Source organism: Pelodiscus sinensis, chromosome 2 (assembly GCF_052426305.1).
Source record: "Pelodiscus sinensis isolate ZL-2025 chromosome 2, ASM5242630v1, whole genome shotgun sequence".
Taxonomy (NCBI): domain Eukaryota; kingdom Metazoa; phylum Chordata; order Testudines; family Trionychidae; genus Pelodiscus; species Pelodiscus sinensis.
In genome coordinates this window covers 235,681,867-235,826,045 of record NC_143053.1, presented here as the reverse complement: position 1 = coordinate 235,826,045, position 144,179 = coordinate 235,681,867, and positions in this window count along the sequence as shown.

Genomic DNA, 144,179 nt, shown 5'->3' with positions numbered 1-144,179 from the left:
AATTTACGGCTTCTTAGAGACTGAGACTTCAGAGAAGAGATTCTATTAGCACTGCGGCTGCTAGACAGGGAACAGTGGAGTTCTGTGGGGCTTTTTATGTAACTGCAGCTCTGGTCATGCTGTGGGTCATTCTGGGACCTGGCAATGAAACTGGGAGGAGGGAGCCTCTTTGTCCTGTGCTCTCAAAACTCCATCTGTAATCACACAGGCAGCATGAAGGAGAAACATGCTGTATTTTGAATGCAGAGGACAAGAGCCAGACCTTGTGGGAAGTAGATTTGAATAGGGGAGCAGAGGCAGTGAGTAGGCCTGGAGGCTGGGTGGAGGGAAACTAGGACTGGGAGTTTAGATGGTGTTAGTTTGGGATTGGCTGAATAAGAAGACTATGGGAGCCAGTGGAAGTGGAAAGACTGAGATCAGATGAGGAGCTGGAGGGTGGTAACTGGGACTGGCTATGTAAAGAGACTGGGACAATGAGCCAGGTATGGGGGCATGGGATGACATGGAGGTTGTAGGAGGATGCCAGGGAGGAAGTCGGGGACTGAGAACTATGAAAACAGAGAACATGGACAGTGGTGAAAGAGGGAAGGGCAGGAATCTGAGGAGGAGGAGGAGAAGATAAACAGATCAGGCCAGGAGATTTGAGGAGAGAAATTAGAAAAGATAGTTGAAGAGATTAGGACTGAGAGTGGGCAAGAGGGTCAGACTTGGGTGACTGGGAACTGGGAGAGAAGGTATGGCTGGTCAAGGAGATGGGGCCGAGTTTTAAGGACTACAGACTGGGACTACATAGTGAGGAGATTGGGATGAAGATGAAGAGACCGGGGTTTAGATTAGAACAGGGATTAGAACAGGGACAGGTTGAAGGGGTTGATCCAGCAGAGGTCATGCTGCAGGGAATGAGCAAAAGAGTCTGTGCCCAAGATAACACATTCACCCTCAGCCCTAAGAATGAGACCCAAGAATGCTGAGTCTCGACATCTTCCCTCTTCTATGAAGAAATACCTGTAAAACTCACAGAAGAGTCCTATGCCCTCCATAGCTGGCTCACATTTGGATGTTATCCTCCTACTGCTATGAATTACTTCATTCGCTCTATTGGCAATGGATATAAAGGTTTCATCACTGCTGCTGATCCATGTGGGAGTCAATATGATACCAGATGATGCACTTCTATCATTTCAGTTTGCAACCTTCACAATGTTATTTTAGTGCAGCTTTTTGTTTGTAATTTCTTAGTATTTTAAAGAAGCAAATTTGACATCAACATGCCAGAATTAAGGTTGACTATTTGACCTTAATCGTGTATTATGATATAATCTTTAAATACATGTTTGCATGCTATTTTTTTCTACATGACTCCTGACTAATTCACTGCTGAGAATGGAATATGTAATACTCAATTAATGATTCAATATTTTGTTTTCTCTTCATTGTTAAATGTAAAACCTCAGGCCTTATTTATACATTTCTTGATATGAAGACAAAATTGCTATTTTCTCTTGGAAATTCACATTTTTTATTTGTAATTTAAGTTAAACAGACCCTCAAACCTTGTCTGTTGTCAATAATATTTGTTGACTTGTTTGTTTGATTATTTTTTTTTAATTTCGTTTTTCTACATCCCAGCTACTCTAAGAAAGATTTTTCTGGTATTTCTATTCCAACTGCTACAGGGATGTTGCTCTTGTTGACCGACAATTGGAAAGGAAGTAAATGCAGAACAGTACAGCATTACTATGGATCATTTGTGACCTTAATAAAATAAGCAGTGTTATGTACCCTTTCACATAACACCTCTGACATCCTCCCATAACACAAGAACATCACCCAATGAAATTGAAAGCAGGTATAAAACAAATCTAAGGAAGTAGTTTGTCTCACAATGCACAGACAACCTGTGGAACTCATTGCCAAGGAATGTGGTGAAGGCCAAAAGTATAACTTAGTTCCAAAAAGAATTAGGTGAATTAATGGAGGATATGATAGCTGTAGCCAAAATAGTCAAGGACACACACAACTTCATGCTCAGGGTGTCTCTAAGCATTTGACTGCCAGAAGCATGCCCTGGATGACTCAATAACTGATGGTCACTCAATAACTGCCCCAAGCTGTTACCTCTGAATTTTCTGGCACTGGCTACTCTTGAAAGTCATGTTTCAATGCAGCATAGTGGCCTAGATGAAACACTGGTTTGACACAGCCATTAGTATGGTGACCTTGAAATCTTGGGCAGCTCAAGCTCCCCATGTCCTGATCAACAGTACCCCAGAACAGAGTAGTTTCTTCCTTCTTTGTCTACTATCTACATATAGTGAAATAACTGTGAACTGACCCATACTGTGATTCATTAAATGTAGAGATCACTGTTAAGTACTTAAATACTGTTGTAATATAAAGACATTAATGTTGTTCATTGAGGCCACTCCAAACAATATTGTCTGTCATTCTATCCCCACTGGAGGGAGAAAAGTGTGCAGTTAATTTCAGTTCTCAGGAGTTTCACATTCACTTTTCTTTATTTCAGTTCACATTGGTTAATCACCTGTGGTTTTCCTCTGAATTTGCTGTTGAATGAATTCAAAAGCATTATGGAGAATTAAGCCTAACCTACTAAGCTTTCCCTAGTTTAGGGCTGAAATGATGCAAAATAGCCAGGTTTCACGTTATTTCTTTCCAAACCTATAGTTCAACCCAATTCCCTTACAAGTAAGTCTGGATTTGAAAACTTAATTAAAATTATTCAGTAAACTCAGTCCATTTTCAGAGTAATAAAGAACCTTTATTAAAGGTATTTTTCACCTGCTTTCAGGTCTATTTCCATAGTTAAGATTTCAGCTTGAAAGGAAAATAATGTACAATACAGCCTCCTTCAGAAAGTATCTTCTCTCCTAAAAACAAGGTCCCTCATCTATCACATCAGTTAGATTTCACCTAGCCAATTATTGCCATTGCTGATTATTCGTGGGAGTGCTAACACATCCTTAACAATGTCTTCTTACTCTGTGGACCTTGAAATAAATGGTTAACTTGTAAATGTATTATTAATACATTGGGAAACTTTGCTAACAGTATTTCCCCAAATTAAAAAAGATACTATCGCCATTATTAATAAAAATTATAACAAAAAGACAACATAGGGACGGGGCAAATCAAAGGTAATGCAAAACTGGAAAGTACCCAAATAATTAGGTATGGATATGGTATAAGAAATACCATAAAATGCAAATTTCCTTGGTGACTCTGGCCCAAATTATGGCTAAACCACAGTGACTTAATCTGTAAGGCACCTGGTTCACAAAAAGGATGGTTGTTTGCAAGTAGTAAATATGGGTTATATTTACCCTGTAATAATGTGAGGTCAAAGCATGTTAGTTGAACCTCCAGTGCACAGCCAGGCCATAGGTTTAGTGCGTAAATGCTGGGTGGTATTTGGGATCTATGAGATACAGGCAGTCAGATTAGATGATCAGGTGGTCCCTCTGACCTCAAACTTGATGACTCTGGATGACTCATTACACATGATTTTTACCATTATTGAGACAAGTTGCTGTTAATCATGATTAACAATCCTGCACATTATTAATGCAAACTTGGATCATTATTAATGAGTTACCTCAGAACTTATTAGTGAATTCAAACATAAAGATAAAGGCCTAGGGGGCCAATTATGTTGAATATCTTCATCAACGATTTAGATTATGGCATAGAGAGTATACTTATTAAGTTTGCAGATGATACCAAGCTGGGAGGCATTGCAAGCGTTTTGGAGGATAAGGTCTTAATTCAAAATGATCTGGACAAACTGGAGAAATAGTCTGAGGTAAATAGGATGAAGTTTAATAGGGACAAACGCAAAGTACTCCATTTAGGAAGGAACAATCCGTTTCATACATATAGAATAGGAAACGACCTTCTAGGAAGGAGTACTGCAAAAAGGGGTCTAGAGGTCATTGTGGACCACAAGCTAAACATGAGTCAACAATGTGACACTGTTGCAAAAAAAGCAAACATGATTCTGGGATGCCTTAACAGTAGTGTGGTGAGCAAGACACGATTTAATTCTGCACTATCTTGCAATGACTACGATTCAGTTGGAATATTGTGTCCAGTTCTGGGCACCACATTTCAAAAAAAGAGGTGGAGAAATTGGAGAAGGCTCAGAGAAGAGCAACAAAAATGATTAGCGGTCTAGAAAACATGAACTATGAGGGAAGACTGACAGAACTGGGCTTGTTTAGTTTGTAAAATAGAAGTCTGAGAGGGGGCATGATAGCAGTTTTCAAGTATCTAAAAGGGTGTCACAAGGGGGAGGGAGACAAATTGTTCTCCTTGGCCTCTGATGATAGGACAAGAACCAATGGGCTTAAATTTCAGTGAAGGAGGTTTAGGTTGGACATTAGGAAAAGCTTCCTAACTGCCACAGTGGTTAAACACTGGAATAAATTGCCAAAGGAGGTTGTGGAATCTCCATCACTGGAGATATTTCAGAGCAGGTTGAATAGACATCCATCAGGGATGATCTAGATGATGCTTGGTCCTGCCGTGAGGGCAGGGAATGGACTCGATGACCTCTCATGGTCCCTTCTGGTTCTAAGATTCTAGTATTAGAATATTGGATGGAAACAGGCAATGTGGGAATGCTGACAGAATGCTACCTGAGGTAAATGCAAGCCATTATAATCACTGTGTGTTTATAAGCCTCTGCTATTTGTGTACTGAACTTATCAGCCAGTAACACTGTGTAGAAAGAAAGCTCATTTCCATTTCATACAAACTTCTGTATCTAAAACGAAACAGACCAAATAATCTGAAGCCCACTTACAGGGAATTCAGTTAGCTTGCAGGGGCAATGTTGATGTGTAGGAAGATGGCAGGACTGAAGGAGCAGGGAACCAGTTTGTGATAGAAGAAGTTAGCCTTGTCACAAGATTTTTGGCAGAGACACTTTGCAGCTGAAAAGCAGGAGCAGAAGAAGTGGACGTTGGAGTGATCCAGGGATGGAGTGTGTCAGGATGGTCCTTGCAATAAGAGACAGGGGTAAAAAAAGAATCCAGGGTAGAGGAAAGTGAAGCTTGGGAAGACCCAACAACTGATGGAAGAAAGAAAAGAGACAGCAGGGAAGAAGGGCATAGCCTTCAGTACTAATGGACAGGAAAGTCCAAGGATAGAGCATAGGTGGTGGAGAGACTGACTGATGTGTGGTGCTGGGAGAGGCCAAATCATGATGAGAGAAGGGGGAGAGACTGGAGAGAGAACAATGCTGAGTGACAACTTGGTCAAGTGAACAGCCCTTTTGTTCCTCGGATATAGGATCTGGTTGAATGTACTGGTGTGAGGAGGAAACGTGCAGCTAAGGGATCAGATGGGTCCACTGTTCCCTGTGCAGCCACTCAGGAGTGATCTAAATGTTGCCCAGCTGATTAGCAGAGCACCCACAGCTAGATTTTTGTTTCTACTCATTGTGCACACATGCCTGGGTGTGCATAAAAATATATTCTGCACATAAAAAACTGGACATGGATGGAAAAGATTAGAGGGAATATGAGATGGGTTGTGCAGATGGAAGATGAACTCACTAAGGATGAGTATGGCAGACTGAAACATGAAGAAGGAGAAACACAGGAGTAGGAATCAGAGAGGACATCATGGAGAGGCATAGCAGGGAAAAGTCAGATGCAGTGTTGCTTAAAAAAGGCTGAAAAAGTGGGAATGGGGAGTAGAGAAAAAAACACCCTCAGCACCATCTGAGGGAGAGGACTTTGTAAGTGGGGGGCACTGCAGGGGCAGGTTCAGACAAAAAGATCCAGGTCTCAGAGTCAGGAGCTGGAGGGAGACGTGAACACATTGTAGATGGCTATGCTCTAAGCAACTTGCTCAAGATCAGCAGGTCAGTGATAGAGCCAGGAATAGAAATGAAGGATAATGATTCCCAGACCTCCACTAAAAATACCAAACAGTCCCTGAAAGGCCTATTAAAGATTTCTAGCTCACTTCCTAAAATCTTTTGTAAATTGGAAAAACTTGTGCCAGCTTCCAAGAAGTCCTGAATTCAACATATTATTTTGCTGCTTCTTCAAATCAGAATATCATTGCTCCCAAGAGTGAGTCTAATTAGTATGCAAGGCACATTAATAAAGTAAGGACATGTGCACTGGGTTGCATAGAATCACATAAAAAACAAGAGAGTCCCTTTTTGCCTCACTTTCAGCATTCCACATAAAAGCTCCAACTTGAAAGTCAATCAGCAAAGTTTGCTTGCTGTCAGCCGATGGTCAGGGCAGTGTGTGTGTGTATGTTACATCCGAGTCTTCAACAGCTGGGACGCAAGGCCCCATTGCAGTGGGCAGTCTAGGAGAGACTGACGGGCACCCCGAGGAGTTTAACGTCCGTGTCTTTGTCCGCTAGGATTGGGATCCCTTCGCGGAGGGCAGCCAACAGGCTGACAGACGCCCCAGAGTTTATAGGAAGAGCTTATTACATCTCAGATTTTAACTGCTAGGATACAGGATCCCTTCGCAGCAGGCAGCCTAGGGAAGGCTGAAAGATTTCCCTACGGATCTGTCCTCTGGAAGCGACATGATCCAAATGCCCAGCTCTGCCTGTATCTGTCCCTTATGACCGGCTAGAGTTCTTTTAAATTGTGCTTGGTTCTGTTACAGCAACTGAAGGAGTCAGGTTAAAGCTTAAACAGTTACAGGTTTATTAAAGAAGCTTATAAATCATATGGTTACAATGGCTATTGATCTATTTCTTAACTGCTAGCAAATATAGATCTTAAAAATGGTTACAAAGAAAATAAAGATAGAAAATAGAAATAATGGTACCAAGTGATAGCTTAATCTTTAAAGAGCTCTAAATCTATGTGTACACTTAAGACAAAGGACACATCCAGGTACAATTTTTACCCTCTTCTGTGCCTCTCGACTCCAGCATATCAGGCCAGGGCCAGTCCCTCAATTCCTAGGAAAGACAAATACGAGGTGGGCGTCCCCGTGGAACCTCGGGAGGTCAAACACCTAACCCGACCAGAGGATAGATGGTAGATTGACACTCAGAGTACGTGTTCTCTAGACCCATCTTTATACCCATAAGGGCCCGTATCCTCTTTCTTATCTAAGATGCCAAATTGTGTTGGTCCATCTTTGTGACGCCAGTTCTTACAAGGGAGTTTCAACTTAATTTACACTTGCAATAGAGTAAATAAATAAATTGTGTAAATAAATTGTGAGTACTGGACATTTTTTTACTGGGTGGGAGATTCCTCCCTCCGGGCAGTGTGTGTTCATATCAATATAGGTTTCAGTCAAGGGCACTCCTCAGCAGCCTCTTGGTCAGCAATTGGCGTATCTCTGTTTACAGCCATCCAGGGTCACAGCAGCCAGCATATCCGGGCCTTCTGTCAAAGCATCAAAGACTATGCTGATTTTACTGCTCTGTCTATGCCCTGTGTGCTCCAGGCAAGCAAAGATGGATGTTATGGGGTAGGGGGGGGGAATTCCTGTCTGGCTACACTTGCTTACTAAACAAACTCACCCTCAGAATCTATTGTAATGATGATAATATTTAAAAAGAAGTTTCAATCATGTGAAAAAATGTCTAATGAGCTCTTCTGTCTGATCTTATGCAATTGGTCATTTTACATCATTTACTGTGACATTTTCATTGAGCTCATTTTAACATTACAAATAACAAAATAATGTTTTGTTCACAACGTTATCTGCTGCAGCTTCAGGGAGCTGATGGTGACTTGCAAACTATTCATTAAAACTACAACACTTTCTCCCAATAGGAACAGAACCCTGTTGGCATGCAAATGTTCTAGGCCAGATCCTCAGCTGAGATAAATTGGTAACTCCATGGCATATTAGCTCTTTTCTTTCACCTTTTTAACATTATGGTTTCTGTTGGGAAATACGTTCAATGCCCAGTGAAGGTAAGGTAGGATATGGAGTATTACCAGAGAAATTATAACAGGACCGAAGTTCCTAGGTATCAATATGTCAGCAGTAGTGCGAAAATTTGTTAGCAAATATAATGCAACTACTGGTGTAATGGATGTTTAAATCATACTACACAATGGGAAAGGTTTACAATTAAATGTTAGTGGATGTGCAGATGAAATTAAAATAGCTTTGGAAGCCAAAATGGACAACTGATTTTGTGTATTGTTTGCTGATAGATAATTTTTACACACTGGAAATTTTCTACTCTATCATTAATTTGGCAAAAAAAAAACCAAGCCCCACCACCAGAAAAACAAAATAAAACTTGATTTACCTCATGCTACCAAATTTCAGTATCTTTAATTTTGTAGTTCTCTAACAGGTAAAGAGAACATTTCTTCAATGGCCTGTTTGCATTGTTAAACCCCATGTTTCAAAACCCACAACTAGGTTGCTACTCCTCTTCTCATCCTAATATATCAAATCAACAGCACCGCAGGCATATAGGAAAAAGTAAGCTGTATCAGGGCTGATATAGCCTCCTACCCACATGAAGCAAGGGGAGAAACAAAAACTAAAAGTTTGGCTCTTAGACTTACAATAACTCTGTATTAGGCACTGGGGTTAGTACTGCTGAAATGCAGTATTCTAGTCCATTGTCCATACTTCAAGAAGGATGTTAGTTCTGCTAACAACCACAAGAATGATTAAAGGAGTAGAAAGCTTTCCTATAGTGAAAGACTCAAGGAGCTCAATCTATTTATCTTTAAAAAGACAAGTTTCAGAGATGACTTGACCACAGACTCTCATACCTCCATGTGGAATGAATATTTTATGATAATAATGGGCTCATCAGCCTTAGCAGACTAAAACAAAAACCTTCTGTTCTATGTAGCTGATTTGTTAGTTTGTAATATTTTTTACCTTCTTTCATTGTGTTCCTCTGTTATAAAATGGTCATGCCTATTCACTTTCAGAATATGATCTGAAGAAGTGGATCTGCCCCAAGAAAGCTCATCACCTAGTACACTAATTTGTTAGTCTTTAAAGTGCTACATGACTGCTTTTTTGTTTTACCAAGATCAGACTAACACAGCTACCTCTCTGAGAATTAGCAGTCTAAGGTTTCCCGTATCCAATGGCTGGAAAGGAGACAAGAAATAAGGTACACATTTTCACAGTAAGGTAAATCTGCTGTGATGGCAACTTAAGTCCCGCATGTGTAGTTAAAGATACTAAGGCTGAAAGAAAAATGCATAACAAATAGTGAATTCATCACATTTACTCTTTTTTGGGGGGAGAGGGGTTAGGGATTATCTACATTAAGTTAACCACAATTTATCACATGCATTCATTATTCAAATATATACAGTGATTATCCTTTCTAAGTTTTACTGTATGCATTTAAGATGTGCTGTTTATGCCAAGTACCTTACCACACCAGTCACAGCCAGTTTGTTTTCTTATTGAATAAGCAATGCAAGCAATCCTGACAGAGATACTTACCCATGCAAATGTAATGACTTTAACATTCACTAGCCACAAATACTTCTGCCAGTGAAATGTAGCTGTACAAATGTTAATTAAGACAAATCAATAAGTAGTATAAAATTCAAATGAACATTCACAGAACAGTATTTTTGTATTAGTCATAGAGAGCTTAAACAAGATAAAATTTAGGGTATAATAGAACATCAAAAGAAACTATCTGAATTGAATTCAGACCATTCAGATTATGCCCAAAGAATTCAACACAGCTCTGAGCCAGCACAGGGATTTTGAGTTTTTTAGTTCAACTCCTTTTTTAACTATTCTCTGAAACTCTATGACATCCACTTCGGTTACCTGTCTGACCATTTTTTATTAAATTCATCTCAGTGCAGTCTCCAGTTCAAAAATAAAATGTCTTTCTCCCAGTCTCACTGGAGAACTCTGTCCTTCATGTTTGTTCCTGACTGCGTGTAATAGAGAGGAATTTTTTACTTAGTGTAAATCTTTATTCATCTCACTAATCCTGTTGAGTGTTCATAAGATTGACTAAATTATTTATCATAAAGATTAATTTCATTTGTGGCTGCTTCGCTGCCTCCCCAAAAAAAATCACTTTTGTACTGAAAGTCCAATCCTTCTCCTCCCAGATAGATGGTGCTATTTACCAGGTTTCTCTTTTCTGTTTATATAACATAGCTGGTTCAAACTTCATCCAGGAAAAACCTAAAGCACATCCACTAATGTGATCTATGCCATCAAGTGCCAGCAATGCCCCTCTGCCATGTATAGTGGCCAAATTGGACAGTCTCTATGAGAAAGAATTAATGGACACAAATCAGATATCCAAAAAGGAAACACAGAGAAACCTGTTGGGAAACATTTTAACTTGCCTGGGCGCACATTAATGGATCTCAATGTCACCGTATTATTTCAAACCAATTTCAAAAGCCAGCTTGACAGAGAAGCAACAGAGCTTAATTTCATTTATAAGTTTGATTCCTACAATAGAAGTCTAAACAGAGGCATCGACTGAATGGCCTACTACATTCCACATCCTAATGATGAAAAAAACAAACAAAGGGTACTTAAAGTGGATACTAAGTATTCTTATCAGCTTCAGTTAACATGGACAGTCCAATTGACAATTTCTTTCCGTTTTTTTTCTTCTTTTTCATGGTCTCCTCCCTCCCCCTATCCCTTCTCTGTGCTATTTATTTGAAAACTGGACCCCTTAAATTCCATTTATCTAAAGAAGTGGGTTGTGCCCATGAAAGCTCATGATACCATCTACATTTTTTGTTAGTCTCTAAGGTGCTGCAGGTTTGTTAGTCTCTAAGGTTGTGTCTAGACTACATGGCTCCATTGATGGAGCCATGTAGATTAGGGTTGTAGGCAAAGGCAAATGAAGCCACAATTTAAATGATCGCGGCTTCATTTAAATTTACATGGCTGCCGCGCTGAGCCGACAAACAGCTGATCAGCCGTTTGTCCGCTCAGCGCACTAGTCTGGACGCTCCCCTGCCGACATCAAAGCCCTTTGTCGGCAGCCCCGTTATTCTTCATGGGATGAGGTTTACCGGGGCTGCCAACAAAGGGCTTTGATGTCAGCAGGGGAGTGTCCAGACTAGCGCGCTGAGCGGACAAACAGCTGATCAGCTGTTTGTCGGCTCAGCGTGGCAGCCATGTAAATTTAAATGAAACCGCGATCATTTAAATCGTGGCTTCATTTGCCTTTGCCAAAAAAACAAATCTACATGGCTCCGTCGATGGAGCCATGTAGTCTAGACATACCCCCTGGTTTTGTTTTGTTTTTCTGAAACTACTAAGTATGCCAAAGTAGCTTATAAAGTTGGGAACTACCATCATCTCTCTGCCATTTAAGGCCATGTTGCCCATCAATGGTCTACTTCATGAATAGTATAATGGCCTTCTGGTCTTATCCTTGATGCACACTTTTCAGTGGTTAATAATAACATTTCTCCCATTTTTTAACTGAAAATGAGACATTTTCTTTTCCTCTCAAAGACCTACTGAACATGATTCATGGGTTCATCACCTTCAAGCTTGATTAATGAAACTGACCATATATGGAACTGAAGGCAAAGGTCACATGGAAACAGTAGCTAGTCCACATAATGGTGAGGAAGTCCCCAAAGACAGTAGGCAGTAAAGAGCATTTACCTTTTATCCACAAGGCTTGTTACACTATCAAAGAAAGCTATCAGGTTGGTTTGACATGATTTGTTCTTGAGAAATCAATGCTGACTGTTACTTATCATTAACTTTCCTGGTACAGAAGTTAAGCTGATCAATCTATAATTCTCTTGGCTGCCCTTATGTCCTGTTTTATAGATGGGCACTATAAGTGCCCTTTTCCAGTCCTCTGGTATCTCTCCTGTATTTTAAAGATAAGACCTAATGACTCAGATGTCAGTGAGCTTCTTGATTGTTCTAGAATGCATTTCATCAGGCCCTGGTGATTTGAAGATGCCTAACTTTTCCAAGTAATTTTAACTTGCTCTTTTCCTATTTTAGCTTCTGAAGAGGTCACAGTAGAATGAAAAGGCTTGCAATATTTGAACTAAACAAAATACATTTCCTATTTCTAAAATACCTGATTTGTTAAGGAAATAAAAGTGTCACTGAAAGGTTGAGCAATCCCATGAAAATTTACTCCTTTCTAAGAAATGGTTTGTATAAATGAAGAAAACACCCTTTAAAGCAATTCAAGGGAGCATAAAACAGATGTTCCTGGAAACACACTATGCTGAGAGCTATCACACTCAAACTCTCAGGAATAAAGAACAGTGTCTATCTTTAAATAAACTTTGGATTATTGATTAGTGAGGTGGAGTGAGGAGGTCTGAACAATGCCATCATTGCAAAGAGGCAAACTTCTAATTTGATTTCGTAAAGTAAAAAAGAAATCACACACTCATATTAGTAATTAGGTGCAGACAGTAAGTGTGATCATCTTGTTTACTCCTACTGGAGTTCAGGATAGAGGAAAAAAAGTAAGTGCTAGGACTCATTGCAGAAAAGCAGGAGTTTGCTGGGTTGGATATCAGTCAAGGAAAGGAAATAGAGTGGTGAAGGATAATCTGTTATTTTGGTGGACTGTAGATTAATCCTAAAGTATGGTTTGATTGGTGCCTTGATGAGACATTGGCTCAGTGTAAAGTTCTATACATATATTTGAGGCCTTCTACATACCTGAGTATCGACAGAGCTTCCAAGGGACACTTCCACCGGGCAGATCATGATGAGAGCTAATGTTCTATACCTGTGTCAAGAGCAAGGACACATATCTTCTTGTCAGATTTGGCATCAGGACAGGGCTGTGATTTAGCCTGTCATGTAGATCACCTGTTATTAGGTACATTATTATTGGTGTGGACTATGATTATCTTTTCTAGTATATCATGTTGTGAGCACATGCTGAAATAACTTCAGGCAAGAGATATTCTCAAGGACAACATTTGAAAACTTTTGAAGATTGGAGTAGTATATTTTGTTGCTGGTTGGTTTTTTGCTGGCTTTATCTGCAGCCAGTCAATGGCAGACAAGATTTGTTTTACAATATCGGTCACACTGGGCCTGCAGAAAAGTATCCCCGTGGGGAACCTTGAAGTGGCGAGTTCCTTATTACTAGCTCTTTGTAATGATTTATAGGGTTGGTCCATATTCATGTCCCAGTTTAACAAAAATGAAGGCTCCAACTGAAGACAGTAATTTCCCTATCCAAGAAAAGCTTGTTAAGTTAAAAAACAAAAATAATTGTCTAACATCTAAAGGATCCAAAGTTTGAATTTTGCAAACCATAATTTTACATCCCCAAGTGTCTGTTCTGCCATTCAGCATTAAAATGTTGGCATTCCTTGACATGCACAGTGATCGCTTGGTAAGATGACACAGCTATAGTGGCTGTGTTATGTGTTATTTTTCACACATCATTAAATTTAACAAAAATAATTAAATTTTAAACAAATAAGCCTAGTATACAATGTGCAATAATATGTATGGTGCCCTCACAGTATACTCCACCTACTTACACATTAAGGGGTACAGTGCAACTTTGCTAATCATTTGTGTCAGTCACAGCCAATATCTAATATGAAAGTTCCAGACTCCTGTCTACAGCTGCACATCATTTACTTATTCTTTTAAACACACAGTTTCAACTCCTTAACATTCAGTTTTGATTGGTTTTGCTATATTAATGGGATAATAACATCATTCATAATCAATGTTCTCCTAATGTAAATTATTTTAATTGTTCACACATAATAGTGTTCTCTATTAAAAACCCATACTGATGCCTAGTTGAAAAAATTAATTTGCAGTGTTTGTTACCATAATGAAATAAAAGTTATTTCAATTTAATGAATTCAGCAGTAGATTTCATAACTTCATTATGAACGCAAACTCAATTTTCTGGGGGTAACTTACCATTAGTTCAAATGAAAAGATTCATTCTCTGGAAAATTCAGGAGTCACTGGTTCTATTTCTTGGGGTCATTTCAATTAATAAAATGAGAAATACTTTACAATGCCATAGAGTGAGTATTGCTGTGTGCATCTGAAATTGTTCTTCCTGCATCCCAAATTTCAATTTTTCTCTAGCTGTATTTTAATGATTTGGTTTTTTTAAAGTATGTCTATGAGGCGGGGGAGGGAGAAGGGGAAGAAAGAAAAAAGAAAGCAAAAGTTTTGCACTTATATTTAACTATTGTCATACTAAAATTCTTAAGGTATTTTTGTAGCTGCTGTGCTGAACCTAAAATAAATTATTGTGCTTATATTGGTCTTGGAGTTCAGGAAAGGCTCAACAGCAGATGTTAGCTCAACAGGTTTCTAGAGCTTACTGTGGTTTTACTAGAGGAAACTGTAAATTGGTAGTTAGCAGAAGCAAACACTTTGAAGCATAGAAATCTGAAAAATATCTGAATTTGTCAGCCTTGATGTTAGTTTGATGAATGGCACCAGCACTCCACCACCAGTGGCTATGTAACTATGGCTGTTCACACTGAAAGGGAAGGAAGACAGAAAATTTAAAAGGTTTGGGAAAGTTTCAGGGTAAATAATTCATCTAATATTATAATTGAAATCTGGCATACAGATTTATGTCCCTCTCCTGCAGATTTATGCATGTGCTTAAAGTTAATTACATGGGCAAATCATTATGGCAAGGGTGATAACACCTGAATCTACTTTTTACTTTGTAGGAGAAGTAGGTGAATTGGTTTGGATACATTCAGAAATCATCCTTGCCACTCTCATTTCCTGATATTCACCCAGTGCTGCATCCTAACCTTTTCTGAGGTTCAACGTAGGCTCAGTTCACATTTTTCTTTTTCACTTGTTTTAAAATCATTTTCATATATCTCTTTAATTCTTGGTGCTGACCCATAAGCCCTTCCTGGCAGAAAGATTGAGTCCAGTAAAGGTTTTAGGTCCCAATACCACGAAAAGTTATACATCATGTTAACTTTATGCATATTACTAGTCTCATAGTTCTCCAAGACTGGATCTCTTCCTGGAATTTATGCTTTTGTCAGCCATATATTGCTGGGCTCAATATGGGGGTAGCTGGATGAAATTCTGTGGTCTGATTTCAGGGTCCTTTTTGGCCTGAAAATATATAGATCTATCTCATTCATAACTGTTTCACAAATTGGAGCCTCAAGTGCATGCCTCATCATGAGCTCATGCATTGTCCTATTCAAAGCAATGGGTGATATCATGACCTCATTGAGGGCTATGGGTGTGTAATCTGATGAGACTATTCATATGCTGAAAGTAAGGCATGTGCTTAAATTCTCCACTAGTTTACATTTCAACATTTTTCAGGATAGTAACATACATATATAGGATGGAAGGATGGATGGATGGATATTATAGAAGAAAATTGTATTTCTCAGCAAGAACACACTGGACATCCCACTAGAAATCTCATCCACATCAGATTTCTGGCCAGTTTTGCAGATTCATTAAATTGGAACAATTCAGACAAGAATCCAAAGTTTTCAGTACTTACTCAGAGTAAATGGAAACGTCAAACATCCTTAGGTTTTCTTATCACTGATAAATACTTGAGAAGAATGACAGTCCTGGACAACATCAACAGCTGAGGAGTGTGGTAAGTATCAATTTATCTGCTTATTAAAAATGATACTTATTGCAAATGCCATATGTGCATGAGGTACTTTAAGGTTATTACAATTCAGAGCCACCTATACATTCTTGTTTTCACTAAAGATCAAGATTTGTTTATTAACAACAAAACAATGCATAATTTATGTGTATTTGACTTTTACCTAATAATAATAGTGTTTATTAGTTTAAATTTTGAAAAAGTAATAGTGATCCACTACTGAGCCGAGGCACAAAATTAGAATGATTTAGAATACAACTGACATTGATGAACTAATACAAAAGTGACATGAGGTTTAATGTTTAAGTTTATGACATAAGCAGACAAACTTTGTTTGCTTCCACATTTAGTTTGCTTTATTCCCATTCTTTCCCTAAGGCATAACAAAATGTACTTCAACTTATTATATTACCAGCCTTCTTTCCTCTCTGCAAATCCATCCATGAATGGCCCTTTCTTTTTTCACCATTACAATTCCACAAACATCTGTTTGCCTCTCCCTTTTTCCCATAGCAAGAATCCAGAATATGAAAAAAATACCAAAAAGAATGGTTTTCATTCATTCTAATTAGGGAAGTGTGAGAAGAAATATATCCACAAAACCAAACTATCTGTGTTACAAATTTCATGCTAGACTGGAGGTGAAGATTTTTAGTAAGATCTTTTAGTTTTATTTTCTCCTAAAATATGTGGAGTTCTAGTTCTAGGATTCAAACAGAAAGAATGTTGCTAGCCACATGAAATGAAAAGTTGCTAGTAAATTTCATCTGAAGAAGTGGGCTGGGCCCACGAAAGCTCATGATACCATCTACATGTTTGTTAGTCAATAAAGTGCTACCAAACCATTTGTGGTTTTTAAAGTTTATCCTTTCTCTTTTAGATTGTGACTTTTAGGGTACATCTACACTGCAACTCTCTTTCAAAATAACTAGCGCTATTCCAAAATAACGTAGTCTGTGGCTACACAGAAAGCAGTTATTTCAAAATAGTGTCGAAATACTAGAAGCTGGAGGACTTCTAACTCCAACTCCTACAACCCTCATTGTAGGAGGAATAAGGGAAGTTGGAGGAAGAGTCCTCTGTTTCAAAATAAGTGCTCTGTAGATGCTCCCTATTTTGAAATAAGCTATTTCAAAATAAGATACGCAATTAACATAGCTCAATTTGTGCAGCTTATTTCGAGTTAAACCCTGCAGTGTAGACAAAGAGAGCCCCATGAGAGTGGAAAATTAGATCACAAATGCTAACAGTAATAAATGATTACTAGAACCATGATTCTGCAAGATATGCTCAGAACCCCAGGGAAGCCTGTGCAGCTTCATATGAATGCAGAGGCCCATCTATGGGCATCTCATTGTATGATTACGGTCTAATCTACCACCACTTTATATTAGTCTCACTTGTTAATGTCACACCTATTGGGTTGGATTCAACCAGCTGGTTGAGTTACATGTAAGATCAAGTTATAAATTCCCTTGTACATCAGAACATAAAAATGATCATACTGGGACAGACAAAAGATCCATCTAGTCCAGTATCTTGTCTTCTGATAGTGGCCAATGCCAGGTGTCCCAGAGGGGATGAACAGACCAGATTATCAGCACGTGATCCATCCCCTGTTGCCAATTGCCAGCCCTAACAAACAGAGACTAGGGACAACATTCTTGTCCATCCGGGTTAATGGCCATTGATGGACCAGCTCTCCAAGAATTTATCTAGTTCTTTTTTAAACCCAGTTAAAGTCTTGGACTTCTCAACATCCTCTGGCAGGGAGTTGCACAGATTGACTGTGCATTGTGTGAAGAAATACTTCCTTTTGTTTGTTTTAAACCTGCTACCTATTAATTTTACTTGTTGACCCCTAAGTCTTGTGTTATGAGAAGGAGTAACTAACATGTCCTTATTTAATTTTTCCAAACCAGTCATAGACTTTTATAATATTCCCCCTTAGTCATTCTTTTCCAAGATGAAAAATTCCTATCTTATTAATCTCTCCTCATATGGCAGCCGTTCCATACCCCTAATCCTTTTCTTGCCCTGTTCTGAACTTTTTCCAAATCCAATATATATTTTTGAGATGGGGCAACCACATCTACATACAGTATCCAAGATACAGGCATACCATGGATTTTTTAAAGAGACAATATGATATTTTCTGTCTTATTATGTATCCCTTCCTTAATGATTCACAACATTCTGTTTGCTTTTTTTTAATAGTCACTGCATATTGAATTGATATTTTCAGGTAACTATCCAAATTGACTCCAAGATCTCTTTTGAATGGTAACAGCTAATTTAGATCGTATCATTTTATACAAATAGTTTGGATTAAGTTTTCCAATGTACATTACTTTGCATTCATTTATCAGTCTTGAATTTCATCTGCCATTTTGTTGTCCAGTCAGCTAGTTTTGTGAAATCTTTTCAAAGTTCTTGTCAGTCTGCTGTAGACTTAACTATCTTGAGCAGTTTTGTACCTGCCTAACCTCTGTGTTCCAGGGAAAGGCAATTTCAGCTAAATACCACAAAACTTTTCAGGGGATTTAAAAAGTAAGCTTCATATAGACCCTTTAATAGGGCATTTTGGTCAATTCATTAACCAGTTCTCTCAGGAATGCTTTAATTATACTGTTCTGAAACTTGGGAGGAAGGAGGAGGGATGTAAATAGTGTATAACAGAGCAATACCACTAATTACTATGAATTGCAAGGGAAAGTGTTCAAAAGATTTGGATGAATTCTCTCAGGGATAATATATTATAATCAAGTGAGATTTATGAAAAATAAGCCATCTAACAATAATAAAATAATTTTGCCCTTGTTTTGCACCTTTCAGTCCAAGATCATAAGCTGCTTACAAATATTTAATTAAGACTTAAAACATTGCTATGAGTTAGGTAACTAATGTTCCCTCTATTTTTTCCATCCACATGTAGAATAAATTGTTTTACGTGCACCAAGGAAACACATGCTGCCAACTATAGGCCTACAACATCTGAATCTTTCCTGGGTGGCCGTTCAAGTGCACAGTTCACAGGGAACAGCGTAGATAACTATTATCTCCATTGAGGGAACCAATGCTTATTGAAGGCAAATTACTTGTCCAAAGGTCAGTAGGAGCTTTATGTCCCAACTAAGAATAAAACCTATTGGCCTGACTCTCTGATTTGTGGTTGACCTGCTAGATCAGTCCTGCTATCCTTAAGGGCCTGATCCAAACCTATTGCTATCAAGAGTACTCTTTTCATTTTGTCAATAGAGTTTAGTCAGGTTCTGTAAGATTTTACAGACAGTTCTACTGCTGGGAAAAATAACCAGATTGCAAGAATAGAGTTTATAGAAAAAAGGACTGTGGTATTGTGAGTTAGGAACATCTATTCTTCCTCCTACTTCAGGGGAGGTAGTTGGCTTGCAGGCCTTAAAAGAAAAGTCAGAGCATTCTAGAAAGTGCATGTTATGACAGTCTCCCCCAATGCAGTATTCAGCCTGTGACCCAATATGATATAATAGCATGCTGTGCTTTTTGTATGAGACACAAAAGGGATGTTCTGATCAACTGTAGTTACTATAGACTTCAAGATATTTTTACATTAGTACAGATGGCTTCCTAGGGTACGTCTACACAGCAGCATTATTTCAGAATAACTGACATTATTCCGAAAGAACAGAGTATGCATCTAAGCTGCAAGCCTTTTTTGAGAAATAATGTCAAGCTGGAGAACTTCTTATTCCAACTCCTGGTAACCTTCATTTCATGAGGAGTAAGGGAAGTTGAATGAATAGTGTTCTTCCTTCAACTTCCTGCTATGTAGACAGCACCAAAAGCCGAATTAAGCTATTTTGACTTCAGCTAAGCAATTGACATAGCTGAAATTGTGTAGCTTAATTCAACTTTAGCCCTGTTGTACCCTCAGTGTCCTAGCTAAATTCCAGCTTTGCTAAATAGATTATATTCAGATCCCTCATCATTTTCAGAAAGTTTCTATATTACTAATTACTAATTGCTGTCAGAATGGAAATGCCAGTGGAAGTGTCAGAAACAATTTAAGCTCCCTCTTTTGAGCTGTAGTGCACTATTAGAGATACTCCAAAAGTGACCTGCATTTTGGTGCTGAGTGAAGTGACCCATCTAAATATAGGTCCTGATCCAGCAAAACCTGTACATGTGAAATTCCAACTGACTTCACTGCACGCTCTATAGTGATGGCAATTATTTTCCTTCTTCAAAAGTAAGATATCTTCTAGTATTATGACACAATTTTTATACATTGATACAATTCCACTTTACCAAAACAGGTATTTTGTCTATCAAGCACCTTAACAACAAAGTCCTTCCCCAATATCAGCTTTACACTGCCCAGAAACTTTGACTATATTCCCATGACAGAATGGGAAAATTCGAGGTAAGAATGTAGGTGAAATAAGCTCAGCCAATGCATATGAGTGATAGTCCATTGTATGTATCAGATCTATAAGGCACTATTCATGAATTATTAGAATTATTAAAATTATTAAAATTGCTTTACAATTTTAGCCTGATTGATAAGTATAAAATTGATTGCAATGAGTTAGACATATCTATGTAAAAATTAAAGCTAAGTTCTCAAAATGGGGCAATAAATGGTCCCAAAGGACATAAAATGCTTTTGCATAAATATAAGGGAGAAAAAGAACAAAGTTCACAAATTTGGTTGCCTAAAGTTAAGTGTAACCCACATACCTAGGCTATGTCTACACTGGCGGGTTGTTGCGCCAGAAGTATGCAAATGAGGCTAAGCATATCTCATTTGCATACCTAATGAGCGCAATTTTTGCAGAAGAGGCTTTTGCACTAGAAGGAGCTGTCTACACTGCCCCTTCTTGTGCAAGAAAAACCCTCTTGCGCAATGCCATTATGCTGATTATTTTCAGAAATAACAGCATTGCACAAGAGGGTTTTTCTTGTGCAAGAAGGGTCAATGTAGACAGCTCCTTCTGGTGCAAGAGCCTCTTCCGCAAAAATGGCAGCTCATTAGATATGCAAATGAGGCTTGGCGATATTCCACACTTAGCCTCATTTGCATACACTTGGTGCAAGATCGTGTCAGTGTAGACATAGCCCTAGTGTGGTTCACTGTCCCATGTAATAGCAGATAGAACACATACAGCGAGCGGTAAGAACAAGGGAGCTCTACAGCCTGAGCTAATAATCATCTGGCTTTATAAGATGTAGAGGCTCCTATACTATGTTCCAAAGGGCCTGGTGGTAGCTACTTTGAACCAATATTTAGGTATCTAAGCAAAATTGGGTTGATTTTCAATACAAACTGTAGATGTACATTTTGGCCATAGGTTCCTTTCACGAATGACCTAGCAGGTGTAATTAATTAACAAATGTAGGGATTTTTGTTTTGTTTTGTTGTTTTTCAGAGTGTGAATTATTTACACACTGATTCTGATTTCTTCAACTACGTTAATGTTTCTTGAGTACTTCTGGCATAATGTATACCAATATGTTTCAGCTTCTGTGGTATTGCCATCATAGGACCTCTGCTCTTGGCAAGCCCCAAACCAGGGCTTTTTTCCAATATCCTAACTCACCCTTGTGCACACACAAAGGAAGTAAGTACTCTTTCCCTCTCTCTCTCTCTCTCTCACACACACACACACACACACACACACGGGTATGTCTTCACTTCCAGTATCCCAAAATAGCGATTCTGTGTCTTTTAAGCAAGCCCGTTATTTTGAAATAGCTTTCAAAATAACAAGCTCAGTATTCTGATGTCCCTGTAAACCTCATTCACTGAGGATTAAGGGACATTTCAGAATAGTGCTCTTTTTCGAAATGCACTCGAAATAAGCTACACAATTTGTATAGCTCAAATTGCTTAGCTTATTTTGAGCTACAGGTGCAGTGTAGACCACCCCCCTCAAACCATCCGAGCTCTTCCAAGACAAGTTTCAGGAGATGGGATTCAAAAAAGAAGGATAGAATTTATTTATCATTGTTTCCATAGTAACAGCACTAATATGAACAGCGACTACTCTTGTGTTTGTTTTTCTCCATTCTCCCAGCTACTGTAGCAGTGTTGGCAAGGTAGTCAAGGACATATCAACAGCTGAATGACTGCCAGCCTGAAGAGGAAGAAATGGAGGACCAAAAAGAAATGTTTGGAATCCTCTTCACAGACTCACAGAAAAAAACAAAAAATGATTGAGCAGTGGTGGTAGTTGGGGGCAAGGTGTTTATTGTCTGAGAGAGAGAAAGACAGGCGATAGCCACAGGCCAAAGCAGACATCACTGGAAGAACATTGCCATGACCAAGGACATTGTGGAGAAAGACTAGGACATGCAGAGGCAGTTTCTGGAGGCAGAACGCCCTGGTGCATCATATGCTGCTGTTAGGACAAAAGGTAATGCAGCAGCCTCTATAAGGACCCAAGTATATTCTGGAATCCTTGGATAAGGGCTCAATGGAAAACCCAATAGATATTCCCTACTGTAGCCCCACAACCGTGCTCTCAGATGGCATTCTTAACTCTCCTCCCACAATGCCCACAAAGAATAGCAAGAATAGCATTGTATGGGAGATAGGTAAAATTAAACCTTCCAATGCACCTGAAAGCTTTGAATCCAGACACTCAACCACAGAAATCAGAGTGAATAGAAGGAAAAGCAAGACCTTTACCCTCCTGTGTCTGACAGACTGAACCCCCTCATTGCTGCATGCTAACCCTCCCCATCACAATGCATGTGAATGTCACGTGTTATTATATTCTATCTGTTTCATACTTTTTAAAACATATTGATATAAGATTGTGATATATTAGCCACTTATATTTTCACTGTGATTTACTGGTAGAATGTGTGTAATAAAAACATTAAAAAGTCACATCAAGCATGTAGCAGTGTTAATTAAAGATTAAATGTCAGTTTTAAATTTAATTTCCTAGCATTTTCCAGATTCGGATTAGTAAGTAGCAAAAGCTGACTGGCACTTCACAGGCATTTATTTATGAAGATAAAGTCTCTCTGTAGGTATCGTTGGACTTCTATGATGAACAGCATAACTGAAAAATGTAAGCACATAGGAAGAGAGGCAAGGATGTATCAAATAAACTGCGGGTTATGTGCAACATACCAGATTAAAACAAACTCTGAATGGTCTCATAAGTAGGAGACTGTAAAGGTCTCATTTGCTCTTCGCATTGAATTGTTCCTTTTGGCAATATCTAATAATCTGTTTCTGTATATTTACAATAGGTGGATGTAAAAATTAAAATTTGAAAAAGCTTGTTTGGACTCCACAAATTTTGAACTGTACTTGGACCCAAGCCCAGATCCATATCCGGTGTTCAGATCAGGGTTTAGGTTTGGGCCCATCATCAAAAATAATAAAAAATAAAACCGCTTTACATGCATGACTCAATAGATTTCTAAACTGTAAGTGGCAAACCATATAAATAAATAAAAAAGGAATGTAAATCCTTAATATCCCTAGCATTCAACAAATAAATAAACCTACCACAAACTATGTAGACTACAATAAAAACAAAAAATGTCTAGAGCTTGGTTATATAAAGAACATGGATCAGCTCTGGCATATGTGGATGGAAGCAGAGCATCCAGGGTCCTTGACCTTTGAGGCAGAAGATACTGCTCCCTCAAATGCTTCTCTGCCCTTTTTTTAAGATTATTTCACAGGGTAACTGGCACTTCAAATCAGGCAGATTTAAGTTGCCATTGTTATGTTTTTATATACAAAGTGCAAAAATGTGTCCTTTTTTGTCAGGTTACTTTAGACTGATAGAAACAGCAAATAAAGAAAAAAGAAATATGAAATCTCCGTGACAGAGCATAGGATGTTGGAGTCTCATCCTTAAATAACACACAGGGATGTCTGTAGACAAGTATTATGTATCATTTAAATACTCTGATCCTGCAAGTTTTATTCACGTGCTTTAATTGTATTGATATGGGTAGAATCATTGCCCTCACTACTACTCACTAGTGGAAAGTTAAATGTTTTCAGAATGAGGAATTTAGTCTTAATGGAACAATATGGAGAGAGAAAGAAGATACTGCAACCAAATGATCACATCGGTTGTTATATGATTAAAAGCAACAGAGAGTTTTCAGTCATATTTTAAGGACTCAATATTACTTTAAATAGTAAAAGATCCATGTGGTTTTGGTGAAAATGGACTGAGAAAACTCAGGGTGTGTCTACACTGCACCGTAACTTGAAATAAGATTTGCAATTTGAGCTACGCAAATTGCTTATCTTATTTCTATGCTATTTTGAAAAAGCTTATTTCATTATTTGGTGCATCTACACAGCGCGAAATTTCAAAATAAAGTGCTATTCCAAAATGTCCCTTACTCCTCATAGAATGAGCTTTACAGGGACATCAGAATAGTGAGCCCCAAATATTGGCTTGCTGTGAAGATAAGGGATAGCTATTTCGGCATACTCTGGTATCCCAAAATAGCATTGCAGTGTAGACATACCCTCAGCGACATACTGTGGACCTGATTGTTCTCTCACCCTCTTCTGATTTAAATCCATGGAATTCAACTCGGGTTTAGAACCAATGTAAATGAAATTACAATGACTGTCAGTTCCGATTTTTATAAAAAGTGATATATAGTCAATTTACTAGATTTTGAGTGTAGGAACTAAAATGCATCTTGGTATTTCTGGTGGCTACATTAAAATTCAATTTTATGATCACCAGTGCAGAACACAAAAAATTAATAATTGTGTGACAAAGTTACAGACAAAATATAAGGATCTTAAAAATACCATTTCTCACTGTGCTGAAATCCTTGCATTCTCACAGAATCTGGAGGTGACTTCCATTAATATTTATTAAAGGTGTTTTTCTTTGTTGTGTGTTTGCAAAGTCAGCACACCCCTCTCCAGGAGGAACTGCTGCCTCCCTGCCACAGTAGGAATAACACTGTCTCTATTCATCTGCTTCCTGAACTGAGAATAAGATGAGCCAGAAGCATTCAAAGGAAAATTGTAATTTGAGCCGACAGTAGTTTGAAAAACAATTGAAGCTAGAAGGGGGAACTCTGCTTTCACATAATGATTCATTCTGGCTACACAGATGTATCATTTGTTCTTTTTGGCCCCATAAACCAGTACATAATAACTTTTAGGAACATAGGAATGTTGGAAACCGAAACCAGATGCTCAGAACCCACAATACCTTTCCTTTATTTCCTTTAAGTTACACCACCCAAAAAACCCCACTCAGTAGCATTTGTGAATATAATTCTTTTAGTAATAAAATAAAATAATATATTCCAGTAGCTAATTGTGACAGTAGCTTGCTATTATTTCCTCTTTCTGTTCTGAACTGACAAACTGATATGACACAATGCAAGAATGTTTTTAAACACCTGTGCCTAGCAAGCTGTAAGGGGATCTGGCATACTTTAGTCTCTGAAAACTTAGATGTCTGTGTAATGTGTCTGTGACAGAAGGCACATCTACATTCGGGATCTGGCATTCAATTTAACAGGTTTGATTTAGATCCGTAAATTGAATGCTGAGGGCAGCTCCAGCCAGCGCCTGTAGTCCTTGCTATCGTGAGGAGTAAGGAGAGCCGACAGGAGTGTTTGCTCCGATAAGCATCACGCTGTGTGGATGACACCAAGATTGGCTTAAGGTAAGCTGACTCCATTCTACATAGCTGGAATTGCATACCTTAAGATGACCTTCCAAGTCTACTGTAGACCCAGACAGAGTGAATAAACCCACCACCAGCATGGAAAGAATTAAAGAGCTGCCCCACAACACCTGTAACTCATGGAGAAAATGGCAGAAGAATGTAAAAGGAGGAAGTGCCCCTCAATAGGGGCAAGCCCTGGGAAGGTTTCCCTCATCCCAGTTAGAGTTCTAGTACCTAGCAGTGCATTTGTCACCACAGAAAAGGAACAAATCTTCCATGCTAAAATTTAAAAAAAAGGAAAATAAAATTATATCCTCTGACTTATGCTGGAGACCCAGCAAACTTTGGAGTGGACTGTAGCCCACTTAGGACCCCTTAGAAGAAAGAGGCTTGTCACTATGCCTCGCCAAATTCAGGACAAACTGCTGAGAAATAGGGCAGACTCACCCCCAACTCGTGGTTATTCTGTCATTATATGATACCAAACCAATAACAACAAAAAATTCTGTCTCACCACACTAGTTCACAAAGTCAGAAATGCAGTCTCCTTAGGCAGCATTCCAGCACTTAATTACCACCTAGACATGACTTTATAATGGGCACAGATTATCCAATAAGCAATAGGGTAGTTCTGCTGTATGAAGAAAGGAAGACACAGTAGGACTTAAACATTAGGTTTGCAAAAATAGTTCATCAGAATGAAGAAAACATGTTTTCAAAGTCTCTCTTTGGGAGGTTTTTAGGTCATTTTTTCTTTCTCTACACATCTTACCCCATACCGTATCTGATGTTATTTGTTTTCAGGGCTTCATCTCTTCTTCTTCAGCTACCAGATTTCCTCACAGTATTGGAAAATTTTGAGTTTTGGGCTAAAAAAAAATTCTGACAAAAATGAGAACCTTCCATTTGGAAATATCACAATGTTTTATTTCAACATTTTCAGTCCAAACAAAAATTCTTTCGCAAATCAAAGGTTTTTTTAGGATGGATTGATATTTAACCATGCCCTCCTGAACTGCTGGCTTGTCTTACAGGAGTCATTGTTCAGCTTCCTCATGCACCATTTCCTTCTATATACCAGACTCCAGATCTAGACCACACATCCCATAATGCAACACAGACATAGAATTCCCAGGACGCGTTTTGTAAGGTCAGTAAGTTGGGACACTGGTACGTAGCATGGAAAATTTGTCCTGCAAGGGAGGTAGCTCACAGGGGAAAATGAAGTCATGAGGTATTCCCAAGAGGGATGACAGCAGTTTAAGCCAATGAGATTAATTTTGTCTTGACCTAATTTTTGCAAGGAAAATGTCAGATTTTTCACCCAAAAGTTTTTCATTTAAGTTACATTTTTCCATAGAAAATAAAAATCTTCCAAACTGTTCTACAGTTGATAGAGGATGGAAATCAGTTTATACCCTCTGAATTAACAGCTAGAGAAATTCATCAGCTCATTAATAGATGTTTATCAAAAACATAGACAAACAGGATTTCACAGGAATATTTTTCATTGTTTCTTTGCAAAGCATGGTTTATGCAAGCAGCTGAAGCAGGTCTGCTAACCCATATGCAATGCCTCAGTCCTGGTCTCTGACTTCTTAAACTATCTGACAGGAGGAGCTCTTTCTCCTTCTCTCAGATATCCACAGCAAAATTGCAGCTGCTGGCATGAAGACAAAACTTTGTTCATCTAGCAATCATTTATTTTTCTTCAGTTTTTAAAATGGAATTATGAATGCCACCAAGTACCATCTCACAAATTAAAAAGCACAACATAAACGTGAATAAAGGATTGCCCATTAATCAGTTCACACATCCTCAGCAGCTTGAAGACAGATTGGGAAAAATGGGTTATCAGGTCAAGACTTTTACAAACCAATTGGGAAAGTGTCTTCCAGAGTTGAGGAATTCAGTCAGCTATACTGAGGGAGCTCAAGCTCCAGTATCTTGAATGAAATCATCTACCATGAGGGCAGAGGGAGTGTCTCACAGGTAATCAAGTCCCAAACCATTTAGGGTAGAGCTACTCAACACCCGGCCCACTGCTGGCATTAGTTTGCGGCCCGTGGTGCGGTTTCGGTTTACACAGGGCTCAACATACGGCCTGTGGGTGGAATCTTTTGAACATGGCCTCCACTGGGAACATACTCCACAATGGTGAGTCAATATAATGGTCTTCTGTTGATATGCGTTTTAGTGTTTAAATTCCTGGACTGTCATTGTTCATTAAAAGTGCTCTCATATGGGTGGAAATTGAATAAATATTGAATTTTATTAGTATCAGCAGAACTGAGTTAAATGGGCCCGTGCACTGTGTAGTCTTGCCTTAATCTTTGTATTCATGCCTGTCAGTGTGAAAAAAACCCCATTTGCATATATTTGCATATATTTGCATGTCTATGCAACCACACTTAAATTGTGGCCTTTGGCATGCTCTGTGAGTATCACTTTGATCTCCAGGGCTTCCAAATTTGAGTAGCCCTGATTAGGGTTTGTAGGTGAATCAACAGCCTTGAATTATACCCAAAAGCAGGGGAAAGCCAGTGCAGATCCAGAGCACTAGTCTGATATGCTCCCAACATATAACCCCACTGAGTAAGCAAGCTGCAACATATTGTCCTAGGTACAGGATGGTTTCTGTAACCTACATTACAGTAATTTAATCTTAACGAGACAAAGGCATGGCAAAGTCCTCAACTAATAGGAACAGTTGCATTCATCTGACCAGCAGTGTTCCCTGTAAGCTGAACACTTGGGTGGCCACATAGGAGAGATTCAAATACTGCCCACCTGATTAGCAGAGTGCCCACAGTGCCCACAGTTGGCAGCATGTGTTTCTACTGGTGGTGCACATCCACACATGCCTCTGTGCACATAACATTTATTTTGCACACAGATGGAAAAATAGAGGGACCATTGTTGGCCAGGTGCAGATGGAAAAAAAATCTTGGCTATAACACTAGCATCCAGCAGTAGCATGGGATCTCACTCCCAAAATTACCCACTTGTTAATAATCTGGTGGATCACAGAAGAAGCTGGTTTCATACAGTAGTTTTTGATTCTTAAGCAGTCTCTAGTACTAAAACTCATCTGAAACTCTGGCCCATTGTGAAAGCTGAGAACTTGAAGGGCTGGTTCCAAATGAAAAAGTTATTGGCTACCAAGAGCAGTTGTAATACAGTACTAGCATTGCCACTTTAAGATCTGACAAAATAAGCAAAGTCCAACAACCAACAGATTCAGCTGCCCATTTTTGAAGAGTCCTAGGACAAGAATCATAGCTCAGACCCCAAAAAGGATTTAAGGGAAAGAGCAAAACAAATCTCAAGAAGGGTCTATCCCAAGATCTGCCAACTATATGTTAGAGGAGCATGGCAGTGATGGAGCTGAGTTACTGGATGATACAGCAAGAAGTACAAAGCTATATTTAATTGTAGTGTGTTGTATTTGCTTACTATTTCTTTGCTAGGGATGCAATGGTAATTAAAATCAGAGCTTGAGGACTCTGCTCTGGATAGCTGTGATGGGAGCTGTAAGATGATTCCCATGTCTTAGCGCCCCCAGCACACAATGGCCATAAAGTGAGCTGCATGACCAGACCAAAAAAAAACCCTCACTGGCAAATAACAAAAAAATTCCCTGGGTTGCTCTGTGGACATGTTGCAAGGACAAGGAGTGTAACCAACAATTCTTAAAATCGGCATCCATAAAACAATTCTCCCTGTAGAGACGGGAGAAGCTCAAATGTTAGAAAGTCATAAAGAGATTTTGAACCAGCTTTTTTATTTTTTATTAACTTGGGCAAATCACTTACCCCTTGCCTATACTTAAGAGTTTAACGTACATCTGTGGTAGCCCTTTAAATTGAAAGTGTAGCCATGGCACGACCACTGGGAAAATGTTCTCACAATGCTCTGTCTAAACCACCTCCACGAGGGGAGTTTCTAACAGCTCTGGGAGCCCATCTCCTAGAGTTGTAGCCTGGTTCACACTGTAACTGCCCGCGCTTGGTGGTAGGTGTGTGTGTTCACATCCTTGAGAAAGTTACAGTGTTATAAAGTGCCAGTGTAGACTTAACCTTACACTTTCTGTGCCTATACTATTTTAACTTCACAAAATCCATGCAAGATAGGGAATGAATTACAAAACCACGAGGAGCTCAGATATTATTATAATGGGGGCTGTATAAGTTCCCTAGACAGACTTTGTACCTCTTCACAGGAAACAGCATACAGGACATAGAACTGAGGTCCCTTTGTGGTGGAAAAACAAAGGAGATGCAAAGATGTGGGAAACCAGCCAGAAACTGGGGCTTTAAAAGCATGTGGAAAAGAGAGGGAAAAAATCCATATCTATGTCTATACTATAGACTAGCAGCAGCAGGTACCGGACTGAAGCATCTTCCCAGATAGCACAGACTTGGTTTTCAGAGGGGCTGAATGCCCATATTTCCAGTTAAATTTAAAAGGGAGTGCACAGCACTTGTGAAAATCAATATTGATGTAACAAGACTCTGTTAGAATTTCCCAAGTGCAAAACCAAACCTAGATGGTGAAGAACTAAGTCCGCAAGTTTCTTCTTTAGTGCAGGACCTCCTGTTACACAAGGAATTACTTTTCTTATAGAGTATGTCTAGATTGGAGTGTTTTTCCAGGATGCCAGAGGTATCCCGGAAAAACTCCACTGCATCCAGAGAACTCATTTGCTCTTCTGCTTTTTTTGGCAAAAAAGCAAACGCGCTTTTTCAGGGAGCCCTGTATACCTCGTTCTATGAAGAATAAGGGGTCCTCTGAAAGAGGAGGCTTTTCTGCCATTTGGCCCCATCTACATAGGCCAAATGGCGAAAAAGCCTCTTCTGGAAAAGCGATTGGAAAAAGCTACGCAAATTGTGGAGAGCAGTTTCTGTAGCTTTTTCTGACAAAGGACTGTAGTCTAGACCTTGCCATATACTAGGTGCATGCTCACCAGAAACTATTTCAAAATAACTAAATTTAACTTAATAACTCCTGATTTTACAAAATCAAAATGACATGTCCCCACTATAGGGAAGCCTCAAAATTAGTCCAAGGTTATTTTGAAATAAAGCCTTAGTATAGACCAGGGCATAGTGTTAGACCAGTGAGAACTTTATAAATGAATGAAAAGATTCTCAGCAGTGGGTTATGGATAAGGAAGGGGAAATGTGGACTGAAGGAAAGTAAGTTCTTGGGGAAAAGGAATTGTTGGATAGGATATTAATTGGCTGTAATTATTTATTTATTGATTATAACCACTCATGCAAATTTAGTTTCACATTGATTCATGGTGAAACATCACATGAAAAATGATGAGGCACCTTGTGCTGGCCTATGAAATCGCATCTATGGGTACATTTATGCAGCACAAAAACAAAACAAACAATAACAAAATCCACCAGCAGCAAGTGTCAGTTCCCAGGTTTATAGGACTTATGTTAGGCTACTCAGCCTAGACATGCAGACATTTGTATTTCAGATCCCAAACTCCAATCGTGGCCCAAAGATCCACACAGCTATTTTTAGTGTTTTAGAGGGAGCTCTATGAGTCCAGTTCTCTAAACTCGGGCTCTGAGACTCACTGCCACAGTTTAGTTTTGTATTGTTTTCTTTTGTCACATAGACATGCTGATTGGATTTGACTCTCTACAGCTTTGCACCTTTTGTAGTCATACACACTTGGACAAATTGGATGCAAAGTGCTGTGTGCGACTTTGTATAGCTACAAATGGCTATACAGGAAACAAGGCAGGGCCAATATGGTAAGGATGTAGAACAGAATGAGAGTTGATGGATGATACAGGTCTGAATACAACTTTAATTAATAGGATTGAAATTGAACTTTAATATTAAAGTCATATTCTTATTGTTACTTTAAGGTAGTTTTTGTATTCATTACTTGTCTTATTTAAAAAAAGTGGATTAAAAAATAAAGATTTCCAGAAGTCCATCAGATGTTCTTGTCATCTGCAATCTACAGATCACCAACATAACAAAATCTTGCAGTGCGTAATTCAGGAGCTTTAAAATATAAATAGTCCACATTTTAAAGCTGGGGACTATTGACACAGTAGACCACATTGTCTCCTACAGAGCGATTATGGTCTGTCTTGTCAATGGGAGTTTGCTTACTTAAAAAATAATCTGCTGCGTGTGGGATCTGATCCAGTGGGTGAGTAAAATAAAGACAGATGGTAGTGGATTAACTCTGACATTTCACTGCAAGGCAGACATTATAGTTTTAGACTCATATACTGCACTGACTAAATAGAACTTTTTGTAATTACATGAATTTGAACATGCTGGACATCATCCTGTATAATCCATTGTGTTATAAGATAGGTCATTAGTTGGATGTAAACTGGCATAGCTCTATTGATTTCAACACACTTATGCTGATTTACATCACTTGAAAATTTGGCCTTCTGTGTATGTATTCAATAAAGAAGTGTGTGATTGTAAACTGGATACTCACCCTCGATACAATAGCTACTGCTTAAATCTCAGTATTTTGCTTTTGCTCTAAAAGTTTCTTAGAAAATGTCCTTATTTTAAAATATTTAAAGGCAAAAAAGCAGACAAGATTTCATTTATTTTCTGGATTACTATTAAAATTTGTTCCACCTATCACAATTAAGGACACATTCTTTATTAAAATATCTAGATATAGAAAAGTATGTAGTTTCAAGACAAAACATGAATTAATTTAAGCAACACAGCCACAATGCTGTTTTCCTAAAGAGACAGAGGGTATTAGCATGTAAGAAAATATATTTGTGGTATTGGATACTCCCTGCACATCTGTGCTCTGAGGACAGGCTGCTTTTGGTAGCTCATTCTCATGGAAAAAAAAGCCTTATAGAAATTAAATAGGGATGAATCCTGCAGTGTGAAATAGTCTTCTGCAGATATTTATCTTAAAAAATCTATAGAATTTAATAAAGAATCATATCCATGCTTTAGAAATTACAGGTTGGATGAGAGATTGTGATTCTCTGTTAAATTGTGTAAAACTTTTCATAATGCCAGGAACAGTATGGCTACGTCTAGACTGCAAGCCTCTTTTGAAAAAGAACAACTAGACTACAACCAGTACTTTAGAAAAAGCAAGCCGCTTTTTGGAAAGAGTACACCCAGGCAGTTTGGATGCTCGCTTTCGAAAAAGCACAGCTTGCATTACATAGCGCCTTTTTTCAAAAGAGCACTTTAAAAAAAAGCATTATTTCTCGTAAAACAAGGTTTACCGCAGTCGAAAAAACTTCCATGTTCTTTCGATTTACTTTTGAAAGAATGTGGCAGCAGTTTAGATGCAGGTAAAGTTTTTTTCGAAAAAAGGCCACTTTTTTTAAAAAAAGCCTGAAGTCTAGATGAAGTCTATGTGAGGTCATGTGGATCATCAGTTGATGTTCATTCACTGTTCTTTATTTAAAGAACTTCTAACTCAGTGGTTCTCCAAGTGTGATCTGTGGGCCACTGGTTGGCCACGGCCACTTTGCAGGTGGTCCACAGGAAAGACACCCCAAAATGACATTGCTTTAACTGCAAGCCTGTGAACCGGGGCCTGGCTGCTCGCTCTCCCTGCTGGACCAGGTACGTGTGGTGTCTCCCAATGGAAGCCCACCCCCACCAACAGCTCCTCGTTACTGGCTACATCTCACAGCACAGTACCCCACCCCACCCAGCCCAGCGAGACCTCATGAGAGCAGGATAGGTGAAGGGTGGAGGAGGCAGAAGTGATGCCCAGGATGACAAGGGTAGGAAGTGTGTCATGGTAGCAGCTGTACCCGTGAGCATTAGGTGTGGGCATTGTGAACGCTGGAGCGGGAGGTGAGTGAGGGGTGGAATGAACCACTTCCTCATTGCTCTGGGCTGGGCCTCTTCCTAGGGCCACAGCATCCCGGAGCACGTGCCCTGGCCCCTCCATCCCCTCCCTCCCTCCCACCTCTCCCTTGTGTCATCCTACTCCAGCCACTCCAGGGCTTGGGATGTGGGCAGTATTGTGCACGATGTTTCCATGGTAACCAGCAGAGTGGCACTTTGGGGGAGGTCCTTCCTACTCCTACTGGGCCTCTTGGTTATGTGCCTCTGTCCAGCTGGGGGAAGAGGGCGGCTCCTTAAGGAAGGCAGGGGAGGGTCTTCCTCCCTAGGAGGCTGGGGGCATGCGCAGAAAGACTTGGAAGCTGCTTGTCCCTTTGTGTGGGCTGGTCACTGACCCTGCCTCCTCCCTTCCCCTGAGCCTGGCAGGAAAGCTCAGGTCTTGCTTCACCTCTCCCCATGGCACGCCCTTCAAGTGGGAAACCACAGCTGATGCTCCAAGCCTCGTGGCTGCATGACAACCGCAAGGCTGTAGCAGCAGTGAAGGCTCCCTACTGTGTGTGGGAAGAAGGACTGAGCTCCCTCATCCCACCCTACTCGGGGAATGGCAGTGAAGTGATGTGCTGTCCAGAGGCTTTCCCCACTGCTCCCATTGGCTGGGAGCAACAGGAGCATGAAGCCAGTTAAGAACTCTTCCTTCATGCCCAAACCCCCACACTCCAAGCCCCCTCACCCCTGTCTTCCCACCAAGACCCCGCAGCCCCAGCTTGCTCCTACACCCTCCCTTGCTCTTGCTTTCTCCCCCCTGGCCAGACACCCTACTCCCAGCCTGCTTCTGCACCCTACCTCCCACCCAGGCCTCCCACCCTCACCCCCTCCTGCAACCCACCTCCTGCCCAGGTCCTGCATCCCTGTCTCTATCCCACTCACAGGCAACCCTGCCCCACACACTGAACCCCTCATTTTTGTCCCTACCCCAGCGCCTAAGTGGGTCCACAAAATCCTGGAACACCAGAAAAGTAAATCTGAACCTCAGTCCACCCTGATCCTTCCCCTGACACCATGGGGCTGGGGCACCACAGAGGAGTGAAATGTCGCAGCTGGGGGCCACATAAGTGAGGATTGGAGGTTTTTGGAGTAGTTTTTTTTTGTTTCTCACTTGTGTAGTCCCCAAATGATTTTTCTGTGGGTCAGTTGCCCCTGACCCAAGAAAAGGTTCCCCAACCCCTGTCATTAAAAAAAACCATTGAAACCTTTTCTGTTGGACATACATTAATATTTTACTTTATTTAAAATGAAGTCTGACATAAGAAAGTTAAAACAATCTGTTTAATAATTTAAATTAAACCATTCTGCCTAGCTGCAGCACTAGCAAAATGGCTCATGCATAATTACGTCATTAACAGTGAGTTTCCATTAGGAAACTGGTGGTCTGAAGAAAGGTATGCACTGAGCGAGGTGGTCCATGGGCCAAAATGTTTGAGAACCACTTAACAAGCCTAGAGGCCTGCATTCTTCCAGACGTCTGAAATAATCTGTTCTCAGAGTTCTTAGGAAATATCTGAAATATCAGATATGCATTTATGTGGATGGGCAACTTAGAGTTATGTGATAAAATGACTTTGATATGATAAACTAAATATTTATTAGTTGATAATCACACTGGGGAAAATATCATACCGACAAAACATCGAATATTATAACATACATATAACCAGGGCTTGCCAGCTGCGTGGTTCTGCGCTCTGCGCATGCACAGATCATTCTGTGCATGCACAGATCACTCTGCACCGGCTCTTCCAGGGCTTAATCTACTCGCCCCGGGGGAGTAGATTGCATTGTTTGTCGAGCCCTGCATATAACCATGAAAGTTCTGTCTCAGTTCCTACAATTATTAGTAATAATAACTTGAGTTTTTCACTGGGAACACCCCCCTCCCTCCTGATGCACACAGAGAGAAAGAGAGAGAGAGGGATCTTAAGGTCTGTTATGGTTAAGAAAGAAGCTGTGAGCACAGAATAGAAAATGAAGTTATTTTTTTTCTCTGTCTTCAGCTCCATTCTCCATGTATGGTGCTAGTTTAGTCCATCTGGAAGTTCCCCAGACCTCTATAACATGATGGATTCATAATGGTTGGAAAGCAAAGCTATTAATAGCAGTATTGGATAGTCATCCAGTGGATTCTTTTCCCATAGAAGAAAGGAGTGTACAGTGGCAGTTATGATTGCAAATCCCTGTAAGTTAGCTTTATTTCCATCTGCTGCTAAATCAGATATACCTTTCTGATGTGGGTCACAAAGGTGAATTATATTCTTCAATTTCAGACTCAACTCTGATGAAGCAAAGATATTCATAGCTCTCAGCCTTCAACAATACCTCTTAGTGTGTCACCTCTAAGCCTGGTCTACACTATGATATTATATCAATATAACTCTCCCAAGGTCAAATTTATAAGTGGAGCATCCACACTACCAAGCCTGTTATTTCAAAATAACAGGCAGCAGAATTCAAAATCTGTGCTCCTGCTTTTCATCAGGAGTAACACTAATTTCAGAATAGTTATTTCAAAATAACAGTAGCGTGGACACTCAGGTGCCTCTATTTCAAAATAATTGCTTCCCTGAGTAATTCAAACTAATTACTCTCCGGTTCCTCCTGGGGCTCTAAGTCTGAAGTAGTGCATCGACATTAACAGAGCCTCCCTTGGACTAATTTCAAGGCTTCTCCATAGTGTAGACACACTAGTTCAAATTTGTTAAATTGGGAGTTATTAAGTTGAATTTAGTCATTTTGAAATATTTTTCTAATGTAGACATGGCCCTAGAGAGTGAGCCTGGTTCAATAGAGGCAAAGTAATCTACACCCAGGCATTAGAGAAAGAATGTGTCCTCGTGATGAGGCCTCGTGCAACGAGGTTTATAGGATCAATGGGAAAAGGCTTTCCTTTTCGACCAATCCCTGTCTAGACTGCTGCTTTTTGCCGGCAAATGCCACATCAGCACAAAGTGATGGCCATTTTTATTCAAATGAAGCGCGGGATATTTAAATCCTCTCTTCATTTGGAATAGCGATGTACCTAATCTACATTCCTCTGTCAGCAGAGGAGTGTAGTTTAGACACCCTAAGAGCCAAAATAGCTCTTAGTAGTGCAAAGAGCCATGCACCCCTCCCCTAGAGCTAGGCACCCCAACCTCCCTGTTCTAACCCAATGTCCCTCTCCTCCCCCAGAGCCAGGCACCTCCCCCTGCCCCACACTCTAACCCAATCATTTTTTATTAATTTGTAATTATGCCTCCTAGTTGCATAATTTATACCTAAGAACTATTTCTACCACTTGAAATCATTGCCCTTCAAAATAATTAGCCATCGGTGAAGCCAGTGGAAAAGAAAACCAGCACCCCACATTTATCAAAGTGCCACTCAATGATTCTTCACATTTTAAGATTCATGTGTGTTACATAGGGTATGTCTACACTACAAAGTTAATTCAAACTAATGGACGTTAGTTTGAATTAACTTTGATAGGTGCTACACTAGCGCTCTGCTAGTTCGAACTTAATTCGAGGACTAAGCCTAGTTCGAACTTACTGGTTCGAATTAAGGGGTGCGTAGCCCCTTAATTCGAACTAGTGGGAGGCTAGCCCTCCCCAGCTTTCCCTGGTGGCCACTCTGGGCACCACCAGTGAAACTCGTATGCCCCCCTCCCAGCCCCGGAGCCCTTAAAGGGGCACAGGCTGGCTATGGAGCCCGTGCCAGGTGCAAGCCTGCCAGCACCCAGCCAGCAGACCCAGCACCTGGCACGCCATGAGCCAGCCACCCGATGCCCCCCAGCCCTCCGCCTCTTCCCGGGACCAGGCTGGTGGCTCTCGGGAGCCTGCCCAGGACCGCAAGAGGCGGGCACCTGCCTGGTCTAGTGCAGACATCGTGGACCTCGTCCATGAACTCTGCACTAGGCATAGGAAAGTGGCCGTCTAGGGCAGGAGAGCTGCCAGTCTGGCCACCCAGGAGCAGGTTTGCATGAAAATCAGGGTGATCCACTGAGACCCCCGACCCTGAGCCCTGAGCTTAGAATGGCCATACTGGGTCAGACCAAAGGTCCATCTAGTCCAGTAGCCTGTCTGCCGACAGCAGCCAACCCTAGGTACCCTGGAGGGACCAAGCCATTTGTCTCGTGCCATCCCTCTCCAGCCTTCCACAAACTTTGGGCAGGGACACCACTCCTACCCCCTGGCTAATACCATTCCATGGACCCAACCTCCATCACTTTATCTCACTTCTCTTTAAACTCTGTTCTAGTTCTAGCCTTCACAGCCTCCTGCAGCAAGGAGTTCCACAGGTTGACTATTTGCTTTGTGAAGAACAACTTTCTGTTACTAGTTTGAAGCCTGCTACCCATTCATTTCATTTGGTGTCCTTTAGTCCTTCTATTATGGGAACTAATAAAGAACTTTTCTTGATGCACCCTTTCCACACCACTCATGCTTTTATAGACCTCTATCCTATCCCCCCTCAGTCTCCTCTTTTCTAAACTGAAAATTCCCAGTCTCTTTAGCCTCTCTTCATATGGGACCTGTTCCAAACATCTGATCATTGTAGTTGCCCTCCCCTCTCCCACCCTCTCTCTTCCCCTCTCCCACCTCCTTTTCCCAGTCTCCCCCAGTTTTGTTCAATAAAGAGAGATTCTATTTTTGACCACACGTTTTCTTTATTTTGTACATCAGGAAGGGGGGCTAGGGAACGGTAAGTGGAAGGAGGTGAGGGAGGAATGGGTTACGAGCCCCTGATTGGGAGGACTGGGCTGGCTTCGCAGGCTTCTGGGGGGGGAAGCTCTCCTGCAGCCCCCCAATTGCTCCCTCTCCCCAGATGGCAGCCTGCGGCAAGTGCAGCCGGTCTGATGGCCGAGTGCTGTGATGTGCCCAGTGTGGGCACTCAGGGCACGCCAAGCCAGGACTGCTTTGCAAGCAGGGCACCCCTGAGAACTGTCTGTCCGGGGTGGGGGTCGGGTCCCTTTAAGCACAGCCCTCGGCTAGCCGGAGGCAGCAGCTCCACGCTCTAAGTCCTCATCTGATGCCCTGCCGGCACTGCTTACGGCCATCCTTAACCCCGGTTCAGGGTCCACTCTGTGTGGACATGCTAATTTGAATTAGCAAAACGCTAATTCGAACTAGTTTTTTAGTCTGGATCCGTTAGTTCAAATTAGCTTAGTTCAAATTAACTAATTCGAACTAAGTTAGTTCGAATTAGCGCTGTAGTGTAGACATACCCTCTGCTATATTTCTAAATTATATTTGCACTTACCAACATAAATTCTGTGACAGCTGCAACTTTTTTCCAGTAAGTGGAAATTCTGTTTGTTTATATATTTATTTGCAGAAGACCCTTTATTTGTACATTTAGTAGTTATTCCATTTTCAATGCTTATTTTTCCCTTGTAAGCAACAAATAATGTACACACACAAGAAAAAATGTCACATTAGTTTTACTGCATTTTCTCAGTTCATAATAATTCAGCCCATTAAAATCTTGTGAAAGAAATATGGAGACCAATACCTGAGACACAAATGTATAATTTAAATACTAGAACCCCCCTCCAAACCTTGGAGGGGATGCATACGTTTTCTGCACCTACTGATATATTGCCATGCTAGTCAGAAATAAGAAGAGAAGACATGCAAGTTAAATGCCTTGCTAAATTCAAATAACTTTTCCAGTATGAATTTTATATCCACACCAGCTAAGCTAAGCAAAATTTAACAGTTAACTTTGAAGGAAGACTTTTGAGAGGAATAGAAAAATATCACTGCAGTCATCCAGTCTCTCAAAATATCATCACTGTAATTGCCAGAATTATAGCTTGTGGTTACCTGCCGCATTCTTTGGTGCTCAACTCATGGCCATTGTGCTGCCACAGTTTAAACACCAGCTTAAATATGTTTTGCAATCCACATAATACTATATCTGCTATATACAATGCTGTACCAAGCTTAATAAAAACAAGTCTTGAGACAGAGTGACTTGAAACATATTCACAGAACAAATGACATTTTGGAGAAGTAAAAAACATGTCTCAGTGGGTGTTATTCCTGGAAGTGTGTCTGAACCTCTGACAGTGACTCTCAAAAACAAACTGCACTTTGTATCTTTTGTTTTTTGCAATCGCAGGAGACAGCAAGACACTTTCAAAAGCTTCGGGATTAAATCAATATGTGGCTTATTTCCCAGGGTCTTCTTATCACAGATAATGAAGGCAATTGGGTAAAAATAGTGTGTGATGACCAATTCATACATATGCCAAGTTTGTTGTGCTGGCTGACTTTGTTGCTGAATACTGATTGATTGATTGATTGGTTGATTTTGGATGGGCAGAAGTACTAAACATTCTCTCACAGTTGCTTCTCAGGAGAATCAACTTATTAAAGTCTCTAAAGAAATCTTTGGGAAGCAGGAATGGGAGAGGAGAGGGGAAAAAAGGAAAGCAATGTGTCTAGAGAGAAACATAAAACTGCCAACTCAGTAGGAGTCGATGTTCTGCATGCTGGAAAGCCTGGCAGATCAGCAAGGAGCAATCTGTGGATATGCATGGGCAAAGATAATGGGGCTCTAACAAATTTTAGGCAGTGAAGAAGTACAGAATTCTTAACACAATGCTTTATTTTTAATGGATTCCATAAGCCAGGTCTGACTACACAGCAGCTTTATTTCGGAATAACGAAGAGCACATCTACACTACAAGCCTTTATTTTGAAATAATGTCAAGCTGGAGCACTTCTTACTCCAACTCCTGTAACTCTCATTTCATGAAGAGTAAGGGAAGTTAAGAAAGAGTGTTCTCCCTTCAACTTCCTGCTATGTAGACAGCGCCGAAAGCCGAAATAAGGTATTTTGACTTATGCTACGCAATTGATGTAGCTGAAGTTGCATAGCTTATTTTGACTTTAGCCCTGCTGTGAGGATGTAACCCCAGATATGCTGACCTGTAGTGATCAACCAACTATGGGAATGGGATGGGATAGTGATATGTCTTCCTGCAGAGTTAACCTGGGTGATTGACACCTGAGTCTAAGCACTCATGCTAGCCAAACCAAGGCATGCGCACCCATGCTGCAAAACCAGACCAGGGTTACTGGACCATCACTCATGTGCATTCATGCATGTGTGTTGCAATGACTTCAGGGGGCATATCCAATGGTTCTTTGTGCTCTAGTAAGATAAGTAGCTCTGTAGATTTGGATGTGGGGTGGATGGAGACAATCCATGGCCTGGAACCCTGTTCCATAACATCTTAAAGAACTGGCTGCCATAGTTGCCTTAGTTGGAGTGCAAGTTGCACTGTCTAAAGAGACAGTGCAGCTTGCATATGCAAAATGGGGAAAAAGTCCCTCGCTGCTTTTTTTCTGGGCTACTACCACAATCTGGTCCTTAAGTAGAAGGAAAAATGGGTGAGGGGAAAGGACTCATGTACACAAGGAAGAAGATTAAACCATAAACTTCCTTTATAGCAATATAGACAAATAAGTAAAAATTGTATTATGTGCAAATTCAATTTGAAAACTAAATTCAGTTTAAGTTTCCTTAGTCTGATTATTAGTAACAAAATAAGAAAGAAAGACATGGAAAGCTCACTTTGTGTTCCTCTGATCCCTTTAATTTCCTTATTAATTGGAGGAGGTGTGCAGTAAACAGGATTACTGCAAAGCTTTTTCTCTTCGTGTTGTCCTTAAAAATCACTTACAAGAGAGAAACATATGGAAATGAACCACAGGAAGCTCACGTCAGATAAACACAGGAAGTAATTATTCAGCAGGAAAGTTTGCAGGAAATGGGTTGTTTTTCTGTCATCTCTCGTGTTCCTGGGGTTTAGGGACATCAGCAATAATGAAGGAAATAGATTTGTAATTGCAGGGCAGCTATTGTTTATATTGGGCTGACACAAAATGTCACTCACCTTGTATTTACCTTGTAAAATTAATCCAATATTGAGTGAAATTAGAGCCCCTTTTAACAATGATATGGACATTAGTCTTTCAACATCTATTCATTGCTTATTGGTCTTTGAGAGGGGAGACGTGAGAGGGAAGGAACTAATCTAGCCAAGAAGTTCACTAACCCTGAAACCATAAGGTGAAGGGGCATCTTAGGCGTTTCCAAACATTGTTCTCCCTTTGTTTTGAGGTGACAAATTCTGACACTGGAAAAAGATATTTCCAAGTTTCCCATTTGTTATGGTCTAGAAGGGCAGAAAACATTTCCAAATCCCAGTGACAGTTGTAAAGAGTGGTTGCCCCATAGGAAGGAAAGGTAATTGTAAAAGATGGTCTCTTCCCGCACAACCTACCAGGTAGCCATTACTGTCCTTGACAAGACATCTGTTCTGATAACAAGCTGTAGTGAAAAAAGGGACAGGGAATAATGGAGACATTAAGAACCAGCAATTTTAAGCATCTTATTCACCTTCCTATGTAAACAAATGTCTGCTGAGAAAAACAGGATCTCAGTGGCCCCCATTTTACAGAGTTTAGCTGTGATCTCTACTGAGACAATAGTAGGACTGAGCATGCCATGCCACTGTTTCTGGCAGGGGACTGGAGTGGAATGTAGTAACAGAGGCTGTGTCCAGACTCAGGGTTTTTTTCGAAAAAATAGTCTTTTTTCGAAAAAACTTCACCTGCGTCTAGACTGCAGCCGCGTTCTTTCGAAATTAAATCGAAAGAATGCGGCTTTTCTTTCGACGGTGGTAAACCTAATTCCACGAGGAAGAACGCCTTCTTTCGAAAGTGCTCTTTCGAAAGAAGGCTTTCTTGAAAGCAAACAGGCTTTTTAGAAAGAGAGCATCCAGACTCACTGGGTGCTTTCTTTCGAAAAAGCGGCTTGCTTTTTCGAAAGTTCCGCGTGCAGTCTAGACGCTCTCTTTCGAAAGAGGCTCTTTCGAAAGTATCTTTCGAAAGAGCCTCTTTCGAAAGAGGTTTGCAGTCTAGACATAGCCAGAGAGCTTCCAGATCTGCTATCTGCAAGTTGGAGCCACTGTCAGTTCTGTTGAATTCTGGTTGCTATTAAAATTGTTACTGCAACTGTAATGCTTCTCCCTTCCCTTGATTTGATCAAAGTCAATATGGTAAGCTGAGATGGGTGCGTCCACCTGTGGCCCCCAGGAATGGAAATGTGTCCCTACGCAACAAAGCAATTCAGTGATGTTTTCCATTCTAAAAAGCCAAATACGCATTTATTTTTTCTTTAATGAACATCCAGGCAATACAATGATACTGGCATCATTCTCCAAGTGCACAATATTCAATTGGGTTACCATATAAAAACCTCTCTTTTCTGTCTCCTTTCTCTGTCCAGGGAGATTTAAAAAATAAGGGGAAATGTCCCCTAGGTTTTTGCAGGTTATTGCAGGCTGTACCTTAAAAAGAATCCTAATCAGTGTTCCTTCTATTTTTTTCCCATCCATGTGTGGAATAAATGTTGTAATGTTCACTGAAGCATGTGCGGATGTGCACCACCAGTAGAAGCACCTGCTGCTGGCTGTGGGCACGCAGCTAATCAGCTGGGCATCAGTGGCCACTGAAGTGCTCATCTTACAGGAAACACTGGTCCTGATTGTGACACTGCCAAATTGGTACCTTCCCTTCATCTGCAGCTGACTGGTTCCTTCCATTTCTCTGCAAGCTTCAGTTGCTGGACCCCACCAACCCAGGCCCTCACTTTCAGCCCCAGGAACGGGTCCCATTAAGGGTGTTGACTGATGGCTGTCACTGCATCCTGAGCTTCCACCAGCCATCCTGACACAGTGGCAGGGAGTATCATTCACATCCAGTGCATAATTCACTGCAGTTACCTCCTCCTAACACCCTTCCTCTCCCCTATGCCTTCATCCAGCTCCTTTTTCCTACTCTCCCTCTCCCCCAGGTCTCCCCACCCACTATGCCCTCTTTTGGGGCACCTGAAATAGTATAACACTATTTAAAAGGCACCTTCTTACCCATGGGTGTATATTCAGTCATATCTGCTGACTTTAGTGACAACAATAATAAGATTTTATGACTCCATATTCCTGTTTAGAACTGTAGAGTCAAACATATGCCTTATCCAAAGAACTGTTAGCAGCTTGTAAGCATCACTGCAGAATCAGTCTCTAGTATCAGTGATGATGTGAGTTTGAGTTTCAGGGCTAGCAGTATAAATATAAAAATATATTTTTGTACATGTAAATTGAGACTATTCATACAGACTCATGGAGACATTAGACACAGAGCCCTCTGAATAGAGCTGCACTTTGGCCTAATTCAAAAGCCAAGGGCAAAATTCCCACTGGCCTCTGTGGGGTTTGAATCAGACTCTGGAAGGCTTAAGTCCAAACAGAATAAAATAATAAAATATTATTTCCAGGGGGACACACGGACAGGCTTGTAAGATTTGGCCCTCATTATTTGACTGAAATAATGTCACATAGGACCCTACCCTGAAGAAGCTCCGCAGAAATCGGATCATCCATATTCTGTGTATTGTCCACAGGGGGAGGTGGATAAATGAGGCAGTAGGAACTGCCAGTGATTACAGGGGCCAAGTAAAGGGAAATTTTTTTGCCCTCCGAAACTTTCAATAATGTGGACATATTGATGGATTCTCCTCTCTACACTGTGTTGTGCCTGAAACTATGGGCAGGCTGGAAGATGGAAAAGCACTAAGCAGCAGGGTGGCCTGGTGCTTAGGGTGCCCAGGTTCAATTCCCTACTTTATCATAGACTTCCTGTGAGGGGAAGTTACTTAAGGTGGTAATCACAAGGGGGACTTAAGTGCTGCACTGCTCTGTGTCTAACATTAGGCACTAGCAGGCCTGCTAACTGGGGGTGCGAAGAGGGCAATTGCTCTAGGCCCTGGCAATTCAAAGGGGCAACAGCAATGGCTGGAGCCTGGGGTCCTTTAAATTGTTGCTGGAGCACCGCTCCACATGTCTCTGAGGGTTGGGGGTCCAGCGACATGGGTCCAGGTGGTGCTGAGGGCTGGCTGTCCTGTCTCTGTCCCTTCTGCATGAGGCTCTGCCCTTTCCTGAGGTGCAAAGCTGGCTTCCCGCCACAAACACACACACACACACACATATTACCAAGGGGTCCACACAAGCTGTCAACCCTCAAGATGTCAAGGTGCCTAACTGGATTTCACAATCTCAAGTTAAGATCCCTGCGCATTGTACAACACTTATAAGAATGGGAGTCACAAAAGCCAGCATGCCAAACAGGGAACTGCCTAATCTAGCCAACAGGGCACTCTTAGAAGAAGGGTGTGGAGTAAAGCCTCACCCTTCAAAGTGGGTTAGGCTGCCCTCCAGCCTGAATTTATCTCCACTTGTGTTTCCTAGCCATGAATCCTCTCCTCCAATTAGGCACATAAGCCAGGTCTGTCATCTTCAAAGGGAAAATTAAGAGATGGTTCCCCTATAATTTTAGCCTAGGGACTGGAACACCTAGATGTGGGAAACATGAGTGTCCCCTGCCTACCTGATAAAGAGAACATACTTGAGAATAGCCTCACCCAGTGATTCTTAATGAGGAATTTGGGGCCTCCTACAAGGCCGCAAGAAGATTTCTAAAGGTCTACCAAGCATTAGCCTTGCTAGAGCCCAGGGCAGAAAACCAAGGTGCTGACATGGTGGACTGTAGCCTGGGTTTCCGAGCCCCATCACCTGAGCAATTTAGTTCTGCAGTATCCTCTGTAGTGTTGGGCCCTGAACAATAGCCCTTCCTATTACCCCCCGTAACACCAGCCCTGGCTTTAATATGTAAAAGAACAGCTGTAGCATGGCTGAGCCATGGAGTTTTATAGCATGTTGAGGGGCGGGGGCTCAGAAAGGAAAATATAACCTCTGCCCTAACCACTGGGCCATAGAGTAATCTCAGGAAGGACTCTAGTTCTCCTACTGAAACTGTTCCAAGATTTATAAAAAAAATATTCAAGTGGAGGTGGGGAGAAAGGGACAAGAGGACTCTCTCTCTCTCTAGCCCAGTGGTTATTGTGTTCCCCTGGAATGGAAGAGAGTCATGTGCCAAACCCTCTGCTCTAATGACTCTTTAGTGATTTATATACAATAGAACAGCATCAGCAGATAAGACTGCCCTAGAATACAGTATAGCAAAATGTCTAGGAACCTGAGGTGCCCTCTTTCCATATCCTGAGTACATTAACTACTGGGTTAAGACATGTAGGATACCACCACCATCTCTTCTTCCTCCTTCATCCATTTTGTGCCAATGTAGATCTGTGCCAAACATATCTATCAGCTCAAATCTGAAAGGCAAAATAGATGGGGGACACCTACTTAGTGAATCCTGCTATGGCTTGCACTGAGCTGCTCAGCAGTATCAGGACTGAGGTGAAATATAGGCACCTTGAGGACTTCAACAGTGGAAACTTAGGGGCAAAGAGAGACTAGTCACCTTGGGTATGGCTACACTAGCCACCCTAGTTCAAACTAGAGTGGCTAGTGTAGCCATACCCCTACAGAGTTAGGCAGCAGCTGAGCAAGGTATTTGTGAGTGCTAGTGTTGACTAAATGTTGGATTATGTACCTAAAATTGCAGTTTTATTTCTATATTTTTGGCCTAGCTCTTTCTACCTTAAGTGCAGCTGCCTGCATGGCACTTGGAGGTAGGAGCACATGTTTTAGGAAGGAAGAGTTTGGAGGAAGTACCCAGGAGCCAATCCATGTGTACATGGTTGGAACGCTAACTTCTATTACAGCAGCTCTGTAAATAGCTTTCATAATAAACAGCCCACTTAGGTTTAGAAACATGGAATCATTTTATATTATTATCCTGTACATGAAACAGTAAGCTCTTTAGAACAAAGACTGTGACTTCTTACATGTCTGTCAGGGTATGTCTACACTAGAAAGTTAGTTCGAACTAACGGACGTTAGTTCGAACTAACTTTCCTATGCGCTACACTAGCGCTCCGCTAGTTCGAATTTGAATCGAACTAGCGGAGCGCTTAGTTCGAACTAGGTAAACCTCATTTTACGAGGACTAACGCCTAGTTCGAACTAGCTAGTTCGAACTAAGGGCTGTGTAGCCCTTTAGTTCGAACTAGTGGGAGGCTAGCCCTCCCCAGGTTTCCCTGGTGGCCACTCTGGCCAACACCAGGGAAACTCTATGCCCCCCTCCCGGCCCCGGACCCCTTAAAGGGGCACGGGCTGGCTACGGTGCCCGTGCCAGGTGCAAGCCTGCCAGCACCCAGCTAGCAGACCCTGCACCTGGCACGGCACAGAGCCACCCACCCGATGCCCCCCAGCCCACCCCCTCTTGCCGGGACCAGGCTGGCGGCTCCCGGGAGCTTGCCCTGGACCGCAAGAGGCGGGCACCTTCCTGGGCTAGTGCGGACATCGTGGACCTCGTCCACGATCTCCGCACTAGGCACAGGAAAGTGGCCGTCTAGGGCAGGAGAGCTGCCAGCCTGGCCACCCAGGACCAGGTGTGCATGAAAATCAAGCGGGTCCACTGAGACCCCCGACACTGAGCCCTGAGCTTACAATGGCCGTCCTGGGTCAGACCAAAGGTCCATCTAGCCCAGTAGCCTGTCTGCCCACAGCGGCCAACCCTAGGGACCCTGGAGGGGATGGACCGAAGACAATGACCAAGCCATTTGTCTCGTGCCATCCCTCTCCAGCCTTCCACAAACTTTGGGCAGGGACACCACTCCTACCCTCTGGCTAATAGGACTCCATGGACCCAACGTCCATGACTTGATCTCACTTCCCTTTAAACTCTGTTCTAGTTCTAGCCTTCACAGCCTCCTGCAGCAAGGAGTTCCACAGGTTAACTATTTGCTTTGTCAAGAACAACTTTCTCTTACTAGTTTCAAGCCTGCTACCCATTCCTTTCCTTTGGTGTCCTCTAGTCCTTCTTTATGGGAACTCATGAAGAACTTTTCTGAATGCACCTCTCCACCCAACCCCTGCTTTTACAGACCTCTATCCTGTCCCCCCTCCGTCTCCTCTTTTCTAAGCTGAACAGTCCCAGTCTCTGTAGCCTCTCTTCATCTGGGACCTGTTCCCAACCCCTGATCATGTTAGTTGCCCTCCCCTCTCCCAGCCTTTCTCTTCCCCTCTCCCACCTCCTTTTCCCAGTCTCCCCCAGTTTTTTTCAATAAAGACAGAGTCAATGTTGGAAGAAACGTTATCTTTATTTTGTACATCAAGAAGAAGGGGGGCTAGGGAAGGGCAAGTGGAAGGAGGTGAGGGAGGAATGGGGTACGAGCCCCCGATGGGGAGGACTGGGCTGGCTCTGCGGGCTTCTGGGGGTGGAAGCTCTCCTGCAGCCCCCCAATTACTCCCTCTCCCCAGATGGCAGCCTGCGGCAAGTGCAGCCGGTCTGATGGCCGAGTGGTGTGATGTGCCCAGTGTGGGCACTCAGGGCACTCCAAGCCAGAACTTCTTTGCAAGCGGGGCACCCCTTAGAACTGTGTGTCCGGGGTGGGGGTCGGGACCCTTTAAGCGCAGCCCTCGGCTAGCCTGAGACAGTATCTCCATGCTCTAAGTCCTCCTTTTATGCCCTGCCGGCACTGCTTCCGGCCATCCTTAAGCCCTGTTCAGAGTCCACTCAATGTGGACTTACTAGTTCGAACTAGCAAAACGCTAGTTCGAACTAGTTTTTAGTTCTAGATGCGTTAGTTCGAACTAGCTTAGTTCGAATTAACTAATTCGAACTAAGTTAGTTCGAACTAGCGCTGTAGTGTAGACGTACCCCCAGAGTTTATCCCTCTGGATGCTGTCCTAACATGAATGATGGAATGGGGGAGAGGCATAACTTTTAATAGTGGGATGGCTTTGTCCTCTCACTTTTTAGTGACCAGAAGGGCTATTAAAGGGAGTAAGGAAGCAGAGAAGCAAGTAGGTGCAGGGCCTCAGGAAGAAATGGGTCTGAGATAGGAGGGAAATGAAACAAAGCAGAAGGCAGAGTGAGTGACCCACCCTATTTTTAGGTAGCTGAGGATTAATGAGTCAGTGACCTCCCCTATTTTTAGGTAACTTCCCCTGTATCCTAATATAAATAACTAGGCATGGTAACACTGAAATAATATTGTTTTAGTACTTTGTATGGACTAGCTTCAACTTTTTGCTAAGCCCTTGTTTTTTGTTAAATACATTTCTCTGCATTGAACATCTGGTTTTTTTTTTCAGGGTAGAGTTTTGGTTGTCTGATTTCAAAGCTCTAACTCTAGCCTCTAAGCAAGCTTTTAAAGATTACACAAACCTTTTGCCTGTTGGCCCTCTGGTGCTTGTTTGTGACTTTCAGAAAGTTTTCTTTCAGATCATGATTGCTCTTCTTGAAAATCAATAATGGCAGCTTATTAAGTAACTTGTCTGAATGAGCAGATTCAAACATCTGAGTAGATAAAGTAACTAAAAGTGAGATGTGTGACCTAAAATTACCTTTTGTCTTCATCATCTGATTTTTTCTCTCAATACATTTTTTTTCATGTAACAAACAATATGGTTTAATCAGTCCTTTGATTTATGTTCTGTGATTCCCTGAAAACTTAATTATATTTGTAGTTATGTACTGAGTTCCTAGAAATGATTACAACTGGCAATGTTTTGGGGCTAAAAGGCATTTGTTTCTAGCACTTCTTCCTGTTCAAAATGGAAGGAATAAAATCCCCTGGCAGCAATTCTTTCCAGAATGCAGTCTCTATATATACTATTTATTACAGTGTGTGATATTATTGTGAGCATTAAATTTTAGAATATGAATTATACTAGACTTTTGTTTCCAACATACAAACTGAACCAAGTGCCTTAGCAGCAGTAAGGGCAGCTGTCAGGAGCAGCAGGTCCTAATAAGGAAGAATCCTAGCCCAGTGAAGCACTATCCCTAACAGATACTTTCGAGCCTATTCTTAAAAATGTCTAAAGACAGGGATTCCACAGCCTCCATAGCTAACCTGTCCCAGAAATTATCCTTATAGTTAGAAAATTTTTCCTAATATCTAAACTAAGGCTATGTCTTCCCTATCACTTATGTGGGTATAAAGTTTGTCACTCAGGGTATGTTTACACTACTGTCTGGATCAGTGGGCAGCAATTGATTCTGTGGTGGTTGATTTATCATATCTAGTATAGACATGATACATCAACTGCCTATCGCTCTTCCAACTGGGTACTCCACCGGAATGATAAGCACAAGGGGAATCAATAGGAGGGCATCTCCTGTCAGTGCACCAAGTGAAGACACCACACTAAATAGATCTAACTATCTCGACTTCAGATACACTATTTACATAGCTGAAGTTGTATATCTTAGCTTGATCTCCCATCTTAGTATCAGACAGGCATACTGACAACCCCCTCCACTAGTGTATGTACATACAGGGGGCCCCTGACTTGCAACAAGATTGGTTCCTGGGGAAACGTTGCAAGTCAGGGGCGTCGTAACTCAAACCCTCATTTACGATAGGCACTGTGCGCAGTCATAAATGCAGGCCGAGGACGTAAGTCAGAGGTTTTCGGCCCCCTCTACACTTACAAAAATGGTTGCAAGCATGGGGGGTCGGCACTCGGGCGGTCGCATGTCGGGGGTTTCCTGTACAGCTTATCATGGTAAAAGAGCACCTTTGCTGTTTTAGGTTATATCTGTCCCCTGAATTAAATAAGCTATACTGACCAACACTTTTTTTAAAGTACAAAGGGTCTTAATTTGAAACATAAATTAACAGATTACAGCAAACAACCATTCACAGTCTGTATGCAAGCTTTTCTCTTCTTGTTCAATTTAAAGTTATGAAGAGCTAAACTGAAAATTGTATTGAATCTGACAGCTCAATTTTTCAATATTTAGCCATTTGAGCAATTGGCCATCTCCATCATTCAATATGTAACATGTACAAGCTTATAAAATATATTGGCTAAAAATATTTGCACTTTCCATTGCATCACCAAAGAATAGAGGGAGTTTAAAACATCAGGGTATCAGTTCTCAAGAGAAATGTCAAATAGCAATCAAAGAGGTTGTCTTCTGCAGATGCTGAGTTTAATTTATATGCTATGATCTGTTACACTTGAAAATCTTGCACACACAGCTCACAGGAACAAATTAAATAAGATTAATGTTCTCATACTTTCGTGACTGAAAACCCACATAGCTTGTGAATTAGCAATGAAGTAGATTGGGGATTGCAATTAGTTACTAGTTATGTTTAAATAAACATTTAAATGAACTGGTATTCCCTTTTGGCCATCCAAAGCAAATGTCTCTGCTTTCATTTATTCCACTTAAAAATGTATTTGTGTACTATTCCAATGACTGCCCTTTAAAAATTTCTGGGTTACAAAGCTCTATCCCCATAAAAGATGAAGTGAAACAATAATTTTTACTTAAATGACTTGTTCTCTGCATGAACCAAGTCATGAATAAATTGTCAGAAAACACTCGGTATTTATATAATCCTTTGATTTGAGGAGTGAGTTGGAGTAACAAAAAGATCATTTAAATTCTCTGATCCTCTATTTTACCACTTGTCCTTTTCTCAAAATCCATGGTGATTCCAGGGTGACAGGTGCCATACAGCAATGTGTATTAATTATTGCTGACTTGACTGGAACTGCACCTGGATCAGTGATAGGATAATTGGCTCTCATGGTTCAGTGGCATCCACTGAGTAAAAATATGGCCCAGCCCTTCGATGACTTGTTAAATCCACACAGGAACTTATTGGAGTAAATGGTCTGAGAACCTTGGGCATGATTCCCTACTTTATTACAGTGGGTTTGCACAACTGTAAACCATTGTGTTCAATGAAGTGGCACTGGCATTGAGTGAAGAGTCAGGCTTCTAGATCTGTTCATTCTGGGTTTAAAAATGAGATCCCAGGCTTACAAATGTATATCAGTGGCTGACACTACAAAATTACATTTGAATGTGATAAAATGTGCACATATTCCCCTTATTAAATGCTGATCTAGAGGAAGACATGATCATTCCAATCTTCATTCCTTGATATTACATAACAGCTGAAACAGTCATTTTCACTTGCTGCAGAATTTTTTGCTAATTAAATGTCACTCTAGAAGAAGGATGGTCAAGTGATCGGGGCACTAACCTAAGATCTTAATGAAAGAGGTTCGATTCCTTGCTCTGTCTCCATCTTCCTATGTGACCTTGACAACAAGTCACTTACCTCCTCATTTCCTATCTGTAAAATAGTGATAATAGCACTTGTCTACATCACAGGGATGTTGTGAGCTAAATGCCTTAAAGACTGTCAGAGGCTCAACTGAAGCCAAGTGCTGTATAAAAGGTAGATATTACTATAAACAAAGTTTTCATTTCAGAATCAGATAATCAAATTTATTTAGAGCTCAGTTTGCCTAAACTTTGCCCAGTTCAGCATATCGTTGGTTTCTTGTCATTAGGATCCTGAAGGTCACACTCAACAATTAAATGAACAATTAAACAGTGCTCAATTAAATAGCCCTCATGCTATTGTGGGCCACAGAAACTACAGAACTCCATACACCATGTTCTTTCTTGGTGTGAGAGAGAGCATTTATACATTAAAACCTGGAGTCTATAGAGTTGGCATTTCTTTGAAGAGTAATCTGGAATTGCACAGGAGACACAGAGCCAGGCCAAGGAAATGGGGGCCATGCTGCCCACCCACCAGCTTCTCCCTGGGGCTGGGCTGGGGCAGAGGAATGAGTGCAGGCCTCTCGTTGACTTCTCTCTGGGGATGGGCCCAGAGTAGGTGTGGGAGGGGTTGCACAAGCCACTTGTGGGCTTCTGCCCAGGGCCAGCCCAGGGTGGTGGGGGCCTCTCAGCCTGCCTGCTAGATTGACCTTGGGGCCAGCCCTAAGTTGGGGGAGTGGCATGGCACAGTAGACTGCATTTGATTTATGGGATTTATGGCATCTTTGACTTCATGATCTTGATTTAGTAGACAAAAGCATAGCTATAAGCACTGAAAGCCCAGTAATGGCCACTTTAGCTTTGGTCCACTAGGGGAGAGGATACTGCTCTAATATGGAGAGCCTAAAGGAAGCAGGACGACTAGCGGCAATATGTGCCTAACAAGACGGATGACTAATTGTAGGGTTCTGGTCTTACCTTGCACTCAGTGTAGCTGACTTCAGGGCTCTGTGTTGAATGGCAGAGCTACATACCTATTTTACAACAGTCTCTAATTGGTAGACATTTGTAGTAGATATTGAGGCAAGGTTAAATAGCCTGTGTTATGTGATCATGCCAAGGGTCTCATCGATCAATAACCACAATGAATATACAAAACACTTTTGTATTTTCTACTGGAAGAAAAGTTAGCCAACACCCCTCCCCCCCCCACACACACACACCCTCTACCTGCCACCCCTGCCCCAACCCTCCAAAAACAACAACCCTAAAAACCTTAAAAGAAAAAAAAAAGTAAGTAATCTAGATAATAGTGCCTTTTCCTGTTCTATTACTTACTTAAACCTGGTAAACACTTGGATTTAATTGATTTCCCTTGTTTACCCTTATTACCATCTCTTATTGAAAACAAAAGCACTCCTAAGATTACTCCAATTCACATATTTGCTTTTATTACAAGAGATTTGTCTGTGCCTTCCTCTGAATAGGGAGAGGTAATTCTGGGTCCGTAATTTACAAATGATTAAGTCATTACTCCTACAAAAGAAATTATTTGTAATGTGGCCACTAGAAGAATTGTGAGAACAATGTTCCTTATAACCTGTTTATTTAGACTTGCTCAGTGTCCTTGAGTTCATGAGTTGTTAATTATATGTTTCTTCCCTAAGCTGATAGCTTTAGCTGGAGAGAGACAATAGTAGTGAATTGCTTGAATAATTAGGAAATTGTTTAATTTGTCTGATTCTGTAGCTGACTAAATATCTGTTGAGGTCTAAGGAATTTTCTCATTATCACCTACGTAACTGCTGTCTGTGTTGCCACTTTCATTTCTCCCCCTCATTTAACTTCAACATTACCAACTTGGCAGTAGTGAATGCAATGAAATTACAAGTGGGTTCCAGCATTGAGCACATTCACACCAAGTACTACTTTTTAATCATCACCAATGCAATGCACTGGTGTCATTTCGGATACCATTTTGGCCCACTTCTCTTCTGGAGGTACTATTCCAATTTTCTTGCAAAAAACAAAACAAAACAAAAACAACAACAACAACAACAAAAAACCAAAACCAACCCCTCTCCCCAGAATATAACCAGAAAGTAAGAAAATGAAAACAATTTCCCCAAAAGAGATACCACAGACACCTACATTGTAATTCCCCAAAATTACTGTGCATATTTTATTTTTATAGGCTAGCAGTGGACAAGAGGATACCAGCCAAATTCTTTCCCAAGCCACAAAGTCCCAATGAAGTAATATCATGAGTTTATGTATATTATTTCCCTTCTCTTTCTTTTTGTCTTGTCTATTTAGACTATAAATACTTAGGGAACATCTACACTACAAAGTTAATTTGAAATAACAGCAGTTATTTCGAATTAACTTTAATAGCGTCTACACAGCCAAACCGCTATTTCAAAATAAATTCAAAATAGTGGAGCACTTATTTCGAATTTGGTAAACCTCATTCTATGAGGAGTAACAACAAATTCGAAATAGCTATTTCGAATTAAGTGCTGTGTGGACACTTAATTCGAAATAGGGGGCCTCCAGCCCTTCCCAGGGAGCCCTCGTGGCCACTCTGGGCACAACCAGGAAAACTTACTTCCTCTCCCCCAGCCCCAGACACATTAAAGGGGTAGACCCTGGCCACAGTGCCTGTGCCAGCTCTAAGCCTGCCAGCCCAGAGCCAGCAGTGGCCACCGAGGCCCACCCCCTCACCACCCTCTGCCCCCATTCCCCTCATTCCCCTGTGCCCTCACACATGACTTGCCCCATCCCCGCCTTCCTCATGCCCATCCCTTCTTTCAAGACTTCTCCCAGCACCTCCCCACTCTAGCCCCAATGCCCTTACCTTCTCCTCTCCCAGCATCACCCTGTCCCCCCTCCCACTAACACCTCCCCTCCTTCCCTTTTTCTCATTGTCTCCCCTTGCCTCCCTCCCCCGGCATTTGTATCTCCTCCACCCTGTCCCTTGGTGCCTTCCCCTTTCTTCTCCTGACCTGCCCCCGCTCCCATCAGTACAAGCCCCTTCCTCTCCCACCCTTTCCCCCTATTTTTCCCCTCCTCTCCCTTCCCTTCTGCCTTCCAGTTTGCAGGGCTGGAGTCTGCTGCTATCGGGCCCCAGACGTCCCTGCAGCCTGGTCTCCAGACCAGGTACTGGAGCTGGGCCACTCGGCATTCACAGCCCCAGCCCATCACAGCACTACTGCCCCGCCAGGTGCATTCACCGCCGTCCCGCCTCTAGCCAGGCTCTGCTCCCCCACACCCCACTAGGCACATCTCCTTCCTCCTCCTTCCCCAATCCACAGCTGGCAGTTTTAAAAAATGGCGCCGCTACGCCACACTGACGTGGCACCACCCCCTCCGGTGCGCCGCAAGTGACTTCACCCCCAGTGAAGCCTTGGCTCAACCCCAGGTTATCAGCACATGCTCACGCCTCTCTCAGCAATGCCCGTTTTACCTTCCCCCGGCCCGGTACCTTCCCCGGCCGGGGTCAGCTTGTCGGAGTCCTCAGCCCGGTGGGGTCTTCTGGCGGGTCCATATGTGCCAGCAGTGCCCCTACCAGCTCCGGTGCAGGACTGCGGAGCCCGGTGGCTCTGTCGTGCCGGGCCAGTCCGCCCCTGCATTAGGGTGTGCCTAATGCAGACTTGTCAGGCGCACATAAATGCCCCCACTGGTGCCATGGCACCCGCGGGCACCGCGCTGGGGACCACGGGGCTAAGGACTTGAAGCTGATCTGTCACATCCCCCACAAGTTCCCTAACTCTAGGGCTATTGACTATTCTGGAGAGAGTTGATTTATTTTGTTTTTGTGAAGTTTTTCAGAGATTTCAGTTGCGTTCTAATGAGGAACAAATGGTAAAACCTTGAATTTTTTCATGAAATGAAACTATTTTTGTTTACTAGGCAGCCCTAACTCACCACTGCCTACAGGCCTATTGCTAAAACAAATCCTGGGATATCACATTATTTCTTCCCCCCTTCTCATTGCTGGTCAGTTAATAAAACTAATTTGTCTCTTTATTTCAGAAATTCATAATCCCTTCAAACATATCCTTTTAGTCTTTGTGCATAACTTTGCAGCAGTTATGAAATTTAACTTTATTGGACCAAATTCTTCACTGGTTTAATGTCACTGGCTTCAGTGTGAATGATCCTACAGACTTTTACAACTGGAGCTAGAAGACTAATTAAATAGCTAGTACAAATAGAAGGCTAGTATCTTCTATGAACCCACCATTATAGGAAAACGTATAACATGTTAAAACTCTGGCTTATGCATCTGAGAAATTTCATTTTACAGTCATAACATTTTGGTCCCATTTCTTCTGAGATGTGATGCAACTAAAAGGAAAAGACTCAGGCTATGTCTACACTGCTCCCTCTTGCGCAAGAGCCATTCTGCCACAAATGCAAATGGTGATTTTCTATAACTTCTAGCCTAGCACACAAAAAAAGGTATTGTCACAGGTACAAGAAAAGGCACATCTGTAATCCAAGGACTACCCCCCTGTCAAATTCCCAAGTCCTGCTACAAATCTTAAAGGGATTTAGAATTTCTCAAAGCAGCTTGGCCCAAAAGGTTCAGAATGACACGAAGTGGTGCAACCGCATGTGGGACCAGCTTGTGCTGCAGGGCAGAAACTTGTGTGCCACCATCCAGGAAGTGACAGCACACTCTAGTCCTCACTCTAGTCCTCTCCCTGCCATGCCTATGCCCTCTCCCCCGCCTCCCTCCCCGCCATTCCTGCTGCTGCTCCAGTCCCCCATCCTGCCCACCTCACTCTCCCATGGTTCCAGGCCCAAGCCACCCCCAATTTCGTCAAGGTCCCTGGACCCGAGATGGCTCCACCAGCCACCCCACACACCACTCCCAGCCCTGAGCCCCATTCCTCCCTCCCCCTACATGTTCTCAGCCCCACTCCCTCCTCTTACCTCCAGGTTCTCAGCCCCCCTCCTCCACAGTTATTTTTATTTGGAGGGGTTGTGGTGAGAAAGGTATACGGGGACAAGGCCCAAGCCCCTAGTGGGGAGGCCTGGGGAGAGTTACTGGGGTCCTTCAGAGAAACTCTCCCTGAGAGCCTCCCAGATGTGCACCCAGGCCAGATGTGCATGATGGATGGCAGCTGTTTGTGGCTGCTCAAGGCCCTTCCTCCCCCTTGCTCTCCACAATGTTGTAGAGAACACAACACGCCACGACCATCTCGGGGATGTTGTACTCTCCCACATCAAAGCAGGTCAGGAGGAACCTGAACCACACTCTGAGACACCCAAAGGCACATTCCACCTGCATGCAGTCCTGGTTGAGGTGTGCATTGAATTGTTCCCTGCTGAGGTCCAGGTGGCCAGTGTAGGGCTTCATGAGTGGGTAGGCCATGTCCCTGACAATGCAGAGTGGCATTTGCACATCCCCCATGTGAAAGCACCTCTGGGGGAAGAATGTGCCAGCCTCCAGCTTGTGGTAGAGGCTAGAGTTTCTGACTATGCGAGCATCATGTGCCCTGATTGACCACCTGACAAAAATGTCCAAAAACTGTCCACGGAGGTCAACCAGGGCCTGCAGCACCATGGAGAAATAGCCCTTCCTGTTGATGTATTGGGCTGCTCTATGATGTGGTACATGGATAGGGATGTGGGTTCCATCAATGGCTCCCTCACAGTTAGGGAACCACAGGGTGGTAAATCCTGAAAAAATGGGATCCAGGTCTCTGAGGCAGATGACCCTGTGCAGCAGGATGGAGTTGATGGCCCTCATAACTTGCAGAAGGAGACAAACACACACACAAAACAGAGAATGAGAGGGAGTGCCTGAGCCCTTCGGAGGTGCCCGCCCCCCTCCCCTTCACCTCTTAAACACTTCAGGAGCCACCCCCTATGAAGCAGAGCTATGTGAGGGGGGGGACAGCACAACCCCACAGGGAAAGGGTTTCCCCCTCACTCCCTGGACATCCCCGCACCCCCCCACAACCTCCCTTTTCCCTAGGGTCCCCCTTTCCAGTACTACCCCCCCTGCAGGGACTACAGCCTGAGAGTTCCTTACCTCCATGAGGAGGGCCCCAATGGTGGAGTTCCCTACACCGAACTGGTTGGCCACCGACCGGTAGCTGTCTGAGGTGGCAAGCTTCCAGATGGCTATTGCAACCCACTTCTCCAGAGGGGTGTCGGGCCACAGGTAGGTATCGCATCACCAGCGGGCAGGGGCGAGCCAGGTACACAGAGCCATAAAGGTGGCCTACTGCATGTGAATGTTTTGGAGCCACTGCTGGTCGTCCCACAGCTCCATCACCAGCCGATCCCACCAGTCAGAAGTGGTGTCCAGTCTCCAGAATCGTCTCTCTACCGTGGGGTATAAGGGCATTGCTCCCGCATCCAGGCAGTGGGATTCACTGAGCTTGGAGTCAAGATGGGGCAGGACTGTCAAGACACTGGGGCCATCGCATGCCCAGAGGCAGCTCCGGCTCCAGAGCAAAAAGAATGCTGCGGTGTCCAAAAGCTGGGCAGCCAAAGCATGCACTGCAAGAGCTTTGCTGTTCTTTGTAGAGGTAGGCAAGCACACAGCAGAACCTGCGAAACGGCTGTCCAGGGTGGTCCTTTTAAGCATGCATCTCAGATACCTTTAGGCAACAGCACCTGGAAACAATTGCTGACCTAATGCCCTGGCTGAAGTGGTTCTGGGTGGCCTTATATGAAAGATAGCATCCAGTCAGCGAGGATGCTAGCTTTCACAAAAGCAGATCACTTTTTCAGTGCACTTTTCTGAAAGAAGCCTGTAGTTTAGATGTAGCTTGAGGGAAAACAAAGCATATTCCCTGCATGCTTTGGTTGCCCTGTTCTCCCAGCTATGGAGCCCAGGGCTGCCTCTGGGCATGCAATGGCCTCTGACTGTCATGCTGTAGTTTATGCAGGCTGCCCTCCTGGCCCTGCAGGAATGCATCCCCCAGCTCATTTAGGAGACCCTCATCTGTCTGAGAGCGCAGCTCTTCAGCTGCATCTCACTGTGCACCATTGCTTCTGGTGGCTGGACACCAGTTCTGACTAGTGGGACAAACTCATGATGGAGAGGTGGGATGACCAGCAGTGGCTCCAGAATATTTGGAGTTGTGTGCCTGGCTCACCCCTGCCTCAGGCAACAGAACATCCAGATGAGACCCACCATCTCCCTGGAGAAGCAGGTTGCCATTACTATGTGGAAGTCCACTACACCGGATAGCTACTGATGCATCAGGAACCAGTTTAGTGTGGGGAAGTAGACTGTCAGGGCTCTCATCAAGCAGGAATGGTGCTTTCAGGCTAGAATCCAAGGGTGGAGAGTTTAAGTGCTAGAACTGGGAACCTAGAGAAAGGGGAGGTTGGGGGGGAGCCTCCTTCCCTGGGTGGTTCTCGAGTCCCACCCCACACAGCCATGCCAGGGGAGTGGGCTACATAGGAGGTGGCTCCTGGTGTGGTTGGGGAAGGAAAGGAGGGGGGAATCAGGGACCTCCCAAGGGCTCTGGCACCCCTGTGATTCTCTATTTGTTTTTCTCCTTCTACAGGTAGTGAGGGCCATCAACACCATCCTGCTGCACAGGGTCATCCACCTCAGTGATGTGGACCCCATCGTCACCAGCTTTGCCTCCATGGGCTTCCTCAACTGCAGGGAGGCTACTGACAGCACCCACATCCCCAACCAACCCCCCCCCCCCGACCACTGGGTATCTCTCTACATTAAACCACCAGGGCTATTTCTCCATGGTCCTGCAGGCCCTGGTCGACCACTATGGACAGTTTACTGACAACTATGTTGTGTGGTCAGGGAAGGTGCACAACGCCCACATGTTCCACAATTTCAGTCTCTTCCACAAGTTGGGGGTTAGCATTTTCTTCTCTGACCGCACCATTAGGGATGGGGATGTGGACATCTCACTGTGCATCATAGGGGATGCACCCTACCTTCTCGTGCCATGGCTCAGGAAGCCCTAAACCAGACACCTTGACACCAACAAGGACTGCTTTAATGCCTGGCTGGACATCTCAAGGCCCATTTCCGATGCCTCCTGACCCATATGGATGTTGGGGAGGGTGGTGGGTGCATGTTGCATGCTTCATGCTCCCCAACCTATGGGTATGTCTAGACTACATGGCTCTGACGACAGAGCCATGTAGATTAGTTTGCTAGACATATCCAAATGAAGCGGCGATTTAAATAATCACCACTTCGTTTAAATTAAAATGGCTGCCACGCTGTGCCGATCAGCTGTTTGGTGGCACAGAGCTGTAGTCAGGACACTCCGCGGTCAACATCAAAGGCATTTTGTTGACCTCCCCAGTATGTCTCATGGGATGAGGTTTACTGGGGAGGTCGACAAATGCCTTTGATATCGACCGCAGAGCATCCAGACTACAGCGCTGTGCCGCCAAACAGCTGATCGGCACAGAGCACCAGCCATTTTAATTTAAATGAAGTGGTGATTATTTAAATCGCCGCTTCATTTGGATATGTCTAGTAAACTAATCTACATGGCTCTGTCGCCAGAGCCATGTAGTCTAGACAGATCCTATGTGAGGAGAAGGGAGAGGTGTTCCTTCCTGAGTCAGGGGACAGCGACCAACCAGGAGGGCAGGGCCTTTGAACATCCTTTGAACAGCCGCACACAATTGCTTTCCGGCAGGCCCATCAGGTCAGGCGTATGTGTCTGGAAGGCCCTGAGGGAGAATTTCTTATAAGGACCCCAGTAACACTCTCCCCAGGGCCTCCCCACTAGGGGCCTGTGCCTTGCCCCTCTCTGACTTTCCTCCAACACCCCTCCCTTCTCTCCTCCACCACTCTCCCCTGCAGAGACAATAAAACAAACTTTGTGTTAGCCAAAGAGTTTGTTTTTTTCAATTTCTTTGGGGTAGAAGTAATTGGGGGAGGGGAGCTGGGAAAAGAAGCTGGAAGACGGGAGGGGAGAGGAGGTGGAGGTGGGATGAGAACGTTGGAGGGGGGAAGGAGGGAGCTGAAAGGGGAAAGAGGGGGAAGGAGAGGCTCAGCGCTGGGGCTGAGAGTGGTGTCTGGCTCGGATGGTTCCTCCGCCTCATGTGCGGGGACCTTGGGAGAGCAGGGAGGCTAGGGGGTGAAGCAAAAGAGGTGGGGCTGGAGCAGGGTCAGGCATGGGAGGAGGGGCAGGAGCAGGAGCTGGGACTGGGGAAAGGGCAGCAGCACAAGCAGGAGCTGGCTCCAAGTGGGTAAGGAGAGACTGCACAGTTGCGCAAAGTTGTGTCCCTGCTGCAGCAACTTTGTCCAGATCTCTCTCTGCCACTGCGTGTCTTCCTGGAACCCCTGGTCCAGCAGCGTCTCATGCAGGGCCCAGAGTATGAATATGTGCTCCCACAGCAGTTTTTCCTGCATTCTCCAGTGCCTGCAGCTCCCCCATTGTCAGGCGGATGCCTTGGGTGGTATGCCCACCCCCCTCTCACATCTGGTATGGCCCGGGAAAATTAAGAGAGATGGTCAGTCATCCCTGTAGTCACTGCCCCTGAAGCCTTGTCCTCATCTGTGAGCTGAGCGCGACAGTTCTCAGGTCAGATGAAGGTGCTATCATGGGAACAAGGCCATGTGTGGCCTGGACAGCAGGCCCTTTCTTACAGAGGCCTAGATGTCCCCAGGGGAGCATGCTTCCCCCTCACCCACATCCTGGGGACAAGCAGGCATGGGAAGCTGCCGGCCATATCAGGATCCTGTGGATGGGAGGGGAGCCTCAGACTGGCCGGGTTCACACATGCTGGGTCCAGCAGTAATGGCATCCCAATGGGATGTATCCTTGTATCCCTGGCCACTGGGGGAGAAGGTATGAGGGTGTAGGGGAGAGGGGTGTGTTAGCAGCAGACACACCTTCATCTGACAGGGGTGTACACAGGAGCAGGTGCTGCCTCAAGCATTGAGTGCAGAGGGAGGGGGCATGTCCCCAGCCTCCTTCTAGTGGTGACTTGTGGTGGAGGGTGTCCAATCTGGGTGTTAGAAGTGTGGCCAGCCTCCCCAGACCCTGTGAGCAAGAGCTCCAGGGTGCTCTGGAGCTGCCTCCTGGGACTGTGCAGCCCAAACTGCCACTGTACATGCATCCATGTGCACAGACTGCAGCGCGATTCCCCAGGTTGAGAAAGCCACATGATGAGAGTGCCCCAGCCCCTCACCAACTGCCACCTCCACCCTGTCTGTGTCATGTGCCTAAGATCACTCACCTGATGTTCCCTCCCCATCCTCAGAGGATGCCTGGGACACATACAGGCCATGGGGTACTGGCTCCAGTGTCACCATGGTGATGGTGCTGTCTGTGTCGGGGTCCTCCTCCTCCTCCTTCTCACTGGCTCTGTCCCCTGGGCGAGTGACAATGGGCCTGTCCAGGATGCAGTGCAGGTCTGATAATAGGGGCAAGAGTGTGGTTCTGCCCCGGAGCAGGAACTGCACTCCCTTGCCCTGGCGTAGGCCTGGCGGAGCTCATTCACTTTCATCCAGACCTGTTCCTGGGTCCGGATATGGCCATTTATGGCCAGGCTGTTGGCCATGTGGCTGTAGATGTCTGCATTGTACTATCTGGAGCAGAGATCCTGTGGGTTTTCCTCCTCATCCCACACCATAATGAAGGCCAGGATCTCTGCCCCAGCTCAGGATGATACACACCTCTTTTGGCACCTGGCAGGCTCCTGGGAGCCATCAGACTGCTCCCTGGGAGTGGGGAAGCCTCTTTGGGGGCTCGAGGGTCAGGCATACTGGTCAGACGATATGCTGTGGTAGCAGAAATGTGGCTGGAGGCTTTTAGGGCCAACTTTCTGCCACAAGCCCTTTCCCCTGTGGTTGCAGTGAGGGAAGAGGAACTATAGATTCCTGATGAGTGTGGCTGGAGTGCCCAACAGGGCACCTGTGGGATTTCCTGGAGGCCCCTTATTTTGAAATCACTCCCTCTGCTGCATCCACATATGCCCAATTTCAAAATACCTAGTTTAAAATGGGCATTATTCCTCATGAAATGAGGTTTACAGATTGCAGAATAAGACGTCTGTTATTTTGAAATTATTTCAAAATAATGGAATTGCTGTGTAGACACTTACTTTGTTATTTCAAAATAACACTAGTTATCTTGAAATAATAGTGCAGTGTAGATGCCCCCTGAGAAATTTGCACTGAATATAATGAAAGCAGAAACAGGCGTAAAAATACTATTAATCCTAATATAAGAAAACTATTTCTTGTGGTGCTAGCAGCATCAGCAGGGCTTTGGAAAGATTTCATCTAAAAATTGATGGAGTAATACAGTAAACACCTTGATAATGTCTGTTATTGTGTTTAAAAATATTACTCTAAATACATAAGGTAATTCAGGAATTCCACATTGATATTTAAGCAAGCTACATTTTTTTTTGTGGTGCACCTCAAGAAGGAAGTGACATAGGTTCAAAAAGTAATTAAAATGTTTCTTTTTATCATCTTCAGCATAACCCACACTGAAAGAGAAGCAACAGCAAGCCTGTTTAACAAGATAAAAAATGGTAACTTGAACATTCACTTCTCTGACAAGCAGTTTGCAAATTTTCATAATCTTAGGCAAATAAACCCAGAAATCCATGCCAAGACTTATGGACTATCTAATGGGATGAAAAATCTTCCTGCTGGAGTAAGCCAGCATGATAAAGCAATTAACGCTATTGCTGTCTTTGTTGACAATTGCCAAGTAAGATATAAAGAACAAATTATTCCAGGTAGCACATTCGCAGAAAGATCAAGGCTTGTTGTGTTTCAATTTAGTCTGGCCTATAATTATTTGCATTTAGAAAGGGCCATGTAAATGAAATGAACATCTTCCTTTCATGAGCTCTATTTAATAACATATCAGAAGCGGATATTGTGTACAGATCTAATTAATTATCATGCAGTTGATGCACTTCCTAAGAACAAGATAAACAAATTATATTTTACACTTTTTTTGTGCACATGTACATACACATTCCCTCTCTGCAATATACCTCTAGCTAGTTAATGATTAATTCTGGGTCAAATGCATTCCAAATGTAAGTGGGCACATCTCAGTTCATTTCAGTGAGATTCCATCTACCTACAAAAGGGGCCTGCTTCAGCTAGTTTTATAACATTGGCCCATATTCTCAGCTGGTGTACATTAGTATAGCTGCATGAGCTATACCGTTATTCATCTGCTAAGAATAGAGCCCATTCATTCACTTTCAGATGGACGTCAATCAGCTCACCTACTTTGAACACAAATTGACCTGTGTTCAAAGGTTCAAAATCATTCTTAAAATCTTTTTAGTTAAAATTGTAACTCTCATGTTTAAAACACGTTTCAATCCATGTGTGCCATGGATAAACACTGGAATAAATTGCCTAGGGAAGTTGTGGAATCTCCATCACTGGAGATATTTAGGATCAGGTTGGATAGACATCTGCCAAGGACAATCTCTAGACAGTGCTTGGTCCTGCCATGCGGGCAGGGAACTGGACTTGATGACCTCTCAAAGTCCCTTCCAGTTTTAGTATTCTATTATTCTATGGCAAGGTTGTATCTATACAAAGAGAAGTACAAAAATTTTCCCTCTTTGCTACTAGCAGTTCAGCTACATCACATCAAAAGCACTAGTGCACCCAAGGACTCAGAAATCCAGTGTCATTACTAGTATTGATGAGTTTGTCCCCCTTCTCTCCCTCCAAAAAAACAAACAAAAAAAAAAAAAACCCTGCCTGTCATAATATAAACAATGTGAAGTGCTGAGTTTGGACCTTTCTTTTTTAATTGCCTTTGATGGGCAGCCCAGTACTGCAAATTGATAATCCAGTAATAAGTCTTTGAAGTCAACAGAAGTGATCAGTAGGTATATTGCTGTGTGAATGTACTACTTGTATGGGGAAAGATTTGCCATATTTCATTCTGATCATTTCTTCAATGACTCCTTCAGATGAGAGGTTATATATTTAATGTAACTTTGAACATGGGCCAGAACTACTTTTGATGCAATTGAACTTTTGGTACAGCAAACATACTAACAACCTATTACTGCACTCAGCTGATGATACAGCAGAAATATATCCACCATATGAATTATTTGTTATGATGCTGATGCCTTTGTAATATTAGATAGTAAAATCATGCCCTGTGTTAACAGGAGTATTTTTAAAACTTTTCCTTTTTAACTCTGATATCAACATCTTCCACTGCTGTTAAATCTTGTTTGTATATTCACAGTAATTTCCTTCCAATGGAACATCAGGCTATATCTGTATGACCAGACTAGAATGTTAATATCAGGATATGTAAACCAAGTAAAACTCTAGCATACCATTCTGTTCTATCATCCCCACATGATGAAGGAGGAGATAAACTTCCCAAAATGCTAATTCCTGTTTAGCTTTGGATTGAGCAAAATGTATTGTTAATGATCTCTGCAGTTTACGATGGGTAAAAGTTCAGATGACTGCCAATATTTAACAAGATTCATAGCATTTAACAATTACCAGCACCTCAAGCATGTTGTCAGAAATCTTCTACTGTTTATATTTCCTGGTGACCAGAATTCAATCAACCTGTTTGTCTCTGTTTTTTTTTTTTCAAAAATTAATACATTAAATACAATTTTCTCTCTTGTTCTCTTGTTTTGTTATTCTAACGATTTCATATATGAAATATTTTTTCTGTATATGTGATACAACATAAATAATAATAATAGATTATTACTTTCAATGCTATCCTAAAAATGTTAGAAAAGGCTCTTTGTAATGTGTGGCAAGACTTAATGGGTGTGGCACTGTTAATTGATGTTGACTCTGGCATCATTTACTCAAGAAAATGGGATTATAAACTGTAATTACTGTGATCATAACTATTACTTCCATAATTTATTTGTTTTGTGATAGTGTCTAGGTGCCCGAACCAAAATCACAGCCTTGGTCCACATTTCAATTCTTATATTAATGCCCATCTCCAATCTATCCAGTAATATCCCAAGTGCAACTGTATCAAATGTTAAATTGCAGATCTATTTTTGTTCATCCTTCCATCTAGTTTAAATTGAATAAGCTCATAATCAATAGAAGCAATTTTGTCTGCATAACTAGTCTTTCATGTGGTCCTCACTACTCATCAATGCCAATAATAAAATTGCATCACCTTTTGTTGGTAAGGAAAATATTTAGTGAAAAAAATCTGTCAGCTATCACAACAACAAAAATTTGGGCCCTACTATTATTAGTAGCCCTTATCCTACAACCCATATCTGAGAAATTAAAGTCTTCCCTTATCACACAGTATTTATTTAATTAAAACACTAAAGAAGTCTCTACTTATATGTCAATCAGATCCTGGGGGTCTGTAATATATACTCCAAGCACTATTCCAGGGGAATATCTGGTAGCTTTCTTCCACAAAGTGGTTTTGATCCAAATAGACTCTTTTTTTATCCATTCCATCACTTCTAATTTCTTTACAGTCTACTGTTGGTACTTCATCTGCCTCTCACTCTTTATGCCACCTGCTAACTGGGGAGGCTTTTAAACGCTTCCAGCAAGCCTGAAGTAGAATCATCTGGTCCCAGTCTGCCTGGGCCAACTTCCTGCCATCTGCTCTTAATAGTCCTGCAGCCATCTACCTCTAATTATCAGTCCTTTTACCCTATTTCTGGGCTACCTTTCCCCCACTCTGAACCAGTCCTCTGGCCTGACTTTGTCTCAGTAGGTATGAAAGTTGATGATTCTAGAACTTTTCCTGGCAGTTTCTTCCGTTACCATCACTTTTCTTAATTACCTTTCCCTTCCTTTTTTCCTACCATGCTATATCCTTTTTTCCTACCATGCTATATCAGGATTTCTAAAGATTAAACGGCTAAGAACTCAGTAAGAGACACAAAAAAGTTAGGGTATGTCTATATTGTATCACTATTTCAGGATACTTTTGGTATCCTAAAATAGCTATTCCGCATCTTTGAAAAAAGACTGTTATTTCAAAATAGAATGGCCTCGCTATTCCAACATCCCCGTAAACCTCGTTCCATAAAGATTAAGGGGTGCTTTGGAATAGTGTCTTATAATTATGAAATAAGCTATTTCGAAATTACCTCAAAATAAGCTATTCAATTTACATAGTTCAAATTGCATAGCTTATTTTGAGCTAAGGGTGTAGTGTAGACGCATCCTTACAGTAATTACTGAATTTGCACACTAGTAAGAGATTACTTTAAACAGAAGATATCATTATTATTTCACAAGAACAGGACTAGGTTGGGGACATTTCTATACAGTGCAAACCATTCATTTCTAGAATATTTTTAGCAATTATAAAATGTCATTCAACTGAGGATCTATACAAACTTTGCAAATATCAGATGATTCTCATGAACTGAGTTAGAGTAGGCAAAAACATCTCTGGATTTTACACAACGAGGTTAGTGACCTATCCAATCTCACACAGAAACTTAATGGGACACTAACGTGACTGTACCTGTTGCCTATTTTATTTGACCTAGCACGGTTGTTCAGTATATTCGTTTCCTTTGTAAGAAAACACTTGAGCTGGGTTTTTTGGGGGTTTTTTATATTAGAGTGAAGTTTCAAAAGTCTTCTTCATCTGAACATGGCATTTGAACCATTTTTTATTTCTAGAACAGTTAATTCCAGTTAAAGAAATTATCAGTACTTTAAGATATTACAAATTCAAAACAAGCCTCTAGAAAAGTGAAATCGTATCACAATTAACAAATCTATGTAGTTGCCTTTTACTGCCTTACATGCCTTAAAATATCAAACATAATTGTTTTATTCTCCCAAAAGAAAGAGCTAGAATATTTCACCTAGATTGAATCAAGCTTGACACACATCTGCAGATGCTGAAAAATGACTTAAATTACTTTCCCAATGAACTAACAGTTTGCACTAGCACATTAAACACGTGTTGCTGATGGTGTGACTTTTATATTTGTCATACCACTGTTTACATAAACAGTGAAACTCATTCTTTTTTTCCTCTCTAACCCTGATGGGTTTTAAAATCCATTAATGTCTCTTCATATAATCTAAATGCAGAAAAGATGTTATCAATCTTCACAAAGGGTTTGGGATTTTTTTATCAGGGATAAGAAATCAGAGCAGAATAGACTGGACAATCTAGTACAAAAACCATTGAGATGTCAAGATCATCAGTGTATAATTAAAGGATGTGGGAAACACATATAAATACAGATAATCGGTTTTTGAAGTGTGGGTCAAGTCCCCAAAGTGGGTCACCACCTCTCTGATTGGGGTTGCTGGCTTAGAATTGCTGAAGCCTGAGCCACACTGCTCAGAGCTGGAGCCAAAGTCTTTAGAACGTCAGCCATAGGCAGTAGGATTCATGTTGCAGCCCCCCTGCCTGGGACTGAAACCCTTGAGGTTCGGGTTGTCCCCCTCCACCCCCCCCCCCCCCACACACATACTCAGCATGGTGGGGCCCAAAGATTTGTTTCATTGTTTGTACTTTCAATGCACACTGTCGCCTGAGGCTTGTAAAACTCTTACGTTGTTTCATAAAACAGAAATCCCTCCCATAGCCATACAAATAAACACAAAAACGGAGCTAGAACCCAGTTCTGGGGTTACTTCAGTTTCTTCTGGTTTTATTGATGGTTCCATGTTTAGATTCTCCTCCACAGAGACATCGTAAAGCTCCTCCAAGAGTAGCCTCAGGGTGTCCTGAAGCTGTTCTTATGACAAAGCCTCATCTGGCACTTAAAACTGTCTGCTATCCATTCCCATGCTAGATCTGGTCTCAGCAGGGTGCCACTTCAGCTAACCAGGTCATTGTGCACCACTGTTGGCTCTGTGCCAGGCACACTACCTAGCACCCAGTCAAAGTCCTCATTAGTTGAGCACTATGACAATGAACTCCCAGAGGTCTATTTCTGGTATCTGGTTTTGTGGTAGTCAGTTTTGAGCTATGTCAATAGCATAGTTTAAGTCAAACTACAGGCAGTCCCCGAGTTACGCGGATCCGACTTATGTCGGATCCGCAGTTACGAACGGGGTTTGCTCCGCATCTCCCTGGTCTGCTGGAGACCAGCAGACCAGGGAGACGGGGAGCAAAGCCGCGGAGCACGCAGGCAGCGCACAGCCCAGACGCGCTGCAGCTGTCCCGCTGCCGGCATCCTCAGATTCTTTGCTCCCCATCTCCCTGGTCTGCTGGTACGCCGCCCCCCCCCCCCCAGCAGACCAGGCTTTTCTCCAGAAGCCTGTGGTAGAGCAGCTAGGGCACTGCCGGTTGGTCCCGCAGTGCGCTCTGGGCGCTACTGGATCAACCCAGCAGAACCCCAGCTGCTCTGCCCCAGGCGTCCTGATTCAGCCGCTGTTGGTCAGTTTCAGCAGCGGCTGAATCAGGACACCTGGGGCAGAGCAGCTGGGGTGCTGCTGGGTTGGTCCAGTAGCGCCGAGGAGCAGCGCTACTGGAGCAACCCAGCAGCACCCCAGCTGCTCTGCCCCAGGCGTCCCCAAGTCAGCCGCTGCTGAAACTGACCAGCACTGACTACAGGAAGCCCGAGGCAGAGTTGCTCTGCCCCGGGCTTCCTGGAATCAGCCTCTGATCAGTTTCAGCAGCAGCTGACTTGGGGACGCGTTGGGTTCTTAAGTTGAATCTGTATGTAAGAACTGGCGTCCAGATTCAGCCTGTTGAAACTGATCATAGGCTGATTCCAGGAAGCCCGGGGCAGAACAACTCTGCCTTGGGCTTCCTGTAGTCAGCCGCTGGTCAGTTTCAGCAGCAGCTGAATCTGGACACCAGTTCCGACTTACATACAGATTCAACTTAAGAACAAACCTACAGTCCCTATCTTGTACGTAACCCGGGGACTGCCTGTAGCTTATTTCAGCTTTTGGTGCTGTCTACACAGCAGAAAGTCCAAAAAAGAGCACTCTCCCTCTGACTTCTCTCACACCTCATAAAATGAGGTAACAGGATTTGGAGTAAGAAGTCCTCCAGCTCGACATCATTTTGACATTATGTCGAAATAACTGCTTGTAGTGTAGACATGGACTATGTTATTTCAGAATAACGTCAGTCCATTTAGAGACCTGGGCTGTGTCCAGACTCCATGCCTCCGTCGACGGAGGCATGTAGATTAGCCAGCTCGGAAGAGGGAAATGAAGCCGCGATTAAAATAATCGCGGCTTCATTTAAATTTAAATGGCTGCCCCGATCTGCCGATCAGCTGTTTGTCGGCAGATCGGGAGAGTCTGGACGCGATGCCCCGACAAAGAAGCCTTTCTTCATCGACACAGGTAAACCTGGTTTCACGAGGCTTACCTGTGTCGATGAAGAAAGGCTTCTTTGTCGGGGCATCGCGTCCAGACTCTCCCGATCTGCCGACAAACAGCTGATCGGCAGATCGGGGCAGCCATTTAAATTTAAATGAAGCCGCGATTATTTTAATCGCGGCTTCATTTCCCTCTTCCGAGCTGGCTAATCTACATGCCTCCGTCGACGGAGGCATGGAGTCTGGACACAGCCCAAGAGTATCAAGCATCTTGCTGGTGAGGATCAAAAAAAAGTTAACCAATGCCTTTGAAATTTGGAATAGTGAATAGCCACAATAAACTGCATGTTTGTCTTTCACAATCCAAGAACTATTCAGAATAGTGATAGAAATGTAGCCGTGTTAGTCTGGTGTAGCTGAATACATAGTCCTGTATTTTCCAAGAACTATTCAGTACAACTACAGGCAGTCCCCGGGTTATGTACAAGATAGGGACTGTAGGTTTGTTCTTAAGTTGAATTTGTATGCAAGTCGGAACTGGTACATATTGTAGGGGAAACTCTAGCCAAACATTTCTCCAGAACTCAGTTTTATTCTCCCATTCCTCACTTCCCTCAGTCCTTTATTCTCAAGCTGAGGTGTCTGCTGAAAAAAGCCGTTCTGCGTCTCCCTGGTCTGCTGGGGGTGGGCGCTAGCTTCACGTCTCCCTGGTCTGCTGGGGGGAAGCAGCTAGTACGGGGTTGCCTCACCCCGTTTGTAAGTAGGGATCCGATGTAAGTCGGATCCATGTAACCCGGGGACTGCCTGTATTCAGAAAATAATATAGAATTGCAAGTAAATTAATGCAGATTTATTCACACAATTTCTTACTATCCATCTGGACTGAATTCAAACCATAAAACAATATTTCACAAGCAGTGGGAAGAGAAGATTGCTGAAGACACTGATGTACGTGAAGAAGACGAAACATGTGATACATATATTGAAATAAGATATTTTTTCAAATATCTAAAAGGGTGTCACAAGGAGGAAGGCGAAAATTTGTTCCTCTTGGTTTCTGAGGACAGGACAAGGAGTAATGGGCTTAAAGTGCAGCAGGGGAGGTTTAGATTGGACATTAGGAAAAAATTCCTAACTGTCAGGGTGGTCAAATATTGGAATAAATTGCCAAGGGAGGTGGTGGAATCTCCCTCTCTGGAGATATTTAAGAACAGGTTAGATAGACATCTGTCAGGGATGGTGTAGGTGGAGCTTGGTCCTGCCTTGAGGGCGGGGGGCTGGACTCGATGACCTCTCGAGGTCCCTTCCAGTCCTATGATTCTATGATTCTATGATTCTATGATAAGTAATTAGAGGTATTTATTGTCAAAGAAAGAGTAGCGAGACTTAGGTATAAATGGTCTGAACCAAAGTCCATTGCATTCCATGGAAAGATTGCTCTCATTTCATGAGCTTTGGAGCAAGACATAAAGTCTCTGGCAGCCTCTTTCAGATTGGTTAGTTAGTACACAGACTGCTATAAAATAGCCAATACTAAAACTTACTTATTGCAGAAAGATGTTTTATCTATGAGTGCCTGGGGGTGTTGCTATGCAGTAATGTCCTCCCTCCCCCTCTTAGGCCAGTAAACCAGCACCATCTAAATTACACCAAACTTAATTAGTTACAAATTGCTTTTTTTACAATTTAATTAAACTTCCTCACTTCTATGCAACATGTAGTATCTTTTTTGTATATGCCAATTAATGCATGGGGAGTCTGCTTTGTAATTGGTCTTTTTTTAAAAAAGGAATAAACTGTGTGACTGAGCAGCGCACTGTTGATATCCAGAATCAACTTTGTTTTTAAAAAAATGAAATGTGTAGACAGCTTTAATGCCTCAAATATTTATTTCAATTGAAATTGATTAAAACAATTTGAGGTTCCATTAGATACAGCTACAACTCTTTTTATTAACAAGATCCATCTGGTCTAACAAAGAAAATTAAGATGAACCAATTGAAATTTGGAAGCTTTTTTCCAAACACACATCGTTCATATTGACGGAAAACAGAAGCCACAATTCACCACAAACTGTCAAGTAGATGAATGTTTAATTTAGCTGGAATTTCAGATTTCACCCAGGAAGAGTCTATAAATGCTTATGCTAAGGCACAGCCTGAGAAACAGAAAATCTGTTCTCATTTTACTGGTATCATATTAAAAGCCAGAGTACAGCTTTTTAGGATTTATCTTCATGCAACATGAAACCACTTCAGCCTTAAAACATTTCTGTCTGTGGGTTTCCTGGTCATGGTTAGTGGCCAGGATCTCCCTAGGCCCTGTGCAACACTGTGCTCAGTGCTCTAAAACTGCATCTTCATTCCAGTTTGCATTGATGTCTTTCAGTTTCTGCCTGGCTTTGTTCTTATGTCACATACTGAAAAACTAGTCTCCAGAGGGCTCAGACTAACCAAGCCAGCTACTGAAAACTGGAACAAAGCCTCACAGGATTTGTTTCCTGTGCATATATATTGTTGTTATTATAATAATAGGGCTCACTGTCATTAGGGTTAAACACAAAGTGGACGAAAAGTGCCCTTCCAGTTTCTCAACTTGTCTCATAACTTTCTGAGTTGGTTAACTGGGATTCATTTTATTTTTCATGTACTTATTAATTCATGTATTCAAGTACTCTCCTATTTGTAAATTGCCCCATTTCCCCAGTATCTGGGTGCCATAGCTGAGAAAGAAAATGAAATCAATGCAATAGACACAAATTACAGGTACAAGGTGTAATACGTGTGTTCCACCTATAATATGATCTGCAGACCCATTAAAAATCTGGCGGACATCTCATTGCTAATGATGATATGTGTTGGACTGCCGGAAGGAAGGAGCAGTTTCAGGTCTTCCACTGAGAATGGAAGTTTCAGGTCTTCCACTGCTGCTTTTGGAATTAGAATCCCCCTCTCTCCCAGTAACTGTCAGAAAATGCAAGAAAAGATGACCGCTATCAAATATAATTGGGTTCTAGAAATATATAAACATATCATTTGCAAACACCTTGATGACGAAGGCAGTGCAGTACACAGAATATTGGTGTTCTCTACTCACAGGGCCTCTCCTATAGCCCATCAAAGTCTATGGAAAAATTGACTTCAATGAACTTTGGATAAGGTCTATGGACCATGATTCAACAAAGGACATGAGCACACGCAAATGCTTGAAGTTAAGGTCATGCGTTCATGCTCTGTAGGATCACAGTCTGAAAATGTAAGGCGATGCGCTCTGTGCTGTGCTATTTGAAAATTCTAGTTGCTTTTGAGCTGAAACACAAAGTAGAATTTATTGCTTTAATCTAGACTGGAAGAACAAATACAGGAACTAATATCCCATATTGGTGGAGCAGTACATACCAAAACATCTATCTCTCACCAGGGGGCATTCATGTGTATTGAACAGGGGCCATGTTAGGATGGAATCCCAAGGGGTCAGATTTGAAGGGGTTATAAGTACTTAATATTTCCTTTTTGGTGTCTCTTATAGAAGAAGGAAGAAATCCACTGAAGCATTGATCCAATCACACTTACAAGAGCCTGCAGGTGAGTTAATAGATCCTTGGGCCCAACAGCATCAGAGGTTGTGATGACAGCTACAACAATCTACATGAACATCAGAAAACAATACGTTCTCCATTTTCTTGCCATCCCTACAGGCAGGCTAGGTGGAACTGAAAACACATGTACCAACAAGATGTAAGCAGAGATGTTCCAACAGTACTGTTTTGGTAATCCTTCCCCACAGTAGGAACTTAGGTATGTGTGGATGACTGCCAAGACAATTCAGGCCAAGAAATGTTCTTTTGACCAGGAACCTTATCACTGCATTTAGCAACTAGCCCTTGAAAGGGAGGAAGTTAATAATCCTCATCAACTCACTCCCTCATGTAGTGATTGCCAGCCAGAAGGGGCGAGGAAGTCCGAGACTATAACAGGTTCTGGAAAAGTGTCAAATAAATTCATGGAGTTTAGGTCCATCAATGGCTACTAACTAGGATTGGCAGTGATGGTGTCCCTAGCCTCTGTGCTGTAGCTGGAAATGAATGACAGAGAATGGATAACTTGATGATTAGCAGTTCTATTCATTTCCTCTTGGGCACCTTGCACTGGCCACTGTCAGAAGACAGGATGGTGGGCTACATGGACCTTTGGTATGATACATTATTGCCAGTATTTTCTTATGACTTGCATTACAAGGCATAAAATGTCATTTCCCCATCTCCTCTAATACGATTGTGCTGAGCAAAACAGAGAAAATCAGCCAGGTAAATGTATAAATTCCTCTCTGGATTCCATGCACACAATGACACCCAAGCTTAACCAGATCAGATTGATATTTCCAGCAAAGTAGATGGAAAATTCCTCAGCAAGGAAAACTTAACACAGACACCCTGATCAATCTCACTTAATTTCTTTTTCAATCTAATATATTCCAAAGACACAAGATAAAACCCTTTACAAATACAGTCAAACTAATGATCAAAATGTGCTGTTCGTTTACAGGATAAATGGCCTTTAGTTTTTAATTGGCTCTGGGTCAATAACTTGTAAAGTAGTAAGTTATTCAATGGGGAGAGAGGAATTTCCTGAGTTCCTAATGGACACAGGACCACATATACCAATTAAAATAGGATTAATGCTCCTAAATCTCTTACACGCTTCTGAAAATCTTTCCTTCCGTAAATATCATTCTTTACTCTTTGCAAATAGATTGCAATATTCTTGAATTAAGTATCTCTGAAATAATTTCCTCCTAATTTCTGAGAATGATTCTTGATATGCAGATTTTTTGGGACATGATTGTTGCAAATATCTGATTTTCAAAATTCTAGTTGTGTTAATTAGATATAGTTGGATATATCATTTTGATCTTCTGGCAGGATTATTATTTTTTGTCTTTTGTGAATCAGTGACCATGTATCTGGTATGGTATGAAACAGGAAATAGGCCCTCCCTCAAAGACCTGACAATTTAAATAAAGACATATGGAAAAAAAGACTAGATGATGAAGGAAGGGATCATTCATATTTTTGTTTGCAGTATTCACCCAGCTCTACAAAGAATTTAAGATATAGTAATATTTGCATGAGAATTATGGTTTGTAACAGGTGCTTTCTAGCAAAAGCTATTGGTTCATCAGCATTATCATTTAGAATCGGAAATTAATAGTAATCAATATATATATATAGTGCCTATTACATAGTGAAACCTCACCCCTTAAAGAATGTGATCATTTTAACTGATTGTAAAATAATTTGAGTACAGCACATACCAATTCACCCTGCACTTCCCTCTCAGAGATGGAAGGGAACATCTATAAATAGAACAAAGCAACCTTACTCACCATTCAGCATTCAGCATAGAAAATGCAGAACACCTTTTCCTAGTATTACTATAAGGAAACTTTATGGCAGGTAACTAGGGGTATGTCTACACTGCAGAGAACAATCAAAACTGTCACTGTCGATCTTCCAGGGTTTGAATTAGTGGTCGAGTTAATTCAAACTGAGAGGGGCACTCCTGTCAATGCCAGTAACCCTCATTTCATGAGTAAGGGAAGTAGAAAGAAGAATGTTCTTCCTTCAACTTCCTGCAGTGTAGACGGAGCCAAAAGCCAAGTTAAGCTACTTTGACTTCAGCTACACAATTAATGTAGCTGAAGTTGCATATCTTATTTCAACTTTGTCCCACAGTGTAGACATACCCTAGGATGTTGAGCCAAAATACTGCTAAATGACTTTCATCGCAGTTTTCATAATTACAAGTTGCCACAGCTTCAGTTTTACATCTTATCCAAAAGATGTCCTTCATGCACCCCAAAATTTAAAACCTTTTTAAAATGGACTATACCAAGATAGTTTGGCTTTAGCCACTCCTGCAACTTTTTGATGAATTATATTATTTACCTTGGATAATTTGTGCAGATAATTTGTGTATCTTGGCTAGCTATAGTGTCTTCTGCAACTATTCTTTATAATGTTAACTATGCTAGGCTCAGGAGCAGAAGGTTTAGCTTGATAACAAGGGAGGCAGTCTGAAGGAATGTACATCTAAGTACCATTTTATGCAGTTCACAGTTAAGATACACCCAAATTAAAGGCAAAGGTTGAATGGAGGCTACAGTTAAACTTGCAAAGGGATAAAAATATATCTACAATCCTGTGTACAGACATCAAAATTGGGATAAGTGTTAGCAGATATAATGAATAGACTCTTATATCAGTATAAAATCAGTGAATTTCCACTGAAGTGGAATCAGTGAAAGAGTTCCACTTGGGAGAAAAAAACGGTATGATCATCAGGAATTTCCAAAATTCCAAGAAATACAATAGTAGGCAAAATGTGTGAAGTCTCTGCACAGCTGTCAATGCCTAGAAGAAATCAGATTTTCAAATAGCCCAAATGCAGTATGGGCGATTGGAAGGCCAGTGGACACTGGCAGAAGAGTAATGACAGATCAAAAGAAGCCACTACACTGCTCTGCAGCTGACAAAATAACCCATTGTCTGTGTTGCCCTGGCCAAATCTCCCTGTCACCTCCATGAATAAGGAACCAAAACTGTGCTTCCTGCTCCTCTTCCTTCCCTGAGATTTCACTCCCTGCTCCTCCTCTTCCCCCTGATGCCCTGCCCAGTATGGACACAGAGCACAGAGTCGAGCTGTGGTAAGAGCTACCCAGGGAACTTGGCCCATTGTGGGGATCTCAAACTCTCTCTGCCTGCCCTTAGCAGAAAATCAGGGTGCCCAAGAGCAGCCCTTATCATGTGTCTCCACCCAGAGCGTACACCACCAGGGCAGGTGGAGGGCTAGGGGTTCTCAGGGTGGCTCTTATCATAGCTTCTAGCAGGGCCTCAGTGGGAAGGAGAAGGGAGCTGCCTGGTGCAGGGGGGCTAAAGCCCACCTCAGCCCCTCACAAGAGGCTGACTGTGCTTCGTGGCAAGAGAACTGATCACTTTATCAGCTCCCACCATCTTTGCTCCATGCCTACTGGAGGCTACTACACCTACATTAAAAAGAGGGCAGTCATGGCTTCCCTGCCCCCCACAGTTCTGGTGTCCTGGGACCCTTTGGGCATGGGGGAGGCAAAATGTTCTTTGTGTCCAGGAGGACCCCAAGAAGTTTTGACCCACCTCTAGTTTGATTGCATTCTGCACCTTGCAAGGTCAGAGCCTGTAGAATGGTGTTTTTCAAACTATGGGTTGTGACCCAGTAATGAATCATGGAATGTCAGGCACTGGGTGTCATTGCTGCAGAGTGATCAGGTGACCCGTGGGGATGCTAAGGCAAGCTATCTCCCTGTCCTGGTGTGACGTAGTGGGGGTACTTGCTGGGCTGTGGTGACCCCTGCTGTCTGGAGCAAGACCCAGCAGGGAAAGCCTCACTAGGCAAAGGTAATGCCAGACTTGTTGAACCAGTGGCCAGACACCCCCCATGGAGAGGAACAAAGGAAGGTGGAATGCTGCCCTGGCTGGGGGGCAGGGCTGATAGAGGGTTAGTTAGTTCCTGGCTAGAAGGCAGGGAATAAGGAGCTGGGGAGGGGGCTGGGACTCCCCTATCTCAAGGGGGGGCACTGAGGCCTCTTAGCCCCAGTTCCTGTAACCAGATTACATCTGTGCCGCGCTGTGCCGGAGGAGCAATAAACCACCCTCAATTCCACTGGCTGGTGCAGTCTGTTTGTGCCATTTTGGGGTGCAGGAGACGGGGAACCCCCAATGCGCCGTCACACCTGGCACCACAGACTGTGCTGCACCCCAGAAGTGGCTAGCAACAGGCCAGGCTCCTAGGTGTGTATGAGGGAGCTCTGAATATTGCCCCTGCACTCCCATTGGCTGGGAATCTACTGCTGGCCGTTTCTAGGGTACAACATGGTCTGTGATGCCAAGAGAGAAGGAAGATTGCCTGAGCACCCCTGCCACAGTGGGAGCCTCTCAATTAAGCGCCTCCTGCCATAGCCCTGACACCCCTAAAGCTGAAGCCCCCCTCCTATGTCCCAAAGTTCTCATCCTCAGCCCCACCCCAGAGCCCAAACTTTAGTCAAAGTATGTTGGGTTGCAGGCATCAATGATACTCTTCAACTGGGTCATGAGCAAAAAAGTTTGAAAACCACTGCTGAAGAAGGTATTATATAAATGAATTATTACCCCTAAATGGTTAACCATATTAATAGCTGCTCCCATTCTTCTGTAAGACATCAGACTGTCAGCAGATTACTATTTGGCAATGGAGGTGCTTGGTGGTTAGTACAGCGTTTCAGTATTTGCCCAACTATAATGAACTGCTATACAGCAAATGAAATCCTGAAATGTCAGCAGTGTAATATAATCATTATTGGAATCTTAGTGCAGAATGAGGAAAGGCGCTTGACTAAATGATGCATGTTGATAATTGTAGGTTACAATGTTTAAACATTTTAAAAAAAGTTTGAAGATTGACAGAAGTATGGTACTTCCTTGATTAAAGCGAGTGAAATCAGTAAAATGATTGAAGTCTAGTTCTTAATTTGCAAGAGTGCCAATCTAAGGGTATGTCTAGACTATAACCTTCTGTCTCCAGATGGATGTAAATTAGACATACCAAAATTGCTAATGAAGTGGGGATTTAAATATCCCGCGCTTCATTAGAATAAAATGGATTGGTCAGAAAAGGCTTTCTTTGTCGACCGATCCCCGTCTAGAATGCCTCTTTTTGCCGGCAAAGTGCTGCGTCGGCAGAAAGCGGCAGCCATTTTTATTCTAATGAAGGATGGGATATTTAAATCCCCGCTTCATTAGCAATTTCGGTAAGTTAAATTTACATCACTCTAGCAACAGAGGGATGTAGTCTAGACATACCCTAAGGGCAAGTCTATACAGCAATGTTATTTTGGAATGACGTCAGTTATTCTGAAATAACGTAGTGTGCATCTACACAGCAAGCCTGTTATTTTGAAATAAATTCGAAATAACAGGTTTCTTACTCCAACTTCTGTAAACCTTATTGTACAAGGAATAAGGGGAGTCAGGGGAAGATTGCTCTATTTCAAAATAAGTTCTGTATAGAGGTGCCAAAGTCAAAAAAAGCTATTTCGACTTAAGCTATGCAATTGATGTAGATCAAGGTGTGTAAATTATTTCAAGTTTAGCTCTACTGTTTAGACATACCCCAAGAGAATCACAGACTGCTGCTAATTGGAATAACCACCTGGAAGATAAGGTGATAGAGAACAGCCAGCATCAATTTGTAAAGAACAAATCATGTCAAACCAATCTGATAGCTTTCTTTGATAGGATAATGAGTCTTGTGGATAAGGGAGAAGAAGTGAACATGATATACCTAGACTTCAGTAAGGCATTTGATATGGTCTCACATTATATTATTATATCAATAAACTAGGCAAATAGAACTTAGATGGTGCTACTGTAAGATGGATGCATAATTGGCTGGATAACCATTCTCAGAGAGTACCTATTAACGGTTCACAATCCTGCTGGAAAGGTATAACAAGTGGGGCTCCAAAGGGGTCTGTTTTGGGACCAGTTCTGTTCAATATCTTCATCAACTATTTAAATTTTATTGGCATACAGAGTACGCTTATTAAGTTTGCAAAGGGTTGCAACTGCTTTGGAGGGTAGGGTCATAATTCAAAATGATCTGGACAAATTAGAGAAATGGTCCAAGGTAAACAGGATAATGTTTAATAAGGACAAATGCAAAGTGCTCCACTTAGAAAGAACAATCAGTTTCACACATACAGAATGGGAAGCGACTGTCTAGGAAGGAGTATGGCAGTGGACCACAAGCTAAATATGAGTCAACAGTGTGACGCTGTTGCAAAAAAAGCAAACATGATTCTAGGATGCATTAACAGGTGTGTTGTGAGCAAGACATGAGAAGTGATTCTTCCACTCTACTCTGCACTGATTAGGCCTCAGTTGGAGTATTGTGTCCAGTTCTGGGCACCACATTTCAAGAAAGATGTGGAGAAATTGGAGAGGATCCAGAGAAGAGCAACAAGAATGATTAAAGGTCTAGACAACATGACCTATGAAGGAAGACTCAAAGAATTGGGCTTGTTCTATTTGTAAAAGAGAAGATTGAGAGGGGACTTGAAAGCAGTTTTCAGGTATCTAAAAGGGTGTCAACAAGGAGAGAGAAAAATTGTTCTTCCTGGCTTCTGAGGATAGAACAAGAAGCAATGGGCTTAAACTGCAGCAAGGGAGGTCTAGGCTGAACATCAGGAAAAAGTTTCTAACTGTCATGGTGGTTAAACACTGGAATAAATTGCCTAGGGAGGTTGTGGAATCTCCACCTCTGGAGATATTTAAGAGTAGTTTGATAAATATCTGTCAGGGATGGTCTAGACGGTACTGGGTTCTGCCATGAGGGCAGGGGACTGGACTCAATGACCTCTCGAGGACCCTTCAGCTGTGTCTATAAGATGGATGCATAATTGGCTGGATAACCATTCTCAGAGAGTACCTATTAACGGTTCACAATCCTGTTGGAAAGGTATAACAAGTGGGGCTCCAAAGGGGTCTGTTTTGGGAACAGTTCTGTTCAATATCTTCATCAACTATTTAAATTTTATCGGCATACAGAGTACGCTTATTAAGTTTGCAAAGGGTTGCAACTGCTTTGGAGGGTAGGGTCATAATTCAAAATGATCTGGACAAATTAGAGAAATGGTCCGAGGTAAACAGGATAATGTTTAATAAGGACAAATGCAAAGTGCTTCGGAATTGCAAATGACGCGGGGGATTTAAATATCCCCCACGGCATTTGCATGAACATGGCTGCCGCTTTTTTCCGGCTCGGGGTTTTGCCGGAGAAAAGCGCAGTCTAGACGGGATCTTGCGGAAAATAAGCCCTTTTCCACAAGATCCCTTATTCCTAGGAAAGTAGGAATAAGGGATCTTGCGAAAAGGGCTTATTTTCCGCAAGATCCCGTCTAGACTGGCGCTTTTCTCCGGCAAAACCCCGAGCCGGAAAAAAGCGGCAGCCATGTTCATGCAAATGCTGCGGGGGATATTTAAATCCCCCGCGGCATTTGCAATTCCGAAGTGTCTCATTGACATCACTTTTCCAGAAAGGGGTGCCAATGTAGACACAGCCTTCCAGTCTTAGTATTCTATGATTCTATGAACGCCATCTCCAGAAGGCCATGATTTTCACTAAAATAAGAGCAGGAGCAGAAAAGGCAGTCTCTGAAAACAAATAACGTTCTAAAACTTTGTTCTGGTCAATAATGATACCTAAATAAATTCGTACACCATCTTGTGGTGACTTGCTATTCATCATTTTAACTCTGATTCATAGTGCTAAATTCTTACCAAAAGCAAGTGACATTTCTTAGCTCAATTACTTTCAAGAAACCACCCGTAATTCCTAGTTCTGTCACTTGTTTGCTTTTTTAAAAGAGGATTCAGTACAACATCAGGCAAGTCACATTTGTCAAAGGGATATCATGATTACAAAGAATTGCCATCCATCCAGCAATGAAGCTGACACTGGCAAATGGACACAACATAGCCTACTTGTTAGTCAATGAATGGCAGTGTTATTTTCTAAAACACAGGCTACATCATTAACCTAGATAAAAATAAAAGAGCAGTGTCTGTGTGTTTACTCTCAGGAAAGGAAAGATTTTTTTCCCTTTTTACTGAAAGAGGAGTAGACATTATTAATACTGAAAATGTCTTCTTTCCCAGATAAAATGTAGGCCACTGAACTCTCTTACCTTCAACTTATTATTTTTATCGATCATTTACAAGTACTAAAGGAGCCTCAAAAAATCTAGCAGTTTTGTTCAGCTTACCCAAAGTTTTAGTATTGAAATAGACCTAAATGTATCTCAAGAAGCTGCTTTCTTGGAGAATTTACAATATTACTTGGTTTTGTTTGGCCTTGCAATACCCTTTTTTAATGTTACTATACTCTTTTCCAGAAGTAACCAAGAAGTGGAGTGACACAAACCATTTATGTAAAGGTAATGAATAGTTTTTGAACATCACAAAAGCTTTAGGTGTGATTCGGTTCCAACTTGAGGGAAAAGTTACAGATGATGCTTATTTCTGTATGGTTCATCCTTGGTGTCCACTGGTCTTTTGAAAGAAACATGTGGACCAAATCCTGCCAAAATGGCAGGTGCAGAAAAAAGGGAACTGTGAGTCTTTTCCTTCTGAATCCCCAGGTATAAAGAGACAGCATTCCTACCTAGTATTTAATAGAACGGTAAGTGATAAGTCTATTATGACCATTACTGTCCCATAGCCCCAATGAAGTGTGGTATGCTGCAACCAAAGGTGAAAGTAAGTGGTATGCAGATCTAGCAAGAGCTGGCTGAGCTGTGACAAAAGAAGCAGGGAGCTATTTAAAGAGCTGGAAGTGACTTGGGTTGCAATAGGACAGTACCTGTAAAGAATTTTATATTACTTTCACTACTGACTGCAGCTTGCTACCTACGCTAATGGGGAGTGCACACCCTTTCTTATTAAGTCAAGAACAACACAATACATGTTTCTTATATCCATTCACCTTGGCTAACTGGCCATGATGTCTTAGAACATACGCAAGACTGGTACTCTGCCTCCATCCTCCCACTTTCTGGCACAGGTCTCATCCAAAGGGTGATTTGACCCAAAAATTATTAGCACAGAGTTGAAAATATGAATTCATCCTGTTGGAAAAACAACATTGGTTTCCTTACTTAAAATCTGTTCAAGTTACTCAATAAAGCACTAACACCCGGTAAAGACAACGATTTTTGTCATGGTCCTTACAGTGCTGAGAAATGTTTACACAGCTGCTAATGTCCCACCAGTCCTTCACACATTCTTTTATTTATATGCTAACCAGTAACCTCAGTAACAATTAAGAAGCATGTTCCTGTCAGCTGGATAATTAAATGCCAAAAAAAACCCTCACCATTCAATATGTAATTCACTCAATATCTTGTTGTTTGAAGGAACTAGTGTTCACAAATAGGATGGATTGAATTCCTAACAACATCTGGCATGAGCAATGGACTTGGCCCTTACAATAATAGCATTACAGTCATGGCAGGAATGACAGCTAAATGTAGGGAGATGGATGGGGCTTTTCTCTGAAGAGGCAGATTCATGGCTGCAGCCTAATGAATCAGTGTGTTGTAACCCCTGGTCATGTACGTACCGGCCTGTTAATAGTGACAACCTATATCAGGAGGTCCAGAGTAAATTGTAGCTGTCAGATCTAATGGAGAAGGATGCCGGCTTCTAAGTTACAGAGAAAGCTGAGTATATTTTCCATTCCAATAATCTGGATCAAAACACTTCCTGATTGCCTTGGTCAATTTATTTTGTCACTTAATTAAAGAAAAAGCATTACACATTTTCTTAGTAAGAAAGAAGGACGGAGAGAATTTTTAACCTTGAAAATCAGGCCTAGATGTTAGCTATCAATTGAAGTTACTTATACTGTGGAACCTGATTTTATTTATACATAAGAAAATCCTGTTGCCCTACGCCGCTACTTGGTGATCTGATTTTGCAACACATCAAGTACTTTTAGCACTGAATCCAAGGGGAGTCACTCAGCAATGTTACGGTGTTGGAAGCATGGCGTTTTAATTGAAATTATCCCGTAAAGCTGGAACACTTCAGATGATGATATAATTCTTGAAAGAATAATGTTTAAATTAATATAATACAAATTAGATTTCCTGACCCCATATAACAAGGGTGGGGAACCTAAGGCCTGGGTGCCAGATGCAGACCCTGACCTGTCAGGATCTGGCCCCTAAGGCTCAGGGCTCCCCGCCCCCACCCAGCACTGGATATTGGGGCAACATCAGTGAGGGGATTTTGGTTTTGTTTTGTGTTTGTTTCTTTTTCTGTGGGTTTGGGCTTTTTTTGGTTTGGGTTTTTTTTTGGTTTCTCATTTGTATGCGGATCCCTACTGACTTTTCTGTGGGTCAGCAACCCCCAGTTCAAAAAGGTTCCTCGTGCCTGCCATGTGAGCTTCTAAGCAATTCAGTGAAAGTGTATAAATAACATAACAACAAAAGGAAAAGTCGGGTTTTTTTAATTGTCCTCAATTTGGAAACAATCCAGATATTGCTGGATTTTTAAGGGAGCCTAGAAGGGAGATCAGAAATAATAGATTTTTGTTTATATAATAATGTGAATATCATCTTTGTCAATATAACCCTTATTTTTTCCCTTTTTTTAACTGAAGGATATTAATTAACTGAAGTCCAGAAGTAACAGTAAGTGATTAGTATGGGTTGAATAGCCTTGTCCCTGGAGAAATTAATGCAATTTATATATGTCTATTAGTAATATTCTTCTGCTTCAGTGAAATGTATTCACTATAAAATTCCTAGGTCATAAACCATTATTCTGTCTGTAATGCCACAAACCTCCATAGAGTATCCGTTTGTTAACCAAACTCAGGATTATACAGATTTGTTGATGTCTACTGATAAAGTGCCTTGACGGAGTGATACAACTCCACATCTTGGTTTCACTGTCTCTCAGCACTCTCTTAAAACAAGATGATGTGTCCTCATGAACTTAATGGATGGGTGGATAGATTAAATAGATAAAGGAAATGTACAGAAATTCCTGAGAAATACAGAAAGCGTGATTTTAAGATGATTCACCATTTCAGAATGCATTATATATTGAATGCATTTTTACTACAACAACTCTAGTATTGGTGTTGTATTTTGAAAGGGCCAAGCCAGAGAATATTGTTTTAAATTCCATTAGTAGTTATTCTTCTATGAAAGAATCCTGTATCAGGCATTGTCTTACAAAGTGCTACATCATGAACTAATGTGTGTTTGTCTGTAGGGGAAATTTGTTTTCATTCGTAGTTTGCACTACAAATCACACATCTCATGAAACTGACAAAGCAAGTGGTTATTCACCCAGAAAGACTTGTGTTGGCTGTTTTTAAATATGTGTTACATTGTATGGTAGATATTGCACTGTAATGAAAGTGGCTAAAACATATAGTGGATGTATAAGCTATGATCCTCTCAGATCCCATTGAAGCCCATGCACATTGAGGGTCCCCTTAGAAGGTGTCCAGTATGCTGCGGACTTAGAACCCAGATGATGTAGAATTTTCAGGATCTGAGATGGTAATTAGAGAACAAGGCCATTCATTTTGCCAACTATGTATATTTAGTCATGAGGTCTCTGGAGCAGGGGCAATCTTTTATTTTATTTTTTTTATTTGCCTGTTGAGTGCCTAGAACAATTGTGCTCTGTTCCTTTATCAAATAAATAAAAATGAATAAAACAACTATTAAATCTACTATAAATGGGTATGTCTACACTACAAAGTTAATTCGAACTAACAGACGTTAGTTCGAATTAACTTTGATAGGCGCTACACATACAAACCGCTAGTTCGAACTTAATTCGAACTAGCGGAGCGCTTAATTTGAACTAGGTATACCTCATTCTACGAGGACTATCGCCTAGTTCGAATTAAGTAGTTCAAATTAAGGGCTGTGTAGCCCCTTAATTTAAACTAGTGGGAGGCTAGCCCTCCCCAGCTTTCCCTGGTGGCCACTCTGGGCACCACCAGGGAAACTCGAATGCCCCCCTCCCGGCCCCGGAACCCTTAAAGGGGCACGGGCTGGCTACGGTGCCCGTACCAGGTGCAAGCCTGCCAGCACCCAGCCAGCAGACCCTGCACCTGGCACGGCACGAGCCAGCCACCTGCTGCCACCCAGCCCTCCACCTCTTCCTGGGACCAAGCTGGCGGCTCCCAGGAGCCTGCCCGGGGCCGCAAGAAGCGGGCGCCTGCCTGGTCTAGTGCGGAGATCATGGACCTCATCCATGACCTCCGCACTAGGCACAGGAAAGTGGCCATGTAGGGCAGGATACCTGCCAGCCTGGCCACCCAGGAGCAGGTTTGCTTGAAAATCAAGGTGGTCCAGTGAGACCCCCTGACCCTGAGCCCTGAGCTTAGAAGGGCCGTACTGGGTCAGACCAAAGGTCCATCTAGCCCAGTAGCCTGTCTGCCGACAGCGGCCAACACCAGCTAACCTGGAGGGGATGGACCGAAGACAATGACCATGCCATTTGTCTCGTGCCATCCATCTCCAGCCTTCCAAAACAGAGGCCAGAGACACCATTTCTATCCCCTGGCTAATACCACTCCATGGACCCAGCCTCCATGAATTTATCTAACTTCTCTTTAAACTCTGTTATAGTTCTAGCTTTCACAGCCTCCTGCAGCAAGGAGTTGCACAGGTTTACTATTTGCTTTGTGAAGAAGAACTGTCTGTTATTAGTTTAAAGCCTGCTACCCATTCCTTTCCTTTCGTGTCCTCTAGTCCTTCTATTATGGGAACTAATGAAGAACTTTTCTTTATGCACCCTCTCCACACCACCCGTGCTTTTATAGACCTCTATCATATCCCTCCTCAATCTCCTCTTTTCTAAGCTGAGAAGTCCCAGTCTCTTTAGCCTCTCTTCATATGGGACCTGTTCCAAACCCTTGATCATTTTAGTTACCCTCCCCTCTCCCACCCTCTCTCTTCCCCTCTCCCACCTCCTTTTCCCAGTGTCCCCAAGTTTTGTTCAATAAAGAGAGTTTCTATTTTTGAACACACGTGTCCTTTATTTTGTACATCAGGAAGGGAGGCTAGGGAGGAGTAAGTGGAAGGAGGTGAGGGAGGAATAGGGTACAAGCCCCCGATGGGGAGGACTGGGGTGGCTCTTCGGGCTCCTCGGGGTGGAAGCTCTCCTGCAGCCCCCCGATTGACCCGCCTCCCCGGATGGCAGCCTGCAGCAAGTGCAGCCGGGCTGGTGGCCAAGTGCTGTGATGTGCCGAGTGTGGGCATTCAGGGCACTCCAAGCCAGGACTGCTTTGCTGCCCCTCATCGAGGTAGACAAGCAAGCGGGGAACCCCTGAGAACTGTCTGTCCGGGGTGGGGGTCGGGTCCTTTTAAGCACAGTCCTCGGTTAGCCTGAGACAGCAGCTCCATGCTCTAAGTCTTAATCTGATGCCCTGCCGGTACTGCTTCCGGCCATCCTTAACCTCGGCTAAGAATGTGTGTGTGTGTGTGTGTGTCTGTCTGTCTGTCTGTCTTTCTGTCTGTTTATTCAAGAACTCCTGCTAAACGGTAAGAGCTAGACTACCAAATTTGGTGAACAGCTTCCTTTTAACACACCTAATCTCTTAAAGCAAAGGTAAGGGTTTGATTGTGCCAGGAAAATGGGATGTGCCTGGAATGGGATTATATCTCATATAAGCATACACAAAAGAGACAGAATCAACAGACAGGTGAAAGGGGCTGACTGGGGGCATCCCCACTTCCAGGATTGGCCCAGCAACGAGTCTTTCACCCCCCAGATGCTCTTTAGGGAGTGTGAGAGGATGGGCTGAAGCTCTCCCCACCCAATTTGTATGGGAAAATTGTTGCCTGTTCTCCTTTGTCAGGAAGCAAAGGGAAAGTGTACAGTTTGCTGTATTCCTCACTGACTAGGGCAGACAATGCTGTTTATGCTTCAGTCATGGGACATACACTCCTCCCCTGGCTGTGCCTGCTGGAGCTGCAGTGGCCATGGAGAGGTGCTTCTCACTTGGTCTCAAGATGATGTGGTGAAAGAGCTGGAGTAGTCCTGTCTCCCTGGGGAAGCCTGCATACTGAACCACCAGGGGCATAGCGAAGATGGTGTGGGGGGACAATTGCCCCCAGGTGCCACACTAGGGGGGCACCAGGCCGGGGTGAGAGCGAGTGCATGCTGCACAGGCTCATCTGGCATAGGTCGCAAGTTCTATGGCCGTACCCTCCCCCCCCTGGCCCCGGACCATCCCTACCATGGGCAGCTTCCAGTCGGCTCCCCCTTACCTGCGCACACTGCACACGGCAGGGACAGTCTGGAGACAGGGGAGGAGCGGTCATAGAACTTGCCGCCCATGCCAGATGAGCCTGTGCAGCATGTGCTTGCTCTCACCCCGGCTCCCCCTTGCCTGCGCACGCTGCGCAGCTTTCCCAGGTGACCAGGGAGACACCCAGGAGTGACGTGACATCACGGCCCGAGACTTTAAAAGTGTTTGGTGTCGCGTGGTGCTGGCCTAGTTTCCGGTTCAGAGTCCGGGGACTTTTGGGCCCGATTGCAGACTCCAGCCCTGCAAGTGGGAGGCAGAAGGTAGGAGAAGGGGAAAACTAGGGGGAAGGGATGGGAGAGAAAGGGGCTTGTGTTTAGGGGAGGGGAGGAGCTTGTGTGGAGGTGGAATGGAGAGGGAAGATACAAATGCCAGGGGGCCAAGTGCAGACAATGAGGGAAAGGGCAGGAGGAGAGGTGTCAGTGGGAGGGGGGACAGGGCGATGCTGGGAGACGAGAGGAAAGAAGAGAGGAGAGGAGAGGAGAGGAGAGGAGAGGAGAGGAGAGGAGAGGAGAGGAGAAGGGCATTAGGGTCTGGAGGGGGGAGGGGAGATGCTGGGAGAAGACTTGAAAGGAGAGGTGGGCATGAGAAAGGTAGGGATGGAGCAAATCATGTGTGAGGGCACAGAGGGGCATGAGGGGAATGGGGGCAGAGAGTGGTGAGGGAGTGGGCATCAGGGAAAAAGAGGGCAAAGGGGGCAGGGGCAGTGAGCGAAGGGGGAGGCACCAGAAGGGTGCATGGCTAAGGGAAGGTGCAGGTGCCAGGAGATTCTGGGGGTGAAGCAGAAGGGCAGACACCTGCAGGGGAGGGACCAGCACCAGAGGAGAGAGGCAGGGCAGGTGTGTAGAGGGAAGTGTTAGAGGAGGGGATGAGGAGAGGTAGCTCACCTGATCAGAGTGGGGCTACTGAAGGAGTGGGCACAGGAGGGAGAGAAGGGCTGGTGGAGGGGGGCAGGTCACAGGAGGGCTGAGGGCAGGGAGATGGCAGAGGAGGGTGAGTAGTTGGGGGGCAGCAGGCACCAGGAGAGATGATGGAGCAAGGAGAGGAGACCTGGCAGCAGAGAGAAAAGGCAAAGGTTTAAAAATATTTATTAATAACTTGGTATGCTGCCCACGGCCAGTTTGTTTGTGCCCCGCGGTGCAGTTTGGGTTTATATGGGAATCAACACGTGGCCGGCGAGTGGGAGCCAAAAACAAAAAAGTAGTCAGTGTAATGATCTTCTGTTGATATGCATTGTAGTAGTTAAATTCTTGGACCTATCATTGCTCATGAAAAGTGCTGTCACATGGGTAGAAATCAGGTAATTATTTCATTTTATTAATATAAGCAGAGCTGACTTAAATGGGGTCTGTGTGTTGTGTAGTCTTGCCTTAATCTTTGTATTCATGCCTGTCAGTGTGAGAGAAACTATTTGTATACATTTGCTTGCATATGCAACCACACTTAAGTTGAGGCCCTCAGCATGTTCTGTAAGTATCAGTGTGGCCCATGGGGCTTCCAAAGTTGAGTTGTCCTAGCTCATCCCTGACAGGTGTCTGTCTAACCTGGTCTTAAATATCTCCAGTGATGGAAATTCCACAATCTCACTAGGCAATTTATTCCAGTGTTTAACCAACCTGACAGGCAGGAAGTTTTTCCTAATGTCCAACCTAAACCTCCCTTGCTGCAGTTTAAGCCCATTGCTTCTCATCCTAACCTCAGAGGCCAAGGAGAACAATTTTTCTTCCTCCTCCTTATGATACTCTTTTAGATACTTGAAAGCTGCTCTCATGTCCCTTTTCAGTCTTCTCTTTTCCAAGGTAAACAAGGCCAATTCCTTCAGCATTGCCTCATATCTCATGTTCTCTAGAACATTTATCACTTGTGTTAATCTTCTCTGGACTTTCTCCAGTTTCTCCATGTTTCCTGAAATGTGGCTCCCAGAACTGGACATGATACTCCAGCTGGGGCCTAATGTAGATGGCTCCGTCCCTGCCTAGGGGACGTGAGACTGGGCAAGTTAATTTCCAATCCTCCTGTTTATTCTTTTCCTAAGCCAGGAGGGCACAGTAGTTCTGATGGAGGCTCTGCAGGAAGGCAGCCCGCACTGCTCCCTGCCTGAAACCTTGTGCAGGTGTTAAACAGCTGTCCAGCCCACCCTAGAGGTGACTGCATTTCAGCGCGCCTGAAGAAACACAGCACCAGCAATGGACAGGAGAATGGCTTGCTCATGACTGCTTCAGTCCCACTGGATGGGCCTCAGCCTCTTTTCTTCCTTTGCAATGGGGCTGTAGACTCTGGGGGGAGTTGAGGGGAGGCAGGCAGAGGTGTCTCCCTGCAGCAGATGTAGACACGTCTCTGTATTAATCATTCTCTCATTGAAGTTTTTAGCTTTGTATTGAGTCTTTTACATGGAAACTTTGTATTAAGTCTTGGTAGAATAGTCCCTAGAACAAGTGAAGAAGAGACTGTCCCTGTAGGGTGAATAAGGTGGGAATGTATAAAGCGGAAGGTGAGCACCTCTGAGCAGTTGCAAAGATTGGAGAGGGGATGGAAGCCAGACCAAAGATCAATGAGCCCTGGGAAATGGGCCTATTGAAAGGAGACTGGACCTGTGGATGCCTTGGGGGTCAGCAGCAAGGGCCTGCTTTGGGAAGCCCCCTCTTTGGAGGTGAATGTGGCAGCATTGAGACACCATCCAGAAGCCGGCACCACAGACACTAACTGCGGATTCATGGGATGGATCTCAGAGATCTTGCACATGCATAAGATGATAGATCTGCGGGGGGGGGGAGGGCAGTGGCGTAGTGAGGGGGCCAGAGGGATCCGTTGCCCCTGGGCACCATGCTAGGGAGGCTCCAATTTAATCCCCTTCTGCTCCCCTCATTATCCCTTCAGCTCACATGCTCCTACTCCACCTGCCACCGACAGCTGGAGTTTCCTCCCTGCCTCTCTGCCCCGAGCCCAACCCTGTTCCAAGCCCGACCCTCCTCCATCTCCACTGGAGGGTTAGTGCATGCAGGAGCCCAGAACAAAACTGTAGGGGTGGGGGAAGATGCAGTACAAGTTCCCCTCAGCTGTGCACCAGGTTCGAGGCTGTGCAACATGGCGGGGGGTGGGGGGAGCGCAGATTTTTCCTTTGCCCCTGGACGCATAACACCTTCGCTACGCCTCTGTGAACCACTCATCCCCAGCCCGAACCCAAAGCAATGATTTAAATGAAGCATGTATATTTTAATTTTATTTTCCAAAAAACAAAAATTAATTTTCTTAATGAACAATGCCAGGTAATTTTTTTAGTAATAGATATAATACATGTATTTCATTAATACGAAGTTGTTCTTCTCATTTACAGGATATATAATTTGATTCAATGCCTCCCAGTGCCCCCATTATACAAATTTTTCCAGCATCTATGGTTGTAGTTGAACAGTAACATGAACTATTTTGCCAATATCTTTAAAATGCAGAGATTAAAAAGTCTTTAATGCTGATTTGACTTTAACTGTCCACACTTTTCATAATCCTTGAAGTGGATTATTGTAATAGTCTATGGAATGGCATCCCAGATTCTGTTAATTGAAAAAGTGAGTTAATTGAAAATGCCACTTCTACAAAATTAAAGAGATTAAAGCCCCAGAGCACTTTAAATTTCTTCTTAAGAGCTTACATTAGTTACCAGTGAAATTTCTGAATTGTTAAAATGTCATTACATTACAAATACCTTATACTGGAATGGAAGGAAAAGGTAGTTTTACATCTCTGTATCCTTCTACTGTTCCTTAGGAGGGTTTGCAGCATTTGAAAATTGTGAAATCTATCTATCTAGCTATCTATCCCTAATAATCCTTTTCCATTTATCAAGTGGTTGTAGCAGAAGGGCAAATTCCTTGCAGGATGTCCTGTGATGTGTATTGAAAAGCGATTTCACAATATGTGACTCCTCAGATTTTCTGAACATTTTTTGCTCTGTAGTGGTCACCTGATAGTATTAAGCCTAAAGACCCAATTCAATTATTGGCATGTGGACTTATTTGGATTGAAGCAGAAAACAGATAGACAGAACTAGGAGCTGGCACAAGAATTCCTGCAGGAAATGCCCATTCTTGATGTGTAAAATAACTCAATAGTTTTTTAGGGGGAATCAAGCGATGCTGCTCCAGAATTCTTCAGTTCCAGTTAGGTTTAGGAATGTGCTATTACTGACAACTAATGGCTTGCATTTCAAAGGCCAGCTTTATATGTGGTGTACAAAAGTGTGTGGTGCAACTGGAATTGTTGTGGCTTTCTTTTCTCTGCACTGCATCCATGTACAAGGGCAATCTCTGGGGTTATTGAGTTATTTTCTGAGGCAGAAACAATACATGTTACAGAAAGGATACACTCTATGCCCAAGAGACACTACTGTTGTTCTTTCTTGTGTTGCTTACATTAATCTAAAGTTAATTGTTATGTTCACAGCATATGCACAGAGAAGTTAGAAAAAAAATAATATCCTTTCTGAAAGACTGCAGTATAACACTATTTTGTCTGTTAGAATTCATAGAGGTTAAATGCAAGAACCCAAAAACAGAGAGTCCAAAAACAGGTTGTACCCTAAGACAGAGCACACAACTCACCCACCTTACTTTTCAGTTGTCTTTCTCCTCACTGACTCTGATTACACACTTTCCCAATGAGCCCCTAACCTGCAAGCAGGATCAAAGAACTATAATGCCTGAAAGCTGGGAGCATACTTCCTAAAGTGTGAGGACAAACAAGTTAGCTGTGTTCAAACCAGTGCACTAAAATTGCCAGTGTTGTTGTAATTCCTAGTAAAACTCTGCCCAATCCTATGGGAACATACTTGGGCAGTTAGTCGAAACCACTGCCTAGGCCTCTGCAGCCACACTGCTGTTTTTAACATGCCAGCTTGAGCAGAGCTAATGCATCTGTCTATGCTGGCTAGGAAGCACGTTCCCAGCTTCATTGTAGGCCAGTGGTTCTCAACATGAGGCCCAGTCAGCACAAAGCCACAGCCATGTGACATCCTCAGGGTCTTACAGGTAGTATATATAGTGTGTGGATGTGGCTTACATGAAACATACAGAGCTGCATATGCAGGTGGAAAAATAGGTGGATAACCACTGGTGTAGAAATAGCCTGGAATTCCAACACAGTCTTCAATGCTACATAAAAGAGAATTCCTATGGAAAGTATAGTGTTGTTCTGTGTGTGTTGGAGAATATAACAAGGAGAATGCCTTTGAATTTTAATGAAGTTGTACTCACTTATTCCTTGCTTGAATTTTTATCCTCTGTGTGTATGTGAAGAACAGAAACAGCCTATAGGCTCTACATTTGGGGGTTAGGCTCAAAGATATTTGGTCAAGGAATATGTAAACTTTATTGGACACGATGCATGACTTTTATCATATTACAGATGTACATTCAAATAGTCATTTTGGGAACTTGCAGACAGACTGAAGGAGGAAACTTAATTTCTATCATGGATTGTCTAAAATCCCATGAAGTGACACCAAAGATGAAGGTCAAACAATGATATTATTTTAACTGAGAATATAATCAGTTTGAGGGTTTTAAAAACATTGATACTAAGAACCCTTCGTTATATGAAATAAATCTTATTCATGCATTTGCTGATAATTCCTGACATCTGCTATATCACAAAATTTCTGCTTTCCCCACTAGACAGAAAAATAAAAATCAAAAGCTGCCGGGTCTGTTCCTGGCATTCCTGCTCTCCAGTGCAGAGTTCCATGTTCCAGTTTACCTGAGAGTGGTATCTCTTACTGCAGTGCCAGCAATAATCATTGCTTGCAGTCTTTTGTGTGCAATTAATAGAAAGTTGTGGGGGAAATCTATCCCATGGTGTTCTGAAAAGGAACAACTGTCCCTTTAAATGTTTTATTACACTGTCTTCTGCTGCAAAAAAATTCTGGAAAATAAAGCTTGAAAAACAGTCTTAATTTTTCTTCTGAATATGGGGGTGGGGAGGGTTTTAATTACAGTTATTTTCTGTTAAAAATAATAATGCCAAAAATAAAAGACTGCATGTGAGCTGTAGACAGATATTTTAAATCCTGCATAAATCTCAAGAGTCTATAATTTTAAACAGCAGCTGTCAAGTACCATTTTTATTAGTTGTGCTTAGCATCCTGTTGTAACACCCTCTAAGAAGCCTCTGCATAAATATTTGTTTCCTTTAATAAGTACCATTCGTTTCTGATCTTCTCTCTTATTCCTAATGGAATTTGAAATTTATGTAGCTTTGCTATTTACTTCCCCCTTTGTGTACTAACATTATCAAGATGTCAGCCTGTTTCACACAAAACAATTCTGTGCTGGCTAAACTTATCATGCTTGTCCTCTAACTCCGCAGCAGCAAAGTATAACCCATTATAGGTTATGCAAAATGACAAAGAGTATATTATACATTATATTATGATTAGCTTATATTATATTTAGCTTATAACAATATTATATTTAGCTTATAACAATATTATATTTTTGGTGAAATCTAATTTGTTACTCAAACACTTTCAGTGTTCCTTTGAGAAAATACTGTATGTTCAGGATTAACTAGTACTAACAAAATGAAAAGAAAAAGGTATCTGTTTACCCTACTAATTATAACTGGGACCAGACTGTCATTTCCTATTAGAAAAACACACAGGAAGAGACTAAGGAAGAGACGGGCAAGATACGGCCCACAGGCCAGATCCAGACCACCAAGCTACTGGATCCAGCTAGCAGACCACCCTCCTGGGATCCTCAGGCACAGAGCAGTCAGCCACTTCAGAGCAAACCCATGCCGCTTTAAGTGGCTGGTTGCTCCCTGTGGCTCTGCTCTGGGTGCCTGGGAAAGGAAAAGGGGCCTAGACCAGAGAGCCACGGGGCAGGAGAGGGCAGTACATGAAGTCTTTTCCTCTCGCTGGCACCTATAGCAGAACCACTGGAAGCAGCCAGCCATGGGACTGCAGCTGGCAGGAAGCCTGCCCCAGGGTCCTCCAGCCTGTTTGCTAGGAGCTGTCTAGATAATCACATCCCAGCCAGAGCCTGCCTTTGGCATTCTACCCCTTCCTGCTCTCCTACTCTCTGCCCCAGGTCACCAACCAAACCCTTTGTACCCACTCCCCTGCTCCTCCAGGTCACAACCCCCTCCTTTACCCAAATTCCCTATCAGCCTCCACACTCTCTCCCCTGTACCCCAGTTCCCTACCCCAAGCTCTGTTCTGTACCTAACTACTATCCACCACACCCATCCCATAGAAAAGTGCAGCCCTTGACCACTTACAAAATTTTGGAGTGGCCTCCCCCATCAAAAATGTTTGTCCACCCCAGACGAGAAGGAGTATAAAGTTTCATGGACATTGTCAAACCTTTTCCTCTTGAAAGAGTAGTGCATGCTTTATTGGGATGAGGTTTTGCTCTGCAGAAAATAAAGACAGCCATCTATATGAGAAGCTCAATGTAGGTCCCCGGGGAACATTCTCTTCTAAAATATGGGCTGGTAGTAGCTGGGTTCCTCTATGGGTGTGCTGTAGTAACCACAGAGATGCACCCAAAGGAAATTTGATCTGTATTACTCTTGATCAGATTCCTGCCTGCAAATCTGGAAGGGCTGCAGAGGATATTGTAACTGAAATCTGTTCACAGTTATCTCCCACTACAGACCTTCACACTGTCAAAAGGACACCCATCCGTAGGCTCAATAGAAGGACATCTCAGGGGCACACAGGGAGGGGAGGGTTCCTCTGCATATGTAAGATTCCCATTAACTCAAATGGAAAAGGAGTATGAGGTAATGACATATATCAAGACAGTGAGGGTTTTATGGGCCCAAAGCTAATTTGGACTGCAAATCTACTTGTAGGGTCAATCCAATTATGGAGAAAAGTGAGGCTCGTGGAAAGGAGGAAGATTTATGGAAAACATGGGTTTTTTACAATGAAAAAATGTGTAATTGAAATACAACCTTTTTTTGCCAAAATTATTGTTTTACTAAGAAATGTTGGGAGCTTTTGCCTTTATTTTTCTTGTTTTATAGAATTTTTTTCATGATTTAAAAAAAAACAGTGCTATCAAATATTCTCACATTCATTACTGAAAAGGTTTTGTAATGCTTTGTTGAAAACAAAGTTTTGAGGAAATAAAATATTTTGATCATTTGAATAAGAACTTTGATTTCAAATAATTGCAACAACAAAAAATCACAAAAGAGGAAAATGTGTCTATATTAGTGTTTCACAAAGTGCTCCATGAAACCACTTTGAGAAACCTACTAATTGGCCACTCCGATTTGTTTATTTACTAGCTCCGTGGCTACAGAGCCTTGTGGCTACTATTGGCTCTGGTTTGCCATTTGCAGCCAAGGGGATCTGCGGGAAGCGGCCTAGCCCATGCCATTTCTCATGGCACCCCTTGGCTGCAAAAGGCAAACTGGAGCCAATGGGAACCGCAAGACTCTGTGGTCCCGGGTTGGTAAATAAACACACTGGAGTGGCTAGTTAGTGTAGTAAGTTGAGGGTCAGTAACATGAAGTAAGTAGGCCTAAATAGAGGCCTGTAACATGAAAACAGCAACAGGCCTGCAATCTAGTGAGCAAGACTTTGGTTCAGTAACACAGGAGCCAAGAAAAAGGCCCTACTGATAACTGTGTAATTGTGAAAGTTAGGTAGATCATGGAAGGACACAAGGAGACACCAGGAACAGACTGTAAGCCAAAGGGGAGTAGTGGAACATCTTAATAAGAAATGTCTTGGTACAAAGACTCCCCAAAAACTAATGTACATAGTGACCTAGGTTCAGGACCAGGTCAAGATTGACAGCATGAAGGATAGTAAGTAAGCCCTCCTTCCGTAAGGTAAGGTGTGGTAACTAGGCAACAGAGGCTGGTAACCTGGTACGTAAAGAAGTGATGTAAGTTGTTTGTACCTGTATAAAAGGAAACCACAAAGGGTGCTCTCTGGCCAACCTTGGGGGGGGGGGGGGGAAGAGGGTGCTCTAGGCGCCTGAACAGCAGGTGTCATTGCCTAAACTTACAGAATGCACAATAGCTTAACTCTGACTAACTGCTGTTAATATCTGTTATATGGCAATGTCCGGTGTTGGTACCTTGTCAACGCGGGCCATAGTGCTCAGTGGTGTAACATTGTACTGATCTCTGTTACCAACTGGTAGAGCTTCGCATTTGACAATAAACCTGCTCGACTGATTCAAACCTTGCCTGCATCTGTCGTTTCCGGGGCCTCTAAGAGAACTCCTGTGTTGACCCAAGTACACAGGGTCTAACACTCTAGATAAAGGGAATACCGATTGTTATGCACGCAGCCGAAAGTTTATCATCACCGAAGGAGTAGAGGTCCTGTCAGGAGTGCGCCAGGACGACACTGACCAGACGATGCTGACACTGACAGTTCAGACCATCGAAGGTACCGAGGTACAGAACACCGAAGTATGACAGTTAGTAGATTTCTCAAAGTGGTTTCACAGACCACTTTAAGAAACATTGATCCCTGCAAGTAAATATTTTGCAGAAATTATTTTAATTTTTCATCAGTTTCTAGAAAAACTGTGTTTGAAAATGCTTTATTAGTTTAAAAAACCTTATAAAATATGTTGGGTAAATTGAAGAATCAATTATTGCAATCTAAAGAGGACTTGGTCAATAAAATCATATTTGGCTTCCTTAAACATGATTTTTAGTTTCCATAATTACATGTAGAGATATGACTCCATCTAACTCGTCTACACTGTAGTCAGGTGATTGCAAATTGTGTAGCCACATAGGTGTGCAGACTTTAGCTAGCATGGCTAAAAATAGCAGTGAAGACACAATAAATGGTCTTCACAATAAATGGTGCACTAAATATGAATAGCTGTATATATCAACATTTTACTTTTATTGTTATTTTTTCTTATGCTGGCTGTAACCATAGTTCTGATGCTGTTCACCAAGATGGAGTTCCAAATTATTATTTAACTTGATTTGTATTCACAAAGCCTATTTTTTCTAAGATACACTTTTTAACACATATGCTACCTATGTAAATTATTAATTTGAGGTTTTTTTCCTTTACTTTCCCCTCTGAATAATTCAGTTTAGATTTAATAGTTTCTGATCATAGAGGACAAACTAACTTTGTTCAGCATCTAAGTCACGAACTCTACGTTCATACTATTTTTGTTTTGAACCTGCTTCTGCTGTCCTTAACATGAACAGCATAATCCCCATGGGCTTGAACAGAGGCAGGATTTGACCATTTGTGAAATTTTCTAGGGAGCTCCTGTTTTTTGGGTGAAACTGAAGAATTGAGTATCAACTGGTACAGGAGTATCGCCCTCAGCACCCAGAGGATCTCATCATTGGGCCAAGACCCCCAAACTCCTACACCTCTTATCTACCCCCACACCAGTCCTCCCTGTGTCATCAATCGGAGTCCTTCTGCTCTGAACCAACGTCCAGACTTTTACTTTCCCGCATCACCTGCAGCAGCCAGCCATAACTAGTGCCTCCCCTGGTGAGATAGGAGGGGAGCCTGGGCCCACCCTCACTCCAGGCCCCAGCCCGGGACCCTAAAGAAAGGAACCCTCATTGCTGTCCGGCTGCTGGGTAGTGCCCCTCAACTCACCAATCCACGGGCTCCGAATGCCTCGTCTTAGGCTACTTCCTCCAGCCTGTCCGTCCCCTCTCCAGGTCTTCAGCTGCCTCCTCGGCCATGCTGATCCTCCATCCTCCCTCCCGGCATCCTGCATTTTTCCCTTTGAAGCCCCGTGCTTCCCAGGCTCTGCCCTTCTTCTGCCCCGGCGCCTCCCTAGATGCCTGGCCATGTAGCCGTCAGCTGGGGTTGTGCGCATACACAGCACACTGCAGCTGAGCAGGCCCCTCATCACCTCTGTACCGGGGTGGCCCTCTCACCACTGACCCCTTTGGTGAGTGCGGGAACTGACAGGGGGTTCATTGCCCTGTCACATATCCCCCCCTTTAGGTATCTTACTTTTTCCTCCAGTTCATCGCCCTCCTCTTCTTTTATGCAGGAGAAAAAAATCAGCATTGAGGTGTCTTGCTCCCGCCCGATGTAGCACCTCAAACTTGTAGGGCTGGAAGATAAATACCATCTCATTATGCGAGGGTTGGTTTCTTTCATCAATTGGATCCAGCACAGGAAGGCATGATCTGCTATAATTTTAAAAGGGTTCCCCAGTAAATAATATCTAAGGGTATGTCTACACTACAAAGTTAGTTCGAACTAACGTCTGTTAGTTCGAACTAACTTTCATAGGCGCTACACTAGCGCTCCGTTAGTTCGAATTTAATTCAAACTAACAGAGCGCTTAGTTCGAACTAGGTAATCCTCATTCCACGAGGATTAAGCCTAGTTCGAATTTACTAGTTCGAATTAAGGGCTGTGTAGACCCTTAATTCGAACTAGTGGGAGGCTAGCCCTCCCCAGGTTTCCCTGGTGGCCACTCTGGCCAACACCAGGGAAACTCGGCTGCCCCCCTCCCGGCCCCGGAGCCCTTAAAGGGGCACAGGCTGGCTACGGTGCCCGTGCCAGGTGCAAGCCTGCCAGCATCCGGCCAGCAGACCCTGCCCCTGGCACGGATCGAGCCACCCACCCGATGCCCCCCAGCCCTCCCCCTCTTCCCGGGACCAGGCTGGCGGCTCCCGGGAGCTTGCCCGGGACCGCAAGAGGCGGGCGCCCGCCTGGGCTAGTGCGGACATCGTGGACCTTGTCCACGATCTCCGCACTAGGCACAGGAAACTGGCTGGCTAGGGCAGGAGAGCTGCCAGCCTGGCCACCCAGGAGCAGGTGTGCATGATAATCAAGGGGGTCCACTGAGACCCCCGACCCTGAGCCCTGAGCTTACAATGGTCGTCCTGGGTCAGACCAAAGGTCCATCTAGCCCAGTAGCCTGTCTGCCGACAGCGGCCAACCCTAGGGAGCCTGGAGAGGATGGACCGAAGACAGTGACCAAGCCATTTGTCTCGTGCCATCCCTCTCCAGCCTTCCACAAACCTTGGGCAGGGACACCACTCCTACCCCCTGGCTAATACCACTCCATGGACCCAACCTCCATAACTTGATCTCACTTCCCTTTAAACTCTGTTCTAGTTCTAGCCTTCACAGCCTCCTGCAGCAAGGAGTTCCACAGGTTGACTCTTTGCTTTGTGAAGAACAACTTTCTCTTACTAGTTTGAAGTCTGCTACCCATTCCTTTCCTTTGGTGTCCTCTAGTCCTTCTTTGTGGGAACTAATGAAGAACTTTTCTGTATGCACCGTCTCCACCCAACTCCTGCTTTTAGAGACCTCTATTCTGTCCCCCCTCCGTATCCTCTTTTCTAAGCTGAAAAGTCCCAGTCTCTTTAGCCTCTCTTCATATGGGACCTGTTCCCAACTCCTGATCATTTTAGTTGCCCTCCCCTCTCCCAGCCTCTCTCACCTCCTTTTCCCAGTCTCCCCCAGTTTTGTTCAATAAAGAGAGTTTCTATTTTTGAACACACGTGCCCTTTATTTTGTACATCAGGAAGGGGGGCTAGGGAGGGGTAAGTGGAAGGAGGTGAGGGAGGAATGGGGTACGAGCCCCCGATGGGGAGGACTGGGCTGGCTCTGCGGGCTTCTGGGGGTGGAAGCTCTCCTGAAGCCCCCCAATTGCTCCCTCTCCCCAGATGGCAGCCTGCGGCAAGTGCAGCCGGGCTGATGGCCGAGTGCTGTGATGTGCCCAGTGTGGGTAGTCCAGGCACTCCAAGCCAGGACTGCTTTGCAAGCGGGGCACCGCTGAGAACTGTCTGTCCGGGGTGGGGGTCGGGACCCTTTAAGCGCAGCCCTCGACTAGCCCGAGACAACATCTCCACGCTCTAAGTCCTCCTCTGATGCCCTGCCGGCACTGCTTCCGGCCATCCTTAAGCCTGGTTGAGGGTCCACTTAATGTGGACATGCTAGTTCGAATTAGAAAAACGCTAATTCGAACTAGTTTTTTAGTCTGGATCCGTTAGTTCGAATTAGCTTAGTTCGAATTAACTAATTTGAACTAAGTTAGTTTGAATTAACGTTGTAGTGTATAAGTACCCTTAGCGCTTCTATCACCCACTTCACCGCCAGCTCTTCCTTTCTCTATGGTTGAATAAGCCTGCTCTCTGGGGAATAACTTCCTGCTCAAATATAGTACCAGGTGTTCTTCCCTTTGGGTCTCTTATGTCAAGACTGCCCCCAGCCCTACCTCCAACGCATCGATCTGTAAAATATACTTATTTGAGAAATTGGGTTGTAGCAGGACCGGCGCTCATACCAGACACCCTCCTAACTGCTTGAATGCCTGTTCACACCGTTCTGACCAGCACACCTTCTTAGGTTGCATCCCCTTGGTCAAACCTGTCAACATGGCTGCTCTTGTCATGAAATGGTGTATAAATCTCCTATAGTAGCCAACCAACCCTAAGAACTGGCACATCTTCTTTTTGGTCGTGGGAGTACAGTACTCCAAGATGGCTTGGATTTTGCTCACTAAGGGCTTTAGCTTCCCTTTCCCTACTGTATAGCCCCAGTATGTAACCTCTCGTTGTCCTATATGACACTTCTCAGAGTTGGCCGTGGGCCCTGTGTCTTGAAATGCCTCTAGGACCACTCGTAAATGCTGAAAATGCTCCAGCCATGTTAGATTATCAATGACGATGTCATCAATATAGGCCACAGCTTATTGTTGGTGTGCTCCCAGTACCTGGGCCATTAGCCATCTGAAACACCGCTGCCGTGCTGTGTAACCTGAAGGGCATCATCTTATACTGAAATAAACCGAGGGGAGTGGAAAAAGCGGTTTTCTCCCTAGACATAGTTGTTAGCAGGATTTGCCAATATCCCTTTGTTAAATCTAATGTTGAAATAAATTCGGCTTGCCCTAGCCTCTCCAAAAGTTTGTCCACTCGGGGCATCGAGTATGCATCAAATCGTGAAATCGCATTTACCTTGCAAAAGTCTATGCAGAAACGGACAGCCCCATTCGGTTTTGATACTAAGACAATGGAACTTCGCCAATCAGTATGGGATTCTTCAATCACTGCTAATCACAACATATTCTGCACTTCCTCTCGCACCATGTCCCACATCTTCCACAGTAATAGGTGGATGGGTTCCTGCACCTTATGTTCCGGGGTCATAGAGATATGATGGCATACTAAGGAAGTATGCCCTGGGGCCACTTTCGGATAGTCCCTGAGGACTGCCAACACTTCCTGTCGCTGGTCCGCCCCCAGCTCGTCTCCCAACCTTACCTCCTTGGGTCCTTCTAACTCCCCTGCCCAGGACCCTAAGTCAACGGGGAGTGGGGAGAGGCTCTCTCATAGGTTCCATTTTTATAATACGTTACTGTGGTAGACCTGAGTCCCTCACCTCTTGCCTACTAACTGGACCTCGTAATCTACAGTTCCTACCTTTCGGATAATCTCAAAAGGGCTCTGCCACTTTGCCAACAATTTCGACTCTTTTGTGGGCAGCAAGAGTAGTACCCTATCCCCCAGTTTAAATTCTCTCAACTTAGCCTCACGGTTGTAATACTATGCCTGTTTCTCCTGAGCCTGCAGCAGATTGGCTTTGGCAAAATCCCCTAACCACAGCAACCTTTCCATCATGTGTAGCACATAGGGAATTGAACCCTGGACCCATGATTCTTGCTTCTCTGATTCTTCCTTAACTAGATCCAGAATACCCCTCAGTTGCCACCCATATAAAATCTCAAAAGGGGAAAACCCAGTGGATGATTGTGAGACTTCCCTTACCGAAAACAGTAAAGCTGGTAATAACTTATCCCATTTCTGGGGGACCTCATCCATAAAATGTCTAAGCATACTTTTAAGTGTTCAATTAAATCGTTCGACTAGCCCGTCCGTCTGCGGGTGGCAGACAGACGTACACAAGGTCTTAATGCATAACAACCTACATAATTCTGCCATCAATCTAGAAGACACATTGGTCCCCTGGTCAGTCAGTATCTCTCATGGGATAACCTCCTGAGAGAAGGTCTTCACCAATTCCCCGGCTAGCGTGGAGGCTGTAGTATTCTTTAAAGGAACAGCCTTGAGGTACCTCGTGGCATAGACTACTAGGACTAATATGAATTGATAGCCTGTCTTGGACCTTTCTAAGGGACCCACAAGGTCCATAGCTACCCTGTCAAAGGATACACTGACTACTGGCAATGGTACTAAAGGTGCTTTTGGCCCCGACCGGGGCTGGGTCAGCCGGCACTCCAGGCAGGAGCTACAAAAGTCCTGCACCTCCCTGTGCACCCCAGGCCAGAAAAACCTTTGGGTAATTTGTTGAAGGGTCTTTTTCCTCCCCAGGTGGGCAGCCCAAGGATTGCATGAGCTTGCTGCAATATGTGCCTTCAGTAACCTGTGGATATTAATAGCTGACGTAGGGGTCCCCGTCCGCCTCCTGCCTCCGTTACCCAATATAGATGGTCCCCTCTTACTTCAAAGTAGGGCCCTTGGAGCCATCCTTGCATCGTGCCTCACTCTCAGTTGCCTGTCCTGACTTGCTCCCAGGCCCTTGATAGGGAGGGATACTCTTTTTGTTCCTGCAGGAAGTCTTTGCCCGTCACCCAGTCAACTGGGTCATTCCCCGAGGTGCCACCCCTTGGCTCATGTCGAGGGTCTTTTTTTTTCTGATTGCCAACTTCTGAGTGGCTACGGCTCTCTCGGGCTCCCCGGCATCTCTCTCCAGAACCAACCGTTGACTCCAAGCCCCTACAATTCATTGGAACCCTGGCCAGGCCCGCCCCAACAGCCCGGGTTATGACAAGTTCAGACCTAGGGCAAATTGGCATATTACCTCTTCTACCTCATCCTCTATCCATACCCACACCATGGGGTAGGATCGCACGTCCCCGTGAATGCACCACATCCACACCTCCCTCCCGGCATCTGGTGTTTTGCAATTGAAGTCCCACGCTTCACAGGCTCCCCCCTTCCTCTGCCCCGGCACCTCCCTGGACGCCTGGGCACGTAGCCGTTGGCTGGGGTTGTGCGTATGTGTGGCATGCTATGGCTGAGCAGGTCCCTCATCGCCTCTGTCCTAGGGTGGCCCTCTTGCCGCTGAGGGCTTCTGGACCCCTTTGGTGAGTGAGCGAGCTGGCAAGCCCTGGTGGCAGAGGGTTCACCACCCCGTCACAAAACTATAATCCCATTGAACTGCATGGTCCCTTTCCAAGGCCCTTACTTAGGGCCTGGTGGTAAGCCTTGTGTGGAATGGCTGTTGTCTTGGCACACAGGGTTCTGACAGTGCGTATGAAGCCTTTCCCCTTCCTATACCTCACACAGGAATCAGAATAGCAGCCCTCAGGTGTGGAGGAATGGAGTCAGTGTTTTCTTTATGCACATGTGGACCCTGAGTATCAGGTGATGCAGGAAGCTGCCTGAAAACTAACTATGTGCATCTCAGGCTTTCCCACAGTATCTCTCAAAACTCCCCCTGGGGGCGGTGTCTCCACCCTGTTATTAATGCCAGGCTGTGCATATCTGAGCATACACTAAGCCTCAGTTTTAACAGCTTCTTTACTCCAGCCAACTCCCATTGGCTTCACTCTATGGCAGGTACAGTACTCAGCACCTCTCAGGATTTTGCCCAATGTTTTTCACCCTCTTTTGCTTCAATCAGGAATTTGCTCACACTCTGCAAAAGCCAGATTAAAGTCATTTTAATAATGTTTGATCTTCATTAGTCAAATATAACCAAAAATTTCTTTTCAGAAGTATCTTTCTCCTTTCCTCACCACTACTCCTAATCCAACTAAATTGATTTTCCAATCTGTTTCTAATCTACTTTGGAATCTTAAAATTAATGTTCTCATTAACAAAACTTCAAACTCTCTGTTACTCCCTTCCCAGCCAATGAGAAAGTAAAGCCAATACAGTAACTTCTTGTACAGACTGTGCTATTATTTGTTTTGGGGCAGCCCACACAGACCCCAGTTCCCCAGTGTTCAAGGAAGCGAATAAAATATAAAAGACATAATCCATGCTGCAAGGGATCACAATTTAAAAAGACAGAACAGAAGGGTGAGAAAAAGGAGCATGACAGGTGAGTGAAGAGGCCATGTTGAAGACAGGTACATGGCTGCTTAGTTCCACCTGAATATTGTGGCCTTTATGTTTAAATATGGGTTGAGATGGAATGTCATAAAGGTGTGAGTAAATAGAAGTGCAAGTAGAGTGAAGACAGAGAGGGATACCTATGGTAAAAGGAGAGGTGGAAAGCTGGAACCTGGAGGACTGGGAAGGTGAGGCTGGCAGCAGGGAGTTGGGAAGTAGGAGTCTGGATCAACCAACCAACTCACAAACAGGAAAATAACATCCAGCACTTTAAATTTGTATAAAGCAAGTGGTCTAGGGTTGCAATTTTATGGGAAGAGTAGAGGACTCTGGCTGTGCTATTCCCTGCACTGCTCCTCAATGTTTCTGAGGAAGTCTTGACTGCTTTGGGATGGGTTCACCAGCCATGTTTCCCTAATCCCATGTGGGAAAAGGAACATACCTTTTATACATACAGAGAAAATACCTTTGTCCTTCTGCTTCCACTACTGGTGAGTGGTGAGGATGTCCCAGGGACTCATGGAGAGGACAAGGGAAGCAGGAAGAAGACATGAGTAGAAAGTAAATGCAGAGGGAGGGCGGCATAATCAAAACTCCAGGGCTGTAGAAAGAACTGGTAACCATGGGAATGGACTGCAAGGGTTTGAGATAGAAATTAGGGTTCTTAATTAGATATATTACAGTATGAGGAGGATTAAAGATACTGTTAATTATCATTCTGGTATCACATAGAAGCCCCACTCACAAAGCAGGCCCCTCCACTGAACCACCTGTACAAACAACAGACCAAAGAGATGGTTCCTGCTTCAAGGAAATTACAGTGTAAATATAAGACAACAGACAGACAGACAGAGGAGTGCAAATAAACAAGCAGTGAGATAATATTACAGTAGCATTCAAAGGCCAGAATCCTCTTTGATACATGCAGTATGAACATATAATAAATGAAAGTCTCCAATCCACTTCAGATGTTCCCTGTCTTAGATTGTGAACTATGTAGCACAAGTATTTTAGTGGATAACACTGACCTCACTGTGGAGTTTACCAGTGTATAAATTAACAATTATAATTCATTAGTATTTAAGGTAATTTACGATCAGCTGCAATTGTTGTTAATGGTTTTGGCTGGCTGTAGAGACACTTGACTTGTGCCAGCAATTACTCCATTGTGAAGGCAGGAAGATCTGCAAAATATTTTAGCCCTCAAGTTTCTACACCCATCTCTCTCTCTCTCTCTCTCTCTCTCTCTCTCTCTCTCTCTCTCTCTCTTTATTTCATAATAATGGGCAAAAGCAAAAGCTAGATTCTTCAGCGCCTTTCATTTAGCCTGAGGTCAATACATCACTAATGGATTAAATGTCAAAAGGAATTAAGGAATTGAGTGGTGGAAGTAAATCAGCGGTCCAACACTGATATTAAATGAATGTATCAGTCCCAGAAGTGGCAAATGAATTTGATTCTTCATGTTCTCTGTGCATGACCCTGTGTTTAACAGAGACTATGAAAGCTAGCCAGAGCCCTGAATAGGAGGAGCCAGCATCAAGTCTCTTTAGCTCAAGGGCAGATGGGTAAGTTCGCACATCATGGAGGCACATATCCCTCCTCAGTCTTCCAGGTGTGATGGGGATATGCAGAGGTTGTGTATGGGGCACATATATATATAGGCTCACTCCTGAGCCCATCTACTATAAATGTTCATGTAGCCTGTGCAGGAGACACAAATGAAAGTAGTTTAATGCAATTTACAGGCTTTGGACTTTCTGTCCCAGAGTACCGCATAAGACAACTTCAAATAAATACATGGGATTTTCTCTAAGGAAATATAAACATCTGCTTATCTGACCATGCTTGGCTACAAATCCTCATATCTGGGTCACATAGTATAAAATAGTTCATTAGTTAATTGACAATGTCAAGTGACATTGAAAATTAGAAAGATGTGCAGCTGAAGTGTCTGTGATAACTTCAGTCCCACTGAAACCTCAATGCAAAGAGGGGAAAGAGGGGCAGGGAATCAAATGGAATATACAGCACTATCAAGCATGTATTGCCTATTTGTTATTTTACATCACCCTGTGATGCCAATAGTAAGAAAAGTGGCATTTTAATAAAGCACTTCTCAGCACTCAGTAAGATTTATTCTCACAGTTAACATGCTTCCTTTTCTTCTCTCTCCTCCTACACCACCATAGCCCCACTAAATTAATTTTCCATTCAGCATTCTTCATTACTTTCTAATCTTCTTTGGCATCTCAAGTCTGGTTTCTTATCAGCAAAACTAACTTCTCTTTCTCCCTTTAGTGCTCTGAAAGCATATTATGAGAATGCCAAACTATATAACCTAGGGTCTGAACTATGCTGGAGAAACTTTAATAAATGACAGGAGCAGGGGAAAAAGTAAAATACTATAATAAAGTGGTATCATTCAATATGGTCACTTCAATGTGTTGCCCAGCAACTTGTTTGTACTCAACATGTGGAATCCAGTCTTATTCAGTAAGTGGATTCATATGGTCACTGGACATTTTCCATTTCTTGTGAGGCAAGAGAAATGTAATTAACTATTAATATTGTGGATGTTTGAAATATTATATATTGAAAATAATTAAAAACCCATTGTGTTAAATTATTTCCTTGCCAGTGTTGGTATAATAACACGGTTTGAACAAATACATTTATTCATTATTTGCCCAGTTCCAGATTCTGCTCATTGTCAGGACCACAACTTCTCAGTGCAAAATTTGGATATCTGTCATTTCTCCCCTTCTTCTACCTATGAAATATGGCCATCTCAAGTGTGGATTACATATGCAACTGCTTTTTGACAGCAGGGAACACCAATATACAGTAACTTATATGTGAAATTGAAAAAATGTATACTAACACCAATTGAAACCATAGAGTGGATTTATTTATATATTGGCAAACAATGTTCAGTAGTTGCCAAAAGGGAAAATAGCAATGACATTGGAGCTAGTACAATATCAGCAGGAACAAGGAGAAAAAGAGCTCTTTGTTGGGACTCTGACACACATGTATACTAACTCGTTCATATCTTATATCTATGGGTAGGTCTACACTTGCCCCCTAGTTTGAACTAGAGAGGCAAATGAAGCATACTGAAGTTGCTAATGAAGTGTGGGATTTAAATATCCCGCGCTTGATTAGCATATTCATGGCCAGTCGCCATTTTAAAAAGCCAGTATGAGGAGTACCAGTTAATTCGAAGGAAGGGTTTTGGATAGGACTACTGAATCTACACACGGCGAGTTAATTCGGGCTACTGGCTTTTTAAAATGGCGACCGGCTGCGAATATGCTAATCAAGCGCAGGATATTTAAATCCCACACTTCATTAGCAACTTGGGTATGCTTCATTTGCCTTCTTAGTTCAAACTGGGGGGCATGTGTAGACATATCCTATATCCTTTGAATAGGTCTTCTCGTTGAAGCCCTACCTCAATCTATTTTTGTAAAAACTAACCTTCTGAATCAATAGTGATCACACAGCCATTTGAGTAGCTTTCTGAAATTCACCCTAATAAATTCTAATTTACTTTTCTGTACAACTTTATCACCTTGATAATCAATTATTAAAACAGATGCAGGTTAGAATATTAATTATAACAATATGGCAACTTTTTCCTGTTTCTAGGTGGGAATTCATGTCAATGTCACTTTAGTCTATATATTAAGAATTTATTACTAGACTGAAATGCAACACTGTGCAACACCTAGGTTGCAATGCAAATAGCTAATAACAAACATCATATTAATAGCTTCTTTAATCTTAAAAATTCAACTTTTTATCTTTTGACTTATTTGAACTGATTAAATGGTAAACATAAAACTAGTTAAGATGCCATTTTTCTTTGAACTAGCCCAACACTTCGATGTAGAACAAGATCAATGAATTATTATAGTGGCAATAAGAAAACTGTAAATTGCCGGCTATTGTGAAATGGTATGTGTATGTATGTATTATATATATATACTAGCATTGCCCATCCCGTTGTGATGGTAGATGTACACATGACCTCTTCTCTCCCCACTGCTCCCAGGGGTAGGGAGACTCAATTCCTGTACCCTCTTTCCTCCCCACTGCTCTGGGGATGTTGGGGCATGCACATGCATGCTCTTCCTCTCCCAAAGGTGGGGGAGGCATGTGCACACTCGGTGTGCTTCTCCTCCTCTTTCCTTCCCCATGGTGAGGGCGAGGCTTCAGCAGATGGGGCTGGGAGTCTGCCTCCTCCTAGAAACTCCTCCGAGTCTTCTCAAGTCTTCTCAAATGTTCTGACAGCATGACATATGCCTCTTCTTTTATAATAGTATAGATTATTAGCAATTAAGCAGAAACAGCAGGGGAAGAGTACTAAATTTAATATCAGTAAATTAATATCAGTAATATCAGTAAAATTAATATCAGTAAATTAAATTGAATTAATACCTGGTGTGCCCTGGTATAATAATTATGTAATATATAGGACCATATAGAGTGACTTAATTGTTTAAATGCTGCCAAGTATTGAATAATTAAGTAAATAGATCAGATTTAGGTGATTAACCCTCCTTTGCTAACCATTTCCCACAGGGTGACTATCCTTTTTTTCACCAACTAGTTGGATTTTTTAATATATTTTCCCATCACTTACCACTTATAGATCAATTACACATTCAATTTCAACATTCCAAAACTACGCAATAACTACAGTGTCTAAGTATGTATCATAGGACCTCAAAAACTCAGGCATGTGCAGCTACCAAAAGTCAACTAATCTTCCAGATTTTAGTTTTAAGTATCAAAAAATTAATAACATATTAATTCAGCTTCAATTTTTAATGCATGTTGAAATGCTGCCAATAATTACATTGCTTTGGGATAGCATTCAGAAAGGAAATTGCTATTGCAGATTTGTTTGAAAAATAAACCCTGAGCCAAAAGCTGCAAACTTCATTATAGAAGAACATGAAAGGTTTTTTTCTTTTTCCCTACTCTCCAAGGATCTCCCTTAATGCAGAACCTCAGTACATATTGACACAATATTATTTTATGTATTGACAATTACTTTGTTATTTTGTCCCATTCTTTAGGGATGAAAGTAATAAGTACATGTCACATGGGATGTACAAAATTCCACCATGGGTGTGTCTAGACTACAGAGTTTTGTCGACAAAAGTGGACTTTTGTCGACAAAACTATACCTGCGTCTACACTACCGCTGAGTTCTGTCGACATAACGTCGACAGAACTCAGCAGTTTTGTTGACGCTGGTAAACCTCATTTTACGAGGCATAACACCTTCTGTCGACAGAGTTCTGTCGACAGAAGGTGTTATTGCCTGTAGGGTTGTGTCTAGACTACAGGGTTTTGTCGACAAAGCAGCTTGCTTTGTCGACAGAACTGAATGTGTCTAGACGCTCTTTGTCGACAGAAGCTTTTTTGACAGTATCTGTCGACAAAATTTCTGTCGACAAAACCTGTAGTCTAGACGTACCCTATATGTGGAGAAAAGTTAAAACACCCATTTACCTATCAGAAGCACTATTTTATTTGCTAGCTCATGTTGCAGTAGGAAGGGATCCCTGATCACACATTCCCTCTGTCCTTTCTTGTACATCTCCTTCACGTAGTCATTGTCTTAATTTTCAGATGTAATGAGGAATGAAAACTTTTTACTCCAATGGGAGTTGTGAATAGAGCTGGCCAGACCATTTTAAGTGAAACATTTAAAAAATATGCTGTTTTATCACAACCAGAATGTCTTGTGGAAGTGTCTTGGTTTCAACATAGACATTGTCAAAAAGAGGTTTTGGTTCCAGTCTGTGAACACAATGCCATCTTTCTATATGACATGATGGTTAGTACTCTTGACTAAGGATGGGTTTAAGATGAACGGACTTGTGTCTTCCACATCCCCAGCCCCCAAGCTCTAAAACACACACACACACACACACACACACACACACACACACACACACACACACACACACTTACTTTTATTTTGAATTGGAATAAAAAAAAAGTTAGAAGCCTCACAAAGTGCTACAAATTGTCATTCTTGTCAGCTTTAGTTATGAGTGGTTAGCACCCTTGAAAATCAGGCCACTAATTTAATATTGGTAAAGAAAACGATGACAATTCAGGAGCAGCTACTCTGTGGTATTGTGTCTCTGTGGTCCAGCAAAGACATGCTTCCAGCTCCCCAGCCATTGCCTTCCTGTGCAGATACCCATCATAACTCTTTCCCTTCTGACCAGGGTATTTCCAGGGTGCACACTTTCCTGCTTTCACTGTGCTGTTCTCAGCACAGACAGGTTGCCCAGGAAACTTACTTGCTTCCTCTTCAGGTATCAGAGGTATCTTGAAATAGCTACCCCACGTCTACACAAGCTCCTGGTATTTTGAAATATTATTCAAAATAACAGGCATGCTATTTCGGCATCCCAGTAAACCTCATTGCACGAGGGATAAGGGATGGCTCGAAATAGTGTGTTATTTCGAAATTTGTTGCTGTGTATATGTGCCTAATTTCAAAATAAGCTATTTTGTAACAGATTCTAAATAAGATATGTAACTTATGTAGCGCAAGTTGTGTATCTTATTTTGAGTTTATAGTGCTGTGTAGACATACCCTTGGTCCCTGGAGAACCCTATTTGAACTAGTATATGCTCGCTTCTCTGAAGGTGGTTTCAAAACGTTGATAATAGAGGCAATAAATTAGTATCTCCCTTTCTACCAAACTAATCCAATGCCACAACAATGCACGCACAGTTGAATTTTTAATGCAATGTACCCCAAAAATATTAACCCTAATTCAATAATATTTAACTTAACCTCCTGAGGTTTATTGGAGATATTACAGGATACTGTCAGTCCATTACAAACAGGACGAAGAGAAATACTAGGAATCCACTGAAGGTAATAAAAACTTAATGCTATCAGTTCTGAATAATAAACATTCACAGTAATTCAACATTGAAAGAAATCTGAGGTCTATTAAGAGACACTCTGGTTTGGAGTGAGTATTTTCAAATTAGCATTCATAAAAGCTTTTATACTTTGAATTAGATAAATTCTCTACAAACTAGAGAAGCCGTAATAAAAGGAAAGCAGAAATAGGAAAAAAACATATTTTATTTTGTAAAGTAAGTTGTGCAGTAGACTCTTGTGTTAGCCAGATCCTGGTGTAACATCAACAGACAGAACTGAACTAGGGACCTCTGGAACTTAGTTCATGAGCCTCTAAAGTTTGAATTAAAAGCCAACTGGCTCTCAGATAAGGTTATAAAGTAAAAGTAAACCATACTAGGGCTGTGTCTAGACTGCAGGGTTTTTTCGAAAAAAGTAGCCTTTTTTTGAAAAAACTTCACCTAAGTCTAGACTACAGTTGCGTTCTTTCGACATTAAATCGAAAGAACACGGCTTTTCTTTCGACGGCGGTACTCCTTCTTTCACGAGGAAGAATGCCTTTTTTCGAAAGTGCTCTTTTGAAAAAAGGCGTTCTTGAATGCAAACAGGGCTTTTTCGAAAGAGAGCATCCAGACTGCCTGGGTGCTCTCTTTCGAAAAAGCAGCTTGCTTTTTCGAAAGTACTGCTTGCAGTCTAGACGCTCTTTTTCGAAAGAGGCTTTTTTGAAAGTCTAGACGTAGCCTAGGTGTTTCAAATGGTAGCTGAGTTAGTCTGTACAGGATAAACTTAAAAAACAACAAATAGTCTGGCAGCACTTTAAAGATTAACAAAACATGTAGATGATATCATGAGCTTTCATGGGCACAGCCCACGTCTTCAGATGACCAGCTTCTTCAGATGACCATCTGAAGAAGTAGGCTGTGCCCATGAAAGCTCATGATACCATCTATATGTTTTGTTAGTCTTTAAAGTGCTACCAGACTTTTCGTTGTTTTTTAAGTTCATACTAGGTGTCTTGTCTACATAGCCCAAGTTCAAATGCACGCAGTGGCAGTTAGATCACTTACTGAGAGAGAAAGAATGAGTTTATGTAAGTGCCACTACATAGGACATTGAACCACACCCAGTACGCCCTTCAGTTGAATTTATAATTAGAGCATCCATACTACCAAGCCTGTTATTTCGAAATAATGGGCTGGTTATTTCAAAATCTGTACTCCTGCTTTCCTTGGGGAATAATGCTAATTTTGAAATAGTTATTTCAAAATAGCATTAGTGTGGATACTCTAGTGCTGCTATTTCTAAATAAGTGGCCTCTGGAGACCTCTCATAGATGCAGCTCTTACTGCTCTGGCCACACTTGGCATCTCCACTGCCATCCTTCTCCTGTGGAGTTTAAAACTCCCAGCAGCAGGAGAAGGGTTTCTCATATGTGGCCAGCTTTGTAAAACCCATGTGAGACAGCAGCCAGCAGGGGAGTCATGACTGATCCCGATTCTCCCTCAAAGCCTCCCATGGCTGCTGGCCAGGGATGCAGGAGAACTCCATCCTGAACTGGTGCAGAGATCCTGGACCTCATCAAGGTCTAGGGGAGGAGACCAGCCTCCAGAATCTCCGCATGAGAAAGAGGAATACAGAGCTCTACAGCCAGATCACTGCCAGCATGGCTGACAAAGGCCACACCCAGACACTGGACCAGATCTGCATGAAAGAGCTCTGGGAAGCCTATCACAAGGACAGCGAGTGGAGCAGATGCTCCAGGGAAGCACAACACAGCTGCCGCTACTACAAGCAGCTAGATGCCATCCTGGAAAGGGGGCCACTCTCCTCACCCTCCCCATTATCATGGAGTTTGGCCAGGACATGCCCAGTGTCAGACTCCAGGAGGGTGAGGAGGCATATGGGGAGGGGGAGAAGTAGGCCAGCCAGGTGACTATGACCAGCAGCTAGGACATGGTCTTCACTCTGGAGCCAGTCTCCCAGGATGTCTCCCAGGCTTTGGATGAACACAAAGGAAGGAACTTCAGGTGAGTTCTATAATTTTCCCTATACACATGTGGGGGCAGGTAGTGGGTTGAGAGGGGCTGCAGGGTAGCCTGGGGGCTGTACAATAGCCTGTATACATGGATGCACATGGAGTGCCAGTCTGGAGCACTCTACTCCATGACGTTCTCACACAGGAACCCCTCAGTTCTTTTCACAAGGTTCCTGGAAAGGCCTTCTTTACTCTAGCCTCTGTGGTGGCACACCTTCTCATGACAAGCCACCACTAAGGAGGCTGGGGTCATGGAACCACACAGCAGTGCTGCACAAGGCACAGGGTCATGCCTGCACTTAGGTAGCATCCACTCCTGGTCAAACACGGCAATGCAGAGGAGACTGATCCCATGCATGGAAATCTGCCGGGGGACCCATTCCCACAGATGGGGAAGCTCATGATGTCAAAGCTGCCCACGTTCCCCAGAGTGACAACCCTCCATAGCAGCACATGGCTGATGGCCTTGGCTACCTGAATAACTATGGCCCCAACTGTGGATTTCCTCATGCCGAACTGGTTCCTGATGGAACAGTAGCTGTCCAGTATGGAGAGCTTGCAGAGTGTGATGGCTACACACTTCTGCACAGGGATGGTGGGTCACATGCAGGTATCCTGTCACCTGAGAGCAGGGGCTTCAGGAAGGTGGCCTTCCACATGCAAAAGTTCTGCTGCCACTGCTGGTTGTCCCATCCCTGTATGATGATGCGGTCCCACCAGTCCAAGCTTGTATCCCACCACCGTGCTCTGCAGTATCTAGGTGATTAAGGGGCATGTACAGATGCAGGAGTAATGAGGGCCTGTGGTCCACACTGGAGTTCATCCTGCAGGTCCTGGTCCTCGTCCTTCTGAAGCAACATGCGGGCAGTGTGGAAGTACTGCAATATGAGGCCCTTGACACTAGCACTGCTTTGCAGCAGCTCTAGTTCCATGCTTTGAGTGCTATGGCATCTGCAAGGGCAACCAGAGCACTCTACATCCCTTTTGTGTCCTGCAGTGGAGAAGTGGCTTGTGAGATGAGACCATAGAGAAGAGTGAAAGCATGTGTCACAGCTTGCCTGATCAAGCAGCCACAGGAAATGTTTTGCCCCCCTGGTGCCCTCCCCAGAGTGCTTCCAAGTGCTCTAAGTCTGAGGCAGACTCCAATCAGTGTAAACGCCCTATTTCAATATAATTCTGATTAATTTCATTGCTTCCCCATTGTGGGGACACCCTATTTCAATTGTGTTAAATTGGGAGTTATTATTTTTATTATTTTGAAATAATTTCCCAGTGTATACGAGTCCTAGGTGTGTGGGTTACACAAGCAATATTGAAGTCAGTGGCATTTTTGTCACTGAGTTCAGTGGAAATTCATTTTGGTCTTATTTAACTGTCCTTACTGGAAACAATCAGTTGTATTGATAGCAAGCTGAGTGTTTATAGAAACTCATAGACACCCAGGCTGCGTCTACACTGGCCCCTTTTCCGAAAGGGGCATGCTAATTTTCAACTTCGCAATAGGGAAATCCGCGGGGGATTTAAATATCCCCTGCGGGATTTAAATAAAGATGTCCGCCGCTTTTTTCCGGCTTGTAGAAAAGCCGGAAAAGAGCATCTAGACTGGCCCGATCCTCCGGAATAAAGCCATATTCCGGAGGATCTCTTATTCCTACTTCAAAGTTGAAAATTAGCATGCCCCTTTCGGAAAAGGGGCCAGTGTAGATGCAGCCCCAGAGTCGTTCAAAAGAAAGAGGGAAATGGAAGAACTCTGGCAATAAGTATCTTTCTGCCATGGAACAGGGTTTGGGTCTGAGCCATTGTCTCTCTATAGCTGAATTTTGTGCTCTGGTTGTCTCCTATGTAGTACATTGAAAATTCGTAACCCTTCACATTTTCATGAGGGTTACATCTAGACTGGCCACAAATTCCGGAAAAGGGATGCAAATCAGGTAAGTCAGCATAGGGAAATCCGCGGGGGATTTAAATATCCCCCGCGGATTTAAATAAACATGTCCGCCGCTTTTTTTCCGGCTTGGGGAAAAGCCGGAAAAAAAGCGTCTAGACTGGCGCGATCCTCCGGAATAAAGCCCTTTTCCGGAGGATCTCTTATTCCTACTTGAATAAATATGGTATATATGGTTGTGACTATTTTCTTCCACTATTTGATCTGAGGAAGTGGGTCTGGCCCACGAAAGCTCATCATCTAATAAACCATCTTGTTAGTCTTTAAAGTGCTACATTGTCCTGCATTTTGCTTCAGCTACCCCAGACTAACACGGCTACACTTCTATCACTAGTTCCCCTGGGTTAATAATGTCTGGTTAGTGAGATTAAAGTCTTTACCATGCTTTGAATATGTGACATGATAGCTACTATTTAACTACCGTATTTATCTAGTCTGTTCCTTGTGATGCAGTCATTGGTCTGACAGTGAACTACAGCTCATTGGGAAATTCCTTTTTCCCTGTGGATGATTTTGATGAAATTAAAACAATTTCATTTTGTGTTTCTGATGATAAACTGAACACAAAATAAAACTTGCTTGCAGCAAAAAACCTCCTTTATTTTTTAAAATAAAGTATATTTCAGTTTCCAAAAATGTAAAACAAAAAAATCCTAATGAAAAGCTGAAAAATCCAATTGGAAATAAACTTTCATCAGGGAAATTCTATCAAACACAATAGCCATTTTTCTTTTATAAAAGAAAAAAATGTGATGGAAATATTTTATTATCTGGTCTAATTGGAAGACTATCTATAAAGATAATTCTAGAAATGACAGATTAGGAAGCTTTACTTCCCTATCAGGAAAATTATTGTGCCATGACTACCTGGGAGTTTTATAACTGTATGTTTCATTGGTCTTTCAAATAGAGGCAAATGAGCATGGAGTCTATAAAACACATTATATCTTTTTAATCTAAAAAATCACATGGAAACATGTCAACAAAACAGTGAATAAGGAAAATGCTAAGATATAATTCATTTGGACTTTCAAACTGTCTTTGTCAAATGTTAGCAGTTAAGGAAATTAAATGATAAGGAGGTCAGGCATAAAGTTCTCTCATGGATCAGAAGGCTGAGACAGAAAACAAAGACTAGGAATATATGGGAATTTTCATCAGAGCAACTAGTTCCCCAGTGATCCATAATAGAACTGGCCTTGTTTAATATTAGAGCTCACAGAACATTTTCTGTTTAAACTGTTTTTCTAAAAAATTAGGCTTTCAATTAAATACTTTAAGCTAAAACCTGAAATATTTATATTCCCATATGTCACCAGGGTGCTTCACAGGAGTGGCAGTTGAGTACTTCTTTTTTGTATGAGCTCCTTAACTGGAATACCTCTCCCATGATGCCTCACTTCCCCTCATTGATTCATCTGCAATGCACCATGGAGATGAAATTCAATCAGGGAGCTTATCCTATGGAGATGAATGATAGCAAAAGGCACTTGAATGACAATTCCTATCAAGCACCATGCCAGCTCTTCCAAATTGAAAAGCCAAATTTCAATTTTTGTCAAAAAGTCTAAATATTCCTCACAAAAAATCTTTTCTGACCAACTCTAGTTTATATATTTATTATTTTACTATTATATTATTAATTATTGCCAAATAGAGCAACATTTGCATAAGATACAAATTTATTATAAATAAGATACAAATTTATTAGTCAAAACTAGAGAAAAACTGAGTTACTCCAAAGGATACTAACACACTTAGGTATGTCTACACTACAGAATAGTTTTCAACAAAACTTGAGGAATGTCCATACTGCAATCACGTTCTTTCGCAAGTAAATCAAAAGAACAGAGGGCTTTTTCTGACAGCAGTAATCCTCATTCTGAGGAAGACGGCTTTTTGCGAAAGAACTCTTTTGCAAAAAGGCATGTGTGGATGGGGAGGAGGGGTTTTTTAGTGGAAGAAGAGGCCTCCAGGAAAAAGCACAGGTGCCCTCGTGGCACTCCATACAAAGTATTCACAACCCTATAGTTCCTATCTTCTGGCCCCTCTTAAAGCTTCAGGTACCCCGTACAAGCCTTGTGGCAGGAAGCTGGCGAGAGAACAGCACTTCACTGCATGGCTCTCCCTGCCGCAGGACTTGAAAGCAACGTCCAAGCCTCAAGCCCCCCGCGATCCTCTTGACCCTCGCAGAGAGCAGCCCCAGGGTCCCAGGACTCACCCCAGGGAACGAAGAGGCATGCCCCATCTCGGTCTGGCCAGGAGATCCAGTCCCTCCTCAAACTGTGGGGTGAGGAGGAGACACTACAGGATCACGGACATTTATGGCTGCATGGCTGAGTCCCTGGCAGAGTGCGGACATCCACCCCGGACCTTGGAAAAGGTCTGGAGTACGGTGAGGAGCTCCACCAGGGGTATGTCCAGGCCAGAGAGAGCAGCTAATGCTCAGGGGCAGGACCCCACACCTGCCCCTACTACAAGGTCCATGAGCTCCTGAGGGGTGAGGAAATGTCTTCCCCACCCATCCTCATGGACTCTGGCCTGGAGACCCCCGTCATCACCAGGCCAGAGGTCTCCACGGAGGAGGACCAGGAGGGCCAGGGCCAGCTGGCCATGATGGAGGAAGAGGAGCAGGAGGAAGAGACAGGCACTGTGATCCTCTCCCTGGAGCCGGTGCAAAGGAGCCAGGTCATCTCCCAGGCTTACTTGGAGGCTGGGAGGGCTCTTCAGGTGGGTGCTCTCACTTTCACACACACAGGATAGGGGAGGCGGGCACACAGGGGGTGGAAACGAGTGCCGCTCGGGTTGCTTGGGCTGGATATTGTGCTGCAGTCTGTGCACATGCAACCATGTGCTTTGATACTGTGTGGCAAGTGGATGCAGCAGGCAGCCCCTGACCACGGGTGGTATCCTACTACCAGGATCCCACACAGACCAAGGAGTACAGCACACATAGCACATGGGCATGCCTGCCCGTGCGAGGCAGCAGCCACTCCCACAGACAGCCCAGCAAGCCGCACCTGTATGTGCCGACCTCTGGGAGGCTCAGGCTGCTCCTGGCTCCTCTGCTGCCCATGAGGGGATCCCACTGAGGCCGGACACTTCCCTTGCCTGCTTGACCATGGGCCAGGGGAGCGGGGAAGAGGGCAGCATGGTCCTCTGGGCACATCAGGGACCCTGTGAGACAGGGCCTGCTGTGCAGGCCCCACAGGGCCTTGCACCTGGGATATTCCCCTCCTTGGGGCCACCAACTGTTGGTCACTGCTCACAGAGGAGGGCACGGCCTCAGGGACAGTGTCTGCAGGGATGACTGACTGTCTCTCCCTCTTGTGTGTTCTCCACAGCCCTCAGTCCTGGCTGGTCTGGCTGAGCCACGCCATCACAGTCACCCTCCAGAGCCGGGGGGACCCAAAGGCGTGCCAGGGTGCATGAGGACCTGATGCACCAGCATATCAGTGTCCTTCATGATATCCACCAGACCCTGGTGCACAAGGTCCGCACTGACTTGGAGTGGCGGGAGTGCAACTGGGACCAGTTGATGCAGCGGTATACCCGCCTGATGCCACTGCTTCTGGCTTCCACCCTCCTGCCCCCCCTGCTATGCCCATTCCCTCGCCGCTTCCCCCCCCACACACACACCCTATGACTCTGTTCCCTCCCCATGCCAGGCCTCTGTTCTCTCCTCTATCAATGCCCAGGCCCTCTCCCCAAGTGATACCTGTGGCCCCTACCCCTACCCCCCTGCCAACCCTGACCCTGCTGCTGCCCCAAACCCCAGGCCTCCCTCCTGTCCACTCCATCTGCTCCGCAGACCCTCACAACCCGACAAAGTCCCTGCACCCTAAGTGGCACATCAAGTCGCACTAGTCCACCTCCCAGTTCTGAGCCCCCACCCAGTTATGAGGCCTCCCCCCCAATTATGAGCCTCCTCCTCCTGCCCACCTTTTCTGAATCTTTCATTAATACAGACTGCATTTTTTTAAACCGATCTGGTGTGTTTACTGAGAGGTCAGGGAAAGGGTAAAGGGAGGGGTCATGGTGGGGTCTAGCTTCCTGAAAGGCTAGAGTTCCTGAACACTTAGGCATTGTGTGCCCTGCCCGACCACCCCACAAAAATGTCGTAAAGTGTCACCGGTGGTTGGCCAGGGCCTGCAGCACCATGGAGTAGCCCTTTTGATCATTCCCCCACAGTTTGGGAACCCCAGGCAGCAAATCTAGCCATGGTCATGTCCAGGTCTTCCAGACGGACGACCCACCACAGCAGGAGGGAGTTGATGGCCCTCACCACCTGCATAAGGAGACAAAGAAACACACAATACAGAGAATAAGAGAGGGGGTGCCTGAGCCCTTGGGAGATGCCCACCCTACTCCCTTCCCCCCCCCAAATTCCAGGTGCCACCTCCCATGAGGCCACCCTCCATCACCAGCAGCAGAGCTGTGTGAGGGAGGAATGGCACAAGACCCCGGGGATGGGTCTTCCTCCCACTCCCACTCTACCCCCTACAACACCCAACCCCACTTTCTTGAGGGTCCCCCTTATCCAACACTCTCCCCACCCTCCTGCAGGGACTGCTGTCCAAGCGCTCCTTACCTCCATGAGGAGGGCCCCGACAGTGGACTTCCCCACTCCAAACTGGTTGCCCACCGATCAGCAGCTGTTGGGGGTGGCGAGCTTCCAGAGGATGATTGCAATCTGCTTCTCCGGGGGATGGCAGGACACAGGTGGATGTCGTGTCTCCGGAGGGCAGGGGTGAGCCAGGCACACAACTCCAAAAAGGGGGCCTTCTGCATGCAGAGTCACTGCTGGTCATCCATGACCAGCTTGTCCCACCAGTCTGAACTGATGTCCAGCCTCTAGGAACACCTCTCCACAGTGGGTTGCGGTTGCCAGAGTGTCGCTTCTGCACCCCGGGAGAGGGTCCCCAGAATGAGCTCGGGGTCGAGCTCATGCAGGACCAGGAAGGAAGATGGCACAGAGTGCTGCAAAAACTGCATCATGGCAATGGGGGGCAGTTCTGGCTCAATGACTGAAAGCAAAAAGTTGTGGCATCCAAAAGAGAATGGAGCAACCACAACAGGCACTGCTAATGCTTTGCTGTCCTCAAAGAGGTAGGCAAGCACACAGCAGAAGCAGAGAAATGGCTGTCCAGTGAGGTCCTATTAAGTGTGTATCTCTGCAAGGCTCTGGCACCAGCACTCTGAAGCAACTGGTGACCTAAACCTGGTCTGAAGTGGTTCCAGATGACCTTTTATGTGAGAGAGCGTCCAATCAGTCTGGACGCTCTCTTTCGCAAAAGTGCATCACTTTTTCGATGCACTTTTGTGTGTGGAAACTCTTTTGCAAGAAGTTTTTTCAGAAGATCTCTTCCAAGAAAATCTTCTTGCGCAAAAAGCCTGCAGTCTAGACGTAGCCTAAATGAACAGGCAACCTGATGGCAGATTAAATTAAATTAAATTAAATATTGCCATTGCAAGGTAAGACATATTGGTAAAATATAATCTGAAACACCAGTACAGATTTCTGCATTCTAAATTATCAACACTCATGGAAAACCGTTGGCATTTATAATAGATAATGCAATGAAATCATCTGTTCAGTATATACTGATAGAAAAGCAAACAGCACTTTAGTCTCTTTAAAGAGCAAGATGAGAAATATAACTTATACTATTGGTGTTATATAGGTCAATGATATTGCCTCATCATGGACACGTGTTCCAGTGAATGAGAATTCTGTCATTAACTTCAATGAGTCAGGATTTCACCCATTTTCAGTTATGATAATTAATTATAATGTCTTTTATCTATCTCTGTCTATATCTGTATATCATATATATATAGTAACCCAATGTCTGTGACTCTGTAATGATGAAATGCTGGCTGTGCCCTCTGGGCGGCACCATTGCCTGAAATGCTGGCTGTTCCCTCTGGGCAGCGCTGCTGCTGAAATGCTGGCTGTTCCCTCTGGGCGGCCTGTGCTACATGGGGAGTGCGGGGCCCAAATGGCCGCTTGCACTGCTTGCTCCCCCACGGTGACCCGTATACATCACTGCCCTGCTCCCCTTCACCATCCCGCCCCCCTTTGCCATGGGCTTGGCTGACTTCTGCGCCGCTCAGCCGAGCCACCGTGGGGGAGCCCAATCAGCTGCTTGCTCCGTTAGCTATATGTGGATCTGTTGGCTGGGGAAGTCTTTGCCGACCGATCCCTTATGCCTTGTGAAACGAGGCTTACAGGATTAGTTGGCAAAGGCTTCGCCAGCCAACCAATCTACGTCTAGACTACTGCGCTGTGCCAGATCAACTGATTGCCAGCACAGCATGGTGGCCATGTTTATTTTAATGAAGTGGGGATTATTTAAATCCCCGCTTCTTTGCCTACGCCGGGTAAACTAGTTTACATGGCTCCGTCAATGGAGCCATGTAGTCTAGACATACCCTAGGTGTGTGGGTTACATAAGCACTAAATAAATGAAAACAGTATGAAGAAATTTCCTATATGAACAGATTAGGTCCCAAGGGTCCTGAACCAGGGAAGTCCAACCTGTAGTTACATTGAGAATGGGATAGAAATCTTGTTTATTTACTTCCAATAGCTTCCTCCACTTGGTAGCTCAATTATCAGCATTTCCATTCCTAGCTCTGCCACGAGCACATTAAGGCTAGTTAGAAAATGGATCTACAGCCAAACTGCAATATGTTTTTGAGTTTTGAGGGCATTGTTCATGAAAGTTCACTGAAAGTGCAAATAATTTGCATCAATTTGTTTGAAGTTATATGGAGTCACAAGTACTTTAGGGTATGTCTACACTACCCCCCTTGTTCAAACTAGGGGGGATAAGGTAGTCATACGGAGTTGCAAATGAAGCCCGGGATTTGAATTTCCCGGGCTTCATTTGCATGAAGCCGGCCGGCACCATTTTTAAATGCCGGCTAGTTCGGACAGCGTGCCGCGCAGCTACACGTGGCATGAACTAGCTAGTTGAGATTAGGCTTCCTATCCGAACTAGCTGTACGCCTAGTGGAACAAGCCTCCAAAACGTGTCTATCTAGATTAGACTGTCATTGTATGAGGAACTTGTAAAGCAACTTCATACTTAGTTGAATGAGCATTTTTCAAATAATCGTCTGCCATCTAGGTGACCTGCAATTGAAAAAATAATAGAGAGCAATAGGTCCTTTCCTTCCTTCCGTCCTCCCTAATAATTTAGAAAGAGGGCCTGAAAAGACTGGAGTATTTTTATTTGTTTGTATTGATGGTGGGCTGTTTTGGAATAGTGGTAGAGGAGCTGGGTTTTTGTTGTTGTTGTCTTTCTTCAACTCCTCCCCTCCTCCCCCCGCCCCGCTTGGTTTTACACCAATAATTCATTTGTGATTGGCCTTCCCTTTCTTCAAAGGTTCTACCTCATAGATTCTGAAGAACTGAAATCTAATTAGTTCAGAGGGGAAGGGCTTCAGATAGGTTGGTGAAGTTATTATTGTTAACACCTCTATAGGTCTCAGAGAAGTAGCCATGTTAGTTTGTAACTTAGAAAACAATGATGTGTCTCACACAGCTGGGTGAAAAATGCTTTTATTAAAGATTCTGTACCCGTTTCTTCAATTATAACCAGAGAGAACTCCTGATCTGCACTGTATGGGAAACCCACAATGAATGAATCAGGGAATACATGACATAACACTCCTGCTTTTTATGAGGCTAAAAAAATCTGGTTCAGTTGTAACCTAGGCTATGGATTTATACAAGGGAATTAGGGAGGTAGTGAATACACACCTTCATGAAGCCTGTCACAGCACAAAGAGGACAGAACTATCCAGTGGGCTGTTACTCCTCCCTCTTACCTCTACGGGTAGGCAGGGTCACAGAGTGAGTGGATCTTTGATGCTCCCTTCCCCCCAGGGCAGTGGCCTGGCATATCAGGAGGCATTATCTGCACCAGAGATAGGGCTGGCATATATCACATCCCCCCTGCAGGTCTGTTCCCTAGACAGCAGGACAATCTTGACCTTTAAAAAGAGGGAGGAGGACTATTTTCCTCCTCTAGTCACCTGTAAGGCAAACATATCTGCAGGGGAAGGATGGTGATGGTTGTGTACTAAGGAAGGGTTCACAATTTGACATTTCCTAGTTCAAAAATCTACTTTGTCCATCACTTCCAGCTAAAGGTTTCTTGTGCCATTTTCAGTGTACTTAGTCTCAACCTATTTCATAGTGCTATCATTAGTATCTGTATAAATTCACAACACAAGGTTAAGACCTGCCTCTGCAATTGTTGGCTGTTACACATGCTTGAACAGGGAACTAGTCATTTTCAGCTTTCACTTTTTGTGCACTTTTTCATGCAATGGGACTTCCTGCAAACTCATTACTTTACCTCCTTCCAGGGCAATAACAAAGACCATTTAAAGTGTTGCATTTTGCTTAGCAGCTGGTAGTCAACTATGATCCTAAACAGTTTTTTCCTGTGTATAAAATATTGGCTCAGGGATGAACTGAAGGATTTTGTCATTATCTAACTATCCTGCATCCACTGTCTAATTTATATGTTTCACTTAGAAATTTTCTTTTAGCTGACCAGGATGCTGCATTCATCCAGCCCTTGTAAGCTGTAACTTGTCTCTAGGGGTATGTCTACACTAGCCCCCTAGTTCGAACTAGGGAGGCTAATGTAGGCATTCGAAGTTGCAAATGAATCCTGGGATTTAAATATCCCAGGCTTTATTTCCATCTTTCCGTCCTGGCGCCATTTTTAAATCCCCTTAGTCCGAACTAACTGCCTGCGGCTACCCGCGGCTACATATGGCAATCAAACTAAGTCCTTAGTTCGAGTTAACTGTTACAACTCAGTTGACTGTTACACCTCATGGAATGAGGTGTAACAGTTAACTTGAACTAAGAACTTAGTTTGAGTTAACGTTTGACTGCCGTGTGTAGCCGCGGGCAGTTAGTTCGGACTAAGGGGATTTTAAAATGGCGCCCGGAAGGGAAGATGCAAATAAAGCCCAGGATATTTAAATCCCGGGCTTCATTTGCAACTTCGAATGCCTACATTAAGCCTCCCTAGTTCGAACTAGGGGGCTAGTGTAGACATACCCTATAGGAATAGAATTCATTATACAGGATTGTGAGAGCATCTCATACACACAGTGTAGAGCTGAAAACAATACCAAGATCACATACTGCCTTTTTTATTCCTTTGCAAAAGGGTGGGATGTCTTGCAGCAAATTCTAAGTTTTTGTTGAATGTATCTGATTATTATTGTATCTATGTTGTTTTAGTTAGTTATAAACCTTTGTAAGTATAGTGCACCTACCAGTGCTGTATAATAGGATTTTAATTCCATCTTTCCTATCCTATTTTGTCTCTTCTATAAAACAAATTATCCCTGGGCAGAGTCCCTTGAGTTTATAATAAAAACACTAACAGGCTATTTTCACATATGTCACTACACTAAATATGCCTGACCAGACAGTGACACCTTTATTCCTCTCTCTTTTGAGATTCTGATGGACAAATTCTAGATAAGTGGCTAAAATTCAGCAGGCTCACAAGTTAAGTAGCTCTTTAGTCACTTCTGGAAGTGTGAGACATTTGTTCAACAAAGAGCTTAGCTTGGAGACTATGTAAGTAAATACCTCTAGGACACTAACACAGGGTCAATACTTTCACACACTGAATGATTCCATAGAGTGTTTTATTCTGTTTCTTAATGTCTGAAGCTTCTTTGAGATTCTGTTTACTTCAATTATCTGTATCCTTGAGCTCCATCAGAGGCTTTCCCCTTATCACCAGATTTTTTAAAGATTTTTTTCCAACTTTGGGTTCATTTGAAAGAAAGAAAACAAAAAGCACAATACAACACTTAGGGAATTTTATCTCATACTTAATCATTTAGGAGGCACTGACTAAGGTAAAGTCGGGCTATCTGACAGACATCACTTTGGCCTAATCCTGCTGGTCTAGACAAGAGTCTGATTTAGTCCACATGACTGAAATAGAGTTAATGTAATTCCTACAGTAGCTGCCATAGGCTATGTCTACACTGCACTGTTCTTCCAGAAAAAGCTACACAAGTAGTGAACTGCAATTTGCATAGCTTTTTCCGCTTCTTTTTTCAGAAGAGCCTTTTCTGACATTTGGCCAGTCTACACTGGGCCAAATGGCAGAAAACCCCCTTCTTCCTCGTAAAATGAGGTTTACAGGGATGCTGAAAAAGCACCTCTTCTCTTCCAAAAAAAATTTCAGAAGAGCAGACGCGCTCCCTGGACACGGCAGAGTTTTTCCGGGATACCTCTGGTAGACATAGATACACTGTGTGTTTCACTAGCAGTAAGCAAGTTTGTGGTGATATAGTGACTTAAAAATGACAGCTATCTATCGGCAGTTCAAAATATCCTCTTTAGTCCATGCATACTCACCATTCTGAAATTGGGGCTACAATATGTCCAGCATCAAAAAGTTTTGTAATAAAACAATTCTACTTACACTTATATAGCTTTTCTTATCTGAAGCCACCAAATTATATTACAAACATTAATGTCTGACATCATTCTTGTTGCAATATGTTCCACATTCTCTTTTTTTAACTGATTCATCATAACAAGAGAAAATATAACATCGTCTACAAATGATATTCTGTCAAATATACATAACTCCTGGAGGGTGAGGAATTCTTGAATTCAATAAGAAGTCTCCTGACCTGGTCTGCATCACAGAAATCTGCAGGTCCCATATCAGCTCACTTTATCCTCTAAGATACTTTCTTCACCACTGACCCACATCCTAAAAGGACAGGTTTGGATTTGGAGTAGCCAATTTCATTCCCTTTTGGGTTGAGGTTCCTATGATAAAGCACTGGGAAACAAGAGGATGAGTCAACACTCTGGTTGCTTAAAAACCAATTAATTCCCTCCATAGTGATAGAATCTAATTAGTGCATTGGAATGGACTGGGGAAGTATTAAATTGTACAATTTACGCAGGAGGTATAAGAAGACACAAGAAGGAAATGCAGGGGGAGAGGAATGCTAGCAGAGCCAGAATCAGGAAGGTTCTCTGTGTAGAGAGATTTCTCCCTTCCATCTCCCCCTTGGACAGAGAAAAAAAACACAAATGGAGTATAGATTAGTGGGGTGGTGAAAAAGAACACTGTAAATAAACCTTGTGACATACTATATCAGAAGAAGGTGTCTGAGCTATTTGTGGGGCTAGAAAGTAGCCACCCTGTCACATCTCCAATGCACAAAAACCTCCCTTGAATCTAAATATTTGGTTGTATCTCTTTAATTTGTGACACCAGAGACAAGATTAGCTTGTACTTCCTGTTGATCTGTAAACACAAGGAAGCTGGTAGACATGATCAGATATGATGATGAAGTTCACAAGACGTATCTTCTTTGGAGACAAAGCATCTATGTTGACATTGCTTCTGTTATGATAGTCCCAGATATTCTAAACAAATCCTCCAGGCAGTATTCAAACCCCAGAGAGGACGTAAAGATAATAAATACAAGACCAACCCTATCCTTGTCAGATCTCATCCATCTCCACACAGAAATAAAAATTGTCTTATACAAGAATAAATCAGCAACCTGGTTTATCCTACAATATTCTTGGTCCTGTCTTTTTTCCAGATGTGCTAGCAGAAAACTACACCCAATGAAGGCATGAAGGAGGAAAGGAATTAATAAGTGCTCTCTTCCACTTCATGGCATGCAGATGTCTGTCCTCTGTCCCAGGTTTCTCAGATGATCTGCCACAGAAAAAAAGTGGGAAGGAAGAAAGTCTGAGTGCTGCTGCTGCTGCTGCTGCTGCAAATACTCTGATAGGGTCAGACTTGGGTACAACGAATTTCTCCCAGGTGATGCTACTGCCATGAGTGCACCAAAGAACCTACATCTTGACTATTATAGAAACTGCAGAAGTGATCAGAAATGCCTTACAATGGCTCATGTCCCTCCTTTCATACCAAACGGAAGGAATATTATGGCCAAATTGAGGTTGTTCTACCTCAAAATCCCTCATTTGCAGAGTCCCACAGGCTCAATCCTCTCCCCAGTAGGGAGGAAAGCAGAAGGATCTTAAAGGACTTTTTTCTCTATATTGTCTTCCACTGTTGAAAGCATTTGCCTTCAAATTGGTAAACTGGTCACAGCCTGGGTCTTTGGGATGCTGTGTCCCTTAATTGCCAAGAAAACAGAATTCCTAATCACATTATAGTTAGAGATGTGAAGGGACTAAGTTTTGTTTGATTTGTATGTGTGACTTTGAAATGTATTTAATTTCAGAACAAAAATACATACAAAAATGAAAGTTTCTACAAGCTGAATTTCCAAAAGAAACAAAAGATATCACTTTTACAATCACTTGAAATGCATTTAAGGTCAATTGCAACATATTTTTATTTTATTTTAATTTTTGTTTGGCGATACGTTATTATCCAAAGCAGTATGTTTATTGAGAAACAATTCACTTTCAATGAATCAGGATTTCCAGACAGAAAAAAAAATCTGACAGAAAATTCCTCACTACTTCTCTTTATATTACTATAGTGTGGTCATATTTATTATTTGTATTTATTGCCTTCAGACTTTGACAGTTTTGAGTGAGGGGGCTTGAGAAATGTGTTTTGAGCAAATTCCAGTAGGTGGGGGTAGAGAGCAATAACGGATACAGAGTGCTCTCAAATAAAGGAGCCTGGTTTTCATCATCTCAGAGTTTGTGTGGTAAGTGACACCACCCGACAGAGAAGGCTGACTGATTCACTGCAACAACCACTGCCACCCTTAGTCTGCAATACTGGTAGACTCCCTGGTGCCTTGATCCTGATGATTCCATTGGCTAATCGCACAATGGCAGCTGGCCTACAGGATGTTCCCCGGCTGAGTGAGCTATTCTGATTCACTAGTTTGAGCTGAAGTGTTTAAAATCAGTAGCAATGCTAAAATGACAAGTGAGACAGGGCAGTAAAGAAGCTTTCTGGACACTCCCAGCCTCTTGGGAGCATATTTAGTATTTTGTTTGTTTTTGCCAGCAAACTGACAAACCAGCCAGGGTCACTCAGTTCACACTGCTTTCCTGGAGGTAGCAATGCAGTGAAATGTTGGTTCGCCACAGGGAGATATAATCTGAAAATAGTTCTGTGAGAAAATGTATGACTTTGTTATTGCATTATACAGTAAAAGAGGAAGGTGAATCCCTGATGGCTGTCACCTTAGTGCTCTAAGTTATTTACGGTGGATGAAGGCAGCAGCAAAAATTATCTCATTTCCTCACAGCCAATGAGTAGTGACAAGCTATATATTGTGTAATGACACAAATACTGGCAGTGGTAACAATCTATATACTGTGTAATTACAGAAGTGTTGACTGACTATAAGGAAATCAGCAGAAAAATATTGCCTCATAGGAAAAACAATAAAGGGGAAGAGATGCAGATCAAGATAAGCAAAGCACACGTCAGAGATCTTTTGACCAATTTGAATGAATTTGAGTAAGGAGGCCTGATGGTAGTCACCTGAGGTTACTTAGGGAACTACCTCAGTACAGCTTAGTGCAACTGTGATAATATTTGCAAACTCATAGATAACAGTAGTCCTGTAGTACCGTAGGGCACGTCTACACTGGGAAATTATTTAAAAATGAGTTATTTCAAAATAACAACTCCCAAAATAACTATTTCAAAATAGCATATCCACATTGCAAGGCACCATTGAAGTACTGCAGAATTAAATCAAAATAGCTCATCCACACTGATTGGCTCCTGAATCTCATTTAAAGCCCCCAGAAGTTCTCCGGGCAGGGCACCAGGAGAGTAGTCACGTCCTGAAGCTGCTTCCAGGTGCTATCTGAGGCTCATGCTGAAAGGGGCGCCTCTCTACAGCCACGTCTCAAACTCCTCTTCTTCATTGCCTACCTCCTCATGGGACAGCAAACTCATGCCACATGCTCTAGTTGTCCTTGCAGATGCCACAGCACTAACATCATGGAGACGGAGCTACTGCAAAGCAGTGCCAGGCTCTTGAGCCTCGTGCTGTGCCTCATGGTGCACTTCATCCAAACTGCCCATCAGCAGGAGTATGACAACCAGCCTGGACGGCGAACCTCTTCACCTACACTCTGGAGCTCATGCGGCACCATTTCCCCTCCATCCTCTGCACGTCATGGACCACCACTTCTGGCAGCAGGAGACCAGTTCTGGCTGGTGGGACCGTATCATCCTGCAGGGATGGGATAACCAGCAGAGGCTCCAGAACTTCTGCATATGGAAGGCCACCTTCCTGGAACTATGTGAATGGCTCGCCCTTGCCCTCAGATAACAGGACACCTGAATGAGACTCATCATCCCCCTCCAGAAGTGCACTGCCATTTCTTTGTAGAAGCTCGCCATGCCAAACAGCTATCGCTCAGTGGGAAAATAGTTCAGCGTGCAGAGACTGACCCCCCGGGTATGTGCTCATGCAAGTTTGACTTTCTTACTATTTTAGTAGGAGGGTGGTCATGCACTAGAAGGGGTTCCTGAGGCAGGTGGTAAATCTCCATCCCTACAGGTTTTTAAGTCCCTGCTCGACAAAGCCCTGGCTGAGATTATTTATTTATTAAACTGCAGCAAGGGAGGTTTTGGTTGAACATTAGGAAAAAGTTCCTAACTGTCAGGGTAGTTAAACACTGGAATAAATTGCCCAGAGAGGTTGTGGAATCCCCATCTCTGGAGATATTTAAGAGTAGGTTAGATAAATGTCTATCAGGGATGGTCTAGATAGTATTTGGTCCTGCCATGGGGGCAGAGGACTGGACTCGATGACTTCTCAAGGTCCCTTCCAATCATAGAATACTAGGACTATGATTCTGATTAATCCTGCTTTGGGCAGGGGGTTGGACCTCCCAATGTCTCTTCCAACCCTATGATGCTATGTTTCTATGATTTTATAGGTGGTCAAGGCCATCAACACCATCCTGGGGTAATCACTCAAGGAAACTTGGACCCCCTCGTCACTGACTTTTGTCACCCTGGGCTTCCCCAACTGTGCAGGGTGGGGGCATCGATGGCACTCACATCCCCATTCTGGCTCCTGACCACTATGCCTTCGACTATATAAATAGGAAGGGGTACTTTTTAATGATGCTGCAGGCCCTCCTGGACCACAAGGGATGGTTCATGGACATTCGCATTGGGTGGCTGGGGAAAGTGCACGATGCCCACATACTCCGGAACTCAAGCCTTCCACAGGATGAATGCTTGCACTTTTTTCCCTGACTGCACCATAAGTGTCTGGGATGTCAACATGCCCATCTGTATCCTGGGTGACACAGCCTACAACTTGCTGCTCTGGCTGATGAAGCCTTGCATGGGCAGCCTGGACCCCACCAAGGAGAACTTCAATGCCAGGCTCAGCAGGTTCCGCATGGCGGTGTGTCTTCGGCCGCCTCACGGAGAGATTCAGGAGTCTCCTCACCCATCTGAACCTCAGTGATCAGAACATCTCCCAGGTGGGGTGGTGTGCTCCACAACATCTGTGAGAGCAAGGGACTTTCCTGCCAGAGTGGGGGGTAGAGGCTGAGTGGCTGGCTAGGGCTTAGGAGCAGCTGGGCACTGCTACTATTCGACAAGCACATCAGGGGACTGTGCTCATCTGGGAGGCCTTAATGAAGAATTTCAGCAAAGGCTGCCGGTGAGACTCTCCCCTGAGCCTAACCACAAGTGGCCTCTGCATTTCTCCTGTGTGCCTTTCCTCCTCTATCCCTCCCTTCTTCTACCCTCCCATCTCACCTTCTCTTCTCCGCGGCAGACCAAATTTAACAAGCATTTTGGTTTGAACACAAAACTATTTATCTGGGGGATATACAATAGGGATGGACTAGGGAAAGAATCAGAGAGGGAGGGGAGGGGGCAGAGGGATGGGATTAGGACTAGCACCTGCCTTGGGTACCTCAGGAGGCTTCGGCTGCCCAGGAGGTCCTACCACTATGTGTTTGCAGGACCCGGTGACCCCTGGGGGGCTAGGAGGAGAAGCCAGTGTGAGGAAGATGGGTTTGAGTGCTGGGAGTTGGTGGTATGTGGGGAGTTGGGCAGTGAGTTGGGAGGGTGGAGAGTTGGACAGGGCGTTGAGGGCAAGGGAAAGTGGCTGGGGGACCATTCCATGTGGCAATGTGCTCCATGATGGATGTTATGGAGGAGCACGTGGTGTCATGCTGCTGTGACAGGTGCTCCCACGTGGCCTTCCTCATCTCCTGATCAGCCCAGTGCTCCAACATTCCTCATCAAAACAGTGGATAAGGGAATGGAAGCAGTCCAGGTGTTTCTGTACCAGGTCCTCGCAGGTTCACCTCCGCCTGTAGATCTCGCAGAGTCATGTTGATGGCATGGAAGATGATGGATGTGCCACACTCACAGATTGCCCAGCTGTGAAGAAAAGTTCCAAGGGCAGTCATCTCAGGAGAGATTGTGCATGAAGCTGATCCCTAATCTCTAAGCCAGCACCAAAGGTCTCGGTTCAGATGATGGTGATGTGCTTTGAGCAAGGCTATCTATTTCCTAGACAGGGTGCACTTTCATGCAAGAGCCTGGATGTCCCAGGGGAGCATTGCTACCTCCATTTCCTGGGAACAAATAGGCATGGGAACGTGCTGGCCAGGTCAGGATCCTGCAAGTGGGAGGGGAGGACACGGTGGCTCAGCTTCCTTCCAAGTCCTGAATACACCAGGTCCAGTACTGGCAGCATCCCGCAGAGAAGGAAATTCTATCCCTGCCTGCTGGAGGAGAGGGGGAGGGGTTTTGGGGGAGATGTGTGTGGACAGTGGAGGCCATTTTCCAGAAAGAGTGTTACTGCGGTCCCCTCCTCTTCCTCTCCCTGGAAGGTTCCCATGCAGGGGATCAGTCTCCTCTGCATTACCACGCTTGACTGGGAGTGGCTGCTGCCCGAGTGTGGGCATGAGCCTCTGCCATATTCGGCACTGCTGTGTGTTTCCATGACCCCAGCTTCCTCAGTGGTGGTTTGGTGTGTGAAGGTGTCTCACCATGGACGCAGACCTGTGTAGGAACCTTGTGAGAAGGAGTGAGGGGTTCCTGTGTGAGAGGGTCAAAGGGCTGTCTGAGTGAGCCCCTTGCAGCCTGCCGCCTGCCCCTTGTGTGTATAGGGAAAGTTATATACCTCACCTGCTGTGCCTTCCCCAGGTTCATCTGAGCCATTGGAGACATCCTGGAAGGTGGGCCTAGCTCCAGGCTGAGGATCAGGTTCTGGCTGACAGGCACAGTGTCTGGCTAGCCTGCTCTTTATCCTCCTCCTCCTCCACAACCCCCGCCCCCCCCGTTGAAGCTGACGATAGGTGTGTCCTGGTCAGAGTCAATGACATGGAGGTGACCAGCCCCTGTCCCAGGAGAGCATCCAGCTGCTCATAAAAACTGCAGGTGTGAGGTGATGCCCCAGAGCAGGAACTTTGTTGCTTGGCCTTGGTGTATGAGTGCCGGAGTTCTTTTATCTTCATTTGCACCAAGTCCTGCGTGCAGTTATGCCCCTTCTATGGTAGCCATCCAGTCATAGACATTGGCATTGAACCTCTCGGTGTGAAGATCCTGGATGTTGGTCTCCTTGCTCCAGACCTCACTGAGATCCATGATCTCTGCACCAGTCCAGGCTGGTGACCTCTTTCACTCCCATCCAGGAGCTGGTAGCAGTGAGGGGCTCAGATGGAGGGCTGGGATCTGCCATGGCTGCACGGAAGGGTGCTGTGTGGCACAGCTTTAAAGTCTGCAGGAGAATGAGAGAAGTGGAGTTGATAGGAGTGTGGCCAGAGTGGCCACAGGTGCAGCTGCAAGAGGCCTCCGGAGGCCAATCATTTTGAAATAGCAGCAGCTGAGTGTTCACACTACTGCTATTTCAAAATAACATTTTTGAAATAAGCATTATTATTCTTCACAAGCGGGAGTTATTATTTTGAAATAACAAGCCTGTTATTTCGAAGTATCAGGCTTGGTATTGTGGATGCTCCATTTGTTATTTTGAAGTAACTCTCTAGTGTAGAAATAACTCTCTAGTGTGCAACAGGATGTAGGGTATGTCTACACTACCACCCTAGTTCGAACTAGGGTGGTTAATGTAGTCATACAAACTTGCAAATGAAGCCCGGGATTTGAATTTCCTGGTCTTCATTTGCATGTTGCCGGGAGCCACTAGTGCGGCTCGTTCCAATAGGAAGCCTAGTCCGAACTATCTAGTTCGTGCCGCGTGTAGCCGCGGGCACGGAGTCCGCACTAGCAGACATTTAAAACTAGGGTGGTAGTGTAGACATACCCTCAGAGACTAACAAATATAGATATTAAGAGAGAGAGAAGCCCCAGAAGACTGGAGAAGGGTTAAACTAGTACCCATCTTAAAAATAGAAGCCAAGGAATTATAGACCAGGCAGCCTGACTTTGATACCTGGAAAGTTATTAGAGAAATGTATAAAACATTTAATTTGCAAACACCTGGAGGATGAAAGAATAATCACTAGCAGCCAGCATGGACTTATCAATAATACATCATGCCAAACCAGCTTGATTTCCTTGATTTGGCAGGGTAAGTGGTTTGGTGGATAAGGGGAATGCAGTGGACATAATATACCTGGACTTCAGCAAGGCTTTGACGGAGTCCCACATGACATTTTGATAAACAAACTGGAGAAATGTCAGTTTGGCAGAACTACCATTAAGTGGATACATAATTGGTTAAACAAGCACAAGTAAACACCCACTATTAACGTAATGATGTCAGATTGGAGGTAGCTGATTGATTTTAAATGGAAGTACGGGAATCTGGTTTAGATTCGATGTTATTTAACATTTTTATTAATTTTCTGGATGCAGGAATAGAGCACATACTGATCACATTTGCAGATGGCACAACGCTTTGGGGGAAGGGGCTTGCTAATACTTTGGAGGATAGAGCTAAAATTCAGAGGGATCTTGATAAACTGAAGAACTGGGCTATAGACAACAAAATGAGGCATAGTATGCAAGTCACAGAGCAGGCACTGGAGTAGGCGCAGCAGCAGCAGTACATTCTAGGTCCATATCAGGGGAGCTGTCAAAACCCCCTTAGGAATGGCCCACAGCAGAGCCTGTAGCAGACACAGAAGTAGTGGTAATCCCCCCAGAATACGGTAAGTTTCAGGCTCCATTCTATTGTTTATTAATATAGTAAACAGGATTTCCACTCTATGAACCAATATAATTTTATAAGAAGACTCAACTAACAGCATGTAACTGCTAATGGCAGATTGTATGCCAGCACCTTAGTGTCTTCCCTCCACCTCCTCTCTACCATGTGAAGTTCAGAGTCACAACTGTTACCCCCAAAAATTCTCACTGGAGACCACCCAGAGTTACACTAGCATGGGTTTATTGTTTGAGGAATTAGCACTCCACTATATGCACTACAAAAATAGAGCTGCCGCCAGAAGTTTAAGCTAAAGAAGATACAAAGCTGCCACCAAAGGTCTAAACTAAAGAGGGAACCAGCTATGTCTCTCTCACACACACAAAGAAGCACACACACTCCTCCATTCATTCAGTCATTCACACCTTGTCACCAGGGAGCATGCCCAGACTTCTCTTTATCCAGCAAAGCAGCAGTCTCTGATGACTCATCACTATGTGTTCCAGCCTCATACACACACGCACATACACACACACCCATCTCTTCATTCACTCAGGGGAGAATTTAGTTTGGAGTAAGTTACAAGCAAGGTGGCTGAGAGTTACAAAGATTACACAGTTTTACAAAGATTATAGCAGGTTGCAAGGTTTAACAGAGATTACAATGAGTTGCAGTTTAAAACCTTAGACCTTACAGTTAGTGTATTTTTAGAAAATTCACGTGTAAACTCAAGTATGCTCAGGCGGAGGCTTTTTTATGCAACAACAATTAGGAAATACAAACAGTAAGGGACACCTATAAAGAATATTTGTACTGGGCAGGCACAGATTTTTGCCAGGGCCATTCTCATTTCTTAAAAAAATAATAACTTTACATTGCCATACCTGTAAGCATGCTGCTCTGTAACCACTCACAATACATTGAACCGCCTGGAATCCATGAACTGGAGGGATGGAAATGTGTTACATTTACAAGTCTAATCCATTTCAGTGAGAGGTAGTCCATGGAAGTCAGAGGTGACACCAATATAACATTTGCCACCAATATAACACAAGATTTAAATTTTGTCCAGAAATCTGCTGTGATGTTGAAGCTCCTGAACACCCTTTCTTAATCCAACCCTGCTACTGGGTCGGGAGGAGTGTGCATCTCCTCTGACCCCATCAGAGAGCTGCTGCAGTCAGGCGAAAGACATGCTCCTCCAATCCTAGCAGGAAGTTGCCATGCCTGAGGAAAGAGACCTGTTCCCCAGCCATGGCAGCTCCGTGCACAGCAACCATAAGCCCCTGCATGGGACTTAATAAACAGCTGTGTGTTCTCACAGCTGCTCAGCTTAGCAGGAATCCTGATTGTAAGTTTCATAAGTAACAGCATCCAGTACATGTCTGCCTGGGGTATTTCTCCTCCTCCTCCTCCTCCTCCATCATGAGCTGTGTCCGATGCCTTTGGTGCAGAGGTGATGTGTCCAGGAGCATGCTGGTCCACATCCCCCCCAGATTTCTCAGGCCACCTCTCATTGGGGTGCCCAGCAGCAAGGAGGCAGTATCTCCCCCTGGTAGCAGCACTAAACACGTGTCCATGTAGCATGGGGAGGGAGGAAGCAGCAGGGCTGCAATGAGAGCTTCCTCCCACTTACCCTGGTCTGCTACCTGGGGCTATTTCTCCTTCTGTCGCTGGAGTCCCAGTGCTCCCTGCTGCCAACTTTGCAGACACCCACCCACTGAGATGCATCAGGGGGCATCTTCAAGATCAGGAAAAGGAGCTGCAATGTGGTGCTCAGCACCAGCAGATCAATTGAAGCCCCATTGAGCCAGAGAGCTGGGAGTGAGTGAGGTGAGCAGGCTAGGGTGATTGGACAGGGGGAGTAGGAAAGGGATGGTGGACCTCACTGCTGCTGCTTCAGTGCATGGAAACAGTAGCAGCCTTCAATGTGCCTACCAAAGAGAAGGCAATTTGGGGGCCATATTGCCCCCAACAAACAGGGATTAATAATTCTTCTTGTTAACTACGATGATCCAGACCCAAGCACCAGCCCATCCTGGCACCACCCACCTTGATGGAGCACAGGGGACTGTGCATACCTGTGGTTCTTCCCCTTTCGTTGGTCTTGTTTTGAAGAGTTGCTAAATTGGCTGGTGATAGTTGAAGGATGCCTGAAAGCTCTGCAAGGGGCTGGGCAAGTCACATGACCAGGAGCAGAGGAGATAGTTTCTAGGCCCTATTGTCTACACACATATCAAGTTTCAAGAGGTGAAGGTAGAGGCCACACATGTGCCTCCACTAAACCTTTCAGTTGTGCCCTTCCCCCTACCATCCACAGTTACATGTTGTCTCTGTTTTGAGGTCAGAAAAAGCTGCTTAAACTCCCACCAATAGCTCATGAAAACTGTCCGTTTCCTGACACAAAAGTGTAAGCAAAAGCCAGAGAAGTTCTTGAAAAGGTGCCTTGTTCATGTTGCTGACTCTGGTAGCTGGAAGTACACAGAGCAAAATGAGTACTTGGCAGGATGGATTGGCCAGCTGCTCACATTTCTTGTAACATGTAGAGTGGAGTGTCAAATTTTCCTGCTGTGCATCACGGCCAAAGGACTAAAGTAGACTCACTTTGGGAGCATGCTAGAGAGTTTGAGTTTCACTCAGGTCTGTATGCTTCAGGTTTGAGCCTGCATTAAAACAATCTTAATCCAGGGTTAACAGTCAATGTAGATGCTCAAGCCCAGAGGTCTCTAACCCAGCATAAGGTAACCCAAATCACACTAATTCTGGGCTGACACTACGATGGAGGCATACTCTAAGACCAGAGAAACTCCAAGGTGGTACAGCATATTAGTGGGACCAAAAGAATGTAAAATTATAGCAGCAAAAACTCAGAATCTTCTTATGCTCCCTTGCGCTTAGCTGTGCATTTGCCCCACTATGCAGAGGCAGTGAAAAGAATCTCCATAAATGTCTGTAAAAATGATATTCCCTTGTTGGTTTTTTTGAGTTCCACAGAGATAGTGGCATGCATGTTTTTGATAGTGATAAAAGATATTTGCTGGCATCAGGCCCCAAAGAATCTAGTAGAATAGATCATTTCCATAACAGCATAATAACAGAATTTGGCTGCATATCCCTAGAATAGCTCTTGATACAGTTTTCTAACAAGATCAAAAAGTTTTGAATCAGAAGTCACAAAGGTGATAGCTGATACCATGGCTTTCCTCCAGCAGTTTGCTGTGAATATCATGTTGGTTTTGTTTTCCAAAGTGGTGAGTCGAAATATTTAATTATCATTTGCTACTCATACTATCTCTAGGAGGGGGGGAAACATGTATAGCACCTAAGATATGAACATACCAGTCACTTGAGCAATGCAACACTAGTCTTCATTATGTCTTTCTAATCCTTTGGCCAGATTTGCTGCTTCATTTCCATTTCCTACTCATATTGTCAATATCTCACTGTAAATGTCCAAGAGATATGAGCTTAGCTTTGTCAACTATATAGCCCAAACCTCTGTATGCTTATTTTATCCTACATAGTTCGTGAATTTAGATATAACATGCGGGATGTGATACTTTCAAGAGATATTTAAAAAATACTGCAAAATACTAGTAATATTATTTCAACATTCTGGCAATCCACAGGTTATTTCCTGTGATTTTCTTTTATATTTGCATGACCAATAAATGGTAGATTTTTTTAGTGATATTAAATTCCTATAATCTCATTCAGTATATATATATAACAAACGACAGCACAACATGGCTTGCTTTATGATTGTTTATAAATATTAAAATTTAAAATATGTATATGGTTTGCTTATGATGCAACAAAGATAATTTATGTTTATTAGGTTTTAAAAGCCTGAAAGCTGTTCCCTTTTTGTGAAAGTACTTTTTTGTGTGTGGTCATTGGTGTTGCTGACCTAAACAGCATTGAAGGTTTTCATTGAAACAAAGATATCTTTAGTGTCCAGTAGCCTAATCCCCCCCCCCCTTTTTTTTTCTTCTTTTTTTTCTTTAAGGCAAATACATTTGTAGATGTGTGGATCTCAGGCAGTTTGTTTATCCTTCAAGTCTATCTGTGATCACAAACTCTAGGCAAATATTTGCTCTTCCAAGGTTAGATTTAAAATACTTGTATTTACAGTCAATTAAAACGTTGATGACTGGTGCCTGGGCTGTTGAATGTCATCATTGACATAACATAATGTCAAGATAAGAGTTAGATAGAAGGAAGTCTGTATTAAGTAAGGATCTGGTCTGTTTCTGGAGTGAGCGGTGAATGTGGCAGATGTACAGTACTTGGATACTTTAGCACTTTTTAAACTCAATGCAGTTTGACATTATGAGACTCTCTGAACATAATTATTTTTCTGTTTTCATTTGCTTTCCAAAAATGCCCTTATTTCACAGCACTGCATATGTTTACTAAAGAACAAATACACTTTTCTTCTTCCCTCATATGATTTATTGACTATTATGCACAGAACACTTCCAAATTATTTCCAAAGGCCATAAAGTAGCAGGATAAATAAGGAAAAACAAATGAATCATTTAAATTATAGAATTCAGTTGTTGACTCTAAAAACAGAAAATCCAGTATTAATGCTGTATTTCGTTGTGACATTTAAGGTTTTCAGACTAAATGCAAAAAGGTCTTTTTATTTCTCTATCCTGCATTAGTCCAAAGGGATTAGCTTAATAAATGGGGGATATTTATGATGCGAGGAATAAAATAGTCCTACAGTATTCCAAACCTTCAATAGTGCTATACTTTTGTATTTGCTTTCATGGTCCTGTTTTTTAAGTCGATATATGTGAATTTACTGACTTATTGCCTAGAGCAGAACATGTTATTACAGTCATTGAAATAGTATAGTAAGTATGAGGGCATAAATGTTTATATAGTATGGCCCATATCATCTGATGGTATAAATCTGTTGACTTCAATACAGTTATAGTGATGAATACAAGCTGACAGTCCAGACGTGCATATTTGTCTGCACACATGTACTCACTACACACACAACATATATAGGCCTAAATTCTCAAAACTGATTCATAATTGAGATCACCTCATAAAAAAGACCGCTTTAAGGTATCTCAATTCAGACACCAAAATCCGTTGCTATACTTGAAAGTCAAGGCCATAATTTATTTTTTGTAGTAACACATATTCTCAAGAAAGAACAGACATTGCATTTCCTTGGTGTTTGATTTATCTTTTTCTCTGTTTAAATTCACATTTTTTTACATGCAAATTGAAGGATATTTGCTTCAGAGCTACAGAAAGTAGGAATGAACCAATCACTCAATACTAAATTCAGCTCAGTTCACTGTAGTAACATGATTAAATCTGTGAGCCTGTAGAATATAATACATTATATTCATTTGCCCCCACCTCTTCCCCCCACTTGCTAAATCATAATTTCTCTCTTCATCATCTCCAGCTTCCTCATCTTATATCTCTCCTTTCTAAATTCGGTAGCCTACCTTATCTTTCTATCCCATTGCAAATACCATGTTTTCTCTTCTTAAATCTCTGCATTGACTCCCTCTTTTCCTCTGTATTAATTTCTTATCCCTTTAACAGCATCCCACCACTCAATTCCCATCCACATGTATAATCTAATTTCTTCCTGAATGCTATCCCTCTAACTGTCCTCCACCCACTAAGTAACCTCTTAACTAATCACTTAACTTGCCATGAGAAAGTAATCTCTTCAAGGCTAAATCCTTGTTTTCTGTTTTTGATGTATTTATCCTTATTACTGCAAAATAAAGATGGGAATTTTCCAGGAAAATGTTTTGGGAAATGTTTTTCATCAGAAAACTCTGATTTGTTAAAACTGAAAATGTTCATGGGAAAGAGTTCATGGGAAAGGGACTCTGGCAATGAATCTCCATATTAAAAAAAAGTTTTAAGATTCAAAACTGTCAAAAAATCATATTTTGACATTTTAAACAGATTTTTTCTTTAATTTGAAATGATTTTTCACAGAAAATTTTGATTATTAAACTAAAAAAATAACCACTTTTTTAAAAGATCAAAATCTAAATATTTGATATTGTCAAAATGAAACACTTTGGCTGACCTATTAGAAAAAATCAGATTATTGGTTCACAAAAATGTTTGACATTTTGACTTTTCATCCTGATTTGTTATAGGGGGAAAAAATCAAAATAAATGAAGTGATGCTAAAATGTCTCAGTTCTTTCCTGCTTAGAAGACCCAGGCTTTTGTTGGAAATTCTGCATGGAAGGTGATGTAATAATATTCTATACTTATAGAAGATAAAGTTACAGAAAAGAATTGCACTGACATGCCATCACTATGTCAGTTACGCATTACTCTACACAACTTTTTCATTAGATTTGAATGAGGGAATCTCTCAGTTATCCTGAGCCTTGGCCTTGTTTAAGGCCTAGTATAAAGCCTAGCTTGCTGATACTTAGTTGAAAGAAGATAGAATTTAGGATGGAATTTTGGAGGAAACAAGCAAAGCAGAAGTTGAAATCGGTATTGCTTCCTTGATTGAAATCATGTGTTTTCCTTTTATTTTCAACATTCGCAGTCTACGGATCCTATTGGCTCCGCATCTGCTTCAATAAGATCAAGTCAATGTAGAAGACAAGAGCATCTGTTTCTATCTTTGGTTGGAAAGGAGAAAGAAGATGATGAGACTGATTTTCAGAACTGCTGAACACCCTAAACTCCAGCTAAAGTGAAAGAAATCAGCAGATGGTCATCACTTTGAAAATCAGACCCTGTGATTCCTTCCTTTATCAGTTTAAGGCTGGATTATTACAGCACACTGTAAATAGATGACCCATAAAGACTACTTGGCAAATGTGACCACCTGCTTTTTTAGTTGTCCGTGTTGCAGGATGCATGTGACATTTGTGATTTGAATCCTTTATTGGCCCTTGGTTTTGGGATGTGATTCAAAGTTTTGGTTTGGTGTACTGTCTAGATTCTGTCCACCTGAGCAACTCTTCTCTCCTCATGTGTTGTCTCAACATCTCAGATTAGCTGAGTTCCACAGAACTCAAAAAACAAGCATGTAGAATAGGGTCCTTGTTTCTGATTTAACAAAGACTGAATCTATTGAGCTTCAGAACACATTGGAAGGCTTTATTTCTGCTTGCGATGGGAGTCTTTCATTAGGATCTTGATGGAGTCCTCTAATCCCAATTGGGTCAATCTGTGATATGTTGCCTTTGCTATTTCATTAATGTGCAAAATATGTGTGCTGCATTTAGGAATATACAATAAGTACATCTTATATATTATACTAATTAGTAATAAGTTTGCAAATCCTTGTTAATAATTGCAAATGCAAAATATCATTTTGAAATGTACCTTTAAAAAGGACTGAGAAACACAAGATCTACATTTACAGGGTTTCCTTACAGGTAACCAATCTGCAAGATTTTTTTCATGCCTGACTATTATTTGGCTTAAAATATTTTGGTTAATGAAAAAAACGTTGAGAGGCATTCTTCTTTTAAAAGATTTTTATTATAGTTTTTTTAGAATTGCAATTGTCTGTGTCAAATTTTATCTGATGATATTTTGCAAGTTGCTTTTTAATTAACAGTATTAAGTAAATAGATTGGACCTTCTATATTTCTATTAATTAATGAGTCCTAAGAATCATTGTGAGACAAGGAATTAAGATGAACAGCCCTCATGGTATCAGTGTCACAGCCACCTGTCATATCTGCCAAAATGTAGATGGAAAGTTACTATAAAATAGTGAGATACATTATAATGAAGACTTAAGGGAGAGAAAGAGATGAACGCTGGCACTTTTAAATATCTGTATCAGCCCTTGCAGACTTGATGCCTGCAAGTGGGTGTAGCTGTCAACTAATATTCTTCGAATAACTTTATTACCTAGGGAAATCAGAGATTCCAGAATACATTTTATTTTAATATTATTGAAAATAATGTACTCAATATTATGTACTACATAATACACACAGCATATTATAAATGTGTACATGCAATGTACAGTAATTTAACTTTATTTTATTTGTAGTATAAACAGCTACAAAAAAAACCCCATCAATCTTTGTTATTTCATTTCCTCATTAATTTTGAATAAAAACTGCAGCCTGGTCCCTGTCTGTGGTTTGGGGGATAGGTAGGGATAGGTGAAAAACCAATTGGATTCTTTACAGCTGCTGGAGCACTGACCATGGTGGTCCGACCACAGGGGTCAGAAAGTTCCACCCATGTTCTCCAGCCTTTGGCTCCTAGTTCCGATTCCGCTCCCTCTACTTAGCATCCTGGTGGCACCACTTTTTCCTAGTCTCCTGATCAAACTCTTGGAAGAACTATCCCCATCTTATCATGCAAAGGTTGGGAGCTTCCTTAGACATCTAGGGTATGTGTACACTACAAAGTTAATTTGAACTAATGGCTGTTAACTTCAATAGTGGTTATACATACAAACCGCTAGTTCGAATTTAAATCGAACTAGCGGAGCGCTTAATTCGAACTAGGTAAACCTCATTCTATGAGGAGTAACACCTAGTTTGAATCAAGTAGTTCAAATTAAGGGTTGTGTAGCCACTTAATTCGAACTAGTTGGAGGCTAGCCCTCCCCAGGTTGCCCTGGTGGTCACTCTGGGCCAAACCAGGGAAACTCTTCTGCCCCCCCTTCCCAGCCCCGGAGCTCTTAAAAGGGAATGGTCTGGCTAATGTGCTTGTGCCAGTTGCAAGCCTGCCAGCACCCAGCCAGCAGACCCTGCACCTGGCACAGCATGAGCCAGCCACCCGCTGCCACCCAGCCCTCTGTCTCTTCCCAGGACCAGGCTGGCGGCACCCAGGAGCCTGCCCGGGGCCACAAGAGGTGGGTGCCCACCTGGTCTAGTGCGGAGATTGTGAACCTCATTGAGGTTTGGGGGGAGGCCTCCAACGTTCACAATCTCTGCACTAGCCCTAGGAACGCGGCCGTCTACAGCCACATGGCTGCCAGCCTGGCCACCAAGGCCACATGCGAACCCTGGAGCAGGTTTGCATGAAAATCAAGTTGGTCCAGTGAGACCCCTGACCCTGAACCCTGAGCTTAGACCATAAGAACATAAAAATGGCCATACTGGGTCAGACCAAAGGTCCATTTAGCCTAGTAACCTGTCTGCCAGCACCAGGTACCCTGGAGGGGATGGATCAAAGACAATGACCAAGTGATTTGTCCCGTGCCATCCATTTCCAGCCTTCCACAAACAGAGGCCAGGGACATCATTGCTACCCCCGGCTAATAGCACTCCATGGACCCAGCCTCCATGAATTTATCTAACTTCTCTTTAAACTCTGTTATAGTTCTAGCCTTCACAGCCTCCTGTGGCAAGGAGTTCCACAGGTTGACTATGTGCTGTGTGAAGAAGTACTTTTGCTTATTAATTTTAAACCTGCTGTCCATTCATTTCATTTGGTGTCCTCTAGTCCTTCTATTATGGGAACTAATAAAGAACTTTTCTTTATTCACCCTCTCCACACCACTCATGCTTTTATAAACCTCTATCATATCCTCCCTCAGTCTCCTCTTTTCTAAGCTGAAAAGTCCCAGTCTCCTTAGCCTCTCTTCATATGAGACCTGTTTCTCCCCCCCCACACACACATACCCACACCCCGCCGGATGGCAGTCTGCGGCAAGTGCAGCCGGGCTGATGGCCGAGTGCTGTGATGTGCCAAGAGAGGGCACTCAGGGCACTCCAAGACAGGACTGCTTTGCT